The 130,283-nt window shown below is 44.2% G+C and overlaps 1 protein-coding gene across 1 annotated transcript; it reads left to right on the forward strand.

The window, feature by feature from the left end:
* Positions 1-40,480: 40,480 nt before the first annotated feature.
* LOC141100158 (uncharacterized) lies at positions 40,481-118,804 on the forward strand. Its single transcript, XM_073588436.1, has 7 exons — positions 40,481-40,552; positions 44,006-44,228; positions 44,379-44,396; positions 47,650-47,747; positions 47,844-47,946; positions 59,907-60,929; positions 116,376-118,804. Exons 1-7 carry the CDS (start codon positions 40,481-40,483, stop codon positions 116,471-116,473), a joined length of 1,635 nt encoding a protein of 544 aa, XP_073444537.1. The 3' UTR covers positions 116,474-118,804.
* The last annotated feature ends 11,479 nt before the right edge of the window (positions 118,805-130,283 follow it).

A 130,283-nucleotide genomic window follows, 5' to 3' on the forward strand; every position in this document is an offset into this window, starting at 1 on the left:
CAGGAGGAGCAGACTGTGGTGTCCTGTCTGTTATTATTAGACAGGAGGATCAGATTGTGGTGTCCTGTCTGTTATTATACAGGAGGAGCATACTGTGGTGTCCTGTCTGTTATTAGACAGGAGGAGCAGACTCTGGTGTCTTGTCTTATTATACAGGAGGAGCAGACTGTGGTGTCCTGTCTGTTATTATTAGACAGGAGGAGCAGACTGTGGTGTCCTGTCTGTTGTTATTATTAGACAGGAGGAGCAGACTGTGGTGTCCTGTCTGTTATTATTATACAGGAGGAGCAGACTGTGGTGTCTTGTCTTATTATACAGGAGGAGCAGACTGTGGTGTCCTGTCTGTTATTATTATTATACAGGAGGAGCAGACTGTGGTGTCCTGTCTGTTATTATTATTATACAGGAGGAGCAGACTGTGGTGTCCTGTCTGTTGTTATTATACAGGAGGAGCAGACTGTGGTGTCCTGTCTGTTATTATTATTATACAGGAGGAGCAGACTGTGGTGTCCTGTCTGTTGTTATTATTAGACAGGAGGAGCAGACTGTGGTGTCCTGTCTGTTGTTATTATTATACAGGAGGAGCAGACTGTGGTGTCTTGTCTTATTATACAGGAGGAGCAGACTGAGGTGTCCTGTCTGTTATTATACAGGAGGAGCAGACAGTGGTGTCCTGTCTGTTATTATTATTATTATACAGAAGGAGCAGACTGTGGTGTCCTGTCTGTTATTATTATTATACAGGAGGAGCAGACTGTGGTGTCCTGTCTGTTGTTGTTGTTGTTATTATTATTATTATTATTATTATTATTATTATTATTATTATTATTATTCAGGAGGAGCAGACTGTGGTGTCCTGTCTGTTATTATTAGACAGGAGGAGCAGACTGTGGTGTCCTGTCTGTTATTATTAGACAGGAGGAGCAGACTGTGGTGTCCTGTCTGTTATTATTAGACAGGAGGAGCAGACTGTGGTGTCCTGTCTGTTATTATTAGACAGGAGGAGCAGACTGTGGTGTCCTGTCTATTATTATTAGACAGGAGGAGCAGACTGTGGTGTCCTGTCTGTTATTATTAGACAGGAGGAGCAGACTGTGGTGTCCTGTCTGTTATTATTAGACAGGAGGAGCAGACTGTGGTGTCGTGTCTGTTATTATTATACAGGAGGAGCAGACTGTGGTGTCCTGTCTGTTATTATACAGGAGGAACAGACTGTGGTGTCCTGTCTGTTATTATTATACAGGAGGAGCAGACTGTGGTGTCTTGTCTTATTATACAGTAGGAGCAGACTGTGGTGTCCTGTCTGTTGTTGTTATTATTATTATACAGGAGGAGCAGACTGTGGTGTCCTGTCTTATTATTATTATACAGGAGGAGAAGACTGTGGTGTCTTGTCTTATTAGACAGGAGGAGCAGACAGTGTTGTCCTGTCTGTTATTATTATTAGACAGGAGGAGCAGACTGTGGTGTCCTGTCTGTTATTATTATTATACAGGAGGAGCAGACTGTGGTGTCGTGTCTGTTATTATTATACAGGAGGAGCAGATTGTGGTGTCCTGTCTGTTATTATTATTATTATACAGGAGGAGCAGACTGTGGTATCCTGTCTGTTATTATTATTAGACAGGAGGAGCAGACTGTGGTGTCCTGTCTGTTATTATTATACAGGAGGAGCAGACTGTGGTGTCCTGTCTGTGATTATTAGACAGGAGGAGCAGACTGTGGTGTCCTGTCTGTTATTATTAGACAGGAGGAGCAGACTGTGGTGTCGTGTCTGTTATTATTAGACAGGAGGAGCAGACTGTGGTGTCCTGTCTGTTATTATACAGGAGGAACAGACTGTGGTGTCCTGTCTGTTATTATTAGACAGGAGGAGCAGACTGTGGTGTCCTGTCTGTTATTATTATTAGACAGGAGGAGCAGACTGTGGTGTCCTGTCTGTTATTATTATACAGGAGGAGCAGACTGTGGTGTTGTGTCTGTTATTATTAGACAGGAGGAGCAGACTCTGGTGTCTTGTCTTATTATACAGGAGGAGCAGACTGTGGTGTCCTGTCTGTTATTATTAGACAGGAGGAGCAGACTGTGGTGTCCTGTCTGTTGTTATTATTAGACAGGAGGAGTAGACTGTGGTGTCCTGTCTGTTATTATTACGCAGGAGGAGTAGACTGTGGTGTCCTGTCTGTTATTATTATACAGGAGGAGCATACTGTGGTGTCCTGTCTGTTATTATTAGACAGGAGGAGCAGACTCTGGTGTCTTGTCTTATTATACAGGAGGAGCAGACTGTGGTGTCCTGTCTGTTATTATTAGACAGGAGGAGCAGACTGTGGTGTCCTGTCTGTTGTTATTATTAGACAGGAGGAGCAGACTGTGGTGTCCTGTCTGTTATTATTATACAGGAGGAGCAGACTGTGGTGTCTTGTCTTATTATACAGGAGGAGCAGACTGTGGTGTCCTGTCTGTTATTATTATTATACAGGAGGAGCAGACTGTGGTGTCCAGTCTGTTATTATTATTATACAGGAGGAGCAGACTGTGGTGTCCTGTCTGTTGTTATTATACAGGAGGAGCAGACTGTGGTGTCCTGTCTGTTATTATTATTATACAGGAGGAGCAGACTGTGGTGTCCTGTCTGTTGTTATTATTAGACAGGAGGAGCAGACTGTGGTGTCCTGTCTGTTGTTATTATTATACAGGAGGAGCAGACTGTGGTGTCTTGTCTTATTATACAGGAGGAGCAGACTGAGGTGTCCTGTCTGTTATTATACAGGAGGAGCAGACAGTGGTGTCCTGTCTGTTATTATTATTATTATACAGAAGGAGCAGACTGTGGTGTCGTGTCTGTTATTATACAGAAGGAGCAGACTGTGGTGTCCTGTCTGTTATTATTATTATACAGGAGGAGCAGACTGTGGTGTCCTGTCTGTTGTTGTTATTATTATTATTATTATTATTATTATTATTATTATACAGGAGGAGCAGACTGTGGTGTCCTGTCTGTTATTAAACAGGAGGAGCAGACTGTGGTGTCCTGTCTGTTATTATTATTATACAGGAGGAGCAGACTTTGGTGTCCTGTCTGTTATTATTATACACGAGGAGCAGACTGTGGTGTCCTGTCTGTTATTATTATACAGGAGTAGCAGACTGTGGTGTCTTGTCTTATTAGACAGGAGGAGCAGACTGTGGTGTCCTGTCTGTTATTATTATGCAGGAGGAGTAGACTGTGGTGTCCTGTCTGTTATTATTAGACAGGAGGAGCAGACTGTGGTGTCCTGTCTGTTATTATTAGACAGGAGTAGCAGACTGTGGTGTCCTGTCTGTTATTATTAGACAGGAGGAGCAGACTGTGGTGTCCTGTCTGTTATTATTAGACAGGAGGAGCAGACTGTGGTGTCTTGTCTTATTATACAGGAGGAGCAGACTGTGGTGTCCTGTCTGTTGTTGTTATTATTATTATACAGGAGGAGCAGACTGTGGTGTCCTGTCTTATTATTATTATTATACAGGAGGAGAAGACTGAGGAGTCCTGTCTGTTATTATACAGGAGGAACAGACTGTGGTGTCCTGTCTGTTATTATTATTATTAGACAGGAGGAGCAGACTGTGGTGTCCTGTCTGTTATTATTATACAGGAGGAGTAGACTGTGGTGTCCTGTCTGTTATTATACAGGAGGAGCAGACTGTGGTGTCCTGTCTGTTATTATTATACAGGAGGAGCAGACTGTGGTGTCCTGTCTGTTATAATTATACAGGAGGAGCAGACTGTGGTTTCCTGTCTGTTATTATTATTATACTGGAGGAGCAGACTGTGGTGTCGTGTCTGTTATTATTATACAGGAGGAGCAGAATGTGGTGTCGTGTCTGTTATTATTATTATACAGGAGGAGCAGACTGTGGTATCCTGTCTGTTGTTATTATTAGACAGGAGGAGCAGACTGTGGTGTCCTGTCTGTTGTTATTATTATTATACGGGAGGAGCAGACTGTGGTGTCCTGTCTTATTATTATTATTATACAGGAAGAGAAGACTGAAGAGTCCTGTCTGTTATTATACAGGAGGAACAGACTGTGGTGTCCTGTCTGTTATTATTATTATTAGACAGGAGGAGCAGACTGTGGTGTCCTGTCTGTTATTATACAGGAGGAGTAGACTGTGGTGTCCTGTCTGTTATTAAACAGGAGGAGCAGACTATGGTGTCCTGTCTGTTATTATTATTAGACAGGAGGAGCAGACTGTGGTGTCCTGTCTGTTATTATTATACAGGAGGAGCAGACTGTGGTGTCCTGTCTGTTATTATTAGACAGGAGGAGCAGACTGTGGTGTCCTGTCTGTTATTATTAGACAGGAGGAGCAGACTGTGGTGTCCTGTCTGTTATTATTAGACAGGAGGAGCAGACTGTGGTGTCCTGTCTGTTATTATTAGACAGGAGGAGCAGACTGTGGTGTCCTGTCTATTATTATTAGACAGGAGGAGCAGACTGTGGTGTCCTGTCTGTTATTATTAGACAGGAGGAGCAGACTGTGGTGTCCTGTCTGTTATTATTAGACAGGAGGAGCAGACTGTGGTGTCGTGTCTGTTATTATTATACAGGAGGAGCAGACTGTGGTGTCCTGTCTGTTATTATACAGGAGGAACAGACTGTGGTGTCCTGTCTGTTATTATTATACAGGAGGACCAGACTGTGGTGTCTTGTCTTATTATACAGTAGGAGCAGACTGTGGTGTCCTGTCTGTTGTTGTTATTATTATTATACAGGAGGAGCAGACTGTGGTGTCCTGTCTTATTATTATTATACAGGAGGAGCAGACTGTGGTATCCTGTCTGTTGTTATTATTAGACAGGAGGAGCAGACTGTGGTGTCCTGTCTGTTGTTATTATTATTATACGGGAGGAGCAGACTGTGGTGTCCTATCTTATTATTATTATTATACAGGAAGAGAAGACTGAGGAGTCCTGTCTGTTATTATACAGGAGGAACAGACTGTGGTGTCCTGTCTGTTATTATTATTATTAGACAGGAGGAGCAGACTGTGGTGTCCTGTCTGTTATTATACAGGAGGAGTAGACTGTTGTGTCCTGTCTGTTATTAAACAGGAGGAGCAGACTATGGTGTCCTGTCTGTTATTATTATTAGACAGGAGGAGCAGACTATGGTGTCCTGTCTGTTATTATTATTAGACAGGAGGAGCAGACTGTGGTGTCCTGTCTGTTATTATTATACAGGAGGAGCAGACTGTGGTGTCCTGTCTGTTATTATTAGACAGGAGGAGCAGACTGTGGTGTCCTGTCTGTTATTATTAGACAGGAGGAGCAGACTGTGGTGTCCTGTCTGTTATTATTAGACAGGAGGAGCAGACTGTGGTGTCCTGTCTGTTATTATTAGACAGGAGGAGCAGACTGTGGTGTCCTGTCTATTATTATTAGACAGGAGGAGCAGACTGTGGTGTCCTGTCTGTTATTATTAGACAGGAGGAGCAGACTGTGGTGTCCTGTCTGTTATTATTAGACAGGAGGAGCAGACTGTGGTGTCGTGTCTGTTATTATTATACAGGAGGAGCAGACTGTGGTGTCCTGTCTGTTATTATACAGGAGGAACAGACTGTGGTGTCCTGTCTGTTATTATTATACAGGAGGAGCAGACTGTGGTGTCTTGTCTTATTATACAGTAGGAGCAGACTGTGGTGTCCTGTCTGTTGTTGTTATTATTATTATACAGGAGGAGCAGACTGTGGTGTCTTGTCTTATTAGACAGGAGGAGCAGACAGTGTTGTCCTGTCTGTTATTATTATTAGACAGGAGGAGCAGACTGTGGTGTCCTGTCTGTTATTATTATTATACAGGAGGAGCAGACTGTGGTGTCGTGTCTGTTATTATTATACAGGAGGAGCAGATTGTGGTGTCCTGTCTGTTATTATTATTATACAGGAGGAGCAGACTGTGGTATCCTGTCTGTTATTATTATTAGACAGGAGGAGTAGACTGTGGTGTCCTGTCTGTTATTATTATGCAGGAGGAGTAGACTGTGGTGTCCTGTCTGTTATTATTAGACAGGAGGATCAGACTGTGGTGTCCTGTCTGTTATTATTAGACAGGAGGATCAGACTGTGGTGTCCTGTCTGTTATTATTAGACAGGAGGAGCAGACTGTGGTGTCCTGTCTGTTATTATTAGACAGGAGGATCAGATTGTGGTGTCCTGTCTGTTATTATTATACAGGAGGAGCAGACTGTGGTGTCCTGTCTGTTATTATTAGACAGGAGGAGCAGACTGTGGTGTCCTGTCTGTTATTATTATTAGACAGGAGGAGCAGACTGTGGTGTCCTGTCTGTTATTATTATACAGGAGGAGCAGACTGTGGTGTCGTGTCTGTTATTATTATACAGGAGGAGCAGATTGTGGTGTCCTGTCTGTTATTATTATTATACAGGAGGAGCAGACTGTGGTATCCTGTCTGTTATTATTATTAGACAGGAGGAGTAGACTGTGGTGTCCTGTCTGTTATTATTATGCAGGAGGAGTAGACTGTGGTGTCCTGTCTGTTATTATTAGACAGGAGGATCAGACTGTGGTGTCCTGTCTGTTATTATTAGACAGGAGGAGCAGACTGTGGTGTCCTGTCTGTTATTATTATTATACAAAAGGAGCAGACTGTGGTGTCCTGTCTGGTATTATTATATAGGAGGAGCAGACTGTGGTGTCTTGTCTTATTATATAGGAGGAGCAGACTGTGGTGTCCTGTCTGTTATTATTAGACAGGAGGAGCAGACTGTGGTGTCCTGTCTGTTATTATTATTATACAGGAGGAGCAGACTGTGGTGTCCTGTCTGTTGTTATTATTATACGGGAGGAGCAGACTGTTGTGTCCTGTCTGTTATTATTATTATTATACAGGAGGAGCAGACTGTGGTGTCCTGTCTGTTGTTATTATTATACAGGAGGAGCAGACTGTGGTGTCCTGTCTGTTATTATTATTATTATACAGGAGGAGCAGACTGTGGTGTCCTGTCTGTTATTATTATTAGACAGGAGAAGCAGACTGTGGTGACCTGTCTGTTGTTATTATTATACAGGAGGAGCAGACTGTGGTGTCCTGTCTGTTATTATTATTATACAGGAGGAGCAGACTGTGGTTTCCTGTGTGTTATTATTATTATACAGGAGGAGCAGACTGTGGTGTCGTGTCTGTTATTATTATACAGTAGGAGCAGACTGTGGTGTCCTGTCTGTTATTATTATTATACAGGAGGAGCAGACTGTGGTGCCCTGTATGTTGTTGTTATTATTATACAGGAGGAGCAGACTGTGGTGTCCTGTCTGTTGTTATTATTTTACAGGAGGAGCAGACTGTGGTGTCCTGTCTGTTATTATTATTATACAGGAGGAGCAGACTGTGGTGTCCTGTCTGATATTATTATACAGGAGGAGCAGACTGTGGTGTCCTGTCTGTTATTGTTATACAGGGGGAGCAGACTGTGGTGTCCTGTCTGTTATTATTATACAGGAGGAGCAGACTGTGGTGTCCTGTCTGTTATTATTATACAGGAGGAGCAGACTGTGGTGTCTTGTCTTATTTTTAGACAGGAGGAGCAGACTGTGGTGTCCTGTCTTATTATTATGCAGGAGGTGTAGACTGTGGTGTCCTGTCTGTTATTAAACAGGAGGAGCAGACTGTGGTGTCCTGTCTGTTATTATTATACAGGAGGAGTAGACTGTGGTGTCCTGTCTGTTATTATTATACAGGAGGAGCAGACTGTGGTGTCCTGTCTGTTATTATTAGACAGGAGGAGCAGACTGTGGTGTCCTGTCTGTTATTATTAGACAGGAGGAGCAGACTGTGGTGTCCTGTCTGTTATTATTATACAGGAGGAGCAGACTCTGGTGTCTTGTCTTATTATTAGACAGGAGGAGCAGACTGTTGTGTCCTGTCTGTTATTATTATACAGGAGGAGTAGACTGTGGTGTCCTGTCTGTTATTATTATACAGGAGGAGCAGACTGTGGTGTCCTGTCTGTTATTATTATACAGGAGGAGCAGACTGTGGTGTCCTGTCTGTTATTATTATTATACAGGAGGAGCAGACTGTGGTTTCCTGTCTGTTATTATTATTATGCAGGAGGAGCAGACTGTGGTGTCGTGTCTGTTATTATTAGGAGGAGCAGACTGTGGTGTCCTGTCTGTTATTATTAGACAGGAGGAGCAGACTGTGGTGTCCTGTCTGTTATTATTAGACAGGAGGAGTAGACTGTGGTGTCCTGTCTGTTATTATTAGACAGGAGGAGCAGACTGTGGTGTCCTGTCTGTTATTATTATTAGACAGGAGGAGCAGACTGTGGTGTCCTGTCTGTTATTATTATTATACAGGAGGAGCAGACTGTGGTGTCCTGTCTGTTATTATTATTATTATACAGGAGGAGCAGACTGTGGTGTCCTGTCTGTTATTATTATACAGGAGGAGCAGACTGTGGTGTCCTGTCTGTTATTATTAGACAGGAGGAGCAGACTGTGGTGTCCTGTCTGTTATTATTAGACAGGAGGAACAGATTGTGGTGTCCTGTCTGTTATTATTAGACAGGAGGAGCAGACTGTGGTGTCCTGTCTGTTGTTGTTATTAGACAGGAGGATCAGACTGTGGTGTCCTGTCTGTTATTATTAGACAGGAGGAGCAGACTGTGGTGTCTTGTCTTATTATACAGGAGGAGCAGACTGTGGTGTCCTGTCTGTTATTATTATTATACAGGAGGAGCAGACTGTGGTGTCCTGTCTTATTATTATTATACAGGAGGAGCAGACTGAGGTGTCCTGTCTGTTATTATACAGGAGGAGCAGACAGTGGTGTCCTGTCTGTTATTATTATACAGGAGGAGCAGACTGTGGTGTCCTGTCTGTTATTATTATTATTATACAGGAGGAGCAGACTGTGGTGTCCTGTCTGTTATTATTATTATTATTATTATTCAGGAGGAGCAGACTGTGGTGTCGTGTCTGTTATTATACAGGAGGAGCAGACTGCGGTGTCCTGTCTGTTATTATTATTATTATTATTATTATTATTATACAGGAGGAGCAGACTGTGGTGTCCTGTCTTATTATACAGGAGGAGCAGACAGTGGTGTCCTGTCTGTTGTTGTTATTAATATTATTATACAGGAGGAGAAGACTGTGGTGTCCTGTCTGTTATTATTATTATACAGGAGGAGCAGACTTTGGTGTCCTGTCAGTTATTGTTATACAGGAGGGGCAGACTGTGGTGTCCTGTCTGTTATTGTTATACAGGGGGAGCACACTGTGGTGTCCTGTCTGTTGTTATTATTATACAGGAGGAGCAGACTGTGGTGTCCCTTCTGTTATTATTATACAGGAGGAGCAGACTGTGGTGTCTTGTCTTATTAGACAGGAGGAGCAGACTGTGGTGTCCTGTCTGTTATTATTATACAGGAGGAGTAGACTGTGGTGTCCTGTCTGTTATTAAACAGGAGGAGCAGACTGTGGTGTCCTGTCTGTTATTATTAGACAGGAGGAGCATACTGTGGTGTCCTGTCTGTTATTATTAGACAGGAGGAGCAGACTGTGGTGTCGTGTCTGTTATTATTATACAGGAGGAGCAGACTGTGGTGTCCTGTCTGTTATTATACAGGAGGAGCAGACTGTGGTGTCCTGTCTGTTATTATTATACAGGAGGATCAGACGGTGGTGTCGTGTCTGTTATTATTATTATACAGGAGGAGCAGACTGTTGTATCCTGTCTGTTATTATTATTAGACAGGAGGAGCAGACTGTGGTGTCGTGTCTGTTATTATTATACAGGAGGATCAGACTGTGGTGTCGTGTCTGTTATTATTATTATACAGTAGGAGCAGACTGTGGTATCCTGTCTGTTATTATTATTAGACAGGAGGAGCAGACTGTGGTGTCCTGACTGTTGTTGTTATTATTATACAGGAGGAGCAGACTGTGGTGTCCTGTCTGTTATTATTATACAGGAGGAGCAGACACTGGTGTCCTATCTGTTATTAGTATACAGGAGGAGCAGACTGTGGTGTCCTGTCTGTTATTATTATTATACAAAAGGAGCAGACTGTGGTGTCCTGTCTGATATTATTATACAGGAGGAGCAGACTGCGGTGTCCTGTCTGTTATTGTTATACAGGGGAGCAGACTGTGGTGTCCTGTCTGTTGTTATTATACAGGAGGAGCAGACTGTGGTGTCCTGTCTGTTATTATTATACAGGAGGAGCAGACTGTGGTGTCTTGTCTTATTATGAGACAGGAGGAGCAGACTGTGGTGTCCTGTCTGTTATTATTATGCAGGAGGAGTAGACTGTGGTGTCCTGTCTGTTATTAAACAGGAGGAGCAGACTGTGGTGTCCTGTCTGTTGTTATTATTAGACAGGAGGAGCAGACTGTGGTGTCCTGTCTGTTATTATTAGACAGGAGGAGCAGACTGTGGTGTCCTGTCTGTTATTATTAGACAGGAGGAGCAGACTGTGGTGTCCTGTCTGTTATTATTAGACAGGAGGAGCAGACTGTGGTGTCCTGTCTGTTATTGTTATACAGGGGGAGCACACTGTGGTGTCCTGTCTGTTGTTATTATTATACAGGAGGAGCAGACTGTGGTGTCTTGTCTTATTATACAGGAGGAGCAGACTGTGGTGTCCTGTCTGTTGTTATTATTAGACAGGAGGAGCAGACTGTGGTGTCCTGTCTGTTATTATTATACAGGAGGAGCAGACTGTGGTGTCTTGTCTTATTATTAGACAGGAGGAGCAGACTGTGGTGTCCTGTCTTATTGTTATTATACAGGAGGAGCAGACTGAGGTGTCCTGTTTGTTATTATACAGGAGGAGCAGACTGTGGTGTCTTGTCTTATTATACAGGAGGAGCAGACTGTGGTGTCCTGTCTGTTATTATTATTATTATACAGGAGGAGCAGACTGTGGTGTCCTGTCTTATTATTATTATTATTATTATTATTATTATTATTATTATTATTATACAGGAGGAGCAGACTGAGGTGTCCTGTTTGTTATTATACTGGAGGAGCAGACAGTGGTGTCCTGTCTGTTATTATTATTATACAGGAGGAGCAGACTGTGGTGTCCTGTCTGTTATTATTATTATTATTATTATTATTGTTATTCAGGAGGAGCAGACTGTGGTGTCCTGTCTGTTATTATTATACAGGAGGAGCAGACTGTGGTGTCTTGTCTTATTATTAGACAGGAGGAGCAGACTGTGGTGTCCTGTCTATTATTAGACAGGAGGAGCAGACTGTGGTGTCCTGTCTGTTATTATTAGACAGGAGGAACAGATTGTGGTGTCCTGTCTGTTATTATTAGACAGGAGGAGCAGACTGTGGTGTCCTTTCTGTTGTTATTATTAGACAGGAGGAGCAGACTGTGGTGTCCTGTCTGTTGTTATTATTAGACAGGAGGAGCAGACTGTGGTGTCCTGTCTGTTGTTATTATTAGACAGGAGGAGCAGACTGTGGTGTCCTGTCTGTTGTTATTATTAGACAGGAGGAGCAGACTGTGGTGTCTTGTCTTATTAGACAGGAGGAGCAGACTGTGGTGTCCTGTCTGTTGTTATTATTATACAGGAGGAGCAGACTGTGGTGTCCTGTCTTATTATTATTATACAGGAGGAGCAGACTGAGGTGTCCTGTCTGTTATTATACAGGAGGAGCAGACAGTGGTGTCCTGTCTGTTATTATTATACAGGAGGAGCAGCCTGTGGTGTCCTGTCTGTTATTATTATTATACAGGAGGAGCAGACTGTGGTGTCCTGTCTGTTGTTGTTGTTATTATTATTATTATTATTATTATTATTATTCAGGAGGAGCAGACTGTGGTGTCGTGTCTGTTATTATACAGGAGGAGCAGACTGTGGTGTCCTGTCTGTTATTATTATTATTATTATTATACAGGAGGAGCAGACTGTGGTGTCCTGTCTTATTATTATACAGGAGGAGCAGACTGTGGTGTCCTGTCTGTTGTTGTTATTAATATTATTATACAGGAGGAGCAGACTGTGGTGTCCTGTCTGTTATTATTATTATACAGGAGGAGCAGACTTTGGTGTCCTGTCTGTTATTGTTATACAGGAGGAGCAGACTGTGGTGTCCTGTCTGTTATTGTTATACAGGGGGAGCACACTGTGGTGTCCTGTCTGTTGTTATTATTATACATGAGGAGCAGACTGTGGTGTCCTGTCTGTTATTATTATACAGGAGGAGCAGACTGTGGTGTCTTGTCTTATTATTAGACAGGAGGAGCAGACTGTGGTGTCCTGTCTGTTATTATTATACAGGAGGAGTAGACTGTGGTGTCCTGTCTGTTATTAAACAGGAGGAGCAGACTGTGGTGTCCTGTCTGTTATTATTAGACAGGAGGAGCATACTGTGGTGTCCTGTCTGTTATTATTAGACAGGAGGAGCAGACTGTGGTGTCGTGTCTGTTATTATTATACAGGAGGAGCAGACTGTGGTGTCCTGTCTGTTATTATTATACAGGAGGAGCAGACTCTGGTGTCCTGTCTGTTATTATTATACAGGAGGATCAGACTGTGGTGTCGTGTCTGTTATTATTATTATTATAAAGGAGGAGCAGACTGTGGTATCCTGTCAGTTATTATTATTAGACAGGAGGAGCAGACTGTTGTGTCCTGTCTGTTATTATTATACAGGAGGATCAGACTGTGGTGTCGTGTCTGTTATTATTATTATTATACAGGAGGAGCAGACTGTGGTATCCTGTCAGTTATTATTATTAGACAGGAGGAGCAGACTGTGGTGTCCTGACTTTTGTTGTTATTATACAGGAGGAGCAGACTGTGGTGTCCTGTCTGTTATTATTATACAGGAGGAGCAGACTGTGGTGTCCTATCTGTTATTAGTATACAGGAGGAGCAGACTGTGGTGTCCTGTCTGTTGTTATTATTATTATACAAAAGGAGCAGACTGTGGTGTCCTGTCTGATATTATTATACAGGAGGAGCAGACTGTGCTGTCCTGTCTGTTATTGTTATACAGGGGAGCAGACTGTGGTGTCCTGTCTGTTGTTATTATACAGGAGGAGCAGACTGTGGTGTCCTGTCTGTTATTATTATACAGGAGGAGCAGACGGTGGTGTCTTGTCTTATTATAAGACAGGAGGAGCAGACTGTGGTGTCCTGTCTGTTATTATTATGCAGGAGGAGTAGACTGTGGTGTCCTGTCTGTTATTAAACAGGAGGATCAGACTGTGGTGTCCTGTCTGTTGTTATTATTAGACAGGAGGAGCAGACTGTAGTGTCCTGTCTGTTATTATTAGACAGGAGGAGCAGACTGTGGTGTCCTGTCTGTTATTATTAGACAGGAGGAGCAGACTGTGGTGTCCTGTCTGTTATTATTATACAGGAGGAACAGACTGTGGTGTCTTGTCTTATTATACAGGAGGAGCAGACTGTGGTGTCCTGTCTGTTATTATTAGACAGGAGGAAAAGACTGTGGTGTCCTGTCTGTTGTTATTATTAGACAGGAGGAGCAGACTGTGGTGTCCTGTCTTATTATTATTATACAGGAGGAGCAGACTGAGGTGTCCTGTTTGTTATTATACAGGAGGAGCAGACTGTGGTGTCTTGTCTTATTATACAGGAGGAGCAGACTGTGGTGTCCTGTCTGTTGTTATTATTATACAGGAGGAGCAGACTGTGGTGTCCTGTCTTATTATTATTATACAGGAGGAGCAGACTGAGGTGTCCTGTTTGTTATTATACTGGAGGAGCAGACAGTGGTGTCCTGTCTGTTGTTATTATTATACAGGAGGAGCAGACTGTGGTGTCCTGTCTGTTATTATTATTCAGGAGGAGCAGACTGTGGTGTCGTGTCTGTTATTATTATACAGGAGGAGCAGACTGTGGTGTCGTGTCTGTTATTATACAGGAGGAGCAGACTGTGGTGTCCTGTCTGTTATTATTATACAGGAGGAGCAGACTGTGGTGTCCTGTCTGTTATTATACAGGGGTAGCACACTGTGGTTTCCTGTCTGTTATTATTATACAGGAGGAGCAGACTGTGGTGTCCTGTCTGTTATTATTATTATACAGGAGGAGCAGACTTTGGTGTCCTGTCTGTTATTGTTATACAGGAGGAGCAGACTGTGGTGTCCTGTCTGTTATTGTTATACAGGGGGAGCACACTGTGGTGTCCTGTCTGTTGTTATTATTATAAATGAGGAGCAGACTGTGGTGTCCTGTCTGTTATTATTATACAGGAGGAGCAGACTGTGGTGTCTTGTCTTATTATTAGACAGGAGGAGCAGACTGTGGTGTCCTGTTTGTTATTATTATACAGGAGGAGCAGACTGTGGTGTCCTGTCTGTTATTAAACAGGAGGAGCAGACTGTGGTGTCCTGTCTGTTATTATTAGACAGGAGGAGCATACTGTGGTGTCCTGTCTGTTATTATTAGACAGGAGGATCAGACTGTGGTGTCGTGTCTGTTATTATTAGACAGGAGGAGCAGACTGTGGTGTCCTGTCTGTTATTATTATACAGGAGGAGCAGACTCTGGTGTCCTGTCTGTTATTATTATACAGGAGGAGCAGACTGTGGTGTCGTGTCTGTTATTATTATTATTATACAGGAGGAGCAGACTGTGGTATCCTGTCTGTTATTATTATTAGACAGGAGGAGCAGACTGTGGTGTCGTGTCTGTTATTATTATTATACAGGAGGAGCAGACTGTGGTATCCTGTCTGTTATTATTATTAGACAGGAGGAGCAGACTGTGGTGTCCTGACTGTTGTTGTTATTATTATACAGGAGGAGCAGACTGTGGTGTCCTTTCTGTTATTATTATACAGGAGGAGCAGACTGTGGTGTCCTATCTGTTATTAGTATACAGGAGGAGCAGACTGTGGTGTCCTGTCTGTTATTATTATTATTATACAAAAGGAGCAGACTGTGGTGTCCTGTCTGTTATTATACAGGGGTAGCACACTGTGGTTTCCTGTCTGTTATTATTATACAGGAGGAGCAGACTGTGGTGTCCTGTCTGTTATTATTATTATACAGGAGGAGCAGACTTTGGTGTCCTGTCTGTTATTGTTATACAGGAGGAGCAGACTGTGGTGTCCTGTCTGTTATTGTTATACAGGGGGAGCACACTGTGGTGTCCTGTCTGTTGTTATTATTATACATGAGGAGCAGACTGTGGTGTCCTGTCTGTTATTATTATACAGGAGGAGCAGACTGTGGTGTCTTGTCTTATTATTAGACAGGAGGAGCAGACTGTGGTGTCCTGTCTGTTATTATTATACAGGAGGAGTAGACTGTGGTGTCCTGTCTGTTATTAAACAGGAGGAGCAGACTGTGGTGTCCTGTCTGTTATTATTAGACAGGAGGAGCATACTGTGGTGTCCTGTCTGTTATTATTAGACAGGAGGATCAGACTGTGGTGTCGTGTCTGTTATTATTATACAGGAGGAGCAGACTGTGGTGTCCTGTCTGTTATTATTATACAGGAGGATCAGACTGTGGTGTCGTGTCTGTTATTATTATTATTATACAGGAGGAGCAGACTGTGGTATCCTGTCTGTTATTATTATTAGACAGGAGGAGCAGACTGTGGTGTCGTGTCTGTTATTATTATACAGGAGGATCAGACTGTGGTGTCGTGTCTGTTATTATTATTATACAGGAGGAGCAGACTGTGGTATCCTGTCTGTTATTATTATTAGACAGGAGGAGCAGACTGTGGTGTCCTGACTGTTGTTGTTATTATTATACAGGAGGAGCAGACTGTGGTGTCCTGTCTGTTATTATTATACAGGAGGAGCAGACTGTGGTGTCCTATCTGTTATTAGTATACAGGAGGAGCAGACTGTGCTGTCCTGTCTGTTATTGTTATACAGTGGAGCAGACTGTGGTGTCCTGTCTGTTGTTATTATACAGGAGGAGCAGACTGTGGTGTCCTGTCTGTTATTATTATACAGGAGGAGCAGACTGTGGTGTCTTGTCTTATTATAAGACAGGAGGAGCAGACTGTGGTGTCCTGTCTGTTGTTATTATGCAGGAGGAGTAGACTGTGGTGTCCTGTCTGTTATTAAACAGGTGGATCAGACTGTGGTGTCCTGTCTGTTGTTATTATTAGACAGGAGGAGCAGACTGTGGTGTCCTGTCTGTTATTATTAGACAGGAGGAGCAGACTGTGGTGTCCTGTCTGTTATTATTAGACAGGAGGAGCAGACTGTGGTGTCCTGCCTGTTATTATTAGACAGGAGGAGCAGACTGTGGTGTCCTGTCTGTTGTTATTATTATACAGGAGGAGCAGACTGTGGTGTCTTGTCTTATTATACAGGAGGAGCAGACTGTGGTGTCCTGTCTGTTATTATTAGACAGGAGGAAAAGACTGTGGTGTCCTGTCTGTTGTTGTTATTAGACAGGAGGAGCAGACTGTGGTGTCCTGTCTGTTGTTATTATTATACAGGAGGAGCAGACTGAGGTGTCCTGTTTGTTATTATACAGGAGGAGCAGACTGTGGTGTCTTGTCTTATTATACAGGAGGAGCAGACTGTGGTGTCCTGTCTGTTATTATTATTATACAGGAGGAGCAGACTGTGGTGTCCTGTCTTATTATTATTATACAGGAGGAGCAGACTGAGGTGTCCTGTTTGTTATTATACTGGAGGAGCAGACTGTGGTGTCCTGTCTGTTGTTGTTATTATTATTATTATTATTATTCAGGAGGAGCAGACTGTGGTGTCGTGTCTGTTATTATTATACAGGAGGAGCAGACTGTGGTGTCGTGTCTGTTATTATTATACAGGAGGAGCAGACTGTGGTGTCCTGTCTGTTATTATTATACAGGAGGAGCAGACTGTGGTGTCCTGTCTGTTATTATACAGGGGTAGCACACTGTGGTTTCCTGTCTGTTATTATACAGGGGTAGCACACTGTGGTTTCCTGTCTGTTATTATTATACAGGAGGAGCAGACTGTGGTGTCCTGTCTGTTATTATTATACAGGAGGAGCAGACTGTGGTGTCCTGTCTGTTATTGTTATACAGGAGGAGCAGACTTTGGTGTCCTGTCTGTTATTGTTATACAGGGGGAGCACACTGTGGTGTCCTGTCTGTTATTATTATACAGGAGGAGCAGACTGTGGTGTCCTGTCTGTTATTATTATATAGGAGGAGCAGACTGTGGTGTCTTGTCTTATTATTAGACAGGAGGAGCAGACTGTGGTGTCCTGTCTGTTATTATTAGACAGGAGGATCAGACTGAGGTGTCGTGTCTGTTATTATTATTATAAAGGAGGAGCAGACTGTGGTATCCTGTCTGTTATTATTATTAGACAGGAGGAGCAGACTGTGGTGTCCTGTCTGTTGTTGTTATTATTAAACAGGAGGAGCAGACTGTGGTGTCCTGTCTGTTATTATTATTTTACAGGAGGAGCAGACTGTGGTGTCCTATCTGTTATTATTATTATACAGGAGGAGCAGACTGTGGTGTCCTGTCTGTTATTATTATTTTACAGGAGGAGCAGACTGTGGTGTCCTGTCTGTTATTATTATTATACAGGAGGAGCAGCCTGTGGTGTCCTGTCTGTTGTTATTATTATACAGGAGGAGCAGACTGTGGTGTCCTGTCTGATATTATTATACAGGAGGAGCAGACTGTGGTGTCCTGTCTGCTATTATTATACAGGAGGAGCAGACTGTGGTGTCTTGTCTAATTATTAGACAGGAGGAGCAGACTGTGGTGTCCTGTATGTTATTATTATGCAGGAGGAGTAGACTGTGGTGTCCTGTCTGTTATTAAACAGGAGGAGCAGACTGTGGTGTCCTGTCTGTTATTATTAGACAGGAGGAGCAGACTGTGGTGTCCTGTCTGTTATTATTAGACAGGAGGAGCAGACTGTGGTGTCCTGTCTGTTATTATTAGACAGGAGGAGCAGACTGTGGTGTCCTGTCTGTTGTTATTATTAGACAGGAGGAGCAGACTGTGGTGTCCTGTCTGTTGTTATTATTAGACAGGAGGATCAGACTGTGGTGTCCTGTCTGTTGTTATTATTAGACAGGAGGAGCAGACTGTGGTGTCCTATCTGTTATTATTTGACAGGAGGAGCAGACTGTGGTGTCTTGTCTTATTATACAGGAGGAGCAGACTGTGGTGTCTTGTCTTATTATACAGGAGGAGCAGACTGTGGTGTCCTGTCTTATTATTATACAGGAGGAGCAGACTGAGGTGTCTTGTCTGTTATTATACAGGAGGAGCAGACAGTGGTGTCCTGTCTGTTATTATTATTATACAGGAGGAGCAGACTGTGGTGTCCTGTCTGTTATTATTATTATACAGGAGGAGCAGACTGTGGTGTCCTGTCTTATTATTATACAGGAGGAGCAGACTGAGGTGTCTTGTCTGTTATTATACAGGAGGAGCAGACTGTGGTGTCCTGTCTGTTATTATTATTATACAGGAGGAGCAGACTGTGGTGTCCTGTCTGTTATTATTATTATACAGGAGGAGCAGACTGTGGTGTCCTGTCTGTTATTATTATTATACAGGAGGAGCAGACTGTGGTGTCCTGTCTGTTATTAGTATACAGGAGGAGCAGACTTTGGTGTCCTGTCTGTTATTGTTATACAGGAGGAACATACTGTTGTGTCCTGTCTGTTATTGTTATACAGGGGGATCACACTGTGGTGTCCTGTCTGTTATTATTATGCAGGAGGAGCAGACTGTGGTGTCCTGTCTGTTATTATTATACAGGAGGAGTAGACTGTGGTGTCCTGTCTGTTATTATTATACAGGAGGAGTAGACTGTGGTGTCCTGTCTGTTATTATTAGACAGGAGGAAAAGACTGTGGTGTCCTGTCTGTTGTTGTTATTAGACAGGAGGAGCAGACTGTGGTGTCCTGTCTGTTATTATTAGACAGGAGGAGCAGACTGTGGTGTCCTGTCTGTTATTATTAGACAGGAGGAGCAGACTGTGGTGTCCTGTCTGTTATTATTAGACAGGAGGAGCAGACTGTGGTGTCGTGTCTGTTATTATACAGGAGGAGCAGACTGTGGTGTCCTGTCTGTTATTATTTTACAGGAGGATCAGACTGTGGTGTCGTGTCTGTTATTATTAGATAGGAGGAGCAGACACTGGTGTCCTGTCTGTTATTATTATTAGACAGGAGGAGCAGACTGTGGTGTCGTGTCTGTTGTTGTTATACAGGAGGAGCAGAATGTGCTGTCCTGTCTGTTATTATTATTAGACAGGAGTAGCAGACTGTGGTGTCCTGTCTCTTATTATTATTAGACAGGAGGAGCAGACTGTGGTGTCCTTTCCGTTGTTATTATTATACAGGAGGAGCAGACTGTGGTGTCCTGTCATTGTTATACAGGAGAAGCAGTCTGTGGTGTCCTGTCTGTTATTATTAGATAGGAGGAGCAGACTGTGGTGTCCTGTCTGTTATTGTTATACAGGAGGAGCAGACCGTAGTGTCCTGTCTGTTACTATTATACAGGAGGAGCAGACTGTGGTGTCCTATCTGTTATTAGACAGGAGGAGCAGACTGTGGTGTCCTGTCTGTTATTATTAGACAGAGGGAGCAGACTGTGGTGTCCTGTCTGTTATTACTAGACAGGAGGAGTAGACTGTGGTGTCCTGTCTGTTGTTATTATACAGGAGGAGTAGACTGTGGTGTCCTGTCTGTTATTATACAGGAGGAGCAGAATGTGCTGTCCTGTCTGTTATTATTATACAGGAGGAGCAGACTATGGTGTCCTGTCTGTTATTATTATTAGACAGGAGGAGCAGATTGTGGTGTCCTGTCTGTTGTTGTTGTTATTATTATTATTATTATTATTATTATACAGGAGGAGCAGACTGTGGTGTCCTGTCTGTTGTTATTATTATTATTAGACAGGAGGAGCAGACTGTGGTGTCCTGTCTGTTATTATTATTATACAGGAGGAGCAGACTGTGGTATCCTGTCTGTTATTGTTGTTATTATACAGGAGGAGCAGACTGTGGTGTCCTGTCTGTTATTATTATTATACAGGAGGAGCAGACTGTGGTGTCTTGTCTGTTATTATTAGACAGGAGGAGCAGACTGTGGTGTCCTGTCTGTTATTGTTGTTATTATACAGGAGGAGCAGACTGTGGTGTCCTGTCTGTTGTTATTATTAGACAGGAGGAGCAGACTGTGGTGTCCTGTCTGTTATTATTAGACAGGAGGATCAGACTGTGTTGTCGTGTCTGTTATTATTATACAGGAGGAGCAGACTGTGGTGTCCTGTCTGTTATTATACAGGAGGAACAGACTGTGGTGTCTTGTCTTATTATACAGGAGGATCAGACTGTGGTGTCCTGTCTGTTATTATTATTATGCAGGAGGAGCAGACTGTGGTGTCCTGTCTTATTATTATTATACAGGAGGAGCAGACTGAGGTGTCCTGTTTGTTATTATACTGGAGGAGCAGACAGTGGTGTCCTGTCTGTTATTATTATTATACAGGAGGAGCAGACTGTGGTGTCCTGTCTGTTATTATTATACAGGAGGAGCAGACTGTGGTGTCCTGTCTGTTGTTGTTGTTATTATTATTATTATTATTATTATTATTATTATTATTCAGGAGGAGCAGACTGTGGTGTCGTGTCTGTTATTATTATACAGGAGGAGCAGACTGTGGTGTCCTGTCTGTTATTATTATACAGGAGGAGCAGACTGTGGTGTCCTGTCTGTTATTATTATACAGGAGGAGCAGACTGGTGTCCTGTCTGTTATTATTATTATTATTATTATTATTATTATTATTATTATTATACAGGGGGAGCACACTGTGGTGTCCTGTCTGTTATTATTATACAGGAGGAGCAGACTGTGGTGTCCTGTCTGTTATTATTATACAGGAGGAGCAGACTGTGGTGTCCTGTCTGTTATTTTTATACAGGAGGAGCAGACTTTGGTGTCCTGTCTGTTATTGTTATACAGGGGGAGCACACTGTGGTGTCCTGTCTGTTATTATACAGGAGGAGTAGACTGTGGTGTCCTGTCTGTTATTAAACAGGAGGAGCAGACTGTGGTGTCCTGTCTGTTGTTATTAGACAGGAGGAGCAGACTGTGGTGTCCTGTCTGCTATTATTAGACAGGAGGAGCAGACTGTGGTGTCCTGTCTGTTATTATTAGACAGGAGGATCAGACTGTGGTGTCCTGTCTGTTATTATTATTTTACAGGAGGAGCAGCCTGTGGTGTCCTGTCTGTTGTTGTTATTATACAGGAGGAGCAGACTGTGGTGTCCTGTCTGATATTATTATACAGGGGGAGCAGACTGTGGTGTCCTGTCTGTTATTGTTATACAGGGGGAGCAGACTGTGGTGTCTTGTCTGTTATTATTGTACAGGAGGAGCAGACTGTGGTGTCCTGTCTGCTATTATTATACAGGAGAAGCAGACTGTGGTGTCTTGTCTTATTATTAGACAGGAGGAGCAGACTGTGGTGTCCTGTCTGTTATTATTATGCAGGAGGAGTAGACTGTGGTGTCCTGTCTGTTATTAAATAGGAGGAGCAGACTGTGGTGTCCTGTCTGTTATTATTAGACAGGAGGTGCAGACTGTGGTGTCCTGTCTGTTATTATTAGACAGGAGGAGCAGACTGTGGTGTCCTGTCTGTTATTATTAGACAGGAGGAGCAGACTGTGGTGTCCTGTCTGTTGTTGTTATTATTATTATTATTATTATTCAGGAGGAGCAGACTGTGGTGTCCTGTCTGTTATTATTATTATACAGGAGGATCAGACTGTGGTGTCCTGTCTGTTATTATTATACAGGAGGAGCAGACTGTGGTGTCCTGTCTGTTATTATTATTATATAGGAGGAGCAGACTGTGGTGTTCTCTCTGTTGTTATTATTATTATTATTATACAGGAGGAGCAGACTGTGGTGTCCTGTCTGTTATTATTATTATTATATAGGAGGAGCAGACTGTGGTGTCCTGTCTGTTGTTGTTATTATTATTATTATTATTATTATTATTATTATTATTATTATTATTATTATACAGGAGGAGCAGACTGTGGTGTCCTGTCTGTTATTGTTATACAGGGGGAACACACTGTGGTGTCCTGTCTGTCATTATTATGCAGGAGGAGCAGACTGTGGTGTCCTGTCTGTTATTATACAGATGGAGCAGACTGTGGTGTCTTGTCTTATTATACAGGAGGAGTAGACTGTGGTGTCCTGTCTGTTATTAAACAGGAGGAGCAGACTGTGGTGTCCTGTCTGTTGTTATTAGACAGGAGGAGCAGACTGTGGTGTCCTGTCTGTTATTATTAGACAGGAGGAGCAGACTGTGGTGTCCTGTCTGTTATTATTAGACATGAGGAGCAGACTGTGGTGTCGTGTCTGTTATTATTATACAGGAGGAGCAGACTGTGGTGTCCTGTCTGTTATTATTATACAGGAGGATCAGACTGTGGTGTCGTGTCTGTTATTATTAGATAGGAGGAGCAGACTGTGGTGTCCTGTCTGTTATTATTATTAGACAGGAGGAGCAGACTGTGGTGTCGTGTCTGTTGTTGTTATACAGGAGGAGCAGAATGTGCTGTCCTGTCTGTTGTTATTTTAAAGGAGGAGCAGACTGTGGTGTCCTGTCTGTTATTATTATTAGACAGGAGTAGCAGACTGTGGTGTCCTGTCTGTTATTATTATTATACAGGAGGAGCAGACTGTGGTATCCTGTCTGTTGTTATTATTAGACAGGAGGAGCAGACTGTGGTATCCTGTCTGTTGTTATTATTAGACAGGAGGAGCAGACTTTGGTATCCTGTCTGTTGTTATTATTATACAGGAGGAGCAGGCTGTGGTGTCCTGTCATTGTTATATAGGAGAAGCAATCTGTGGTGTCCTGTCTGTTGTTATTATACAGGAGGAGCAGACTGTGGTATCCTGTCTGTTATTATTAGACAGGAGGAGCAGACTGTGGTGTCCTGTCTGTTATTATTAGACAGGAGGAGCAGACTGTGGTGTCCTGTCTGTTATTATTAGACAGGAGGAGCAGACTGTGGTGTCCTGTCTGTTATTATTATACAGGAGGAGCAGACTGTGGTGTCCTGTCTGTTATTATACAGGAGGAGTAGACTGTGGTGTCCTGTCTGTTATTAAACAGGAAGAGCAGACTGTGGTGTCCTATCTGTTATTATTAGACAGGAGGAACAGACTGTGGTGTCCTGTCTGTTATTATTAGACAGGGGGAGCAGACTGTGGTGTCCTGTCTGTTATTATTATTATTATACAGGAGGTGCAGACTGTGGTGTCCTGTCTGTTATTATTATACAGGAGGAGCAGACTGTGGTGTCCTGTCTGTTATTATTATACAGGAGGAGCAGACTGTGGTGTCCTGTCTGTTATTATTATACAGGAGGAGCAGACTGTGGTGTCTTGTCTTATTATACAGGAGGAGCAGACTGTGGTGTCCTGTCTGTTGTTATTATTAGACAGGAGGAGCAGACTGTGGTGTCCTGTCTGTTGTTATTATTAGACAGGAGGAGCAGACTGTGGTGTCCTGTCTGTTGTTATTATTAGACAGGAGGAGCAGACTGTGGTGTCCTGTCTGTTATTATTAGAAAGGAGGAGCAGACTGTGGTGTCCTGTCTGTTATTATTAGAAAGGAGGAGCAGACTGTGGTGTCCTGTCTGTTATTATTAGACAGGAGGAGCAGACTGTGGTGTCCTGTCTGTTATTATTAGACAGGAGGAGCAGACTGTGGTGTCCTGTCTGTTATTATTAGAAAGGAGGAGCAGACTGTGGTGTCCTGTCTGTTATTATTAGAAAGGAGGAGCAGACACTGGTGTCTTGTCTTAAACAGGAGGAGCAGACTGTGGTGTCCTGTCTGTTATTATTAGACAGGAGGAGCAGACTGTGGTGTCCTGTCTGTTATTATTAGACAGGAGGAGCAGACTGTGGTGTCCTGTCTGTTATTATTAGAAAGGAGGAGCAGACTGTGGTGTCCTGTCTGTTATTATTAGAAAGGAGGAGCAGACTGTGGTGTCTTGTCTGTTATTATTATACAGGAGGAGCAGACTGTGGTGTCTTGTCTGTTATTATTATACAGGAGGAACAGACTGTGTTGTCGTGTCTGTTATTATTAGACAGAAGGAGCAGACTGTGGTGTCCTGTCTGTTATTACTAGACAGGAGGAGCAGACTGTGGTGTCCTGTCTTTTATTATTATACAGGAGGAGTCGACTGTGCTGTCCTGTCTTGTTATTATACAGGAGGAGTAGACTGTGGTGTACTGTCTATTATTATTATACAGTAGGAGCAGACTGTGGTGTCCTGTCTGTGATTAGACAGGAGGAGCAGACTGCGGTGTCCTGTCTGTTATTATACAGGAGGAGCAGACTGTGGTGTCCTGTCTGTTATTGTACAGGAGGAGCAGACTGTGGTGTCCTGTCTGTTATTATTAGACAGGAGGAGCAGACTGTGCTGTCCTGTCTGTTATTATTATACAGGAGGAGCAGACTGTGGTATCCTGTCTGTTGTTGTTGTTGTTATTATTATTAGACAGGAGGAGCAGACTGTGGTATCCTGTCTGTTGTTATTATTATTAGACAGGAGGAGCAGACTGTGGTGTCCTGTCTGTTGTTATTATTATACAGGAGGAGCAGACTGTGGTGTCCTGTCTGTTGTTATTAGACAGGAGGAGCAGACTGTGGTGTCCTGTCTGTTGTTATTAGACAGGAGGAGCAGACTGTGGTGTCCTGTCTGTTATTAGACAGGAGGAGCAGACTGTGGTGTACTGTCTGTTATTATTAGACAGGAGGAGCAGACTGTGGTGTCCTGTCTGTTATTACTAGACAGGAGGCGCAGACTGTGGTGTCCTGTCTGTTGTTGTTATTATTAGACAGGAGGAGCAGACTGTGGTGTCCTGTCTGTTATTATTATACAGGAGGAGCAGACTGTGGTGTCCTGTCTGTTATTATACAGGAGGATCACACTGTGGTGTCCTGTCTGTTATTGTTATACAGGGGGAGCAGACTGTGGTGTCCTGTCTGTTATTATTATACAGGAGGAGCAGAATGTGGTGTCCTGTCTGTTATTATTATACAGGAGGATCAGACTGTGGTGTCCTGTCTGTTATTACTAGACAGGAGCATCATACTGTGGTGTCCTGTCTGTTATTATTATACAGGAGGAGTATACTGTGGTGTCCTGTCTGTTATTATACAGGAGGAGCAGACTGTGGTGTCCTGTCTGTTATTATTATACAGGAGGAGCAGACTGTGGTGTCCTGTCTGTTATTATTATACAGGAGGAGCAGACTGTGGTGTCCTGTCTGTTATTATTATTTTACAGGAGGAGCAGACTGTGGTGTCCTGTCTGTTATTGTTATACAGGAGGAGCAGACTGTGGTATCCTGTCTATTATTATTATTAGACAGGAGGAGCAGACTGTGGTGTCCTGTCTGTTATTATACAGGAGGAGCAGACTGTGGTGTACTGTCTGTTATTATTATACAGGAGGAGCAGACTGTGGTGTCCTGTCTGTTATTATACAGGAGGAGCAGACTGTGGTGTCTGTTGTTATTATACAGGAGGAGCAGACTGTTGTGTCCTGTCTGTTATTATTATTATACAGGAGGAGCAGACTGTGGTGTCCTGTCTGTTGTTATACAGGAGGGTAGACAGGTGTTCTGTCTGTTATTATACAGGAGTAGCAGACTGTAGTGTCCTGTCTGTTATTAAACAGGAGTAGTAGACTGTGGTGTCCTGTCTGTTGTTATACAGGAGGAGCAGACTGTAGTGTCCTGTCTGTTGTTATACAGGAGGAGCAGACTGTGGTGTCCTGTCTGTTATACAGGAGGAGCAGACTGTGGTGTCCTGTCTGTTGTTATACAGGAGGAGCAGACTGTGGTGTCCTGTCTGTTGTTATACAGGAGGAGCAGACTGTGGTGTCCTGTCTGTTGTTATACAGGAGGGTAGACTGTGGTGTCCTGTCTGTTGTGATAATACAGGAGGAGCAGACTGTGGTGTCCTGTCTGTTATTATACAGGATGAGCAGACTGTGCTGTCCTGTCTGTTATTATTATACAGGAGGAGCAGACTGTGGTGTCCTGTCTGTTATTATTATTCAGGAGGAGCAGACTGTGGTGTCCTGTCTGTTATTATTATACAGGAGGAGCAGACTGGTGTCCTGTCTGTTATTATTATTATTATTATTATTATTATTATTATTATTATTATACAGGGGGAGCACACTGTGGTGTCCTGTCTGTTATTATTATACAGGAGGAGCAGACTGTGGTGTCCTGTCTGTTATTATTATACAGGAGGAGCAGACTGTGGTGTCCTGTCTGTTATTTTTATACAGGAGGAGCAGACTTTGGTGTCCTGTCTGTTATTGTTATACAGGGGGAGCACACTGTGGTGTCCTGTCTGTTATTATTATACAGGAGGAGCAGACTGTGGTGTCCTGTCTGTTGTTGTTATTATACAGGAGGAGCAGACTGTGGTGTCCTGTCTGTTATTATACAGGAGGAGTAGACTGTGGTGTCCTGTCTGTTATTAAACAGGAGGAGCAGACTGTGGTGTCCTGTCTGTTGTTATTAGACAGGAGGAGCAGACTGTGGTGTCCTGTCTGTTATTATTAGACAGGAGGAGCAGACTGTGGTGTCCTGTCTGTTATTATTAGACAGGAGGATCAGACTGTGGTGTCCTGTCTGTTATTATTATTTTACAGGAGGAGCAGCCTGTGGTGTCCTGTCTGTTATTATTATACAGGAGGAGCAGACTGTGGTGTCCTGTCTGATATTATTATACAGGGGGAGCAGACTGTGGTGTCCTGTCTGTTATTGTTATACAGGGGGAGCAGACTGTGGTGTCTTGTCTGTTATTATTGTACAGGAGGAGCAGACTGTGGTGTCCTGTCTGCTATTATTATACAGGAGAAGCAGACTGTGGTGTCTTGTCTTATTATTAGACAGGAGGAGCAGACTGTGGTGTCCTGTCTGTTATTATTATGCAGGAGGAGTAGACTGTGGTGTCCTGTCTGTTATTAAATAGGAGGAGCAGACTGTGGTGTCCTGTCTGTTATTATTAGACAGGAGGTGCAGACTGTGGTGTCCTGTCTGTTATGATTAGACAGGAGGAGCAGACTGTGGTGTCCTGTCTGTTATTATTATTATTATACAGGAGGAGCAGACTGTGGTGTCCTGTCTGTTGTTATTATTATTATTATTATTATTCAGGAGGAGCAGACTGTGGTGTCCTGTCTGTTATTATTATTATTATACAGGAGGATCAGACTGTGGTGTCCTGTCTGTTATTATTATACAGGAGGAGCAGACTGTGGTGTCCTGTCTGTTATTATTATTATATAGGAGGAGCAGACTGTGGTGTTCTGTCTGTTGTTGTTATTATTATTATTATTATTATACAGGAGGAGCAGACTGTGGTGTCCTGTCTGTTATTATTATTATTATATAGGAGGAGCAGACTGTGGTGTCCTGTCTGTTGTTGTTATTATTATTATTATTATTATTATACAGGAGGAGCAGACTGTGGTGTCCTGTCTGTTATTGTTATACAGGGGGAACACACTGTGGTGTCCTGTCTGTCATTATTATGCAGGAGGAGCAGACTGTGGTGTCCTGTCTGTTATTATACAGATGGAGCAGACTGTGGTGTCTTGTCTTATTATACAGGAGGAGTAGACTGTGGTGTCCTGTCTGTTATTAAACAGGAGGAGCAGACTGTGGTGTCCTGTCTGTTGTTATTAGACAGGAGGAGCAGACTGTGGTGTCCTGTCTGTTATTATTAGACAGGAGGAGCAGACTGTGGTGTCCTCTCTGTTATTATTATACAGGAGGAGCAGACTGTGGTGTCCTGTCTGTTATTATTATACAGGAGGAGCAGACTGTGGTGTCCTGTCTGTTATTATTATACAGGAGGATCAGACTGTGGTGTCGTGTCTGTTATTAGATAGGAGGAGCAGACTGTGGTGTCCTGTCTGTTATTATTATTAGACAGGAGGAGCAGACTGTGGTGTCGTGTCTGTTGTTGTTATACAGGAGGAGCAGACTGTGGTGTCGTGTCTGTTGTTATTGTTATACAGGAGGAGCAGACTGTGGTATCCTGTCTGTTGTTATTATTAGACAGGAGTAGCAGACTGTGGTGTCCTGTCTGTTGTTATTATTAGACAGGAGGAGCAGACTGTGGTATCCTGTCTGTTGTTATTATTAGACAGGAGGAGCAGACTGTGGTATCCTGTCTGTTGTTATTATTATACAGGAGGAGCAGACTGTGGTGTCCTGTCATTGTTATATAGGAGAAGCAATCTGTGGTGTCCTGTCTGTTGTTATTATACAGGAGGAGCAGACTGTGGTATCCTGTCTGTTATTATTAGACAGGAGGAGCAGACTGTGGTGTCCTGTCTGTTATTATTAGACAGGAGGAGCAGACTGTGGTGTCCTGTCTGTTATTATTAGACAGGAGGAGCAGACTGTGGTGTCCTGTCTGTTATTATTAGACAGGAGGAGCAGACTGTGGTGTCCTGTCTGTTATTATACAGGAGGAGTAGACTGTGGTGTCCTGTCTGTTATTAAACAGGAAGAGCAGACTGTGGTGTCCTATCTGTTATTATTAGACAGGAGGAACAGACTGTGGTGTCCTGTCTGTTATTATTAGACAGGGGGAGCAGACTGTGGTGTCCTGTCTGTTATTATTATTATTATACAGGAGGTGCAGACTGTGGTGTCCTGTCTGTTATTATTATACAGGAGGAGCAGACTGTGGTGTCCTGTCTGTTATTATTATACAGGAGGAGCAGACTGTGGTGTCCTGTCTGTTATTATTATACAGGAGGAGCAGACTGTGGTGTCTTGTCTTATTATACAGGAGGAGCAGACTGTGGTGTCCTGTCTGTTGTTATTATTAGACAGGAGGAGCAGACTGTGGTGTCCTGTCTGTTGTTATTATTAGACAGGAGGAGCAGACTGTGGTGTCCTGTCTGTTGTTATTATTAGACAGGAGGAGCAGACTGTGGTGTCCTGTCTGTTGTTATTATTAGACAGGAGGAGCAGACTGTGGTGTCCTGTCTGTTGTTATTATTAGACAGGAGGAGCAGACTGTGGTGTCCTGTCTGTTATTATTAGAAAGGAGGAGCAGACTGTGGTGTCCTGTCTGTTATTATTAGACAGGAGGAGCAGACTGTGGTGTCCTGTCTGTTTTTTTTATTAGAAAGGAGGAGCAGACTGTGGTGTCCTGTCTGTTATTATTAGAAAGGAGGAGCAGACACTGGTGTCTTGTCTTAAACAGGAGGAGCAGACTGTGGTGTCCTGTCTGTTATTATTAGACAGGAGGAGCAGACTGTGGTGTCCTGTCTGTTATTATTAGACAGGAGGAGCAGACTGTGGTGTCCTGTCTGTTATTATTAGACAGGAGGAGCAGACTGTGGTGTCCTGTCTGTTATTATTAGAAAGGAGGAGCAGACTGTGGTGTCTTGTCTGTTATTATTATACAGGAGGAGCAGACTGTGGTGTCTTGTCTGTTATTATTATACAGGAGGAACAGACTGTGTTGTCGTGTCTTTTATTATTATACAGGAGGAGTCGACTGTGCTGTCCTGTCTTGTTATTATACAGGAGGAGTAGACTGTGGTGTACTGTCTATTATTATTATACAGTAGGAGCAGACTGTGGTGTCCTGTCTGTGATTAGACAGGAGGAGCAGACTGCGGGGTCCTGTCTGTTATTATACAGGAGGAGCAGACTGTGGTGTCCTGTCTGTTATTGTACAGGAGGAGCAGACTGTGGTGTCCTGTCTGTTATTATTAGACAGGAGGAGCAGACTGTGCTGTCCTGTCTGTTATTATTATACAGGAGGAGCAGACTGTGGTATCCTGTCTGTTGTTGTTGTTGTTATTATTATTAGACAGGAGGAGCAGACTGTGGTATCCTGTCTGTTGTTATTATTATTAGACAGGAGGAGCAGACTGGTGTCCTGTCTGTTGTTGTTATTATTAGACAGGAGGAGCAGACTGTGGTGTCCTGTCTGTTATTATTATACAGGAGGAGCAGACTGTGGTGTCCTGTCTGTTGTTATTAGACAGGAGGAGCAGACTGTGGTGTCCTGTCTGTTGTTATTAGACAGGAGGAGCAGACTGTGGTGTCCTGTCTGTTATTAGACAGGAGGAGCAGACTGTGGTGTACTGTCTGTTATTATTAGACAGGAGGAGCAGACTGTGGTGTCCTGTCTGTTATTACTAGACAGGAGGCGCAGACTGTGGTGTCCTGTCTGTTGTTGTTATTATTAGACAGGAGGAGCAGACTGTGGTGTCCTGTCTGTTATTATTATACAGGAGGAGCAGACTGTGGTGTCCTGTCTGTTATTATACAGGAGGATCACACTGTGGTGTCCTGTCTGTTATTGTTATACAGGGGGAGCAGACTGTGGTGTCCTGTCTGTTATTATTATACAGGAGGAGCAGAATGTGGTGTCCTGTCTGTTATTATTATACAGGAGGATCAGACTGTGGTGTCCTGTCTGTTATTACTAGACAGGAGCATCATACTGTGGTGTCCTGTCTGTTATTATTATACAGGAGGAGTATACTGTGGTGTCCTGTCTGTTATTATACAGGAGGAGCAGACTGTGGTGTCCTGTCTGTTATTATTATACAGGAGGAGCAGACTGTGGTGTCCTGTCTGTTATTATTATACAGGAGGAGCAGACTGTGGTGTCCTGTCTGTTATTGTTATACAGGAGGAGCAGACTGTGGTATCCTGTCTATTATTATTATTAGACAGGAGGAGCAGACTGTGGTGTCCTGTCTGTTGTTATTATACAGGAGGAGCAGACTGTGGTGTACTGTCTGTTATTATTATACAGGAGGAGCAGACTGTGGTGTCCTGTCTGTTATTATACAGGAGGAGCAGACTGTGGTGTCTGTTGTTATTATACAGGAGGAGCAGACTGTTGTGTCCTGTCTGTTATTATTATTATACAGGAGGAGCAGACTGTGGTGTCCTGTCTGTTGTTATACAGGAGGGTAGACAGGTGTTCTGTCTGTTATTATACAGGAGTAGCAGACTGTAGTGTCCTGTCTGTTATTAAACAGGAGGAGTAGACTGTGGTGTCCTGTCTGTTGTTATACAGGAGGAGCAGACTGTGGTGTCCTGTCTGTTATACAGGAGGAGCAGACTGTGGTGTCCTGTCTGTTATACAGGAGGAGCAGACTGTGGTGTCCTGTCTGTTGTTATACAGGAGGAGCAGACTGTGGTGTCCTGTCTGTTGTTATACAGGAGGGTAGACTGTGGTGTCCTGTCTGTTGTGATAATACAGGAGGAGCAGACTGTGGTGTCCTGTCTGTTATTATACAGGATGAGCAGACTGTGCTGTTCTGTCTGTTATTATTATACAGGAAGAGCAGACTGTGGTGTCCTGTCTGTTATTATACAGGAGGAGCAGACTGTGCTGTCCTGTCTGTTATTATTATACAGGAGGAGTAGACTGTGGTGTCCTGTCTGTTATTATTATACAGGAGGAGCAGACTGTAGTGTCCTGTCTGTTATTATACAGGAGGAGCAGACTGTGGTGTCCTGTCTGTTGTTGTACAGGAGGAGCAGACTGTGGTGTCCTGTCTGTTGTTATTATTATACAGGAGGAGCAGACTGTGGTGTCCTGTCTGTTATACAGGAGGAGCAGACTGTGGTGTCCTGTCTGTTGTTATACAGGAGGAGCAGACTGTGGTGTCCTGTCTGTTGTTATACAGGAGGAGCAGACTGTGGTGTCCTGTCTGTTGTTATACAGGAGGGTAGACTGTGGTGTCCTGTCTGTTGTGATAATACAGGAGGAGCAGACTGTGGTGTCCTGTCTGTTATTAAACAGGAGGAGCAGACTGTGGTGTCCTGTCTGTTATTAGACAGGAGGAGCAGACTGTGGTGTCCTGTCTGTTATTATTAGACAGGAGGAGCAGACTGTGGTGTCCTGTCTGTTATTACTAGACAGGAGGCGCAGACTGTGGTGTCCTGTCTGTTGTTGTTATTATTAGACAGGAGGAGCAGACTGTGGTGTACTGTCTGTTATTGTTATACAGGAGGAGCAGACTGTGGTGTCCTGTCTGTTATTATTATACAGGAGGATCAGACTGTGGTGTCCTGTCTGTTATTACTAGACAGGAGCATCATACTGTGGTGTCCTGTCTGTTATTATACAGGAGGAGCAGACTGTGGTGTCCTGTCTGTTATTATACAGGAGGAGCAGACTGTGGTGTCCTGTCTGTTATTATTATACAGGAGGAGCAGACTGTGGTGTCCTGTCTGTTGTTATTATTATACAGGAGGAGCAGACTGTGGTGTCCTGTCTGTTATTGTTATACAGGAGGAGCAGACTGTGGTATCCTATTATTATTACTAGACAGGAGGAGCAGACTGTGGTGTCCTGTCTGTTGTTATTATACAGGAGGAGCAGACTGTGGTGTACTGTCTGTTATTATACAGGAGGAGCAGACTGTGGTGTCCTGTCTGTTATTATACAGGAGGAGCAGACTGTGGTGTCCTGTCTGTTATTATACAGGAGGAGCAGACTGTGGTGTCCTGTCTGTTGTTATTATTATACAGGAGGAGCAGACTGTTGTGTCCTGTCTGTTATTATTATTATACAGGAGGAGCAGACTGTGGTGTCCTGTCTGTTGTTATACAGGAGGGTAGACTGGTGTCCTGTCTGTTATTATACAGGAGTAGCAAACTGTAGTGTCCTGTCTGTTATTAAACAGGAGGAGTAGACTGTGGTATCCTGTCTGTTATTGTTATACAGGAGGAGCAGACTGTGGTGTCCTGTCTGTTGTTATTATACAGGAGGTGCAGACTGTTGTGTACTGTCTGTTATTATTATACAGTTGGAGCAGACTGTGGTGTCCTGTCTGTTATTATACAGGAGGAGCAGACTGTGGTGTCTGTTGTTATTATTATACAGGAGGAGCAGACTGTGGTGTCCTGTCTGTTGTTATTATTATACAGGAGGAGTAGACTGTGGTGTCCTGTCTGTTATTATACAGGAGGAGCAGACTGTGGTGTCCTGTCTGTTGTTATACAGGAGGAGCAGACTGTGGTGTCCTGTATGTTGTTATACAGGAGGAGCAGACTGTGGTGTCCTGTCTGTTGTTATACAGGAGGAGCAGACTGTGGTGTCCTGTCTGTTGTTATACAGGAGGAGCAGACTGTGGTGTCCTATCTGTTGTTATGCAGGAGGAGCAGACTGTGGTGTCCTGTCTGTTGTTATACAGGAGGGTAGACTGTGGTGTCCTGTCTGTTGTGATAATACAGTAGGAACAGACTGTGGTGTCCTGTCTGTTATTATACAGGAGGAGCAGACTGTGCTGTCCTGTCTGTTATTATTATACAGGAAGAGCAGACTGTGGTGTCCTGTCTGTTATTATACAGGAGGAGCAGACTGTGCTGTCCTGTCTGTTATTATTATACAGGAGGAGCAGACTGTGGTGTCCTGTCTGTTATTATTATACAGGAGGAGCAGACTGTAGTGTCCTGTCTGTTATTATACAGGAGGAGCAGACTGTGGTGTCCTGTCTGTTATACAAGAGGAGCAGACTGTGGTGTCCTGTCTGTTATTATTATACAGGAGGAGCAGACTGTGGTGTCCTGTCTGTTGTTATACAGGAGGAGCAGACTGTGGTGTCCTGTCTGTTGTTATACAGGAGGAGCAGACTGTGGTGTCCTGTCTGTTGTTATACAGGAGGGTAGACTGTGGTGTCCTGTCTGTTGTGATAATACAGGAGGAGCAGACTGTGGTGTCCTGTCTGTTATTATACAGGAGGAGCAGACTGTGGTGTCCTGTCTGTTATTAGACAGGAGGAGCAGACTGTGGTGTCCTGTCTGTTATTATTAGACAGGAGGAGCAGACTGTGGTGTCCTGTCTGTTATTACTAGACAGGAGGCGCAGACTGTGGTGTCCTGTCTGTTGTTGTTATTATTAGACAGGAGGAGCAGACTGTGGTGTACTGTCTGTTATTGTTATACAGGAGGAGCAGACTGTGGTGTCCTGTCTGTTATTATTATACAGGAGGATCAGACTGTGGTGTCCTGTCTGTTATTACTAGACAGGAGCATCATACTGTGGTGTCCTGTCTGTTATTATACAGGAGGAGCAGACTGTGGTGTCCTGTCTGTTATTATACAGGAGGAGCAGACTGTGGTGTCCTGTCTGTTATTATTATACAGGAGGAGCAGACTGTGGTGTCCTGTCTGTTGTTATTATTATACAGGAGGAGCAGACTGTGGTGTCCTGTCTGTTATTGTTATACAGGAGGAGCAGACTGTGGTATCCTATTATTATTACTAGACAGGAGGAGCAGACTGTGGTGTCCTGTCTGTTGTTATTATACAGGAGGAGCAGACTGTGGTGTACTGTCTGTTATTATACAGGAGGAGCAGACTGTGGTGTCCTGTCTGTTATTATACAGGAGGAGCAGACTGTGGTGTCCTGTCTGTTATTATACAGGAGGAGCAGACTGTGGTGTCCTGTCTGTTGTTATTATTATACAGGAGGAGCAGACTGTTGTGTCCTGTCTGTTATTATTATTATACAGGAGGAGCAGACTGTGGTGTCCTGTCTGTTGTTATACAGGAGGGTAGACTGGTGTCCTGTCTGTTATTATACAGGAGTAGCAAACTGTAGTGTCCTGTCTGTTATTAAACAGGAGGAGTAGACTGTGGTATCCTGTCTGTTATTGTTATACAGGAGGAGCAGACTGTGGTGTCCTGTCTGTTGTTATTATACAGGAGGTGCAGACTGTTGTGTACTGTCTGTTATTATTATACAGTTGGAGCAGACTGTGGTGTCCTGTCTGTTATTATACAGGAGGAGCAGACTGTGGTGTCTGTTGTTATTATTATACAGGAGGAGCAGACTGTGGTGTCCTGTCTGTTGTTATTATTATACAGGAGGAGTAGACTGTGGTGTCCTGTCTGTTATTATACAGGAGGAGCAGACTGTGGTGTCCTGTCTGTTGTTATACAGGAGGAGCAGACTGTGGTGTCCTGTATGTTGTTATACAGGAGGAGCAGACTGTGTTGTCCTGTCTGTTGTTATACAGGAGGAGCAGACTGTGGTGTCCTGTCTGTTGTTATACAGGAGGAGCAGACTGTGGTGTCCTGTCTGTTGTTATACAGGAGGGTAGACTGTGGTGTCCTGTCTGTTGTGATAATACAGTAGGAACAGACTGTGGTGTCCTGTCTGTTATTATACAGGAGGAGCAGACTGTGCTGTCCTGTCTGTTATTATTATACAGGAAGAGCAGACTGTGGTGTCCTGTCTGTTATTATACAGGAGGAGCAGACTGTGCTGTCCTGTCTGTTATTATTATACAGGAGGAGCAGACTGTGGTGTCCTGTCTGTTATTATTATACAGGAGGAGCAGACTGTAGTGTCCTGTCTGTTATTATACAGGAGGAGCAGACTGTGGTGTCCTGTCTGTTATACAAGAGGAGCAGACTGTGGTGTCCTGTCTGTTATTATTATACAGGAGGAGCAGACTGTGGTGTCCTGTCTGTTGTTATACAGGAGGAGCAGACTGTGGTGTCCTGTCTGTTGTTATACAGGAGGAGCAGACTGTGGTGTCCTGTCTGTTGTTATACAGGAGGGTAGACTGTGGTGTCCTGTCTGTTGTGATAATACAGGAGGAGCAGACTGTGGTGTCCTGTCTGTTATTATACAGGAGGAGCAGACTGTGCTGTCCTGTCTGTTATTATTATACAGGAAGAGCAGACTTTGGTGTCCTGTCTGGTATTATACAGGAGGAGCAGACTGTGCTGTCCTGTCTGTTATTATTAGACAGGAGGAGCAGACTGTGCTGTCCTGTCTGTTATTATTATACAGGAGGAGCAGACTGTGGTATCCTGTCTGTTGTTGTTATTATTATTAGACAGGAGGAGCAGACTGTGGTATCCTGTCTGTTGTTGTTATTATTAGACAGGAGGAGCAGACTGGTGTCCTGTCTGTTGTTGTTATTATTAGACAGGAGGAGCAGACTGTGGTGTCCTGTCTGTTGTTATTATACAGGAGGAGCAGACTGTGGTGTCCTGTCTGTTGTTATTAGACAGGAGGAGCAGACTGTGGTGTCCTGTCTGTTGTTATTAGACAGGAGGAGCAGACTGTGGTGTCCTGTCTGTTATTAGACAGGAGGAGCAGACTGTGGTGTCCTGTCTGTTATTAGACAGGAGGAGCAGACTGTGGTGTCCTGTCTGTTATTATTAGACAGGAGGAGCAGACTGTGGTGTACTGTCTGTTATTATTAGACAGGAGGAGCAGACTGTGGTGTCCTGTCTGTTATTACTAGACAGGAGGCGCAGACTGTGGTGTCCTGTCTGTTGTTGTTATTATTAGACAGGAGGAGCAGACTGTGGTGTCCTGTCTGTTGTTATTATTAGACAGGAGGAGCAGACTGTGGTGTCCTGTCTGTTATTATACAGGAGGATCACACTGTGGTGTCCTGTCTGTTATTGTTATACAGGGGGAGCAGACTGTGGTGTCCTGTCTGTTATTATTATACAGGAGGAGCAGAATGTGGTGTCCTGTCTGTTATTATTATACAGGAGGATCAGACTGTGGTGTCCTGTCTGTTATTACTAGACAGGAGCATCATACTGTGGTGTCCTGTCTGTTATTATTATACAGGAGGAGTATACTGTGGTGTCCTGTCTGTTATTATACAGGAGGAGCAGACTGTGGTGTACTGTCTGTTATTATTATACAGGAGGAGCAGACTGTGGTGTCCTGTCTGTTATTATTATACAGGAGGAGCAGACTGTGGTGTCCTGTCTGTTATTATTATACAGGAGGAGCAGACTGTGGTGTCCTGTCTGTTATTATTATTATACAGGAGGAGCAGACTGTGGTGTCCTGTCTGTTATTATTATTATACAGGAGGAGCAGACTGTGGTATCCTGTCTATTATTATTATTAGACAGGAGGAGCAGACTGTGGTGTCCTGTCTGTTATTATTATACAGGAGGAGCAGACTGTTGTGTCCTGTCTGTTATTATTATACAGGAGTAGCAGACTGTAGTGTCCTGTCTGTTATTAAACAGGAGGAGTAGACGGTGGTGTCCTGTCTGTTGTTATACAGGAGGAGCAGACTGTAGTGTCCTGTCTGTTGTTATACAGGAGGAGCAGACTGTGGTGTCCTGTCTGTTGTTGTTATTATTAGACAGGAGGAGCAGACTGTGGTGTCCTGTCTGTTGTTATTATTATACAGGAGGAGCAGACTGTGGTGTCCTGTCTGTTGTTATACAGGAGGAGCAGACTGTGATGTCCTGTCTGTTGTTATACAGGAGGAGCAGACTGTGGTGTCCTGTCTGTTGTTATACAGGAGGGTAGACTGTGGTGTCCTGTCTGTTGTGATAATACAGGAGGAGCAGACTGTGGTGTCCTGTCTGTTATTATACAGGATGAGCAGACTGTGCTGTCCTGTCTGTTATTATTATACAGGAAGAGCAGACTGTGGTGTCCTGTCTGTTATTATACAGGAGGAGCAGACTGTGCTGTCCTGTCTGTTATTATTATACAGGAGGAGCAGACTGTGGTGTCCTGTCTGTTATTATTATACAGGAGGAGCAGACTGTAGTGTCCTGTCTGTTATTATACAGGAGGAGCAGACTGTGGTGTCCTGTCTGTTGTTATACAGGAGGAGCAGACTGTGGTGTCCTGTCTGTTGTTATTATTATACAGGAGGAGCAGACTGTGGTGTCCTGTCTGTTGTTATACAGGAGGAGCAGACTGTGGTGTCCTGTCTGTTGTTATACAGGAGGGTAGACTGTGGTGTCCTGTCTGTTGTGATAATACAGGAGGAGCAGACTGTGGTGTCCTGTCTGTTATTAAACAGGAGGAGCAGACTGTGGTGTCCTGTCTGTTATTATTAGACAGGAGGAGCAGACTGTGGTGTACTGTCTGTTATTATTAGACAGGAGGAGCAGACTGTGGTGTCCTGTCTGTTATTACTAGACAGGAGGCGCAGACTGTGGTGTCCTGTCTGTTGTTGTTATTATTAGACAGGAGGAGCAGACTGTGGTGTACTGTCTGTTATTATTAGACAGAAGGAGCAGACTGTGGTGTACTGTCTGTTATTATTAGACAGGAGGAGCAGACTGTGGTGTCCTGTCTGTTATTACTAGACAGGAGGCGCAGACTGTGGTGTCCTGTCTGTTGTTGTTGTTATTATTAGACAGGAGGAGCAGACTGTGGTGTTCTGTCTGTTATTATTATACAGGAGGAGCAGACTGTGGTGTCCTGTCTGTTATTATTATACAGGAGGAGCAGACTGTGGTGTCCTGTCTGTTATTGTTATACAGGAGGAGCAGACTGTGGTGTCCTGTCTGTTATTATTATACAGGAGGATCAGACTGTGGTGTCCTGTCTGTTATTACTAGACAGGAGCATCATACTGTGGTGTCCTGTCTGTTATTATTATACAGGAGGAGTATACTGTGGTGTCCTGTCTGTTATTATACAGGAGGAGCAGACTGTGGTGTACTGTCTGTTATTATTATACAGGAGGAGCAGACTGTGGTGTCCTGTCTGTTATTATTATACAGGAGGAGCAGACTGTGGTGTCCTGTCTGTTATTATTATACAGGAGGAGCAGACTGTGGTGTCCTGTCTGTTGTTATTATTATACAGGAGGAGCAGACTGTGGTGTCCTGTCTGTTATTGTTATACAGGAGGAGCAGACTGTGGTATCCTATTATTATTACTAGACAGGAGGAGCAGACTGTGGTCTCCTGTCTGTTGTTATTATACAGGAGGAGCAGACTGTGGTGTCCTGTCTGTTGTTATTATACAGGAGGAGCAGACTGTGGTGTCCTGTCTGTTATTATACAGGAGGAGCAGACTGTGGTGTCCTGTCTGTTATTATACAGGAGGAGCAGACTGTGGTGTCCTGTCTGTTGTTATTATTATACAGGAGGAGCAGACTGTTGTGTCCTGTCTGTTATTATTATTATACAGGAGGAGCAGACTGTGGTGTCCTGTCTGTTGTTATACAGGAGGGTAGACTGGTGTCCTGTCTGTTATTATACAGGAGTAGCAGACTGTAGTGTCCTGTCTGTTATTAAACAGGAGGAGTAGACTGTGGTGTCCTGTCTGTTATTGTTATACAGGAGGAGCAGACCTTGGTATCCTGTCTATTATTATTATTAGACAGGAGGAGCAGACTGTGGTGTCCTGTCTGTTGTTATTATACAGGAGGTGCAGACTGTTGTGTACTGTCTGTTATTATTATACAGTTGGAGCAGACTGTGGTGTCCTGTCTGTTATTATACAGGAGGAGCAGACTGTGGTGTCTGTTGTTATTATTATACAGGAGGAGCAGACTGTGGTGTCCTGTCTGTTTTTATACAGGAGGGTAGACTGGTGTCCTGTCTGTTATTATACAGGAGTAGCAGACTGTAGTGTCCTGTCTGTTATTAAACAGGAGGAGTAGACTGTGGTGTCCTGTCTGTTATACAGGAGGAGCAGACTGTGGTGTCCTGTCTGTTGTTATACAGGAGGAGCAGACTGTGGTGTCCTGTATGTTGTTATACAGGAGGAGCAGACTGTGGTGTCCTGTCTGTTGTTATACAGGAGGAGCAGACTGTGGTGTCCTGTCTGTTGTTATACAGGAGGAGCAGACTGTGGTGTCCTGTCTGTTGTTATGCAGGAGTAGCAGACTGTGGTGTCCTGTCTGTTGTTATACAGGAGGGTAGACTGTGGTGTCCTGTCTGTTGTGATAATACAGTAGGAGCAGACTGTGGTGTCCTGTCTGTTATTATACAGGAGGAGCAGACTGTGCTGTCCTGTCTGTTATTATTATACAGGAAGAGCAGACTGTGGTGTCCTGTCTGTTATTATACAGGAGGAGCAGACTGTGCTGTCCTGTCTGTTATTATTATACAGGAGGAGCAGACTGTGGTGTCCTGTCTGTTATTATTATACAGGAGGAGCAGACTGTAGTGTCCTGTCTGTTATTATACAGGAGGAGCAGACTGTGGTGTCCTGTCTGTTATACAAGAGGAGCAGACTGTGGTGTCCTGTCTGTTATTATTATACAGGAGGAGCAGACTGTGGTGTCCTGTCTGTTGTTATACAGGAGGAGCAGACTGTGGTGTCCTGTCTGTTGTTATACAGGAGGGTAGACTGTGGTGTCCTGTCTGTTGTGATAATACAGGAGGAGTGGAGTTCAGTTCCATACCATGTAAAGTTATCATTAATCAGAAGGATCAGAGATTGGTGTCTCTTCTGACATTACAGTCCGGGGATGATGTCTAGGAGTATAACACAGGGGAAGCAGACTTTAGTTTGCTGTGTATTTCTGGCGCCTATATTCCAGGCTGTTGTCCTGTTAGTCATTTACCTTCAAATACTGTTTTACTCGTATAATCTTTATCATTCTTCTTACTTTCTCCCCTTTCATTAGGTCATATGGTGTACATTTCTTTATAACCATTCAGGAAAGACATGGGTGGAAGTCACTTGTCTGAGGAGATATTAACCCTCACCCTCAAGATGATCTACCTGCTAACCGGAGAGGTGAGAGGACAATGGGACATTCCCATTCCACCTGTGTTGTGGCCCCAGTATGGATTGAATGAAAGTCATTTGAATCTAACTTTGATGGGATTAGCCAGTTATCTTATGCAGACCCTGGCAAAGAGTGACGCGCAGGGCACATGTGGCTCTCTTACTATTCCAGTGCATCCCGCAGACCAATTGCTTTTTTAATACTACAGAAGAGTTTTGATTCTGCAGTTAAAAATGCAACAGCATTCATTTTTCTTTGCATTTTTTCAGGCTACACATAGACGCCTATAAAGAAAAAATATCAACAAAATCAGAGTTCAGCAGCATCTTTGGATGCACCGAGGGTGCAGATTTCAAGAAATCACATCCCCTTTTCTTGGACAAATACTGCATTTTTTCAGTTGCTTTTTTTTTTTGCACAGAAGTCTTGCTGTGTTTAACTGTTCAAGCAAATATTTCATGAAATCTGTTCCCTCTGTGTGTCTAGAGATGGTGCTGACATGTGTGGATTTGGTTCTATTTTTTCTCTGGAGGCTTCTTTGTGGAGCCTAAAAAAATGCATCTAAAAAAACAGCAGTAACTTTATTAAGTGCAGAATCAATACTTTTCTGTACTGTAAAAAATATTAAAAATGCGGCTTTGCCTCTGCACCAAAAATGCGTCAAGGCAGAAAAAAGCAGCAAAAATCAGAGAAGATTGTTATTGAGTAATTTGGTGTGGATAGCTACAGAAAATAAACAATATTTATGGTATATGTGAACACGGCTGTGGAGACATTGGGGGTCAGCGCTCATCCAGGTCTGCTAGCCGAAACCGCATTGGCCAGTGATCGTGCTGCCTAATGCCCTCTCTCCCTTTAACATGGGCATAACACTATTCAGATAACACAGAGTGAGTGTAAAACGTTGTGGCAATACTTTATTGAACCACGAAACAGGCAGATAAGGCTGGTTTCACATTAGCGCATTTTCAGCGCGCGCACGGCCGGGGGTAGCTCCGCCCCCGAGCCGGCTCTCTGCCCGGCGTGCCCGCCCCTTGCTTGTAGCGCCGCCTACTAGCGGACAGCGGCGCCTGCGATCGGCGCACCCTATCTTTAGCATAGGGTGCGCAGATCGTGCGCAGGCCGTGCGCTAGTTGCGCTTTGACCTGCGCTGCGCACTTTTGACGGTGCGCCGTGCGCGCCAAAATCCGAAAAGTTTGATTTTGGCGCGCACGGCGCACCGTCAAAAGTGCGCAGCACAGGTCAAAGCGCAACTAGCGCACGGCCTGCGCACGATCTGCGCACCCTATGCTAAAGATAGGGTGCGCCGATCGCAGGCGCCGCTGTCCGCTAGTAGGCGGCGCTACAAGCAAGGGGCGGGCACGCCGGGCAGAGAGCCGGCTCGGGGGCGGAGCTACCCCCGGCCGTGCGCGCGCTGAAAATGCGCTAATGTGAAACCAGCCTAACACGTAGAACGGTCCCAGCAAAATAACCCAAGATGCTGCACATTACAAAATATCACCCTTCCGCTGACTTGCCGGGATAATGGTAGCTGTTACTTCAGAGCTCCCTGGGTCGACTATCCCACCTGTGGCACGCACACATAGAGGAGGTAACAACAAGCTTTGGAAGACGACAATCCGTTGAGGTACAAAGCCAGTTGACCCGAGGGTCTCAACCTGGCTTCTCCGAACATCTCCATAGTTCAGCGACGGTCAGTGGAGCAAATCTGTTTTATTCCAACCCGGACCAAGGTCCCCTAGGTTGTTTCCTGTAGAATGATAGATCTGTGCCCTTTGTGATGGAGCCATGATGTATTTGCAGCAGTCCTGTAGGGTCCCCTGGATGTTTCGATGTCTTGGAGTAATTTCTGGCTATTTTTCTCTATAGAGGCATGTAACCTTTTTTTATAATACTTAACAAGTGTTGTTCATTCAGTATTGACATAAAGGGTAAGAATGGAGATGAGTAGGTTTGAATATCTTCGGATAAGTGGGTATCCGAATGTCTATAGTGCTTACTGAATAGCTGCATCGGATACCTGGAGCACTCCCTATAATCAGCTGTTCGGCGCCACAGCTGCATGTGTCGCGGCTATGTGACATTCACAGCAAATGCATGGAGAGCCTGCAGCGGACCACTGCCTTGCACTAGCAATAAACCTATTGGTCAGTAACCCCGCCCCCACGATGGTCCTAGTTTCCCCCTCTTTGGGTCTGATAGCTTTAACTCCAAAACCTACGATGGATCCTAACTTCTCAACAGAAAGTCATAGGGAGGCGGTTTTGGTGCCATCTGATTTGTCCGGTCCACCGTTGGATTTCGAGACCAAACAGTTCTTTGCTTCCTTGCTTCTACTAGCCATTTTACATATTTCCCCACCCGTGGGTGCTAAAACTGGCTGAGGCCCCAGCAGGTGTTCTTGCCATTCCCTAGATCTAGAAAATGTAACCGGTATATGACTAGGACAAATGATAACTCCTTATGAAATTATGGCTCCCATATGTTTGGGAGGGGGGGTTTGAATCAGTTAAGCAGCTTGGGCTCCCATCAGGGATTCATCCTGCCAGAAAGGCCTTGGTCCTAGCTAAGCTGCTAGGGGTGTGGGTTTTTCCACTTGGAGCTTTTGAAACTGGACCACTTGTTTAGCCAGGTGTACTGTCTCAGCCTCATATTTTGAAGGAGGTCTATATTCTTGGACCGGATATGATGCAGTCGATGGACATGAAATTATATCGCCCATATTCGTCACATTGTGTAATGGGCCAATCTTTTTTTTTTTGAGGGGATGAGGGGCCATAGTACTGTGTGTGGGGCTTTGTGGGGACATCGTGTGTTGGAGTAGAGTGGATTGGTTGTGTGAACATCATACTGAGTGTGGATGGAGCTGTGTGATGATCATGCTGTGTGGAAACCCCAAGCTGTTGATCAAGGTACATCTATACTTATTAAATGGGCTAAGTAATGGAACGGTATGATTTATAAACTTTATAAAAAGCAGTAGATTAGATTTTGGTGGTTAGATGCTACAGGTAAGAGACCCTGTTAAAAGAAGCCCTACTATATAACATGTATTAATAGTAGCTGCTGCTCAGCACACTTAATTCTGCTCAATATTGAATGATAAACGTATAAATAATAATAATGTGCAGAATTAACTTCTGCCTTCCTCTACAGTCAGGATTTCATGTGGCTCCTTCAGAAAATGAATTTGAGATAAATGGATAAGTTATTTGAAGTGTATGGGCACCTTTTAGTATCTCTAGGCTTAATTTATGAAGAAAATTAGTTATTTGGATGCATTATATTATTATTTATTACTAGCTTGTATGCTTATATAGCCCTATCATATTCTGCAACACTTGCGTATTATCTTTTGTCCATTTTTGTCTTTACTAAATAAAGATATTCAAGGCCGACCATAGTCTAGATCCGTTGCACATTGTGTTTAGTGGTGATTATTCTTGTTTTCATACTTGCAGGAATGTGTGGTAATTAAAAAGATTACCGGTGACGTTGTGACAGCCTGCAGTATTCCTAAGTCCGAAGGATGGAGCAGGAGCCACAGCCCCATCATCGAGCCTCCACCTCACCCCATTTTACCTGAGAGATACAATGATCAGAAGATCCTGGACCTCACCAACAAGATGATTGAGCTGCTGACTGGAGAGCTGAGCGCTGCTGGAAATACTGGGGCATTATACAGTAACACAAGGGATGATGTGTCTGGGTCATGACTATATCATTGTGTGTCAGGTTCCTATAAGGAGTCAGGATGTCACTGTCCATTTCTCCATGGAGTAGTGGGATTATATAGAAGGACATACAGACCTGTATAAAAACATCATGATGGAGGACCCCCAAAATCACCAGGTAAGAAGAGCTTTGGGGACATATTTTTCTTTCTCCTTCGCCTCATTGGAGGACACAGGACCATAGGTGTTATGCTGCTGCCACTAGGACGACACTAAGCAAATACACAAAGAAATTTACTCCTCCGCAGTATACACCCTCTGCTGGCTCTATCCTGAACCAATTCTTGCTTAGTGTCTGTAGGAGGCACTAGGGTCTGGCTTCAGACCCCGACTTCATTATATTATGACTGTTGGTAATTCACCCTCCAGAAAAGATCTCGGTGCTTATCCGGGGGGGGCCCGGAAGCTTTCTCTTGCCCGCCCCCACTCCCTGCGGTTCGGCATGCAGGTCCTGGGGAAAATGGTAGCGACGATCGAGGCAGTACGGTTTGCCCAATTACATCTCCGTTCTCTGCAGCAGGCATTGCTGTCAGCTTGGGACAGAAATCCAGCCTCCCTGGACCGCCGGTTTTGCCTGTCACCCCAGATCAGGCGGTCTCTCAGGTGGTGGACGTCGACATCCTCATTGGATCAGGGAAGGTCCTTTTTTCCAGTCCACTGGCTGGTGGTGACCACCGACGCCAGTCTTCTCGGTTGGGGAGCGATCTTCTGTCACTACACGGCTCAGGGACTCTGGTCCATCCAGGAATCGCGTCTCCCCATCAATGTTCTTGAGATTCGGGCAATCAGGCTAGCCCTTCAGCGATTCCATTAACTTCTGGCCGGTCATCCCATTCGGATGCAGTCGGACAACGCCACGGAGGTGGTGTACATCAATTGTCAGGGGGGCACTCGAAGCAGGGTGATGCTTGAGGTAGCACACATTCTGTAATGGGCCGAGACAAACCACTCAGTCATCTCTGCAGTTCATATCCCCGGGGTAAAGATCTAGGCGGCAGATTTTCTCAACCGTCAGGGCCTGGCCTCGGGAGAGTGGACCCTTCATCTGGAAGTTTTTCAGCAGATTTGTTAGCGCTGGGGAACTCCGGATTTGGACCTCATGGCCTCCAGGCTAAACGCCAAAGTTCCGGCATTCGTAGCTCGGTCCCGCGACCCATTAGCCATCGGGTCGGATCCCCTGGTGCTTCCGTGGCATCAGTTTCGCCTCCCTTACATTTTTCCGCCGCTTCCACTAATTCCAAGGGTCTTCCGGAAGATCAAGGCGGAAGGAATCCCAGTGATTCTCGTTGCACCAGGCTGGCCACGCCGAGCGTGGTACGCGGAACTATTGCAACTAGTCGCCGACGCCCCCTGGCGGTTACCAAGACCGCCCAGACCTTCTCTGTCAGGGGCTGATTTACCTCCAAAACTCGAGAGTTCTGAGTTTAACGGCATGGCCATTGAATCATGGATCCTAGACCAGGCCGGTTTCTCGCAGCAAGTAGCTTCCACTATGATTAACGCTCGGAAGCCTACATCCATGCGCATTTACCATCGCGTCTGGAAAGCCTTTTTCTCTTGGTGCAAAACCGGCGGATGTTCCCTCTTGGGTTTTCTATCCCTTCCATTTTGGAGTTTCGTCAAGCAGGATTAGATTCAGGCCTGGCTCTGGCTTCTCTCAAATGTCAAATTTCATCCCTATCCGTCCTGTTCCAGCGAAGGATAGCTGCCAAATCGCAGGTTAAGACCTTCATACAGGGAGTGTCGCATCTTGTCCCGAACTACAAGATGCCATTGGAGCCTTGGGAAAGGCCCCCTTTGAACCCCTGCAGGACGCATCACTTAATCTTCTTTCTTGGAAAGTTGCTTTTCTTGTGGCAGTAACATCCATCAGGCGGGTTTCGGAATTGGCGGCTTTGTCTTGCAAACCTCCATTTCTAGTTTTCCACCAGGACAAGGCGGTCTTGAGGACGTCTCCGTCTTTCTTGCCCAAAGTCATTTCTTCTTTCCATCTGAATGAGGACATTGTTTTGCCTTCGTTCTGCCCAGCTCTGGCCCATAGTACTGAGAAAGCTCTCCATACTTTGGATTTGGTGAGGGCACTCAGGAAATACATTTCCAGAACAGCGTCTTTCCGCAAATTGGCTTCCCTCTTCGTGCTTCCGGAGGGACACAGAAAGGGCCTACCTACTTCTAAAGCTACACTAGCCAGATCCAAGAGGCTTACCGTGTCAGAGGTCAGCCTATCCCGGCGAGGATTAAGGCACACTCCACTTGGTCAGTGGGGGCTTCCTGGGCCATTCGGCATCAGGCGTCAGCAGAGCAAGTTTTGCAAGGCTGCGCCTTGGTCCAGCCTTCACACGTTTGTTAAGCATTACAACATTAATTCTCAAGCTTCTTCAGATGCGGCCCTTGGCAGACGAATTCTGCAATCGGCAATATCACATCTGTAGACCAGATTTAATTGTTTGATACACAAGGTTTCAGCTGTCGTGCTTTTTCCCACCCAGGGACTGCTTTAGGATGTCCCATGGTCCTGTTTCCCGCAATGAGGCGAAGGAGAAACAGGGATTTTTGTGTGTACTCACCATAAAATCATTTTCTCCGAGCCAATCATTGGGGGACACAGCACCCACCCTGTTAGCCTGTTGGCTTGTGGTTGTTCCTTGTTTTTGACATGTTGCATCTTTGTTTGCCATTTATGAGCTCCTACTGCTTTGGCACCGAACTGGTTCAGGGTAGAACCAGCAGAGGGTGTATACTGCGGAGGAGGAGTTAATTTCTTAGTATTTACTTAGTGTCCTCCTAGTAGCAACAGCATAACACCCATGGTCCTGTGTCCCCCAATGATTGGCTTGGAGAAAAGGATTTTACGGCGAGTACACACAAAGATCCCTGTTTTTTACGTAACTGCATGTATTTTTGGCTAAAAATAATTTTTCCAACTGGGTTTCATTAAAAATTTTACACCGTTTTGCTTCAGTATTCTTAGTGTTGCATTGTATTTTGCTGTTTGCAGATTGAGTAAACTGAGAACCTGTCAGTGAGCTCACTATGACTGGAGTGTTTGTAACTTTTTTACCTGTATTATTCTGAGCTCATTTCTAGCTATTTTATGACCACAGACCACTTTGACGTTGAATGTGTAGCAAATCAAAGAGCCTATAAAGTGTAATCTTTGCTCCTTTTTCATTAAACCCAAATGCAAAAATTAATTCCAACCCAAAATACATCGATTTCAATATAAAAACAATGTACCCAAATGTGGACAATCCCTTTTAATAGATTATAAAAGAGAGAATAGCTTTGTTGGTGTCCTCCTAACTTTAACTCCCCCATATTGTATTCTGTCACTGTGTTTTGATTTTTTCTTTGTTTTTGTTTTTTTTCAGATCAATCAAATAAAAGAAATTCTCCAGAGAGATGTCTAAGTCCATTGTATTTGCAGGGTTGTGTGCAAGAAAATCCCACTATCACTGTGGATCAGCAGGTACATAGCGTTGTCACATAGGTATGACAAGGCTATTCTTGCTACACAACGTGGTCTGTAAGGATGTTCTTCACCATTATTCATTTTTGCTGTTAGGGTGAACTTCTTGGTGATGTTAAAGCTACAGCAGAAGAAAATGAGACAAAACTGACTGATAATCAGTATTGTGCAGAGGACATTTCTACAAATGGCAGTGCAGGTATGTAATCGCTTGTAAACGTTGTGTGCACTGTACCATGGCGCTCATTGTTGACATTCTCTGTCCTACCGCAAACGAAAAATGAAAACTATAAATTTGACCTCAAATTTTTGCCATACTGAAAAGGTCACAACGGACTTTGCTAGTGACAATTTAAGGTACAGTGGTCTCCATATTAACCCAGGCGGGAGGGGGGCTAACATTGGCCCTCCTCGAAGCCATTTTAGTCCTGCTATTAGACCAACAGTTGGGTCTAATAACAGGACTGTTAGCGTTATGGACAGTCTGTGGTGCAACGTGACGTCTGTGGATGGAGCGAGACATGATGTCCCAGATGTGCTCAATCGGATTCAAGTCTGGGGAACGGGCGGGCCAGTCCATAGCTTCAATGCCTTTATCTTGCAGGAACTGCTGACACACTCCAGCCACATGAGGTCTAGCATTGTCCTGCATTAGAAGGAACCCAGGGCCAACCGCACCAGCATATGGTCTCACAAGGGGTCTGAGGATCTCATCTCGGTACCTAATGGCAGTCAGGCTACCTCTGGCGAGCACATGGAGGGCTGTGCGGCCCACCAAAGAAATGCCACCCCACACAATTACTGACCCACTGCCAAACCGGTCATGCTGAGGATGTTGCAGGCAGCAGATTGCTCTCTACGGCGTCTCCAGACTCTTTCACGTCTGTCACATGTGCTCAGTGTGAACCTGCTTTCATCTTTGAAGAGCACAGGGCGCCAGTGGTGAATTTGCCAATCCTGGTGTTCTGTGGCAAATGCCAAGCGTCCTGCACGGTGTTGGGCTGTGAGCACAACCCCCATCTGTGGACGTCGGGCCCTCAGACCATCCTTATGGAGTCAATTTCTAACAGTTTGTGCAGACACATGCACATTTGTAGTCTGCTGGAGGTCATTTTGCAGGGCTCTGGCAGTGCTCCTTCCTCCTTGCACAAAGGTGGAGGTAGCAGTCCTGCTGCTGGATTGTTGCCCTCCTACGGCCCCCTCCACGTCTCCTGGTGTACTGGCCTGTCTCCTGGTAGCGCCTCCAGCCTCTGGACACTACGCTGACAGACGCAGCAAACCTTCTTGCCACGGGTCGCATTGATGTGCCATCCTGGATGAGCTGCACTACCTGAGCCACTTGTGTTGTTTGTAGAGTCCATCTCATGTTACCATGAGTGTGAAAGCACAACCAACATTCAAAAGTGACCAAAACATCAGCCAGAAAGCATTGGTACTGAGTTGTGGTCTGTGGGCCCCACCTGCAGAACCCATCCTTTATTGAGGGTGTCTTGATAATTGCCCATAATTTCCATCTGTTGTCTATTCCATTTGCACAACAGCATGTGAAATTGTCAATAAGTGTTGCTTCCTAAGTGGACAGTTTGATTTACTTGGAGTTATATTCTGTTGTTTAAGTGTTCCCTTTATTTTTTTTGAGCAGTGTATATATATTTCTTTCCATTAAGATAATAAAGTTTATTCTGTTCACAAATTCTTGTTTAACTGGCGTTTTTTCATCCAACCAATGCACCACGATAAGTTTTCTAGCAGCATACAAAAACCTGGCTATAGCCAATCTCCCCCATTCATCAGTAGCAATATCTTCCACACATCCCAGTATGCAGGCCAACAGAGTACGCGGAATATTCACCCCTTCACCTCCTGGATCAAATTAAGGACTTTCACTCAGAAAGGCTGAAGGCGAGGACATGATCACATCATATGTAAGAGATCAGCCCCCTCATCAGAGCATCTTGGGCATTTTGAGTCCCCTCTCAGTCCTGCCGTCATCATCCACACTGGAGTCCTGTACATTCTATAGACTAAGTACAGCTGCGACACCCTTCTGGCCTCACTCATAGACACCTTGGAAATATACTGCAATATGGACTCCCACTGAGACTCTGAAATCGAACCCAGGACTGCCACCCATTTATCTCTCATTGTTAACGGGTGCCGTACTAGGAATGTTTCCAGCAGACCCCTGTAGATTTATGTAATGAATCCCCTCGTGGTGTTCTGAGGTCCTATGAGATTCAGTAAACTGTCTGGTTGCAGAACCACATGCGACACCCCAAACTGGTTGTTGAGAGTGTGTCTCAGCTGCAGATACTGGAAAAATAAATTCGGGCTCAAAGGAAACTCCTTCCTGAGCATTTCAAACGTCTTGAGTACACCACCATCAAGCAGCTGCTATACGAACCAAATGCCTATACGCCTCCACTGACCAAACCCTCTCAATCGCATCAGCTTTACCATTTTAGGGTCGAACCAGATTGGCGCGTAACATGTAAACTCTGTTATAACTCTCTACTGCTTGATTTTCTGCCAGATTTTCCCCATCATAGCTATAGTTGGAAATTTTTTAGGGTTCAGTCTAAACCTACCTGCCTCTAAGCTGGCTAACAATCGACCCTTCCCAGCTGATGTACTTTGTCTAGATTCTCCCCAACCCACCACATGCTGGCATTGGGACGCTACATAATAGATCCATGGGTTAGGGACCGCTAAGCCTCCCTTGTTTTTCGATCTTTGCAGATGTTCCAGTTTAATGCGTGTCCTTCCACCCTTCCAGATCAGATCCCTAAAAAGAGAGTTGATCCTATAAAATTTATTTTGTTCCAACCACACCAGAGCATTTTGAAGCATGTAGAGGAATTGAGGCATGAATATCATTTTAATCAAATTAGCTCTACCCGCAATCGACAGGAACAGTCTCTTCCAGGCCCCAGTCTTCTGCTGTAATCTCACAAGCAAAGGAGTCAAATTGAGCCGCTCATATAGTCCTCTATCTTTGCCAAAATCACAATGCCCAAATATGTAAGTTCAGTAACCATCCTGTTTGTGATTGATGCAGTAACAACGTATGAAAATATTCAATGGGTCTATGGAGGAAAGATAATATTGTATTAGGCCAGCCAATCAATTTCACGATTGAGTCCCTTTGGGCTAAATGTATCTAAGGTATAAATCCAGCATGTTTCACACTGTCTGAGTAGCTGGATACGGTTTCCACCCCTCCTCGGTCTATGGACTTTGTCTATGACCTGGAATCTTATTTGAGTCACATTATGCTTTACTTCTTTGGCTTGGGTGGTCTCCCCCTCGTACAGTAATCCACATGGACATTTGATAATGTAAATAACAAAGTTTGATTCACAGGTATAGAAATCCTTGTTGCAACTCATGCAGTTTAAACATGGAAAAGTGCTGGTCCTCCTTTGTCCTGTCAGTGTACGAGTTAATGTTTGTTTCTGTCTTTGTGACCCCAAGTCTGCCCTTACTAATTTGTCCTTAATGTTCTGTGGTCTACACATCAATGGTAAATGCTTGAAAGTGTTGATGTTTCGGTAAGCCTTGGTCAAGAGGGACCAATGTTTGTGAACTCTTTGCATTGAGGGATGATGACTGTGAAAAAACCGAAGTCTGTGTGTTTTATATGGGGTAATAGTAGCATGATCTAAGTCAGATAATGCTCTGGTCAGTTCGTTGTTCGTGATTTCGGCCAACTCCTCTATCTTGGCCGAAATCACAATGCACAAAAATTTACACTCAGTAACCACCCGTAAAGGAATCGCTGGGTCAACTGCCACATCCAAGCCCAAGACTTGTCCCAGTTAATGGATAGTCCTGAAATAGTCCCAAATTTAGTAATGCTGTGCATAGCAATCCTCAGACTCCTGTGCATTTCCTAGGAACAGTAACACATCATCCGCATAAAGGATCTTTATGATATTGAAACGGGTGACATGTTGTTTCTCAGTTAGTGGACATGCAGGTCTTATATCCATCCAGAGTTTCCTCATACGATTCATGTATCCTCTCTCATTTGGTCTGCTATTGCAGTCGCATTTCATTAGATCGAGGGTTTTCTTGTCTTGCCCCTGAACGGTTTGTTCCATTTATCATCAGACTGTCCACTGTTTGGGCGCATGGCAGAGCTTGGAAGGGAAGGAGCACCGTTTGACCTTTTCAACGCAGAATTGGATGGAATTGAGATCAGATGCCATGTCGCATCTCAACTCCAACCCTAACCCCAACACACCCCTAACCCTAATCTCAACCCTAACCCTAGCCCTAACTCTAATGGGAAAATGGAAATAAATACCGTATTGTTCGCTTTATAAGACGCTCCGGATTTTAAGACGCACCACAAATTTTGAGGAGAAAAATAAGAAATTATTTTTTAATAAAATGGTGGTGCTTCTTATCCTTGCATTTTATTGCTTACCGGGGTTGGTGACTGCGGTGTAGCGGGGTCCCAGGCTCACTCCTGGAAGAGGCAGGAGTGGAGTGATGCTGCAGGCCGCATTCAGGGATGAGGGGGGGCTCCGATGTGTGCCACTGCTGCCGGGTCTCTCCAGGTGTCCGGAGGTTGCTGGACTGTGTTGCGGGTGTGTCCAGTGCCCAGCGGTGCTGCGTGTGTGCCCGGCGCTGCCCGGGGCTCTGCCGGCATTGTGCGACAGGCCAGAGCCCCGGCATTTTCACGGTTCCCCTGTGTGCCATGGTTCAGGTAAAAAAATGGCCGCCATCGCTTGCGCAGATGGGATCTCGGGACCCAGCTCTCGAGAGATGAGGTTTCAGATCTCCTCTTTTGAGAGCTGGGTCCCGAGATCCCATCTGCGCAAGCGCCAGTGGCCATTTTCTTTATCGGAGCCAACGCACACACAGGGGAACCGTGGAAATGCTGGGGCTCTGGCCTGTCCCACAACGTGGGCAGAGCCCCGGGCACACACGCAGCATCGCTGGGCACCGGAGACACCCGCAGCATCGGCCAGCAACCGCCGGACACCCCCTGATCATGGCCTATGGTAAGGCATGTCCGCTTTGTAAGACGCACCCGCTTTTCCCCCAAATTTGGGGGAAAAAAGTATGTCTTGCAAAGTGAAAAATACGGTACTTTTTAAAAAATTTTTATTATTTTTCCCTAACTAAGGGGGGTGATCTAATCCTTATAAACAGGGAGGAAATGGTTGAGGAGGTAAAAGTGGCTGGGACCCTAGGAGGTAGCGACCATGCTATTTTAGAATTTTGGATAACTAGAGGCGGAAGACCTGTGAAGACTCAGACGTCAAGGTTAGATTTCAGAAAGGCAGATTTTAAGGGATTCAGAAAGAGAATTGGAGGGATCCAATGGCTGGATATCCTTAAAGACAAAAATGTCCAGGAAGGATGGGAAATCTTGAAAAATGAAATTCTCAAAGCACAGTTGTTAACAATTCCGAAAAGAGGGAAGAATAGGAAGCATTTAAGGAAACCAGGATGGATGAACACAAAACTTAAGCACATGCTAAAAAGGAAGAAAAAAATGTTTATAAAATGGAAAGAGGGAGGCATATCTAAAGAAGAATATAATGCTGTCTGCAGAACCTGCAGGGCACAAATCAGATTATCTAAAGCTGAAAATGAATTGAGGCTTGCAAGAGATGTCAAAAGCAATAATAAAGGATTTTGGGGATATGTCAAAAGTAAAAGAAAAGTCAAAGATGCTATAGGATTTTTACAGGATGAAAATGATGAAATGGTAAGACAGGATGTTGAGAAGGCTGAACTTTTAAATTCCTATTTTGCATCTGTTTTCTCTCAGAAAGGAAATGTAACATCAACTGTTCCTCACTGTCCTATTAAGGGAATAGAAGAATCCAGGATATCTATAAACAGAAAGATAGTGAGGAAACACTTAGCTAACCTAAATGAATTCAAGTCTCCAGGTCCAGATGAATTACACCCCAGAGTACTGAAGGAGATAGCAGAAGAAATTTTTGAACCCCTCTCCATAATCTTTGAAAATTCTTGGAGAACAGGAGAAGTGCCAGAAGACTGGAGAAGAGCAAATGTTGTTCCTATCTTCAAAAAGGGGAAGAAGGTGGACCCAGGCAACTATAGGCCGGTGAGTCTGACTTCTATACCAGGAAAGATCTTTGAACAAATTATTAAACAACATGTATGTCATTACCTGGATAAGAATGAAGTGATTAAACAGAGTCAGCATGGGTTTGTAACTAATAAGTCATGTCAGACTAACTTAATTTCCTTCTATGACGGAATCACTGATTGGGTGGATCAAGGAAATGCTGTAGATATAGTATATCTTGACTTCAGCAAAGCATTTGACAAAGTATCTCATACAATCCTTATTGAAAAAATGACTAAGTATGGAATGGACAAGGCAACTGTTAGGTGGATTCATAACTGGCTTAGTGATCGGACCCAAAGAGTGGTCGTAAATGGCTGCACATCCAGTTGGAAGAATGTCTCAAGTGGGGTACCACAGGGCTCTGTCCTGGGCCCTGTATTGTTCAACATCTTTATCAACGATTTAGATGAAGGAATTGAGGGTAAACTGATTAAATTTGCTGATGACACAAAGCTAGGAGCGATAGCTAATACTAGAGAAGAGAGAGAGAGGATTCAAAAAGATATAAATAAACTGGAGAAGTGGGCAGCAACTAACAAAATGGTTTTTAACAGGGAGAAATGCAAAGTACTACATCTGGGCAATAAAAATGAAAAAAGCATATACAGAATGGGAAGAATAGGGCTAAGTGACAGCACATGTGAAAAAGACTTGGGTAAACTAGTAGATCACAAACGGAATATGAGTCAACAGTGTGATGCAGCAGCAAAAAAGGCAAATGCAATTCTAGGATGTATTAACAGAAGCATACAGTCTAGATCACGTGAAGTCATTATTTCCCTCTACTCCTCTTTGGTCAGACCTCATCTGGAATATTGTGTCCAGTTTTGGGCACCACATTTTAAAAAAGACATCAACAAACTGGAGCAAGTTCAGAAAAGAGCGACCAGAATGGTGACTGGTCTGCTAACCCTGTCTTATGAGGAAAGGTTGCAGGATTTGGGAATGTTTAGTTTGCAAAAGAGAAGACTGAGAGGAGACTTAATAGCTGTCTACAAATATCTAAAGGGCTGTCACATTGCAGAAGGATCAACTTTATTCTCATTTGCACAAGGAAAGACTAGAAGCAATGGGATGAAACTGAATGGGAGGAGACACAGATTAGATATTAGAAAAAACTTTTTGCCAGTTAGAGTGATCAATGAGTGGAACAGGCTGCCACGAGAAGTGGTGAGTTCTCCTTCAATGGAAGTCTTCAAACAGAGGCTGGACAGACATCTGACTGGGATGATTTAGCGAATCCTGCTTTGAGCAGGGGGTTGGACCAGATGGCCCAGGAGGTCCCTTCCAACTCTACGATTCTATGATTCTATGATAAAGGGGGGATTTGGTTTACTATTTATAGCAGCAGGTACTGGGAAAGCCGCCTCCCTTCAGGACCCGGAAGGCCCCCGCGGCCATCTTGGATCCAGGAGCCTGCAGGAAGGAGGCCCTCGGAACAACGCAAGCACATCGCGTTGTTCCAAGGGGCTCAGGGAAGCACGCACGGAGCCCCCTCCCTGAGTGATTATTCCCTATGCCCCCAGGACACTGCGATCATGTTTGATCGCTGTGTGCCGGGGGTTAATGTGCCGAGTGCGGTCCGTGACCGCTCCTGGCACATAGTGCCGGGTGTCAGCTGTGATAATCAGCTGACACCCGGCCACGATCAGCTGCGCTCCCCCCAGGGCCCATGGACGGGATAGTACGTCAAATGTCAGAAAGGGATTAAAGACAAAATTGGCTCTGTCACTAAGGGGATAAAGAGAAGTCAGCAGGTTTTGCTATGTAATCGGAGAGCAGCATGATATCTGGGCAAATACCCCCAATTCCAGTGAGGAGTCACTTACAGAGCTGTGTGTTACTGTTTCAATACAATTAACCCCTTAATGACCGGAGCTTTTTTCGATTTTCCGTTTTTCGCTCCCCTTCTTTCCAGAGCCATAACTTTTTTATTTTTCCATCAATATGGCCATGTGAGGGCTTATTTTTTTGTGGGACGAGTTGAACTTTTGAACGACACCATTGTTTCTACCATGCCGTGTACTCTAAAACGGGTACAAAATTCCAAGTGCGGTGAAATTGCAAAAAAAAAAAGTGCAATCCCAAACTTGTTTTTTGCTTGGGTTTTTGCTAGGTCAGTTTTAGGTTCACTAAAATGCTATCATTATGATTCTCCAGGTCATTACGAGTTCATAGACACCAATCATGTCTAGGTTCTCTTTTATCTGAGTGGTGAAAAAAAAATTCCAATGTTGGCTTAAAAAAAAGCACAATTTTCCGAGACCCGTAGCGTCTCCATTTTTCATCCTCTGGGGTCGGGTGAGGGCTTATTTTTTGCGTGCCAGGCTGACGTTTTTAATGATACCACTTTTGTGCAAATACGTTCTTTTGATTGCCTGTTATTGCATTTTAATTCTGGCGTTTTGAATTTTTTCCTCGCTACGCCGTTTAGCGATTGGGTTAATCCTTTTTTTTTATTGATCGGGTGATTCTGAACGCGGTGATGCCAAATTTATGTATGTGTGATTTGTGTTTTTGTTTTTATTTTATTTTGATTGGGGCAAAAAGGGGGTGATTTGAACTTTTAGTTGTTTTTTGTTTTTACTATTGGCATGCTTCAATAGCCTCCATGGGAGGCTAGAAGCATGCCATACTTGTACTTGATCGGCTCTGCTACATATGGGGTGGCACTTATAGCATTGTACCGGCAACAACCATAGAGATCTCTGAGACCTCTGGTTGTCAAGGTAACGCGTTGCTGACCCCCGCTCACGTGACGGGGGTCGGCGATGCGCTCATTTCCGGCCCAGCGGCCGGAAGCGGTAGTTAAATGCCCGTTGTCAGTGTTTGACAGCGGGATTTAACTAGTTAATATAATAGGTGCGGGCGGATCGCGATTCCGCTCGTGCCTATTGGGGGCACATGTCAGCTGTTTATAACAGCTGACATGTCACAGCTTTGAGGTAGACTCGCCACCGGAGCCCACCTCAAAGCAGGGGACACTGACCGCTGATGTATCCCGTCAGCAGTCGGAAAGGGGTTAATATTTGAGTAGTAGATTAGGTGTAGGACTAGGTGTTTCGTGCATCCTAGTCAATTGCTCTGTGTAATTCCCCCACACACACACCACTCGTTGGCTGCTTTCTATCAATGTACAGTATATACAGAATGCTTCCACAGTGATGTGAGTGGGGTTATACAGAGTTCAGCATCGTGAGCAATGCTAAATTTGCATTATTGTATCAAAATATTGATATTAACCCCTTCACCCCCAAGGGTGGTTTGCACATTCATGACCGGGCCAATTTTTTACAATTCTGACCACTGTCCCTTTATGAGGTAATAACTCTGGAACGCTTCCATGGATCCCGGTGATTCTGACATTGTTTTCTCGTGACATATTGTACTTCATGTCAGTGGTAACATTTTATTGATATAACATGCGTTTTTTTAAAAAAATTGAATGTTTAAAAAAATGAACATTTTAACTTTTTTTCACAAAAAAAATTTATTTCAGGCCCAATTTTTTTTATTTTACCAAGGGTAACAGGAGAAATTGGACTGCAAAAGTTATTGTGCAATTTGTCCTGAGTAGGCTGACACCTGATATGTGGGGGGGAACCACTGTTTCGGCGCATGGCAGAGCTCAGAAGGGAAGGAGCGCCTTTTGACTTTTTCAACGCAAAATTGGCTGGAATTGAGATCGGGCGCCATGTCACGTTTGGAGAGCACCTGATGTACCTAAACAGTGGAAACCCCCCAATTCTAACTCCAACCCTAACCCCAACACACCCCTAACCCTAATCTCAGCCCTAGCCCTAACCCTAATGGGAAAATGGAAATAAATACTTTTTTTTAAATTTTATTATTTTTCCCTAACTAAGGGGGTGATAACGGGGGGTTTGATTTACTATTTATGGTGGTTTTTATGTTTGGCTGCTTTCACACGCTAAAAGACGCTTTTTATTGTAAAAAGTTTTTGCATCACCACATTTTGAGAGCTATAATTTTTCCGTATCTTGAACCACAGAGTCATGTGAGGTTTTATTTTTTGCGGGACGAGTTGACGTTTTTATTGGTACCATTTTCGGGCACGTGACATTTTTTGATCGCTTTTTATTCCGATTTTTGGGACGCAGAATGAACAAAAACCAGCATTTCAAGAATTTCTTTTGGGGGGTGCGTTTACACCATTCCGCGTGTGGTAAAATTGATAAAGGGGTTTTATTCTTCAGGTCAGTACGATTACAGCGATACCTCATTTATGTCGTTTTTTTACGTTTTGTCGCTGTTATGCAATAAAAACTATTTTATATGAAAAATAAATATTTTTGCATCGCTTTATTCTGCGAGCTATAAGGCTGGTTTCACATTAGCGCTTTTTAAGCGCACGCACGGCCGGGGGTAGCTCCGCCCCCGAGCCGGCTCTCTGCCCGGCGTGCCCGCCCCTTGCTTGTAGCGCCGCCTCCTAGCGGACAGCGGCGCCTGCGATCGGCGCACCCTATCTTTAGCATAGGGTGCGCAGATCGTGCGCAGGCCGTGCGCTAGTTGCGCTTTGACCTGCGCAGCGCACTTTTGACGGTGCGCCGTGCGCGCCAAAATCCGAAAAGTTTGATTTTGGCACGCACGGCGCACCGTCAAAAGTGCGCAGCGCAGGTCAAAGTGCAACTAGCGCACGGCCTGCGCATGATCTGCGCACCCTATGCTAAAGATAGGGTGCGCCGATCGCAGGCGCCGCTGTCCGCTAGGAGGCGGCGCTACAAGCAAGGGGCGGGCACGCCGGGCAGAGAGCCGGCTCGGGGGCGGAGCTACCCCCGGCCGTGCGTGCGCTTAAAAAGCGCTAATGTGAAACCAGCCTAACTTTTATTTTTTCGCTGATGATGCTGTATGGCAGCTTTTTTTTTGTGGGACAAGATGCCGTTTTCAGCAGTACCATGGTTATTCATATCCGTCTTTTTGTTCGGCGGTATGATAATAAAGCATTGTTTGTTTTTCTTTTTTTTTTTTAGGGGTTCACTAAATGGGTTAACTAGTGGGATAGTTTTATAGGGCAGGTCGTTATGGACGCGGCGGTACTAAATATGTGTACTTTTAGTGTTTTGGGTTTTTCTATTTAGAAAAAAAAGAGTTTATTAGGGAATATTTTTTTTTTTTTTTTTTAATGTATTTTTACACGTGTTTTTTTGTTTTGTTTTTTTTTTTTTACTTTATTATATTGTCCCGGGGGGGGGGGGGACATCACTGTCTTTTGTCAGATCGCCGATCTGACACTTAGAACAGCGCTGTGTCAGATCGGCGATCTGACAGGCGCTGCTGCAGGCTTCTGCCTGCGTGCTCTCAGCAGGCAGTGAGGAAGACGCCTCCCTGCAAGACCCCAAAGACCCCTGCGGCCATATTGGATCTGGGGGTCTGCAGGGAGGAGGACACTCGGAGCGACGCAGCACATCGCGTCGCTCCGGGGGTTGCAGGGAAGCACGAATGGAGCCCCCTCCCTGCGCGCTTCTCTCCTATGCCCCCGGTACACTGCGTTCATGTTTGATTGCAGTGTGCCAGGGGTTAATGTTCCGGGGGCGGTCCGTGACCGCCCCTGACACACAGTGCTGGGTGTCAGCTGTGATAATCAGCTGACACCCACCCGGATCAGCTGTGCTCCCCCCGTGAGCGCCGCTGATCGCGTGTGACGTAATATTCTGTCCTTGGGACTTAGGTCCCAGGTCACATGGACGGAATATTACGTCCAATGTAGGAAAGGGGTTAACAAAATTTCTACCAGAGAATGTCCTTAGAATACTTTCTCTACTTTAAATGGGGTGAATTGTTAGATCTCGGCCTCCTTCCACCTACTAAGACATTTTCTGACTTGTGTAACATATAATTCATAATGTGACTTTGATACTTGTTACATTTATTTCTTCTACAGTACTATAATATAACCACCTACCATGGAGCTAAACATTGAAAACTTTTATTTTTGGAGGTTCTCTTTAAAATGAATGCTGTTGAACTCTGGTATTGATTACGTCCTATAGACATTAATGTTTTTATTGTTCTCCCAGCAGATGGAACCATAATAAGGACTAGTTCAGAGGAACATCTCCTTTTTTCTCCAAGCTTTGAAACACAAGATTGCACACTTAAAAAAACGTGTAGCTCCGATTGCTCCCTGGTATGTCACAGGGAAGAAAAATCCTCTGATCCTCACGTACACACACAATCTTTTCATAACCCACATTCAGTTGATAAAAGCGTTAATATTTTTACTTGTGATAAATGTGGGAATTCTTTTTCTACCATTGATCAATTTCATGACCATCAGCAAATCCACTTGGAAGAGAAGCCATACACGTGTTCTTCATGTAAAAAATGTTTTTCAACTCAAGCAACCTTTCTAAACCACCAACAAATCCACACAAGTGTAGATCCTTTTGAATGTTCGGAATGTGGAAGATGTTTTAGCCAGAAGTCCCACCTTAATAAACATTACAGAAGTCACAAAGGGGTAAAATCATTTCCTTGTTTGGAATGTGGAAAATGTTTTACCCAGAAAGGCCATCTAAGCAATCACCAGAGACTTCATACGGGAAAGAACATTTTTACTTGTCCAGAGTGCAAAAAACCCTTTACATTGAGATCACAGCTTGAGAAACACCTGCGAATCCACACAGGAGAGAAGCCATTTTTGTGCAAAGAATGTGGGAGAGGTTTTAGTCAGAAGTCTGTACTCACTAACCATCAAAGACGCCACACAGGAGAGAGGCCATTCTCTTGTCCAGAATGTGGAAAGTGTTTTTCTAGGAAATCAAGTCTTTTTGAACATCAAGTTATTCATAAAGCGGAGAGGCCTTTCCCATGTTCTGTTTGTGGGAAAAGCTTTAAACATAAATCTACTCTCATTAATCACCAAAGGAGTCACACGGGAAAGAAGCCATTTGTGTGTTCTGAATGTGGGAAGGGTTTTACACGAAAATCAAGTCTTTCAGAACATTGCACAATTCACACTGGGGAGCAATTCTCATGTCCACTGTGTGGTAAACTGTTTGCAAAGAGATTGACATTCCTCAAACATCAGGAAAGTCATTTAGGTGAGCACCCGCTATCATGTTCTGACTGTGGCAAATGTTATACACAACTGTCAGAACTTATTCTACATCAAGAAAATCACAGATGACAAGTAGATAACGTGAGATGGGATCATAGCGTTACTTGAAAATTAATCATATTATATACATATAATAATAATAATTGTATATGGGTAGCACGGTGGCTCAGTGGTTAGTACTGCAGCCTTGCAGCGCTGGAGTTCTGGGTTCGAATCCCACCAAGGACAACATCTGCAAGGAGTTTGTGTGTTCTCCCCGTGTTTGCGTGGGTTTCTTCCGGGTTCTCCAGTTTCCTCCCACACTCCAAAGACATACTGATAGGGAATTTAGATGATAATGTGTGCAAACTGTAAAGCGCTGCGGAATATGCTAGCGCTATATAAAAATAAAAATTATTATAATCATATGGATTCCCTGAAATGCAAATTATGATATACTTTCTTAACAGCAAGAAACAATGTGCAATTTCAAGCAGGTGCATACCTCCGATAGTGGTCTACAGTCAATGGATGGAGATGATTGCTCTTCTATAAAAACTGGCACAGTATGGATATCATCCTTCCATCCTTTCTAATCCTAGAAGTTTTTAAGATCTTGAACTTTATACTGCAATATTTGGCAGAAGATCTTTGTTTCAGGTAATAAAACCGTCTGCTTGCTTTCCCGCAACAGTGGCTCTCATGTCCATGGACAGATATTGCAGCTCTGTTTAAATATGTTTGAGCTTGTTTGTAACCGCTCATAGACAAGGGAAATGCTTTTTACAAACAGAATATCTTTATTAGTTGTCTAAGATAGCCCTTTTAATGTTTAAAGTGTTTTAAAGAGAGAGTTGTTCTAAATGGAAAACAGCTCTTTAGAAGGCTAATAGACATTGAATGTAACAGTGGTATGCATGTGCAGATACCTGTCCATTCTAACAGGCCTTTTACAGCTCCTGATATAGCCAGTGGATTGGTTATAAAGGGATTGTCCTATATTGGCAAGTTACGTCCTATGATAACATGGTACTCTAGTAGTTGGTTACCTGGTGGAGTGCAGCGTCCAATACTTATATAACTAATTAGACACATTCCCGATGCAGGACATGTTTAAGTACATTTCAATATACTATATATCAAGCAACGAGAGTACAAATAAAACTTACCCTTTTAATAAATGTTACTAAAAAAAGCCATGCTCATGAACACGCACATAACGTGTAGAAGTAGAATGTTAAAATAAAAGGTGCTAATATATATACAACATTTCTGTGCAATGAGTATTAAAGTGCCCATGGCGACAACAGTGCAAGTAAAAAATCGGAAAGGTCTCATCAGTATCCTTTGTAGCGGATGTAGACCATAAAAGAAAGCGCTGGAGGAAGGGGAGAAGGTAATCAGATGACCTTAATATCCCCTGTCGTGCCCCATTCATAGACTCCTGCCCTGACAAGGGCAGTACCCAAGAGTGGTGCTACTATTAAATGACCCCCAAGTCACCTCTATGCCTGCTGCATTGAGACACCACTCACTAGTGAAGTGGTTGCAATGAACATGGAAGTAAATCCATTCCTAGCTATGTTAGATCACATGTTAAACCTCACAGTTGGGATGTGATATGAAAAAACCTCAAATGGAGAGATACATTGTCAAGTAACATTGTTCATACCGGGTAAAACAACCTGACTATAAAACCTAATTGACGGCCTGAAAAAAAAAATGGTAAAAAGGCACGAAATAGGAAAAAATAGGGACAAAGGGGAATCGGGGAGGGGAGGGAAACAGGAAGGAAATTACACAAAACAGCTGATGTTCAGCTGTTCATTGAGCCCCTAGGGGCTGCAGGTTTGTAGTCCATAGATCTATTTACTCTTCCTTTTGGGAAGGAGTCTGTCATATTTGCACCCTCTTTTAGGAGATCTGCACAAATTGATCCCAGTAAACATCAAGAGTGAAGTGTCGCCACCATACATACCGTTGATGTGTTTTGCAGTGGATGTATCATGACCGTTATTGCTGTCCCCAATGTGTTGCGCCACCATTTTTCTGTAAAGTTTTTCCTACATGTGCCTTGCCACATGCACACCTAGCTTTATAGATAATCCTCTTGGTTCTACAATTACTAAGATTATTTTTAGTGTAGCATTTCTGGATAACATGACTTAAGAATGCCTTGCCAGTGTATGGATTGTTGCAAAATAATTTTTTGTTTTTTATTATACAAGTATTTACACCACAGTGAATAGTTGATGGTGATGGGCATTACAGTAGCTTAGGTATAGGTAATGTGTCGACCCGGACTGGGTCTTTTTCGAACCTTGCTGGAAAAAAACATATAAAGTATTACTGTGCAGTACAAATATACAAGTGATCACATACAAAAATAGACAGAACCAAGAAAATAATCCTGTAAAATCAGACAAAATTATATGCACAGTTCATAGTGAAGTAAACAAACATATAAAAATAATAAAATAGTAACATAGTTATTAAGGTTGAAGGGAGACTTTAAGTCCATCTAGTTCAACCCATATCCTATCCTAACCTGCCCTAACATGTTGATCCAGAGGAAGGCAAAAAAAACCCATGCGGCAAACAGTAAGCTTCACTTTGGGGAAAAAAAATTCCTTCCCGACTCCACATACGGCAATCAGACTAGCTCCCTGGATCAATAGGAGCATTAGTTTAGACTTAATGTATGCATGATCTACTATCTGGAAAGCAAATTACTATATACGGTATACTCTTGTATAAACCGATCCGAGTATAAGCCGAGGCACCTAATTTTGCCACAAAAACTGGAAAAGCGTATTGACTCTAGTATAAGCCGGGTATGCATTGTCCCATAATCCCCATCCTGGTATGCATGCTTGGTTCCTCATCCCCATCCTTGCATGCATTGCTCCTTATTCCCATCCTTGCATTCATGGCTCCTTATTCCAATCCTTATAATGATGCCAACTACCAGGAGGATCACAAAAAGGCCCCTAAAAGGGATTTTTCTTCAATGTCTCCTCTTACGAAGAGATGTTGGGGGCTGGTGGTCCTCCATCATGACGTCCTTGTACAGATCCATGTGTCCTTCTATGTACTCCCACTCCTCCATGGAGAAATGGACAGTGACATCCTGACACCTTATAGGAACCTGACACACAATGATACAGTCATCACCCAGACACATCATCCCTTGTGTTACTGTATAATGCCCCAGTATTCCCAGCAGCGCTCACCTCTCCAGTCAGCAGCTCAATCATCTTGTTGGTGAGTTCCAGGATCTTCTGATCATTGTTTTGCACTTGCCTCAGTAAGTGGTGTAGGCAAAGTGATGGGGATTCTGCTCCATTGTTCTGACACGCAAAGACAGCTGGTACAGTCTTCAGAGGTCTGCCTTGCTACCGTGTATTCCTGTGAATGTAGGGGAACTCTAAAAAGTATCACTATGCACATTCCCAGTATCGCTTACCTCTCCAATCCTATATCTATGCAAGAAACAGAGAGAAAATATGAAAGCTGCTTGATGTGAGTGCCCTATATTGCTCACCTCTCCAGTCAACAGATAGATGATCTCCAGGGTGAAGCTTAATAAGCTGCTGACAGTCTTATTCTTGACCTGGTCCATCCTCAGCAGTTCAGTCACAACAATTAGGATTTACGATGGGAATGTGAGACATCAGCTTGAGGATTCTTATGCTGTACACATTTTCAGGAAAAAAAACAGCTTGTAAATTTATATATAAGCTTAAACGGTTGTTGTCATTTCAATAAATGTATCTCCATTTGATAGCCAGTGTACTAAATAGCCAAGTTGTAAGTCACTTTATTTACAGAGTTTTTTTACACCTGTAAAACGTGAGCCACTAAGGGTGACTTCCTCCTCTGTAACGTGCTGCTTGTTGTGAGCGTTTCAATGCAATCCTATGGCGGCGGAATCGCCGCGATTCCGCAGAAAGAATGGACATGCTGCGGATTTTACCACTATGCGATTTTGCAGCAGAAAAATTTGCAGCATGGGCACAGCAATTGCGGAATCCCAAAGGATTGCATGGGAATGCGATTTTATGTGTTTTTAAGCATTTCCGCTGCGGGAAACACTTACAAAACGCAACATTGGCACACAGCCTAAAATCCACAGCATGTCCATTCTTTCTGCTGAATTGCGGCGATTCCGCCGCCATAGGATTGCATTGATACACTCAACGCATGTGGGTATGCCCACCATGCGTGAAGTGAGTGCTTAATGTGCAGATGGTACCCAGGGTCTGGAGGAGAGGAGACTCTCCTCCATGCCCTGGGTACCATATTCCTGTAAAAAATAGAATTAAAATAAAAAATAGTGATATACAGTCATATGTTAAAGTTTGGGCACCCCTATTAATGTTAACCTTTTTTCTTTATAACAATTTTGTTTTTTGCAACAGCTATTTCAGTTTCATATATCTAATAACTGATGGACTCAGTTATATTTCTGGATTCAAATGAAGTTTATTGTACTAACAGAAAATGTGCAATCTGCATTTTAACAAAATTTGACCGGTGCAAAAGTATGGGCACCGCAACATAAAAGTGACATTAATATTTCGTAGATCCTCCTTTTGCAAAAATAACAGCCTCTAGTCGCTTCCTGTAGCTATTAATGAGTTCCTGGATCCTGGATGAAGGTATTTGTGACCATTCCTGTTTACAAAACAATTCCAGTTCAGTTAAGTTTGATGGTCGCCGAGCATGGACAGCCCGCTTCAAATCATCGCACAGATGTTCAATGATATTCAGGTCTGGGGACTGGGATGGCCATTCCAGAACATTGTAACTGTTCCGCTGCATGAATGCCTGAGTAGATTTGGAGTGGTGTTTTGGATCATTGTCTTGCTGAAATATCCATCCCCTGCATAACTTCAACTTCGTCACTGATTCTTGCACATTATTGTCAAGAATCTGCTGATACTCAGTTGAATCCATACGACCCTCAACTTTAACTAGATTCCTGGTGCTGGCATTGGCCACACAGCCCCAAAGCATGATGGAACCTCCACCAAATTTTACTGTGGGTAGCAAGTGTTTTTCTTGGAATGCTGTGTTTTTTAGCCTCCATGCATAACGCCTTTTTGTATGACCAAACAACTCAATCTTTGTTTCATCAGTCCACAGGACCTTCTTCCAAAATGTAACTGGCTTGTCCAAATGTGCTTTTGCATACCTCAGGCGACTCTGTTTGTGGTGTGCTTGCAGAAAAGGCTTCTTTCGCATCACTCTCCCATACAGCTTCTCCTTGTGCAAAGTGCGCTGTATTGTTGACCGATGCACAGTGACACCATCTGCAGCAAGATGATGCTGCAGGTCTTTGGAGGTGGTCTGTGGATTGTCCTTGACTGTTCTCACCATTCTTCTTCTCTGCCTTTCTGATATTTTTCTTGGCCTGCCACTTCTGGGCTTAACAAGAACTGTACCTGTTCTCTTCCGTTTCCTTACTATGTTCCTCACAGTGGAAACGGACAGGTTAAATCTCTGAGACAACTTTTTGTATCCTTCCCCTGAAAAGCTATGTTGAATTATCTTTGTTTTCAGATCATTTGAGAGTTGTTTTGAGGAGCCCATGATGCCACTCTTCATAGGAGAATCAAATAGGAGAACTACTTGCAAGTGGCCACCTTAAATACCTTTTCTCATGATTTGATACACCTGGCTATGAAGTTCAAAGCTCAATGAGGTTACAAAACCAATTTAGTGCTTCAGGGAGTCAGTAAAAAGTAGGAGTGTTCAAATCAAGAAAATGATAAGGGTACCCATACTTTTGCACCGGTCAAATTTTGTTAAAATGCAGATTGCACATTTTCTGTTAGTACAATAAACCACATTTGAATCCAGAAATATAACTTAGTCCATCAGTTATTAGATATATGAAACTGAAATAGCTGTTGCAAAAACCAAAATTGTTATAAAGAAAAAAGGTTAACATTAATAGGGGTGCCCAAACTTTTACATATGACTGTACTTACCCTCTGATGGCCCCCGGAGTCCTCCCGGCTCTCAGCGGTGCTGGCGGCATCTTTCGTTCCCTGGGATGCATTGCGTGAATCACCTGAGATGATGTAGTGGTCTCGCGAGTGTGACGTTACAAAGGTCCTTCGTTCAAAGCATCCCTTGGAACATACCAGGAGCGCAGCTATGGACATCGGGTGCCGTCAGAAGGTGAGATTAACCATATTTTTTATTTTTAACATTCTATCTTTTACTATTGATGCTGCATAGCAGGATCAATAGTAAAACATTGGTCACATTTGTCAAGCATTATGCTTGACAAGTGTGACCAACCTGTCAATCACTTTTCCAAGCAATGCTTCAAATCGCTTAGGAAAGCGCTAGCATTCTGCAAGCTAAAAACCCATGCGAATTTCGAATGTGTTTTACCCGTGGCAGGGAGTTGTGGAAATGCTATGGACAACGTGGGCACTTAGCAGATGGTCATGCATGGTCATAGTCACTGCCAGTTGCATTCCACAGTGGAAAGCATGGCAAATTCAGGCTTCCGATGCAGGAATCGGGAAAGCTCACCACAAGTAGCTGCTGGACCTCGGCGCAATCCTGGCACCTTCAAGACTTATGGGAGGAGTCACATCCCATGGATGTCCTCACATAGTGTCACAGCACTTATATAAGTGACCCTGCATCTCTTCCTCTCCTTCAAAAAGCAACAGTATTCCCAGCAGATGCCTAGGTGTATTGCCAAGTTTTTAGCACTAAGGTTCGGCTATGACTTTAAAGAAGGCTACTACTTGCGATATAACGCAATTTTATTTCAAAGTACAAAATTAAAGGAATAGTATGATTGCATACACTTTTGTATATTTTAAGATGCAAAGGTTAAATAAATATATATATATATATATATATATATATATATATATATATATATATATAAAGATTGCATGCATATAATGATTAATAATAATAAATTTTATTTTTATAGCGCCGACATATTCCGCAGCACTTTACATTTCAGAGGGGATTTGTACAGACAATAGACATTACAGCATAGCAATAATCACATACAGTAGATTATAACAAATACCAAGAGGAATGAGGGCCCTGCTCGCAAGCTTACAGTCTATGAGGAAAGAGGTAGACACGAAAGGTGGGTGGTAACAGTTGCCCTGATTGTATGGACCAGCCATAATGTTAAGTGTGTGACAGTACAGACACAGAGGGCTAATGGATGCATACAGCATGTGGGAACATGATGCGGGAAATCTGGTTATGGTAAGACTTTTGGCTGTGCCACACAGGGATAGATTAGGTTAATGTGTTGAGGAGATAGGCCAGTCTGAATAAATGTGTTTTCAGGGCACGCTTAAAATTGTGGGGATTGGGGACTAATCGTATTGACCTGGGAAGTGCATTCCAAAGAATTGGCGCGGCACGTGTAAAGTCTTGGAGACGGGAGTGGGAGGTTCTGACTATTGAGGATACTAACCTCAGGTCATCAGCAGAATGGAGGGCGCGGGTAGGGTGGTATACTGAAACAAGGGAGAAGATGTAGGGTGGTGCTGAGCCATGGAGGGCTTTGTGGGTGAGGGTAATAAGTTTATACTGAATTCTGGAGTGAATGGGTAGCCAGTGTAATGACTGGCACAAGGTAGAGGCATCGGTGTAACGATTGGTGAGGAATATGATCCTGGCTGCAGCATGCAAGACAGATTGGAGAGGGGAGAGTTTGGTAAGAGGGAGACCGATTAGAAGAGAGTTACAATAGTCGAGGCGAGAATGAATAAGAGAAACAGTAAGAGTTTTTGCAGAGTCAAAAGTAAGAAAAGGTCGAATTCTAGGAATGTTTTTGAGGTGCAGATGACAAGAGCGAGCCAGTGATCGAATGTGGGGGGCAAAGGAAAGCTCGGAATCAAGTATGACCCCAAGACAGCGGGCCTGTTGCTGGGGAGTAATAGTGGAGCCACCCACAGAAATAGCAATGTCGGGTATAGGTACATTAGTAGAGGGAGGAAACAGCAGGAGTTCAGTTTTTGACAGGTTCAGTTTCAGATATAGTGAGGACATGATATTAGACACAGCGTTTAGACAATCGCCGGTGTTTTCTAGAAAGGCTGGCGTGATGTCAGGAGAAGAAGCGTATAATTGGGTGTCATCAGCATAGAGATGGTACTGGAACCCAAATCTACTGATTGTTTGGCCAATAGGGGCAGTGTACAAGGAGAAGAGGAGGGGGCCTAGAACCGATCCTTGGGGGACCCCAACAGTAAGGGGAAGGTGAGAGGAGGAACCGGCAAAAGATACAGTAAAGGAGCGGTCAGAGATAGGAGGAGAACCAGGAGAGAACGGTGTCCTTGAGGCCAATGGAATGGAGCATAGTGAGGAGGAGCTGATGATCCACAGTGTCGAATGCTGCAGAGAGATCCAAGAGAATTAGCATGGAGTAATGACCATTTGATTTAGCTGTTAGCAGATCATTAGAGACTTTAGTGAGGGCAGTTTCAGTGGAGTGTAAAGAGCGGAAACCGGATTGGAGAGGGTCGAGAACAGAGTTTTCTGAGAGATAGCGGATAAGACGGGAGTGGACCAGGCGTTCCAGGAGTTTAGAGATGAAGGGAAGATTAGAGACAGGTCTATAGTTAGCGGCACAGTTTTGGTCGAGGGATGGTTTTTTAAGTAGTGGATGTATGATGGCATGCTTAAATGAGGAGGGAAAAATACCAGAAGAGAGAGAGAGGTTAAATATTTTAGTTAGGTGAGGGGTGACAGCAGGGGAAAGGGACTGGAGGAGATGTGACGGAAATGGGTCACTGGTGCAAGTAGTTGGGCGAGAAGATGCAAGGAGCCTGCTTACTTCTTCTTCTGTGACTGGTTCAAAATCAGAGAGTGAGCTAGATGCAGTGGGGGAGGGAGGACAGTGCATGGTATGAGGTGATTGGGAGATAATTTCCTGTCGAATCTGGTTGATTTTTTCTTTGAAGTAATTGGCCAGATCGTCAGCTCTGAGCTCTGTGGTTGGGGCCTGTACTCTTGGATTGAGTAGAGAATGAAAAGTGTCAAAGAGACGTTTCGGGTTATTGGACAGTGAGGTGATGAGGGTGTTGAAATAGGTTTGTTTGGACAGGTGAAGGGCAGTGTTGTATATTCTAAGCATAAACTTAAAATGGATGAAATCTTCGTGTAGATTGGATTTTCTCCACAGAAGTTCGGCGCACCTGGAGCACCGCTGCAGGAAACGTGTTTGCACCGTGTGCCAGGGTTGTCGCCGTCTGCGTTGTGGTGTTCTATTTATAGGGGGTGCAAATTCATCCAGGGCACTTTGAAGTGTTTCATTGTAATGCTTCAATGCAGAATCAGGACATGAGAGGGAGGAGATAGGGGCCAATGAAGACTGCAAGTTCTTCATAAGTTTCTGGGTGTTAATGGCCTGTATGTTTCTATAAGTCTGGACAGTGGGGGTGACCTGACCAGCCTGGCAGTTCTTTATAGAAAATGAAAGAAGATTGTGGTCAGAGAGCGGGAGAGGGGAGTTTGCAAAATCATCCACTGCACAAAGCCGAGAGAAAACCAAGTCGAGGGAGTTTCCGTCTTCATGCGTTGGAGAATTAGTAAGCTGCGAAAGGCCAAATGAGGAGGTTAGAGATAAAAGGTGAGTAGCAGATGGTGAGAGGGGAAGAGCAATGGGGATGTTGAAATCTCCCATGATGAGGGTAGGGATGTCACAGGAGAGAAAATGTGGAAGCCAAGTGGCAAAATGATCCAGGAACTGATGGGAGGGGCCGGGAGGACGATACACCACCGCCACTCGCATGGAGAGGGGGTGTAGAGTCTGACGGCATGGACCTCAAAAGAAGGGAAGACAAGTGAGGGTACTTGAGGGATAACCTGAAAGGTACATTTTGATGATAGGAGCAGACCAACGCCTCCACCTGCTCTATTGTCTGATCTTGGGGTATGAGAGAAGTGTAGCCCCCCGTATGAAAGAGCAGCAGCAGCGGTAGTGTCTGACTGCTGGATCCAGGTTTCAGTAAGTGCCAGGAGGTTAAGAGAATTAGGAAGAAGTCATGGATGAAGGAGAGTTTGTTACACACTGAGCGAGAATTCCAAAGTGCACAATTAAGAGAGACAGATGGCAGGCAGGGAATATTAATCAGATTAGAGGGGTTTCTAAGTGTAGCAGTTGGGGGGTTTGACTTTCTATAACATGGGGGACCAGGGGTGGGAGCAATGTCTCCTGCGACTAGGAGGAGGATAGAAAGAGTGAGCAGATGGTTAAGTGATTTGTGAGAGCGTCTCTGATGTTGAATGGTGGGACTGACTGGATCTGTGCAATTTAACAATGTGAAAAGAGCGTGAGTGCTATACATAGGAGAGGAAAGGCGTGAGGGGCCGATATGGATGGAGTGTAGAGAGTTAATGCCAGGGCAGTGGATGTGTGTGAATGCAGCGGCCAGGATTAAAATTACACAAATGCAAATGGTATATATTTGTTGTACTCCAAATGTACAGGGAGTAGATGTATATAAATGTCTTACATGTCTCCTGCCCTGTCTAACTGCCATGTTATAACTGCCAATAGTACTTTGATACATGTACTTCGATTACATGTGCATAAATGCTCCCCCTAGCTAGGTCTGAATATATAGGAGGTTAAGGCTAAGTTGTTTTTTTTTCGTTTTTTTTTGTTGGCTCTCTCTTCTCGTTAATCAATCACACTAAATTGAGACACCAGGACCCAATAAAATGTTGTGGTCAAATAAACACGTCCAGCACTACATGGATCATAAAGCACTTTGAAAAGTTTCTTGACCTCACAACATAGGGGGACAAGCAGAGTAAGTTGAAAAAACTATATACCAGATATAAGCTTGCAGAGTTGAAAACACAGCATTCAGGATTAACTGCTTGCTGACATTGAATGGAGACACAGGAGTGGATTCAGAGCAGAGATTGGAAAAGCTGGTTACCAGATATAAGCTTGCAGAGTTGAAAACACAGAGCTAGCATTCAGGATTAACTGCTTGCTGACATTGAATGGAGACACAGGAGTGGATTCAGAGCAGAGATTGGAAAAGCTGGTTACCAGATATAAGCTTGCAGAGTTGAAAACACAGAGATAGCATTCAGGATTAACTGCTTGCTGACATTGAATGGAGACACAGGAGTGGATTCAGAGCAGAGATTGGAAAAGCTGGTTACCAGATATAAGCTTGCAGAGTTGAAAACACAGAGATAGCATTCAGGATTAACTGCTTGCTGACATTGAATGGAGACACAGGAGTGGATTCAGAGCAGAGATTGGAAAAGCTGGTTACCAGATATAAGCTTGCAGAGTTGAAAACACAGAGATAGCATTCAGGATTAACTGCTTGCTGACATTGAATGGAGACACAGGAGTGGATTCAGAGCAGAGATTGGAAAAGCTGGTTACCTGTATGAAGAGAATAGAGATGCGTGTCACATTCATCCATGTTATAACTGCCAATAGTACTTTGATACATGTACTTCGATAATGATTATGTATATACTGTATAAAGATTAACTATATACAGTATATCATCACCAAGAGGCTTTTAAACATCATCCGTCTGGAATATCAGAGAAGCAACACCAAGTCAGAGAACCCCTGAGAAATTCACAATACTGCACGGGCGTCCCCAATTATGTAGGTATCACCACACTGTACACTACAGGTATCCAAGTTTTTGCTTCTGTCTTGCTTCTCTGGTCTAAGGCTGTGTGCACACGTAGACTTTGGTCCTGCGGATTTGTAAATATCCGCAGGTAAAATCTCAGGTCAAAAGACCTGCGGATTAGCCTGCGGTTTAGCCCTGCGGTTTCACACCTCTGCAATGGAGAAGGTGTGAAACCGCAGCGGAATCCACACAAAGAATTGACATGCTGCAGATTTGAACCCGCAGCATCTGCACAGCGTTTTTCAGTTTACCATTGAAAACAACGGTACTGTACAACGCACCTAAATCTGCTGCGGACCCGCAGCTCCTGAAACACTGCGGATCCGCAGCAGAATCTGCACCATGTGCACATAGCCTAATATAGTAATTTACACTTATGTGTAACTCTAGTTTCATTCTGCCCTTCAAGTGGCCAGCGTTCAAGGTGAAACATACCATGGAATCATCAGACAATGGGCCGTAAGGGTCCCGTTACACATAGCGACGCACCAACGATCCCGACAACGCTATGACCTGGCAAGGATCATTGGTGCGTCGCTACATGGTCACTAGTAAGCTACCAAACAGGCCGATCTCAACGACGCAGCAACGATCAGCGATCTGTATAACGACCTCGGTGGTCGTTGGGACCTTGTCCGCACAGCATCTATTGTGACGATTCAGACCTCGAATAGGCGTGCTTCAGCATTACCTTTTCCACGCCCCTCTGCACCGATTGGTGGCCACTGCTGCGCTCTCATTCTCTGATTGGGCGACGTATTTTACAATGCCCCTTCAGCTCCAATTGGTGGCCACTACTGCGACCTTGTCATAAAAGACAGCGTATTAGCACTCCCATCCAATTGCTCCCGAGCGCTGGGGATTGTACTATACGGTATTCCTGCAGCGTTCCCGTGCGAATCACTAGTGCGTTGTACGTGGATTTTACCTGCTTGCTTTGCCTCAGCAACCCTGTCTGAGACGCTACTGCGCTATTTCGTGGATTTTCCAACACTTTCTGGATTTTTGCTCCGTCTTGCAAGGTAGGTATTGTTTGGGGTCTCATAATAGGATCTTTGTTGCATTTCTTTTTTTAATAACTCTATTCTACATTTTTTTATGCTTTTACACTTGAAAGCAAATGGGGTGTTGCTTGGCTTCTATGTGTGTACATATGTTTTGGCATGAGCAGCCATTTTACTTTTCCAGAATATCTAATACAGTATATAAAGCTCAATGTGGGTGTGTATATATGTATGTACAGTGCCTACAAGTAGTATTCAACCCCCTGCAGATTTAGCAGGTTTGATAAGATGCAAATAAGTTAGAGCCTTCAAACTTCACACAAGAGCAGGATTTATTAACAGATGCATAAATCTTACAAACCAAAAAGTTATGTTGCTCAGTTAAATTTTAATAAATTTTAATCATACAAGTGTGGGTCAATTATTATTCAACCCCTAGGTTTAATATTTTGTGGAATAACCCTTGTTTGCAATTACAGCTAATAATCGTCTTTTATAAGACCTGATCAGGCCAGCACAGGTCTCTGGAGTTATCTTGGCCCACTCCTCCATGCAGATCTTCTCCAAGTTATCTAGGTTCTTTGGGTGTCTCATGTGGACTTTAATCTTGAGCTCCTTCCACAAGTTTTCAATTGGGTTAAGGTCAGGAGACTGACTAGGCCACTCCAACACCTTGATTTTTTGCCTCTTGAACCAGGCCTTGGTTTTCTTGGCTGTGTGCTTTGGGTTGTTGTCTTGTTGGAAGATGAAATGATTACCCATCTTAAGATCCTTGATGGAGGAGCGGAGGTTCTTGGCCAAAATCTCCAGGTAGGCCGTGCTATCCATCTTCCCATGGATGCGGACCAGATGGCCAGGCCCCTTGGCTGAGAAACAGCCCCACAGCATGATGCTGCCACCACCATGCTTGACTGTAGGGATGGTATTCTTGGGGTCGTATTCAGTGCCATCCAGTCTCCAAACGTCACGTGTGTGGTTGGCACCAAAGATCTCGATCTTGGTCTCATCAGACCAGAGAACCTTGAACCAGTCTGTCTCAGAGTCCTCCAAGTGATCATGAGCAAACTGTAGACGAGCCTTGACATGACGCTTTGAAAGTAAAGGTACCTTACGGGCTCGTCTGGAACGGAGACCATTGCGGTGGACTACGTTACTTATGGTATTGACTGAAACCAATGTCCCCACTGTCATGAGATCTTCCCGGAGCTCCTTCCTTGTTGTCCTTGGGTTAGCCTTGACTCTTCGGACAAGCCTGGCCTTGGCACGGGAGGAAACTTTCAAAGGCTGTCCAGGCCGTGGAAGGCTAACAGTAGTTCCATAAGCCTTCCACTTCCGGATGATGCTCCCAACAGTGGAGACAGGTAGGCCCAACTCCTTGGAAAGGGTTTTGTACCCCTTGCCAGCCTTGTGACCCTCCACGATCTTGTCTCTGATGGCCTTGGAATGCTCCTTTGTCTTTCCCATGTTGACCATGTATGAGTGCTGTTCACAAGTTTGGGGAGGGTCTTAAATAGAAAAGGCTGGAAAAAGAGATAATTAATCCAAACATGTGAAGCTCATTGTTCTTTGTGCCTGAAATACTTCTTAATACTTTAGGGGAACCAAACAGAATTCTGGTGGTTTGAGGGGTTGAATAATAAATGACCCTCTGAATAAACTTTTCACAATTTAAAAAAAAATTAAACAAAGAAATGACATTCTTTTTTGCTGCAGTGCATTTCACACTTCCAGGCTGATCTACAGTCCAAATGTCACAATGCCAAGTTAATTCCGAATGTGTAAACCTGCTAAATCTGCAGGGGGTTGAATACTACTTGTAGGCACTGTATGTCCGGGACTGGCATCCGCACCGACGCAGCTACGGCCACAAAATTTGGCACAGTCACATGTCTGGACCCCAAGAGCGTCATAGGCTATGTTGTGAGGCGAAATTTTAAACCCGCACGTTCCAATTCACCTAACAATTTTGCCCCTATCTACATAATGGGGAAAAAGTGAAAGGAAAAGTGTTGGAGGCAAATTGATAGCTGCCAGATGTGAACAAGGGGGACTTAAAGAATGAGAGCGATGGCGCCAAAGAGTATATACCGTACAGTTGCTAAGGTGGGGCCCTGACATGGGATACTCACCACACACGGGGATATGAACACACACACAAAATGCGCCACACACTACCACGTGCTTCAACACATATACCACCCTCAGCACACATTTCACCACACATACACCAACCTCGACACATAAAAGTCGCCACTCAAAAACTCGCCACGCTGTCCCAGAACTGTTTAAAAGATGAAAAATGAGCTGTGATTGGTTGCTATCAGCAAGTTTTCTTTGTAGACAGTTGTGGTAACTGAGCCTATTATTATCTTTTCTATGGTGTTATTGTCCTTCTGTAAAGCTGGAAATAACACAATTTATTACCGTGCCAACACAGACCACCCTCTGACACAGACTGCATGGGGAGCCCAGTATCACACAGGATAGGATTAGATACACGGCTCAGCAGTCAGTATCACACAGGATAGGATTAGATACACAGCTCAGCAGTCAGTATCACAGGATAGAAATAGATACATGGCTCAGCAGACAGTATCACACAGGATAGGATTAGATACGCAGCTCAGCACACAGAATAGTATTAGATACACGGCTCAGCAGACAGTATCACAGAATAGGATTAGATACACGGCTCAGCAGTCAGTATCACACAGGATAGGATTAGATGCATGGTTTTTATGTGCAATATAATCATTATAATTTGTTATAACTAACCACAGTTGGTTACTATGCCCAGGCAACACCGGGCTCTTCAGCTAGGTATAATATAAAAGCCACAAGGATTTAGATAAAACCACCTCAGACAGAGGTTAAGTAAACCTTAATGTTTTACAATAACAAACAACAAACATATAGAAACTCAGAACTGTTTGTGAAGTTAATAAACAAGCAGTTCTCAAGATTGTGTCAGTGTGAGCATTGTCTGTCTATCTAAATGTTTGACCAGAAATTCTGCTATGTAATGGTCTGAATGCATTATGTATATTTCAATATGGACTCAAAATAGCCATTTTTATATTTGTAGTACACTAGGTCATCAGTATTGTCAAATTCAACAAGATGGGCACTTTGATTGAAGATGTGGAATGGAGATATAATCTCCAAGTCCAAGCTTTGCTCTATTTCCTTCCAAGGAGAATGTGCTCAGTCCAGCCCTCGACGAATTACTAGAAAAGGCATCAGAAGCAAAAAAAAAAAATTGTTACCTGAACCAAACATTTTCTGGAGAAAGCCTTTTTCGTCCACCACAGAACCAACCTCCTCAATATAAAGGAAAGAGAAAAACGGGACGTTTGTGTTACCCCAAAGGAGGAAGGGGCAGAAACAGTTTTCAAAACCAGCACCAAGATAACCAATGACACCAAAAAAAGACAGAATCTCATTTTTTTTTTTTTACCCCTTGGCAGATGATTACTTCAAATCAATGGGTTCTAGATTCCTTCAGATTGGATAAAGATCGAATTCTCCTCCTACCCCTGGCAAAGCAAAAAAGTAACTTCTCTTCAATCTCAGAAGCTCCATAGAACTCTGATGTCAGGTCTCAGGGACCTGCAGGTATCAGGGTTGATTTCCCCTGTGCCAGAAATAGAATAGAGAAAACAGAATTAGACTTACCGGTAATTCGGTTACTAGAAACCTTCCACGACAGCATAGGAGGTTGTCTCCACGCCTTAATGGGGGACAGGAAGTACGAGAGGTTAAAAGGTCCCACCCACCTCCCTCTCACCAGTGACATAACTGATTACCATAGCACCGGTTACCTTAGGATTCTCAGAATTTTGTCCAAGAATGCAGGGAGGGAAATAGTGGTGTCGTGGAAGGTTTCTAGAAACCGAATTACCGGTAAGTCTAATTCTATTTTCTCTAGCAACCTTCCACGACAGCATAGGAGGCATAGCAATCTATACTGCACTAGGGGGGACAATGGCCTGAAGAACTTTTCGGCCAAAGACTAGATCCTTGTTGGACACAAGGTCCAACCTGTAGTGTTTAGTGAAAGTATGTAAGGAGGACCAGGTTGCTGCTTTACAAATCTGAAGATGCACCTGCCCTTTCAGACCATGAGGTAGAGGTAGATTGTGTTGAATGTGCTTTGATCCCCGTAGGGGGAGTGATGTTCTGCGCCAGGTATGCTTCGGAGATGGCTTTCTTAATCCAATTGGCAATGGTGTTTTTTGCTACCACCTTTCCCTTGTTTGGACCAGAAATATGGTTGTGGTCAATTCTATAGGGTTTGGTACACTCTAAGTAGTAGAGAATTATGCACCTCACGTCCAGCGTATGAAACACCTTTTCCTTAGGGTTCACTGGGTTTTGACAAAACGAGGGAAGAATTATTTCCTGCGATCTACGGAAATCAGACACAACCTTTGGTAGGAACGATGGATCAAGGGAAAGAACTATGGAATAGTCCCTAACTGTTAGGAAGGGTTCCCTGATTGAGAGCTTGGAGCTCTCCTATTCGCCTTGCCGAGGTCATAGAATCATAGAATCATAGATGAATAGAATAGATGAATCTGATGAATCTTTTGAATAGATGAATCTTTTTATCCACCTGTGGTTGGCCAAGTCACAGTCGAACATGGAACTTAATGCTGATACCTGAACTTTAAGCGTGCTGGGTTTTAGACCTAGCTCAAGCCCCCTCTGTAGGAAATCTAGGATACAGGAAATGTTAGGGTTTTCTGGGTCAGGCAAATCTGGCAGACACCATGAGGAAAACTTTTTCCATATTTTGTTATAAAATGGTGACCGGTTTCTGAGATTTCTGGAGGGTTTTTATTACTGCCTCTGATAGCCCCCTGGCCCTCAGGATCTGGGTCTCAGTAACCAGGCCACTAACTTCATTCCCCAGAGGTTTGGGTGATGTAGAGGGCCCTGCAAGAGAAGGTCGTCCTCCAGGGGTAGGTGGAATGGCCCATCTACCTGTAGCTCCATAATTAGTACCAGCTCCTCTTTGGCCATAGCAGGGCTACCAGAATGGTTTGGGTCTGATCCTCCCGGATTTTCCTCATGGTTGCGGCAAGGATTGGAAATGGTGGGAAGGCATAAGCCAGACGAAACCTCCACCTGTGTGCGAAGGCATCTACCCCCAGGGATCTGTCTCTGGGGTTCAGGGAGAAGTAGTCTCTCACTTGGGCATTTTCTCTTGAGGCCAGTAGATCCACCTCTGGAAGACACCACCTGTTGACCAGCCTCTGAAATATTAAAGATTCTTTGGTTTAGGCTCCACTCTCCAGGCTGGATGCACTTTCTGCTCAAGAAATCTGCTTGAAGATTGGAGGTACCCTTTAGGTGGACTGCCGTTAGAGAACGGAGGTGTCTTTCGGCCCAGCAAAATATTCGACCTGAAAGGCCCTCTAGGCTGCTGAATCTCGTTCCGCCCTAGTGTCTGAGATGGGCCACTGTTGCTATGTTGTCCAAATAGACTCTGATATGATGGCCCTGGACCAGGTGTCTTGCTGCCAGAAGAGCTTCCTCCACGGCTTTCAGCTCCCTGAAGTTTGACGATTTTGCACTCATTTTCTGGCTCCACAACCCCTGGAATGGTTGTCGGGACACCACAGCTCCCCAGCCTTTTTTGCTGGCATCTGATGTTACTGTGACCAGGGGAATCTGGGTCCACTTGATTCCCTTGCACAGATTCTTGTGGTCCATCCACCATACCAGTGAAGCTTTCACCTTTCCTGGGGTCTTGACTCTTCTGTTCAGGCAGGTATGATCTCCGTTCCAGCTCCCCAAGATGTGGGACTGGAGTATTCTGGAGTGGGCCTGCGCCCAAGGCACTGACTGGATGCAGGAGGTCATTGACCCTAGTATAGACATGGCTGATCTGAGGGTTGGGGACCTTTGTTCCCTGAAACTTGAGATCCTTGATATTATGGACCTTTGATGTTCCTCTGGGAGGAAGATCATTTGTTTTCTTGAATCTAGGAGGATACCTAAGAATTTTATCTCCTGGGACGGTTGGATCTGTGACTTTTTTATATTTGGGATCCACCCCAATGATTGAAGAATACTCAGGGTTTGAGTCACCTGGCTTTCCAGGATCTGGTAGGAGGCTCCTATTATCAGCAGGTCGTCCAGGTAGGGCACAATGCATATGCCCTGCCCTCTGATGTGGGACACAGCTTCTGCCATAATCTTGGAAAAATACTTGAGGGGCAGAGGATATCCCAAAGGGAAGCACGTTGTACTGATAGTGCCTGACTTCTGTACCCTAGCGGATCGCAAACCTCAGATACTTCCTGTGAGGATGTATGGGGATGTGAAAATAGGCATCCTTTAAGTCTATGGTTGCCATGAAGTGAGACGGCCCTATCAGAGGAATGGCGGTCTTCACCGACTCCATCTTGAATCTGTGATATACAATGTGCCAATTGAGGCCCTTCAGATTTATTATCCTTGCCTCTCCTGTGGGTTTTCTCACTAGGAACAGTCTGGAATAATGCCCCCCTCCCCGTTCCTCCACAGGGACCGGAGAGATGGCGTTTGATTGAAGCAGGAGCTGGATGCCGGTTTTTAGTGCTGGAGTCTCCTGAGGTGGTAGGGAGGTAACTCTTATACCCTGCGGGGGGAAGGATTTGAGTTCTAGCAGCAGGCCCTCCCTGATCATGTTGAGGACCCAGGGGCTGTTGGAAATCATCTGCCAAGAGTGAATAAACCTCGGAAGCTTTCCCCCCCACCGGGGTCGAGTCATTGTTTTTCTTGTGGCTGTTGCTGCTGCTGCTGGGGGACCAGGATGTTCCTGCCTCTCCCTTTAGCATAACTCCATCTTCCCGTCTTTCCCTTGCCTCTCGGCTGGGATGGCTGATTCTGGGGGGGGGGGCTCGAAAAAGCCGCTTTTTTGTGGTCCTCTGCTCAGGAAGCACCTTCTTCTTATCTGTGGCCTTTTCAAGAATTTAATCTAAGGCTGGGCCAAAGACCTGTTCACCCTTGAAGGGTAAAGAGCAGAGTTTAACCTTGGAAGTCACATCCCCGCTCCACGTTTTAAGCCAAAGGGCCCGTCTTGCGGAATTGGACTGGACCATGGCTCTGGCGGAAGAGCGGATCATCTCCATTGATGCATCGGCCAAGAAGCCTGTAGCTCTCTGTAGTATGGGAAGTGAGTTAAGGAGGTCACCTCTTGAGGTTCCCCGGGAAATATGACTATCTAGTTCCTCTGTCCATTGGAAGAGAGACCTAGAGATACATGTGGACGCCATTCCTGATTTTAGGGAGAAGGCAGAAGTTTCCCAGGCCTTTCTTAGGAGGCTTTCTGCCTTACAGTCCATCGGGTCTCTAAGCTGGGACACATCATCAAATGGAAGGACCGTCTTTTTCACCACTCTTGCCACCTGGACATCAACCTTCGGGATGTCACATTTAAACTCCTCTCCTTCCAAGGGGAATCTATGCCTGAGCTCCGACGGGGCTGACTAGCGCTTCTCTGGGTACTCCCATTCCTGAGAGATCATGTCTACTATGCTCTTATGAACTGGGAAACCTGTTTGTCTGGGTCCCTCAAATCCTCTGAACATGCGGTCCTGTGCTGACTGAGTAACTGGTTCGTCCTCTAGGCCCATGGTGGCCCGCACAGCACTGACCAGCTCTTCCACATATTCCGCAGAAAGGAGGTATCTTCTAGTTTCAGCTTATTTGGAAGTTCCCGGTTCCCAATTCTCGGAGCCTGAATTATATGACCTCTCTGATACGGATTCCGAGTCCTCTATTTGTATTTTTCTTTTTTTGGGGATGGGGAGCCTACAATCTGAGGAGGAGGTGGTGGTGGTGGGGGAGACAGAGCAGCCAGAGAGGTCTGGACCTGATGAGTAACCAGGCTGCAGATCTCGTCAATTAGTGACGGGTGCTCAGCCCTAACCACCCTATCCGTGCAAGCCTGACACAGTTTTTTCGCCCAATTTGAGGGAAGTTTTGCACTGCATATAGCACGTGTCCGACTTGCTGGTGGTATTGGTGCTTTTGTGGGCAGACTTTTCTCCCTATAAAAAAAGGGGGAGAAGCATTTCTGAGGACCTTTATCCTAGGACCGCACCACTAGGACCCACCCCAGGTAACACTCACTGTGGTTGGGGCAGCGCTGGGCTCTGCAGACGCAGGGCAGGAAGAACCGTCCATGCTGACAGGGGATTTCGTCTTACCTGTCGGCGTCTTCCGGCGGGTTAATAAGGGGTTAACCCCGCCCTCAGCGCAGCTTTTCATTTTTTCCCCCTCCACGAGCAGGCACAGCTGGTGCTGGCGAGCTCCACGCGCCGGCAGCTGAATGGGGGCCGCCATGATAGGAAGTCATCAGACATACCCCGGAAGTGACCGCGCGTGACGTCACTTCCGTGTCACCGCACAGCGCGCAGCAGGATGAGAAGAGACCGGAGAGCTGCGGGAGGCCTCCGGTCGGGGATCACTGGCCCACTTTACTCCCTATGGGAGAGCGCGGGTGGGCCAGTTACGGTCCCGTGTTCTAAGAAGACGGGAGCAGCACGGAGGAGGGGAGGCAGCACCACCGACCACCACTGCCCGGCTTAAGAAATTCCAGGTACGCTGCAGCAGCCGGCAACACAGCATACTGAACCTCTCGATGCCCCATGGGGGACATGAAAGACACTGGTGAGAGGGAGGTGGGTGGGACCTTTTTAACCTCTCATACTTCCTGTCCCCCATTAGGGCATGGAGACAACCTCCTATGCTGTCGTGGAAGGTTGCTAGAGAAAAGTTCATTATTCTTTTCTGTTCCTTATAACTAAACCGAATGCAACTTACAGGATAATTCTAAATCATTTCCTACACGAGATACAAGATGGAATCCATAAACTCTACAATCACCTTAATAGGGAAAAACTTTGTTATGGCAACCACTGATTTGCAAGACTCCTATTACCACAGTCTCATCCATCTAACATATCAGAAATTCCTGAGGTTTGCAGCCATGCAGAGACACCAGACCCTACACTTCCAATTTAACACACTACCATTCGGACTTTCATCAGCACCTCACACATTTATAAACATTATGGCAGAGGTAGTGGTGTTGATCAGAAAACAAAACCTGTATCATTCCTTAACACGATTTTCTAATCATGGCTCCCATTGCACCGTTCCTCAGAGAACACCTACAAATAACTCTGAAAATCCTGACCTCTCTAAGATAGCTGATAATTTTTCAGAAATCTGACATGATCCCTTCCCCCCAGGAAAATCTTTTTGGTGGTTCTTTTAGATTCTCAACCGCAAATATCTCTTTACCAGATCACGACCAAATACAGATAAGATCCAAATTCCCCCCTGATGAAGTTTTTTTTTTTTAAAACATCTTTTTTATTGGATTTTTGACAAATACAGCATATTGACCAATGTATACAGTGCCATAGGATAAAGGACACCTTATACAATCTAAGCGTATATATAAGATTAGGTCAATCAGAAACAATATTGCTCAAACAACAATAACTTAACCCCATATGTCCACAAATCTACTCGCTCAAAGTGGCTATACTCTGACCAGCCAATTTCTGTATCTATCCTTTCTGATATATTTACTAAATGACACATTTAACCCAAATTACCACTTAAATCTTCTAACATGTACCAATCTGAGTTAATAAAAGACACCATTATCTCCTGTATTTCTCCAGTAGACAGAAACGATTCCATGAATACTCTCCACTTTTTGAAAAACTTTTCCGTCATTTTATCTTTCTGTCTTTCTGCCTCTTTTTTTTCCAAATTCAAGACAGAAAGCAGCCCTGCCCCTATCTCCTTCATCCCTGGAAGTGTTTTGGCAAGACAATTTTGCAAAATTAAATGTTTTGTTACTAGTGTCACTCTGTGAAACAAATCATGCAATTTTCCACCTCTTGTTTTGCCTGTCGTATAGTGGAACAACCAGCTCAGTGGGTCGATGTCCACCCAAAGCCCACACATCTTAAAATACATGTGTTGAGTAGTGTTGAGCATTCCGATACCGCAAGTATCGGGTATCGGCCGATATTCGCTGTATCGGAATTCCGATACTTAGTTCCGATACTTTTTTCATATCTAATACCGGAATCGGAAGTTCCCATAATGCTAGGAGCCCGCTCGATTTGATTCAGCCAATGGGGATCCTCAGAAGTGTGGGCACATCCTGTTAGGCATGTAGGCATGTTAACTACTGGCATGGCTGTGATTGGCTGCTGAAATGATGTCATGATGCACTATAAAAACCGCAGCAGCCACCATTTCGGGTTCACTCTGCTGTGAATTCAGTTAGGGACAGGCTGCTGTTGAAGACTGTGAGGGACAGTTAGAAATAGCGATCATCAAACATATCTATTGCTCTACCCAGGCTACATAATCCACCACTAGCATTTTTTTAGCCCAGCAGCGCTGTTTTAATAGCTGTCTGCAAGGGCTGTGTGAGTGCAGACCCACGCTGTGTAGTGTGTCCTGCAGGCACGTCTGCTTGTAGGCCGCCCAGCGTGTGTCTCTGCCTCATACACATTTTTCTTTTATTGCTGCTTTTTTTTTCTCCTGTATAGTGTGCTTCCATATGTATCCATATACGTTGGTTGCAAACACTAAAGGAGTGGACAGCGGAGCCTTTCAGCAGCCTTTCAGTGCTATAGCCCATTTCTCTGCACTGTTTTTGGCTGTCTGATAGGTCTCTGTGTGTGAGTGCAGCTCACGTTGCAGTGTGTTCTACAGCCACCGCTGGTTGTAGTCTGCTCAGCGTGCGTCACTGCCTCATACATAGTCCTTTTTTTGCAGCTAATTTGTCCAGATTTTTGCTCCTATATTAGTGTGCTTCCATCCGCATCCATTGTCATTGGTTGGTTGAAAACACTATATAGGATTAGATAGAGGAGCCTTTTTGCTGGCTTGTGCCCTTCAGGGCCAGCCAGACTAGTATCACCCTATTTTTTGGAGCCTCATCAATTGCATTGTAGGTTAGCTTCGTGCATTGTAATCGCTCCAAAAAGTTTGTGATACTATAGCTTTCAAACTTTGGTCACATCCTTTTATTCCCCCCCCACAAAAAAAAAAGGAAATAAAGTTCACCAAACACTCCACTTTAGAGTTGTGTAGGCCATATTAGATTATATTAAAGTGTAGTACACACACTCTTAGCCAAATTAGTGTTTCTTATACTGGTTAGCAGGTGTTCAGGAATAAGAACACTAAGCCCCCCCTTTTTTACTTTTCTGCCTATCTTTATCAGTCTACCAAGATGAAGAAGGCAGGGAGTAAGGCACGTGGTCGTGGCCGTGGAGTTTCAGCAGGGAGAGGACTGGGGGATTCAGCAGGGAGAGGACGTGGGGATTCGGTGTCTGCTGCGGCCACCAGTGACCCGGCATCCCCCACTTTTACCAGGCAACAGTCCTTCATGCGCAGCTTTGTAGGACCTCGCCGTACCCCACTGCTGCGTGACGAACAAATTGAAGCCGTTGTCGGATGAATGGCAGCTAACGCATCCACTTCAATGACTTCCGCATCCTCCCAGGGCCAGAGCACTGAAGAGCAACCATCTGTCTCTTCACACCTGCCAAATTGCCCAGGCAGTCTGGGAGCCCTGGACAGGAGCCATCTCAATCTTTACTTCTGTTCTCAGAATCTGTTGGCTTGGAAAGAGGTGGCCAGCCAAGCAGCATTCTAGAGCTTGAAGAAGAGGGAGTATGTAGTGATGCGCAACTGCTCTGTCCCTCTGAATCTGAAGAGGCGGGTGGGCCAGTGCCTATTGTCAGCACACCTCAGTGCTCATCTGATGATGATGAGACTCAGTTGCCAATTTCTGGTGCGTACGGTGCTGGCGAGACAACCCAGGACCAGCCGCTGCTTGAAGAGGGGAGTGGAGATGATGAGGTCCTTGACCCATCATGGCGTCAGGAACAGGATGGTGGTGGGAGCAGCTCTGAGGAAGAGATTCCCCGAATGGCCAAAAGAGGAGGGAGAGGGCGGGGGCAGACTTGGTTGCCTGTAGCCTCCACTTTGGCACCCGTCAGGAGCAATCCTCTTCCAAAACAGAAAACGGGCGCTCCCAGGACTTGCAGTGTGTGGTCTTTTTTTGACAGTTGCAGATGACATTTGCTTTGTCAAATGCAAGCTGTGTCATCAGAAAGTTAAACGACGGAAAAATGTGAGCAACCTCAATACCACAAATATGTGCAAACATGTGCGTACCAAGCACGAGGTGGAGTTACACAGACACACTGAAGATGTAGACCAACCTTCAGCAGCACCTACCACCTCTTCAGCTCGTGTTGGGGCCTCTTCCTCCAGCTCACACACAGCTGGTTCGACTTCCTCATTGGAACGCCATTGAAGAACCTCTGCCACTGTTGTCCAGAGACCCAGTGAAATTCCACCCACTGAACCACGTTCTCAGTCATCAGCACACTCCCAGGCCACTCACCAGCAATCGGTAGCACAGGCATGGGATAAAAAGCGGCCATACTCGGCAAACCATCCCCGAGCACTGGCTCTGAATGCCGGCATTGCCAAACTACTGGCCCTTGAGATGCTGTCATTCAGGCTGGTGGAGACTGACACCTTCCGGAACTTGATGTCATTGGCAGTTCCACAATACAATGTGCCCAGCCGCTTTTATTTCAGCAGGCAAGCCGTCCCTGCCCTGCAAAAGCATGTAGAGGGAAAAATTAAAAATGCGCTAGTAAATGCCGTCAGTAGCAAGGTCCACCTGACCACCGATGCGTGGACCAGTAGCCATGGACAGGGACGATACCTTTCCCTCACTGCCCATTGGGTCAATGTTGTGGAGTCGGGTACAGATCTGGAGAGTGGCTCTGTACGTATTCTGCCAACTCCAAGGATTGCGGGAATGCAGTCTGTACATATTGAGTCCTCCTCCTACTCTAGTTCCTTGGAATCAGCACTGCATGAGCCTGTTAGGCCAGATATGAGCACAGGTGTGGCCAAACGTCAACAGGCCGTCCTTAAATTAATTTCTTTGGGGAATCGGAGCCACACAGCACAGGAGCTCTGGAATGCCATCAAGCAGGAGAGCGATGTGTGGTTTGTGCCAGCGAATCTGCAGCCAGGTTTGGTAGTGAGTGATAATGGTCGAAATCTAGTGGCAGCTCTGGGCCTAGGCAACCTCACTCACATACCATGTCTGGCACACGTGCTCAATTTGGTCGTTCAGAGCTTTCTGAGGGACTATCCGGATCTTGATGCACTGCTGCACAAGGTTCGCCTAGAGTGTGCTCACAGGCGGCGTTCCAGCATGGCAAGATTGCGCATTGCATCTCTGCAACGCCGATTCCGCCTGCCAGAACATCGCATCATATGTGACCTCCCCACCAGGTGGAATTCAACATTACATATGTTGGAGTGGTTGTGTGAGCAGCAGGCAGCAGTAATGGAGTACCAGCTGCATCAGGCACAAACAAGTCGCACTGTGCGCCGGACACACTTCACCACCACTGAGTGGGCCACTATGAGGGACATCTGCCAAGTTTTGCGTACCTTCGATGACTCCACGCGGATGGCCAGTGCAGATGATGCACTAGTCAGCATGACTGTCCCCCTTATCTGTCTGCTTCAAAAAACCTTTGAAGCGCGGTCATGAGCCTGCAGCAGCGCACCACTCTTGCCTGATCCAGCAGCAACCCTGGGATTCCGCTTCACCGCAGCCACCACCAGGGCAGGCAGACCAGGCAGCTGCCTGGGGTCCCTGCTCCCCCTGGGGCCCCCAGCTAGCAGCACATCATGCAGCCACTATGGGGCCCCGTGAGGCGGGGGTCCCGCCTACCCCTAATGCCGACTCCCCCAGCCGCATTGAACTATACTGGCGTCTGCCGGTACAGTTCAAAGCATAGATGGAGGAGACAGTGTCAGCTGGCGCTTTTTCTCCCATCATTCCGCACTCTGCCTCTGACACGGCAGGTGCGCGATGACGTGTGCCAGGCAGCACAGCCGCTGAGACAGGAGTCGGGAGCAGCGCGGTCATGAGAGGTGAGGAGTGTGTTGTGTTTTTTTTAAATATAACAATGAGTAGTGGACTGTGGGGCCATTCTGGGGGGGGGAGCTGTGGGCTGTGCTATATACCATGTGGGCTGTGCTATATACCATGTGGGCTGTGCTATATACCATGTGGGCTGTGCTATATACTATATGTGGGCTGTGCTATATGCTATGTGGGCTGTGCTATATGCTATGTGGGCTGTGCTATATGCTATGTGGGCTGTGCTATATACTATGTGGGCTGTGCTATATACTATGTGGGCTGTGCTATATGCTATGTGGGCTGTGCTATATACTATGTGGGCTGTGGGGCTATGTTATATACTATGAGGCTGTGTTATATACTATTGGGGGGTATATTATATTCTGGGGGGAGGCTGTGTTATATACTATGGAGGGTATATTGTATTCTATGGGGGGAGGCTGTGTTATATACTATGGGGGGCTACATTATATTCTATGGGGAGGTGGGCTGTATTATATTCTATGGGCGGCTACATTATATTCTATGGGGGGCTCTATTAGATTTTATGAGGGAGGATTGCATCATACCCTTTGATGGGGCTACATTATATTCTATGGGGAGGTGAGCTGTATTTTATTCGGGGCTACATTATATTCTATGGGGGGCTGTATTATCGAATATATAAAGCTTAAGTGTGTGTGTGTGTGTGTGTGTATGTATGTATGTATGTATATGTGTGTGTGTGTATGCCTATCCCGGACATCCGCACCGTCGCAGCTACAGCCACAAAATTTGGCACAGTTACACGTCTGGACCCCAAGAGCGTCCTAAGCTATGTTGTGAGATGAAATTTTAACCCCGCGCGTTCCAATTCACCCAACAATTTTGCCCCTGTCTACATACTGGGGGAAAAGTGTGTGCGCGTCAAGCCCCGCCCCTCATTATGATGTCATAATGCCCCCATCTACATACTGGGGAAAAAGTGTGTGCGCGTCAAGCCCCGCCCCTCGTTATGATGTCATAATGGTTGCCATGGCGACGCTGATGTCATCATTGGTTGCAAGCCCCGCCGCTCATTATGATGTCATAATGGTTGACCATGGGATGGAGGATATGTGATGGGTATATGGGCACTGGACTATGGGATGGAGGATATGTATGACGGGTATATGGGCACTGGACTATGGGATGGAGGATATGTATGATGGGTATATGGGCACGGGATTATGGGATGGAGGATATATATGATGGGTATATGGGCATGGGACTATGAGATGAAGGATGTGTGATGGGTATTTGGGCACTCGACTATGGGATGGCGAATATGTATGATGGGTATATGGGCATGGGACTATGGGATCAAGAATATGTATGATGGGTATATGGGCATGGGACTATGGGATGGCGAATATGTATGATGGGTATATGGGCACGGGACTATGGGATGGAGGATATGTATGATGGGTATATGGGCAGGGGCCTAGGGGATGGTGGATATGTATGATGGGTATATGGGCACGGGACTATGGGATGGAGGATATGTATGATGGGCATATGAGCACGGGACTATGGGATGGAGGATATGTATGATGGGTATATGGGCATGGGACTATGGGATGGCGGATATGTATGATGGGTATATGGGCACGGGACTATGGGATGGCGAATATGTATGATGGGTATATGGGCACGGGACTATGGGATGGCGAATATGTATGATGGGTATATGGGCACGGGACTATGGGATGGAGGATATGTATGATGGGCATATGAGCACGGGACTATGGGATGGAGGATATGTATGATGGGTATATGGGCATGGGACTATGGGATGGCGGATATGTATGATGGGTATATGGGCACGGGACTATGGGATGAAGAATATGTATGATGGGTATATGGGCACGGGACTATGGGATGGAGGATAATTATAATTTGTTATAACTAACCACAGTAAGTTACTATGCCCGGGCAGCGCCAGGCACTTCTGCTAGTATTTATTATATTCTGTGAAGGGTGATTGCATCATACTCTATGAAGGGGCTACAGTATACTATATGAGGGGGGGCTGCATTATATTCCATGGGGACTTACATTATACTTTGTGAGGTGGCTGCATTATACTATATGTGGGCTGCATTATACTTTATCGAGGACTATGGGGAATACATTATACTATATGAAGAACTATGGGGTGCATTATACTATGGGAAGTGAATTGTACTGCATGGATGACTATGGCGGTGCATTATACTATACGGAGCACTATGAGGAGTGTATTATACTATGTGGAGGACTGAGCAGTGTATTTTAATATATGGAGGACTGAGGAGTGTATTTTAATATATGGAGGACTATAGGGAGTGTATTATACTATATGGAGGACTATGGGGCATATTATATTATATGGAGGACTATGGGGTGTGCATTTTACAATATGGAGGACTGTGGTGCACTTTATAATATATGGAGGACTATGGGGTGTATTATACTAATCAAGCAAAATGCTTACCTATTCATCGAGTGATTGGATTGTTTATGCTGGAACAAAAATCATTGTTCTCAGCAGCACATCGGCGGTGTAAACTGTAGATGTGCTGCTGATAACATGATTTTGTATGGAGACAGATTGATCTAATAGTGATTGTTCTGACCCCATCATTCTTTCTCAGACGGTGTAAAGAGGCCGGGAAACAAGCGTTGAACGATTTCAATATTGTCGATCACACTCATTTAGCGGCCTGAACTCAGCGCATGTAACTGCAACCGAAATGCTTCTGTGTGATGTGCAATATGTTAGCATTTGGGGCCCCATTTTAAACTTTGCCTAGGGTCCTACTTTGCCTAAAACCAGCGCTGGCCACCACCCCCAGTAAGCAATAAGACACATAGATTATAAGAGGTACCGCCATTTTATTAAAAAAGTTTTTTTCCTACTTTTCTCCTCAAAATTTGGGGTGTGTCTTAGAATCTGGTGCATCTTATAATCTGCAAAATATGGTATCATTCCCAGTTTGCAGTACATTATTTGGTAAAGGAAAAAAAATGGAAATGAAAATTTCAAGTGAGGAGAAAATGTGTTTTTTTTGTGCAGTAAATATGACTGGGCAAAAATAATTCTCCAAGTTGGTACAATTATGGCCATACTAAACTTAAGGGCTTTTTGTAAAGATATAGCTTCTTGGCTAAAAAGAAAACATAGCTTTGTAGAAACCTGATTTAAACAAGCCATTTTTTTCATAATGATTCTCTTTAAAGAGAACCTATCATTTACCATAAACTATTTTAATTTCTTACCTGGTGTATACATCACTGTTCTCCAGCATCTGGCGTTTTTCATTTGTTAATGCATCTCTCCACTCCTGAGCCTCCTCTGCTCCCTAAAATCGGACTTGTAAGTGCAACCTGGGACGATCCTCGTGAGAGGAGATTTGAACCACACCCACTTGCATAATATGACTATTTAGTTATAGACACAGAAGACAGGACCACATCTCATGGATGGAGAACATGAACAAAAGAAAAAATTCTGCATTTGCACTAGAAAAGCTATTTTCGGGAGTCTTTAACTAGTCCTTCTCACCTTCTATTTCAGAATGCTCCTTGCTGCCCTCCAATACAACATGGTCTGGGGGGCAACTGCTGGATGTTGCGATGACATCTTGTCAGTCCTACACACTGACGTGACCTAATGTAATAGGAAGCTACGTCATTGCTTCAAATAGAAATGCGTGAAAGACCCTAGAAACATTGTCCAGGCCTAAGATTTCAGCCAGTAATATATATACACACATATACACTCCTATACACACCTATACACTCCTATACACACCTATACACTCCTATACACACCTATACATATCTATAAACACACATACACTCATATACACTCATCTACACACCTATACACTCATACAGCTTTTTCCGGCTCCTGATTGTCCATGTAATTGCATTTGCTTTCTGTGGTATGTTCTGCTTACCCATCATTTGGTATCCATAATGTATTCCATTCCTCTTGTCTTTTCCATGCATATCTCCGAGTGGTCAGTGAAACCCCTCTCCCCCTTTTTATGACCTTGCTTAACGATGAACATGTGGTCTGACCAAACACGCCCATATCCCCTCACAGCTGTGAGCCCTTAGGTGCACATATATTCAAAGGCATGAGTCTGACCAGACGTGGTCTGCCATCTTTCAAATTCCATCTTTCAAACTACAGATTTCTAATTACACTACTCTAAAAAGATTACAATTGGCTGGAATTGAGATCGGATGCCATATCTTGTTTGGAAAGCCCCTGATGTACCTAAACAGTGGAAACCCCCAATTATAACTCCAACCCTAACCCTAATCCCAGCCCTAACCGTAACCCTAACCACAAACCTAACCCTAACACACCCCTAATCCTAATCCCTAACCCTAATTTCAACCCTAATCACAACCCTAATCCAAACCCTAATCCAAACCCTAACCCCAACTCTAGCTCCAACCCTAACCCTAACTTTAGCCCCAAACCTAACCCAAATGGGAAAATGGAAATAAATATTTTTTTTTATTTTATTATTTTTCCGTGATAAAAGGGGGTTTGATTTGCTATTTATAGCGGGTTTTTATGTTTGGCATCTGTCACATGCTAAAAGATGCTTTTTATTGGAAAAAATAGTTTTCGCATTACCATATTTTGAGAGCTATAATTTTTCCTTATTTTGGCCCACAGAGTCATGTGAGGTCTTGTTTTTTGCAGGGCAAGTTGACGTTTTAATTGGTACAATTTTCGGGCACGTGACTTTTTTGATCACTTTTTATTCCAATTTTAGGGAGACAGAATGAACCTAAACGAGCAACTCATGAATTTCTTGTTGGGGGGGCATTTATACCGTTCTGCGTGTGGTAAAATTGATAAAGCGTTTTTATTCTTCAGGTCAGTGCGATTACAGCTATACCTCATTTATATTTTTTTTATGTTTTGGCGTTTATATACAATAAAAACTATTTTAGATAAAAAAAATAATTATTTTTCCATCGCTTTATTCTGAGAGCTATAACTTTTTTATTTTTCCAGTGATGGAACTGTGTGGTGGCTTGTTTTTTGCGGGACAAGATGACGTTTTTAGTGGTACCATGATTATTTATAGCCGTCTTTTTGATCACGTGTTATTCCACTTTTTGTTTGGCGGTATGATGAAAAAGCATTGTTTTTTGTCTTTTTTTTATGGGGTTCACTAAAGGGGTTAATTAGTGGGACAGTTTTGTAGGGCGGATCATTATGGATGCGGGGATACCAAATATGTGTACTTTTATTGTTCAGATTTTTTTTATTCAAATATTTATAGAATAAATATTGATTTTTTTTTTTTAATTATTAATTTTAATTATTTTTTTAAATATTTTTACAATTATTTAAAAAAATCTTTTATATTTAATTCTTACTTTTACACCAGCTGCTCGCTTCTATAGCATGCAGATCTGCATGCTATAGAAGCTGTAATCGCTGCAGGGATTTTACACTAACCTGAGAGACTTCACTGCGTATGTCAGGAAGTCTCTCAGGTCTGGAGACCCAGATGTCATCATGACGACATCGGGTCTCCATGACAGCGATTGGGACCCTGTGTCATGCTGCAGGATCTCTGGTCCAAAGGCAGAGGGGTTGTCAGAGCTGAAAGCCCATCTGCCTGTTTCCGGAATGCTGCGATCATGTTTGATCGCAGTGTTACGGGGTTAAAGAGCCGGGAGTGGTCCGTGACCGCTCCTGGCGCTTAGTGCTGGGTGTCAGCTTTGATAATCAGCTGACACCCGGCCGCGTTGACCTGCGACTGATAGGTATGACGTACTATCCTGTCCATGGTCATACGTGCCCGGGTCACCTGGACAGGATAGTAAGTCAAATCTCAGAAAGGGGTTAAAAGTGAAAGCTGAGCTGTGATTGGTTGCTATGAGCAACAGTTTTCCCACTCCACAACACTTCAGCACACACTGACCGGGTGGGAGAAATCTAGCATCCCCGGGAACATAAGCTCCCAGCCATTCTCTGCCCCCCCAGAAAGGAGCAAAGAGCACATGACAGAAATGAATCACCCCTCCTCTATTACTGCCGTGCTCTATTGGTACGAGCGTAGAAAATCGCATCTTCAGCGGCCACACATAGAGCCGCACTGCCAGGTTACATAACGGCACATCTCCAGGAACTCCCTACTCAGTGCCAGTAGTCTATACATTATACAGGTGATACTGCAAATACTGTATACATGATAAATAGGTGTTACTGCTGTGTATATATGTAAGAAGATGAGCCACAATAGAGTCGGCGATTCTATATGCTTTTTAGGGCCGGAACTAATGGAACTGTCACCACTGTTGCCGGGGGGGGCGATTGGTCTGGGTGGAACGGACCTGAGCACCTGACCGAAGGGGGCGTGGGGGAGATAAAAGGACTGAGCATGGGAAAACAAGAGATTTGGCAGGAAGGTGACAATGGAGAAGGGTGAAGGTTAACTCCCTCCCCACTACTCCGATGACGAACCCCACATACGCCAATACCTTGCAGAAAGACTCAGTCTCTCAGGACGTACTTACTTCACTGACCCCAGGTGTTCCCGCATCGGTCCGATATACATCATGCATTGGAAAAGACAATCTTAATCCTTCCGATCTTAGCTGGCCCATGAGAGGTTTGTACATCCCGCGGCCTGTCAACCTGTGTGCTCCCCGTGTACTGCGACACTCCAGAGGAACCAACAAAAGGGACTGTTTCCAAGGCAAGCAAGCTCGGATACCTCGGCACGGTCAGGAGACAGTGCATTTCGTTCCTGCGCAGCAGAGCCAGAGACTTTGTCCATGGATTGCGACGCCTGCGGGAGCTATTCCAACCTCTCCCCAACAAGAACTTCAACCGATAAGTTGCCTCTCTCATACACCCCTTTTTCCTCCGAATATTGCGTTTTTGTGCAAATTCTGTTGTGCTTCGTGTTCCTGTGCATTACGTTGTTGTTTTCATCTCCCTGCGCAGAGTATTCCTTGTACGCAATTAACCTGTTTAAAGTAAACACTGTTAACCCCTTCTCTGCCTCCTGCTCTTCACTGCATTCAACAAACCTCAATTCCAGTTCCATTACATATATACATACATATATACACAGCAGTATCACCTATATATAATGAGTATACATCTGTAGCAATACATAGATATATACACAGCAGTATCGCCTATATATAATGAGTATACATCTGTAGCAGTATTGTCTATATAATGTACTGTATATAGACTGCTGGCTGCTACTGCTGTATATAATCACAGTATCACCTATATAATGTACTAGCTGAAGAGCCCAGCGTTGCCTGGGCATAGTAAACAACTGTGGTTAGTTATAACAAATAATAATGATTATATTGCTCATAAAAACCGTGCATCTAATCCTATCCTGTGTGATACTGACTGCTGAGCCATGTATCTAATGCCATTCTGTGTGATACTGTCTGCTGAGCTGCGTATCTAATCCTATCCTATATGATACTGTCTGCTGAGCCGTGTATCTATTCCTGTCCTGTGTGATACTGACTGATGAGCTGTGTATCTAATCCTATCCTGTGTGATACTGACTGCTGAGCTGTGTATCTAATCCTATCCTGTGATACAGTCTGCTCAGCTGTGTATCTAACCCTATCCTGTGTGATACTGACTGCTGAGCCGTGTCTACTCCTCTCCTGTGTGATACTGTCTGCTGAGCTATGTATCTAATCCTATCCTGTGTGATACTGCCTGCTGAGCTGTGTATCTAATCCTATCCTGTGTGATACTGACTGCTGAGCTGTGTATCTAATCCTGTCCTGTGTGATACTGACTGCTGAGCTGTGTATCTAATCCTATCCTGTGTGATACTGTCTGCTGAGCTATGTATCTAATCCTATCCTGTGTGATACTGAATGCTGAGCTGTGTATCTAATCTTATCCTGTGTGATACAGTCTGCTTAGCTGTGTATCTAACCCTATCCTGTGTGATACTGACTGCTGAGCCGTGTGTCTTATCCTCTCCTGTATGATACTGTCTGCTGAACCATGTATCTAATCCTATCTTGTGTGATACTGGGCTCCCCCTGCAGTCTGTGTCAGAGGATGGTCTGTGTTGGCACGGTAATAAATTGTGTTATTTCCAGCTTTACAGAAGGACGATAACACCATAGAAATGATAAGAATAATAGGCCTCAGTTACCACAACTGTCTACAAAGAAAACTTGCTGATGGCAACCAATCACAGCTCATTTTTCATCTTTTAAACAGCTCTGGGACAGCGTGGCGAGTTTTGAGTGGCGACATTTGTTTTTTGACTTTTATGTGGCGAGGTTGGTGGTATGTGTGGTGAAATGTGTGCTGAGGGTGGTATATGTGTTGAAGCACGTGGTAGTGTGTGGCGCATTTTGTGTGTGTTCATATCCCCGTGTGTGGTGAGTATCCCATGTCAGGGCCCCACCTTAGCAACTGTACGGTATGTTCTCTTTGGCGCCATCGCTCTCATCCTTTAAGTCCCCCTTTTTCACATCTGGCAGTCAATTTGCCTCCAACACTTTTCCTTTCACTTTTTCCCCATTATGTAGATAGGGGCAAAATTGTTTGGTGAATTGGAACGCACGTGGTTAAGATTTCACCTCACAACATAGCCTATGACGCTCTCGGGGTCCAGACGTGTGACTGTGCCAAATTTTGCGGCTGCAGCTGTGACGGTGCGGATGCCAATCCCAGACATACATACACATATATATACACACACATTAAGCTTAATATATTAGATATTCAGCAGTCTATATACTGTACATTATACAGGCGATACTGCTACTGATGTGTATATACGTTATATCTAGGTGACACTGCAGGATGTGTATATATATATATATATATACTGTGTGTATATATATATATATATATATATATATATTATACACATATATATATAGCCCTTGTTGGCGCGTGCAACTAAACAGCGGGCGTACATAGGTCCTTCACACAGAAGATTTAAAGGGCCGGAGGGCCACTTTGTGGTGGGGACCTGCCGGACCATCGGGCATCTGGCCGCCTCGGCAGATGCTCAATCCGGGCCTGATCAAATTTGACCGCTATTATTTTGAAAAATAAAGTAACTAATATCAGTCTAAATCAGGGGTGCACAACCTGCAGCCCAAATAAGTTTACTAAAGTCGGAACGAAAAGGAGCTATTTTAAAAAATTAAGTTCAAACTTTGAAAGTTTGGAAACTATTTATTCTATAACTGGTACACATAACTGTGTTTAGAGTGGTGAACATACAGCTTGCGTAGATCTTGTGCTCAGGCTTTATAGCTGCTTTTTGATGGGCCTGTGAGCAGTCCTCCACAATATCCAGGAAGTTCAGTCTCTTAGCTTAGCTGGTCAGGTAATGGAGGGGCAGCAGGTGAATCATCTGGGTGCATTGGAGCAGTGTGGTAGTGTGCTCTCCAAGCAGGACAAACAAATGAGATGTTCTGAAAGAACTGCTGGTGTTCCAAAAGGAATGGATCCTCCTTCTCCTTACTGTGTGGTACAGGTGTCTCACTTGTCACATGCTCATCAGTAGCATCTTGAGTACTGATCTTTAGTGGTGATGTCATTTTCCCAGATTCTACTTCTTCCCAATTAATTGAAGTGAAAAAGTCATGCTCACGTATGTTTCCTTCTATTCCTAACCTCGGAGACTTGTCGTTACAAAACAGACCCAGTACCAAGTCTACAATTGTAGGGTTAAAGTATTCAAATGTTTCTCGGTCATCGATCATGTCAATGATTGTTGTGAACATCCCTAGAGGTCCTGGGATGGCGACCAAACCATTGATAATTATGCCTAAACTAGACCAGTCTTCTTCAGCAAGATATGGTTCGCCAATTATTTTTTCCAGTGCAGTGGTCCCATCAAAGTCTCCTTCTTTTGTCATTATGGATGACAATCCAAAATCTGTAATTTTAATGTGGCCTTGGCTGGTTAACAGGATGTTTTCGTATTTCAGATCTCCGTGAATGATGCCGTTGGAGTGGAGGAATTGTATTCCACACACTATCTCCGCCACTAGAAATTGTACGATGCAGAGGCTTAGCGGTGCTCTCTCTTCAACCACGTCAAGGAGGGTCCCGCCAGTGACTAGCTCCATGACATAGTAGAGGTAGGTATTAGTATGAAAAGCTCCATAGCCGTGAACTAAAAAGATGCTCTTGTGAGTCATCTGCAGGATTTTGCTTTCTGCTATTACTTCTTCTTTCCATTGCATAGCTTCTTTTTTAACAATTGCTTTTACGGCAACACGCTCTTTTTGAATGGACTCTGTTGCCAGCATCACCACCCCACTGCAACCTGATCCAAGAACATGATGAAAAGTGAATTTGTCCACTGTTAATGGCACCGTGGCTATTTCTCCTTCTTCTGAGGTCTTTGTATGAGAATGTTCAGTGTCTAGTTTTGCTTTTTTCATTGACACTAGATATTGTTCATCAGATGTAATGCTGGATCTGCTCTCTGTGTAGGGTCTTTTTATGCCACCTTGGTGCGTCACTGTTGCTTTTTCTTCATTACACACAACAGGTTTTTCAATTGATTTTTCCTCTGTTGCATTTTTTATTGTTGGGTTTTCAACAGGTGCACTATGGTCTTCTACTTCCCATTCGCAAGATCCACTCTGATTTTCGGGGGTGTCTCTTAAATTCTGGTTTCCCAACAGTTGCCTTCCTCTTTTTATTGTGGAGGCTTCCATCTTCCTTATGGATCCTACTAACCTTCTCCACTGGATCTGCAGTCCTTGAAGAAGGGAGTGTCTTTTCGGTAGATGAATAGTAGTTTCAGGTTTGCTCACCTGATGGCTACATCCTTCCTCTGGATCCTCTATGTCAGGACCTGTTGGTGTTTCCTTCTCTCCACTATTACTCTCTCCTTTTGAAGATGTTGTTTGTTTTTTTCTTCTTCTACAACACCACATGTTGAGTCATAGACATCAACAAGGCGCTAGTAGAAAAGAGACAAAAAAAAAATCGCAAGTAGCAAGCACTAGTAGCAAGCTAGCCGCAGCGCGATCTTTCCTCACAAAGCTGCTGAGGAAAAACACTAATGGTTCTAATGGTCACTGTGCTGCTACTGGAATCATCATCATCATTGTGATGTCATCATCATTGTCATGTCATCCGTGCAGCCACAGGCAGGTCACATTTCTCATTCGCCAAGTTTCAACCCGTTTGATCCGGTTTAATCTGGCATTTTGTATGCTGAAAAGAGCAAAAAAGAAACAACAAAGATATATAATATAGATAATTATACAGCCAAATAAAAATTAATAAATTAATAATTGACCAATGTGTTTCTTCCAAAGAATGGATGGCAGACCATCCGGTATGTATGAAAAAACCAACTACTGGTGTAACAAAGAGAACCAGAATAATGGGAATGTGTATATAAGCACTAAAATAGAGGCAAAATATATATAAAATAAGCCTTTATTAAAATTATGGCCAGACAACAACAACGGCAATATATGAAACAACGTATAAAAAATGGCAAAAAACCGCATAATACATAAATGGTTAAGTGTCTGTACTTGTAATAATATCACCACTATAGAATAGAAAGTGTTAAATGAGTCATATATAATGATCCCTATATATAGCAACCAAAAAGCATTGTAGGCACAATAAAACCAAAAATATAAAGGTCAATAGTGAAAAATAATATATACGCAGGATTAGTGAAAAACTAATATATATACGTGTTACATATATAAAAGTGATTAGTGTGCACCAAAAGAAAAAAAAAATATATAAAAATTTTTTATATGTGTATAAACAAATCATGGTAAAAAGAAAAAGGAAAAAAAAAAAAATATATATATATAATGTGTGCCAAAAGGTAGCTATATAAAAGCTTATCATGAAAAGCGCTATATGGCAGAAATAAATCAGGGACAGAAGCCAGACAGCACATGCGCTGAACAATGGTAAAAAGGCCACAAAAAACACCATGAAAAGCGCAATATGGCAGAAATGGGCCAAAACCATAAGCAAGACAGCACATGCGCTAAACAATGCCGCATAAGTAAAATGGGCCACATTAAGTTATGCCTAATGTACCTGGCAATGGCTAATGAAGCGCTTGCACAGAAAATGTGTGCCCAAACTATGCAGCCCTATACAGCACAATGCACTGCTTGGAGGACAAATGCTGAGGTAATAATCAGAATAATGAGCTACAAGGGCACACCGCAGTGGGACGCCCATGCAGCAAAAACTGTCCTGAAAATATAATGCAATATAGCACGATTGGTTACCTAGAGAGTGAATGACCAGAGAGTGGTGAAGGCGGAGTGCCAAAAAGAACGCGCCCCGACGCACGTTTCGGAAAAACTCCTTCGTCAGGGGGATGGTAATGCCTCAGTTAGAGGATCTATTTATAGTCCATATAGTCAGGTGTATAAGGCAAAATGGCGCGTGCGCAGTCAGCGTCACCAGAGACATAGAAGGCAGAAGGCGTCATGCAATTAATCACCGCACAGTAGTGCATATAGACAGATGCATAAAGACGCCAATGCCTTAAATTTCTACCAGGACGTCAGACAGCGACGCGCACAGCTATACACACAGCCTGAATATATGATTAAACGTTTATATCACATATATAACATATGTATATTTACTACAGAGACAATGATACTAGCCAATTGCTAATGCAACATACGGACATAACTCTATATACATGGCATAATAATATAAAGAAGACATATAATCAACACATGAAAACCACATGCAAAAAAGTGATAATAAACTATGTGCAATCAATAAAAATATTAATCAAATACAAAATGAAAAAGGAATAGGCCATGTGTATATATATATATATATATATATATATACAATTATATACAATCAAGATATCTCATTATAGAAAATAAATGCATAATGTGAAAACCAGTACATGCAATTAAGATATAGAAAAATCATTCCATATGAATTTGTGATACATAATTAAGATACATATATATATAGAAAAATTATTTTGTATAAATTAGTAATACATATTATCAAAAAAATACGCCATTTAATTACATATACTATATATTTATTAACCGATGTAAAGAAAAAATATCTTCTCTTGTAGTTGTCAAGGTGTCCATGTGTATACACAAGAAATTCCCTTGTAGTTTCAATATATACATATATAATTATTTTCATAAATGGTCCATAAAATTCATTCAGCAGACAAATAGCTGGAAAGATAAAAAACATTTAATTATAAAAAAGGTATAAAAGACAAACTTTCATTAAGACCCAGTGGGGACACAGTACGAAGTGTCCAAATCCACTGGGTCTCAAGTTGAGCAAGCTTTTTACTGATGTTCCCACCTCTAATCCCACCAACAATCATGTCTATCCCAGCAACCCTAAGTAAGGAAGAATCACTGTTATGATAGATTAGTAATTCTGATAATTCTCGTACCTTTTCCATCACCAAAAACATTACATGTTCTTCCACAGCGGTAGTATACTATGCCACGTGCCCATGTTCGCTCATCTGTGTTGGGCTAACCACCCGACAACTCAAGGTGAGGGTCCGTGAGCACGTTTTAGGCATAAAAGCAGCCAAGGATATCGAGGATATTTCATCATTGAAAACACTGCCGAAACACTTTAAAATCTATCATAACAGTGATTCTTCCTTACTTAGGGTTGCTGGGATAGACATGATTGTTGGTGGGATTAGAGGTGGGAACATCAGTAAAAAGCTTGCTCAACTTGAGACCCAGTGGATTTGGACACTTCGTACTGTGTCCCCACTGGGTCTCAATGAAAGTTTGTCTTTTATACCTTTTTTATAATTAAATGTTTTTTTATCTTTCCAGCTATTTGTCTGCTGAATGAATTTTATGGACCATTTATGAAAATAATTATATATGTATATATTGAAACTACAAGGGAATTTCTTGTGTATACACATGGACACCTTGACAACTACAAGAGAAGATATTTTTTCTTTACATCGGTTAATAAATATATAGTATATGTAATTATATGGCGTATTTTTTTGATAATATGTATTACTAATTTATATAAAATAATTTTTCTATATATATATATATATATATGTATCTTAATTATGTATCACAAATTCATATGGAATGATTTTTCTATATCTTAATTGCATGTACTGGTTTTCACATTATGCATTTATTTTCTATAATGAGATATCTTGATTGTATATAATTGTATATATATACATGGCCTATTCATTTTTCATTTTGTATTTGATTAATATTTTTATTGATTGCACATAGTTTATTATCACTTTTTTGTATGTGGTTTTCATGTGTTGATTATATGTCTTCTTTATATTATTATGCCATGTATATAGAGTTATGTCCGTATGTTGCATTAGCAATTGGCTAGTATCATTGTCTCTGTAGTAAATATACATATGTTATATATGTGATATAAACGTTTAATCATATATTCAGGTTGTGTGTATGGCTGTGCGCGTCGCTGTCTGACGTCCTGGTAGAAATGTAAGGCATTGGCGTCTTTATGCATCTGTCTATATGCACTACTGTGCGGTGATTAATTGCATGAAGCCTTCTGCCTTCTATGTCTCTGGTGACGCTGACTGCGCACGCGCCATTTTGCCTTATACACCTGACTATATGGACTATAAATAGATCCTCTAACTGAGGCATTACCATCCCCCTGACGAAGGAGTTTTTCCGAAACGCGCGTCGGGGCGCGTTCTTTTTGGCACACCGCCTTCACCACTCTCTGGTCATTCACTCTCTAGGTAACCAATCGTGCTATATTGCGTTATATTTTCAGGACAGTTTTTGCTGCATGGGCGTCCCACTGCGGTGTGCCCTTGTAGCTCATTATTCTGATTATTACCTCAGCATTTGTCCTCCAAGCAGTGCATTGTGCTGTATAGGGCTGCATAGTTTGGGCACACATTTTCTGTGCAAGCGCTTCATTAGCCATTGCCAGGTACATTAGGCATAACTTAATGTGGCCCATTTTACTTATGCGGCATTGTTTAGCGCATGTGCTGTCTTGCTTATGGTTTTGGCCCATTTCTGCCATATTGCGCTTTTCATGGTGTTTTTTGTGGCCTTTTTACCATTGTTCAGCGCATGTGCTGTCTGGCTTCTGTCCCTGATTTATTTCTGCCATATAGCGCTTTTCATGATAAGCTTTTATATAGCTACCTTTTGGCACACATTATATTTTTTTTTTTTTTCCTTTTTACCATCATTTGTTTATACACATATAAAAATTTTTTATATATATATTTTTTTTTTGGTGCACACTAATCACTTTTATATATGTAACACGTATATATATTAGTTTTTCACTAATCCTGCGTATATATTATTTTTCACTATTGACCTTTATATTTTTGGTTTTATTGTGCCTACAATGCTTTTTGGTTGCTATATATAGGGATCATTATATATGACTCATTTAACACTTTCTATTCTATAGTGGTGATATTATTACAAGTACAGACACTTAACCATTTATGTATTATGCGGTTTTTTGTCATTTTTATACGTTGTTTCATATATTGCCGTTGTTGTTGTCTGGCCATAATTTTAATAAAGGCTTATTTTATATATATTTTGCGTCTATTTTAGTGCTTATATACACATTCCCATTATTCTGGTTCTCTTTGTTACACCAGTAGTTGGTTTTTTCATTTTGTATGCTGACAAACACAAATTATTAACCCTAAAATAAAATGGCCACAATCTGTTATGTGATATTAATGTAAGGGTGAAACGTATCGGACTTGCTGCCAATACAATATGAAGAGTGATTTCTTGAAGCATTGCATCTCCTCATCTTTTATTGAGAATATTTTAAATGGTGCTCATACACAAAGCAGTTTTTGTCTCCTCACCAAATTCTTCATCATTTGCCTAAAGATATTAACTCCCTTAACCCCCAAGGGTGGTTTGCACGTTCATGACCGGGCCAATTTTTACAATTCTGACCACTGTCCGTTTATGAGGTAATAACTCTGGAACGCTTCCATGGATCCTGGTTATTCTGACATTGTTTTCTCGTGACATATTGTACTTCATGCTCGTGGTAAAATTTAATTCATATGACTTGCGTTCATTTGTGAAAAAAAACGGAAATTTGGCGAAAATTTTGAAAATTTCGCAATTTTCCAACTTTGAATTTTTATGCCTTTAAATCACAGAGATACGGCACACAAAAAACTTAATAAGTAACATTTCCCACATGTTTACTTTACATCAGCACAATTTTGGAACCCAAATTTATTTTCTTTGGAAGTTATAAGGGTTAAAAGTTGACCAGCGATTTCTCATTTTTGCAACACCATTTTATTTTTACGGACCACATCACATTTGAAGCCACTTTGAGGGGTCTATATGATAGAAAATACCCAAAAGTGACACCATTCTAAAAACTGCACCCCTTAAGGTGCTCAAAACCACATTCAAGAAGTTTATTAACCCTTCAAGTGCTTCACAGGAATTTTTTGAATATTTAAAAAAAAAATGAACATTTAACTTTTTTTCACAAAAAAAATACTTCAGGTTCAATTTTTTTTCTTTTACCAAGGGTAACAGGAGAAGTTGGACTGCAAAAGTTATTGTGCAGTTTGTCCTGAGTACGCTGATACCTGATATGTGGGGGGGGAACCACTGTTTCGGCGCATGGCAGAGCTCAGAAGGGAAGGAGCGCCGTGAGAACTTTGAACCAACAAGGGCTTCACAGAAGTTTATAACGTACAGCGGTACAATTAAAAAATCATATTTTTCCACAAAAATGATCTTTTCACCCCAATTTTTATTTTCCCAAGGGTAACAGGACCCTAAAAGGTATTGTTCATTTTGTCCTGAGTACGCTGATACCCCATATGTGGGTGTAAACGACTATTTGGGCGCATGGCAGAGCTCAGAAGGGAAGTAGCGCCATTTGACGTTTTTGGCTGGAATTGAGATCGGACACCATGTCGCGTTTGGAAAGCCCCTGATGTACCAAAACAGTGGAAACCCCCCACAAATTAGACCATTTTGGAAACTAGACCCCCCAAGGAACTTATCTAGATGTGTGGTGCGCACTTTGAACCCCCCAGTGCTTCACAGAAGTTTATATCGCCCGGGCGTGAAAATAAAAAAATCGTATTTTTTCCACAAACATGATCTTTTAGTCACCAATTTTTTTATTTTCCCAAGGGTACCAGTAGAAATTGGACCCCAAAAGTTCTTGTCCAATTTGTCCTGAGTATGCTGATACCCCATATGTGGGAGAAAACTACTGTATGGGCACACGTCGGGGCTCGGAAGGGAAGTAGTGACGTTTTGGAATGCAGACTTTGATGGAATGGTCTGCGGGTGTCATGTTGCTTTTGGCGAGCCCCTGATGTACCTAAACAGTGGAAACCCCCCACGAGTGACCCCATTTTGGAAACTAGACCCCCTAAGGAACTTATCTAGGTGGGTGGAGAGCACTTTGAACCCCTCAGTGCTTCACAGAAGTTTATATCGACCGGGCGTGAAAATAAAAAAATCGTATTTTTTCAACAAACATGATCTTTTAGTCCCCTTTTTTTATTTTCCCAAGGGTACCAGGAGAAATTGGACCTCAAAAGTTGTTGTCCAATTTGTCCTGAGTACGCTGATACCCCAAATGTGGGAGAAAACTACTGTATGGGCACATGTCAGGGCTCGGAATGGAAGTAGTGACGTTTTGGAATGTAGACTTTGATGGAATGCTCTGCGGGTGTCATGTTGCCTTTGGAGAGCCCCGAACAGGGGTGAACCTAGCCTCTCTGCTGCCTGAGGCGAACAGCAAAATGACGCCCCCCCCTTGCACACAAAGTAAATTTTCATATCTATCCTGTAAAACTGAGTATAGTAGTGGACATTTTGATTTAGATAAATAGAAAAAAAAGGTGTCCAAACACAAGGATGTCAGCGGCATCACACACACATACAAGAACAACACAGAAGTATCCAGAACAAGGGTCAATAATGGCAATGGTAGGCCTGGCACAGGGCCAGACTGGGACAAAAATGCAGCCCTGCCACACAAATCCCATCAGCCCACAAACTATAGCACTCCTCACCCCGATCAGTGAATTTTTGCTATACTTTGTCGTCCCCATATCACTCTCTTTAAGAAGTTATTTGAAGAGCCACATGTGAATGGCACCACAGTGCGTATGATTGACCACAGCTCCATTTACATGGTGCTCTTCAAAGCTACGTTTCCTAGGATCATGGGGGTCCCAGCGGTCAGATCCACAACAAACTGAAAGTCATCCCTTATCCCCACATAATGCTCCATATAGTATTATGGGCCCCATATATTACTGCATACAGTATAATGGGAACCATATACTACTTCATACAACAAAATGGGCACGTTATATTACTTCATACAGTGTAATGGGCCCCATATAATACTTCTCCCCAAACCCTGCGGCTCTGGTCTCCTCAGTGTATTCTGATCCTCCTCACTGCTTGGCACAGGGACATCATTACCTTTACGTATATAATTGTCCACTTGGACTGATGGTAATAGTGATTTGTTTGTACCCTGTTGTCTGGGGCTGGCCCTCTGTAAGGGGTGCTCAGGGCATATGATTATACACCAATAAAAAGTATGAGAGGCTCAAAGTGACCAGTGCCACCAAGTTTCCTACCCCCCTTATTCTACTGGTACTGTGGGCACGCTGACTGGTACTGAGGAAAAGAAAGAACAGAGAGATAAAAGAAAACAGAGAGAGAAAGAAAGAACAGAGAAAGAAAGAGGGGAAAGAAAGAAGAGAGAGAAAGAAAGAGGGGAAAGAAAGAAAGAAAAAAGAAGAAAGAAAAGAAAGAAGAAATAACAGAGAGAGAGAGAGAGAAAAAAAGAAAGATTAGAGAGATAAAGAAACAGAGAAAGAAAGATTCTATAAAGATACTATAGCAGCACTGTAGTGCCCACCTGAGCCTCCCGATGCAGGACATATCATGATCCGCTCACATGGCCGGCATCCCCGAGTTCAAGGCGATCCTGCTCTCCATGCTGTTGGAGGAAGACACGGTGATGGATCTGAAGCATTCCCTGAAGTGCCTCCATGGTTCTGTCACAATCTCCTCCCGAAATTCCCTAATTTCCGGTCAGCTTCTAGCACGTCACTTCCGGTGAAACGTCACGTGCGAATTTTAAAGTGCTCCTTGGGGCTCTGCTGTTTACTCCTGTGTCCGCGGGAAAAGTAAGCTCCCAGCCGGCGCAGTATCTCTCTCAAAATCGGGACTGTCCCGCTGGGAAATATGAATGCTCCCCACCATACACCTTGTACACGTATGGCTCCGCATACATCATGCACACACGGTTCTGCTTTTTATGCCTCGTACACACGGCTCAGTTCTGTACACCTCGCACACACACGGCTCCACTCAGTACACACATGGCTCCACTCCGTAAACCTCGTACACATGCGTCTCTGCTCCGTACACCTTATAGGCACGTGGCCACGCTCTGTAAACTTTGTACACAAATGGCTCCAGTCCATAAACCTTGTACACATGCAATTCCGCTCCATACACCTCACACACGCGGCGCCGCTTCATACACACATGTGCGACTCTGCTCCGTACACCTCGTACACGTGCGGCTCCGCACAATTCACACACTCATAGCTCTGCTCCGTACACCTCGTACACACATGGCTCTGCTCCGTACACCTCGCTCACACGGCTCTGCTACATCCACACTGTAAACCCTCCCTGACCCCACACATAAACTTCACCTCATCCAGGACGATGAGAACCAGCTCAGAAAGCAGAGTCCTGCATAAACCAAGGGCTGATACTGGGTACTGGGGGGAACATTATACTGTGTATAGGGGGGATGGCGGTACATTATACTGTGTGGGGGGGTGACGGTAGTGGGGAACATTATACTGCGTGTGGGGGATGGTGCTACTGGGGGAACATTATACTGTATGTGGGGGGATGGCGGTACTGGGGGATCATTATACTGTGTATGGGGGGATGGCGGTACTAGGGGAACATTATACTGTGTGGGGGATGGCAGTACTGTGGGAATATTATACTGTGTGCGGGGGTGACGGTAGTGAGGAACATTTTACTGCGTGTGGGGGATGGTGATACTGTGGGAACATTATACTGTGTGTGGGGACAGGAAAGGGACATTGCAATATGTGTTTCGTTACTGCCTGTTTTCAAAACTTGGGTCATATGCATCTATCAGAGGAAAAGGAACAAAATGCTATTCTTAGAAAGTGACAACTAAAAAGCTCCAAGATAGTCTCAGCTCTGAAAAGGTTACTGCCACCTGTGCCCAGTAATGGGTAATCTCCAGCACCTACCTCTACCCGCAGAGCCACACTCCACATAGAGAATAATGGGGCCTCCAGCACCGACCTCCACCCGCACTCCACATAGAGAATAATGGGGTCTCCAGCACCGACCTTCACCCGCACTCCACATAGAGAATAATGGAGCCTCCAGCACCGACCTCCACCCGCATAGCCACACTCCACACAGAGATTAATGGGGCCTCCAGCACCGACCTCCACCCGCACTCCACATAGAGAATAATGGAGCCTCCAGCACCGACCTCCACCCGCATAGCCCACTCCACATAGAGAATAATGGAGCCTCCAGCACCTACCTCCACCCGCAGAGCCACACTCCACATAGAGAATAATGGGGCTTCCAGCCCCTACCTCCACCCGCATTCCACATAGAGAATAATGGGGCCTCCAGCACCGACCTCCACCCTCACTCCACACAGAGAATAATGGGGCCTCCAGCACCGACCTCCACCTGCACTCCACATAGAGAATAATGGAGCCTCCAGCACCAACCTCCACCTGCACTCCACATAGAGAATAATGGGGCCTCTGGCACCTACCTCCACCTGCAGAGCCACACTCCTTATATATGGCTGCTCTGTGCGCACAGGACCTGTGGTGAGGTCACAGGAGGGGAGGAGTCAGGGGTCACATGATCAGGGGCCCTGACTTACTACTTCCTTCCTGTTATCATCAATTACTTCAACTTCGACTTCAACTCAAAAATATTTCACGCATCCGTTCATTCCTCACCCAAGAATCTGCAAAAACCCTAGTCCATGCCCTCATCATCTCTCGCCTTGACTACTGCAACCTCATGCTCTGCGGCCTCCCCTCAAACAGTCTCGCACCCCTCCAATCTATTCTAAACTCTGCTGCCCGACTAATCCACCTGTCCCCCCGCTATTCCCCAGCTTCTCCCCTCTGTCAATCCCTTCACTGGCTCCCAATTGCCCAGAGACTCCATTACAAAACCCTAACCATGACATACAAAGCCATCCACAACTTGTCTCCTCCATACATCTGTGACCTCGTCTCCCGGTACTTTCCTGCACGCAACCTCCGATCCTCACAAGATCTCCTTCTCTACTCCCCTCTTATCTCCTCTTCCCACAATCGCATACAAGATTTCTCTCGCGCATCACCCCTACTCTGGAACTCTCTACCACAACATATCAGACTCTCACCTACCATCGAAACCTTCAAAAAGAGCCTGAAGACCCACCTCTTCCGACAAGCCTATAACCTGCAGTAACCACCGATCGACCAAACCGCTGCACGACCAGCTCTACCCTCGCCTACTGTATTATCACCCATCCCTTGAAGATTGTGAGCCCTCGCGGGCAGGGTCCTCTCTCCTCCTGTACCAGTTATGACTTGTATTGTTTAAGATTATTGTACTTGTTTTTATGTATACCCCCCTCACATGTAAAGCGCCATGGAATAAATGGCGCTATAACAATAAATAATAATAATAATAATAATAATAATTACAGCCTCTTGCAGGACCGCACAGTGTGCTGTTGTGAGTTCATTCTCTGGTCCACCAGTGGTGAGTTCGCCTTCCAGACTCACTCTGGTGGTGACAGGAGGTGGTGAGGCTGATTTGGTCAGTGGAGATCTACCACCTGATGGTGATGATGACGATTGGACCTCAGGAATCTTAGATTGGATTTAAGGCTGCCGACGCCCTTAGTCAGTGCTGGTGATTGCTTCAGGCTGCTCAGGTCTTGGTTTTCAGCTCTGTTCCAGCCTTCTCAAAGTTAAGTGTTTTTGCTAATGTTCACACTTGATTTTGTTGGTCTATTCAGTTTTTTGTGTGTTCAGCCTGCCCCGGCTGGGCTGTGCTGAATTTCCACTCTTATTTATCTGTGTTTGCAAATTTGCTTTTTAGTCCCTTTTTAGATTGGCCTGTTTTTGCTCTGTCTCAGAATATTTCAGAGTGCTGATATAGTGGGAGAAGTCTAGTGACTTCAGCGTTAATTTTGTTATCAGAAGTGTAGGACATTATTTTGTAGGTTTTTTTGGCAGATTGCAGACAGTGTCTTTCCTTTCCTGTTCTTTATAGTTAGTTGGGCCCCATCGTTTGCTCAGCCTATTTTCCTGCCTGTGTTTGTTTTCATCTTGCTTCACCGTCAATACATGTGTGGGGGCTGTCTATTGCTTTGGGGTCTGCTCTGGGGAAGTTAGTTCTCCCTTTTCTTGCTTTAGGTTTATGTAGCCCTACGGCGGTCACGAGGAGTCTAGGAACATCGTAGGAACGCTCCACTGCTACTGTTAGTTGTGTGGTTAAAATCAGGGATCTGCAATCTGCAGAGTTACCAACCTCTCTGGTTTTCTGGGACTTAGCTTTTTGTTGTTCCTCCTCGGTGACCCATTCATAACAGCGTGCAGACTCAGAGGCTAAATGGTAGGTGCTGCAGGTAGAGGAGCATATAATGCCGCCCCCTGCTGCCTGCCGCTTCAGCAGGTGTCTCAACATGACTCATTATAGGTGCGGCCCTGGCCCCGAATATACCTAAACAGTGGAAACCCCCCATAAGTGACACCATTTTGGAAACTAGACCCTCTAACGAACTTATCTAGATGTGTGTTGAGCACTTTGAACCCCCAAGGGCTTCACAGAAGTTTATAATGCCCGGGCATGAAAATAAAAAAATCATATTTTTTCCACAAACATGATCATTTTGTCCCCAATTTTTTTATTTTCCCAAGGGTAACAGGAGAAATTGGACCCCAAAAGTTGTTGTCCAATTTGTCCTGAGTACGCTGATACCTCTTATGTGGGAGAAAACTACTGTATGGGCACACGTCGGGGCTCGGAAGGGAAGTAGTGACGTTTTGGAATGCAGACTTTGATAGAATGATCTGCGGGTGTCATGAGCGTTTGGAGAGCCTCTAATGTACCTAAACTATTGAAACTCCCCACAAGTGACCTCATTTTGGAAACTAGACCCCCCACGGAACTTATCTAGATGTGTGGTGAGCACTTTGAACCCCCAAGTGCTTCACAGAAGTTTATAACGCGCGGGCGTGAAAATAAAAAAATCATTTTTTTCCACAAAAATGATATTTTTGCCCCCAATTTTTTATTTTACTAAGGGTAACAGGAGAAATTGGACCCCAAAAGTTGTTTTGCAATATGTCCTGAGTACGCTGATACCCTATATGTGGGGGTAAAACACTGTTTGGGCGCATGGCAGAGCTTGGAAGGGAAGGAGCACCATTTGACTTTTTCAATGCAGAATTGGCTGGAATTCAGATCAGACGCCATGTTGCATTTGGAGAGCACCTGATGTGCCCAAACAGTGGAAACCCCCCAATTCCAACTCCAACCCTATCCCCAAAACACCCCTAACCCTAATCTCAGCCCTAACCCTAGCCCTAATGGAAAATGGAAATAAATACATTTTTTTTATTTTATTATTTTTCCCTAACTAAGGGGGTGATAACGGGGGGTTTGATTTACTATTTATGGCAGTTTTTATTTTTGGCAGCTGTCACACGCTAAAAGACGCTTTTTAATAGTTTTTGCATCACCACATATTGAGAGCTATAATTTTTCCATATTTTGACCCACTGAGTCATGTGAGGTCTTATTTTTTGCGGGACGAGTTGACACTTTTATTGGTATCATGTTCGGGCACGTGACATCTTTTGATCGCTTTTTATTCCGATTTTTGGGACGCAGGATGAACAAAAACCAGCGTTTCATGAATTTCTTTTGGGGGGTGCGTTTACACCGTTCCACCTGCGGTAAAATTGATAAAGCCATTTTATTCTTCGGGTCAGTATGGTTACAGCGATACCTCATTTATGTCTTTTTATGTTTTGGCGCTTTTATGCAATGAAAACAATTTTATATAAAAAATTATTTTTGCATCGCTTTATTCTGCGAGCTATAACTTTTTTTATTTTTTCACTGATGATGCTGTATGGTGGCTCGTTTTTTGCGGGACAAGATGACGTTTTCAGCGGTACCATGCATATTTATATCCGTCTTTTTGATCGTGTGTTATTGCACTTTTTGTTCGGCAGTATGACAGTAAATCATTATTTTTTGCTTCGTTTTTTATTTTTAATTTTTAAGGGGTTCACTAAAGGGATTAACTAATGGGACAGTTTTATAGGGCGGGTCGTTACGGACGCGGCGATACCAAATATGTGTATTTTTATTGGTTTTTTTTATTTCCAAAAAAATGAATTTATTAGGGAATATTTTTTTTTTTTTTTAATTTATTTAGCGATTTTTTTTTTTTTTTTAATCATTTTTACACTTTTTTTTTTTTTAACTTTATTACATTGTCCCAGGTGGGACATCACTGTCCTGGGACAGATCGCTGATATGTCACATCACAGATCACTGTGACAGATCAGCGATCTGTCACAGGCACTGCACAAGGCTTCCTCCTTGCCTGCGCTTTGCAGGCATGAGGAAGCCAGCTCCCTGCAGGGCCCCGAAGGTCCCCGTCGCCATCTTGGATTCGGGGACCTGCAGGGATGGAGCCCCCCGCAGCAGTGCTGCACATTGTGCTGCTGTGGGGGGCTCAGGGAAGCACGGAGGGAGCCCCCTCCCTGACGATGCTTCCCTTTAACCCCCGGTACACCACGATCGTGTTTGATCGCGGTGTGCAAGGGGTTAACGTGTCGGGGGCGGTCCGTGACCGCCCCTGACACATTGTGCCAGATGTCAGCTGTGATAATCAGCTGACACCCGGCCGCGATGAGCGGCGCTCACCACGTGGGCGCCGCTGATCGCTGTGACGTACTATTCCGTCCCTGGGGATTAAGTCCCAGGGCACATGGACGGCATAGTATGTCTGATGGCAGAAAGGGGTTAATGGAACACTTCGGTCAAAACCAATATTACGCGTGGCATGGTGGTGGTATTTGTCCCCTAGTTTTTGCATCCTGATATTTCCTCTTGCTACATATTTATCACGTTAACATCTTGTGGCTGCTGTCTCTATGTCTCCATTTCTTTCAGGCTAGTGTTTTAGTCTACATTATATTTAATGTGTCTCTTTAAAAGAGAACCTTTTAATATTTGCAGGGACCTTTCCAGCCAACATGTGCTCAGATCTACCAGGAGAATAACATAGAGCAGTCAGAGGCGTAGCTCTTGTTTTGGTTTGGGGTGGGGGGCGAAACTTCTGAGTGGGTCTCCAAATGTCACCATGTCACCAAACAGCACAGTGAGTGTCTGCAGACCTCTATACAGGCCCTCTCACTGATTCCAAGATTGTAGACACCTGTGATGCTAATAAGTGGACACACCTTGATTTAGCATGTCCCTTTTGTCACATTATTTTCAGGGGTACCATCATTTCTGTCCAGGCCTATTTCATTAGTTTAATTTTTTTTTAAATTCTGTGGAAGCATGATTGAAAAGCATTGTCTGACATTGCATTTGTTCCTTTTTGTAGATTTTTTTTTAATTTATTCTTTTGTCAGATTCAAGTTATTTCTGTGACCATTGTGGGTATGTCTGTCATTAAACGAGGGGTACCAACAATTTTGACCACGTGTGTGAGAGATAACAGTACAGTTATAGATGGTGACTTACAGAGGACATTCTTTCTGATGGAATCATTTACTTTTTACACTTTTCCATCTGGCCCAGACCGACATGACAACTTCTCCAGCCAGGACTCAACTGCAGAGATTCCAACAAAGACATTTCACGTCTCATATTTTCAGCATCGTCACCATCTATTCGTAACCTGCACAAACCCCTCATCCTACTGATACCCCAATACTGAGCCGCTGCTGCCGTGTGTGACCCTATTACTGCACCTTCTGTGTGGTTATGTGTAACCTCTGAATTCTAAAGCATCCCTCTAGAATATAGTAATGCCGGATGCAAGTGCCTTGGAAAACAGTGCCCATATTTTGTCCCCTAGAAAGTAATAATGCTCTCTGTGTGCCCCTGACAGTCACAGTTACCTGAGTTACCATATAAAGATAAGTGCCCAATTTACATTTAATAATGTCCCGAGTCTCCTCCTGCACACAGTATGATGCTCTCTTATACACCGTCTAATACCCCCTCACTGTATGTATACTGACCCCTTAGTATGCCCAAACTGTTTGATGGCTCCAACACTGTATGATGGCCCCTTCACTGTAATCCCCACACTGTATGATGGCCCCCAAGATAGCCTCCATATAGTATAATGCACCCCACATAGGACTCCATATAGTATAATATACTGCCTCCATATATTATAATGCAGCCCCCCATAGGCAAACTCTATATAGTATAATGCACTCCCAAAGGACAGACTCTACATTGTATAATGCAGCCCCCAATAGGCAGACTCTATATTGTGTAATGCATTCCCTATAGACAGACTCTATATTGTATAATTCAGCCCCCCATAGAGGAGACTAATATGGTAGTAGTGACATCATCATGACCCCTGTCAGTGTCTGCGTCAGGGACGTCAGAAGCCGTGAGGGGTATGACGGGAGAGGAAGTGTAACGCTCCCAGTCTCATCAGTGCGGTCAGCTGTATCGGCATCCAGCCAATACAATTGAACTTGTGATGACTGTTCAATCAATCAATCAATCAAATTTATTATCGCCAAGTACATATTACATATATACAAGGAATTCTTTGTGGCAAAGAGGCAACATAATATATAACAACAGATACAACAAGTAACATCCAACAAGACAGATACAGTATATAGTCTACACATGACGATTTAATTGTTGAATAGAGAGTGGATAGAAGCTGTTCATATGGCGGTTGGTGCTGCATTTGGGGACTCTGAAGCGACGTCCTGAAGGGAGTAGTTGGAATGAGGAGTGTCCCGGGTGAGAGGGATCGGATGAAATTTTCAATGCGCGGGATCGAATACTCTTATCATAAAGATCCTGGATTTTAGGCAGGGGGGAACCTATAATTCTCTCTGCTGTTCTGAAAGTCCTTTGTAAGCGGAGTTTGTCATGCGCAGTGGCTCCCCCATACCAGACTATCAGAGAGGAACAAATCACAGATCTGATGACAGCATTAAAGAATAAGATCAGCAGATTCTTAGACAAACCATATCTTTTCAGCTGACGCAGGAAGAACATCCTCTGTTGTGCTTTTCTTATAACAGCATCCACGTTTTTCCCCCATTTAAGATCATGAGAGATGATAACACCAAGGAATTTGGTCTCTGTGACCCTAAGAACCACTTCGTCATGGATGTAGATTGGAAGTATCTCATGTTGATCTTTCCTAAAATCCACAACCATCTCAGCAGTTTTTTTTAGTGTTGAGTACAAGATTATTGGCTTTACACCAGTCACATATTCTTTTCACCTCACTCCGATACAAGTCTTCAGCATTTCCCCTGATGAGACCAATCAGTGTCATGTCATCATCGGCAAATTTCAAGATTTTTACTGAGTCTGCTGAAGAGATGCAATCATTCGTATAGAGGGAAAACAGTAACGGGGACAAAACACACCCCTGAGGTGCCCCGATGTTTGTGACCAAGGTGTCCGAAGTGAATAGTCCAACTTTTACACTCTGTATCCTGGCTGTCAGGAAGTTATAAATCCACAAGCATAAGTTGAGAGGGACTCCAAGAGCTACCATTTTCTTATGAAGTAAATTCGGATCAATGGTATTGAACGCTGAGCTAAAGTCCATGAAAAGAATCCGGACATATGAGTGCAGTTCATCTGTATGATCCAAAATGTACTTCAGTGCCAGATTGACAGTGTCGTTTGCCGAACGATTCTCCTTATAGGCAAACTGAAGCGGGTCCCATAGCTTCTGCGTGAATTTTATCAGATGGGACATCATAATTCTTTCGAAGACTTTCATAGCTACAGATGTGAGTGCTACTGGTCTATAGTCGTTCAACTCGGAGGATCCCACTTTCTTGGGGACAGGGATAATTGTGGAACTTTTCCAACACTGAGGTACAACGCACTCTTTCAGTGACACATTGTATATATTTGTCAGAATAGGGGCAAGCTGGGTAGCACATACTTTCAGACACATTGGAGATACACCATCAGGGCCAGGTGCCTTTTTGACCTTAAGTCCCTTCAGGATGCGTATCACCTCTGCCTCGGAGATCACTACTTGGGTGTTGCACAATGGATGATCTTTATATGAACAGACTGAGGAGCTTAGAGATGAATAGCCACTGTGTGTAGAGCTTGCCTCAACTCTGCAGTAGAATTAATTTAACTCTGCTGCCAGACTTCTGCTGGGGTTCACTATTGTGGGGTGGCTTTTATAATTGGTGACCTCTCTTAATTCTCTCCATGCAGATCTAGTATCTTTTGATGAGAACCTTTCCTCCAGAATCTTTTTATACTCGTGTTTGGCTAACTTGATCTCTTTAGATAGCGAGTTCCTAAGTTTCTTGAATTCAGTAATATCGCCTGCTTTATAAGCCTCCTCTTTTCTCTTACAGATCAACCTGACTTTATTTGTAAACCACGGCTTGTTGTTTCCCCGAAAGTGGACAGATTTGGATGGAATAAACGTGTCTTCACAAAAACGGATATATGAGGACACTGCATCAACCCATTCATCCAGACCCAAGCATGTTTCCTGGAATACCTCCCAGTCCGTGCATTCAAAGCATGCTTGTAGTTGCAATTTTGCCTCCTCAGACCATATCTTCTTTGTATAAACTGTAGGTTTGGATGTTTTCAACCTTTGCCTGTAGGCTGGAATGAAATGAATTAGACAATGATCTGAAAAACCCACTGCTGCTCTCCTCACTGCCCTGTAGGCCCCTTTTATGACTGTATAGCAGTGATCAAGCGTATTGTTCTCTCTCGTGAAGCAGTTTATATGTTGAGTAAATTTGGGGAGATCCAGGTTGAGTTTTCCTTTGTTAAAGTCCCCCATTACGATCACAAATGCTTCTGGAGATCCTTTCTCCCATTCTGATATTTTGCAAGCTAATTCACCAATAGCAGCTTTAACAGATGCTTGAGGGGGAATATATACTGCAACCAGAACCATAGATGAAAACTCTCTTGGAGGGTAAAATGGTCTACAATTGAGTGCAAGGTACTCTAGATCTTGAGAGCCACCTTTTCCCAGTATGTTAACATCACAGCACCAGATAGTGTTGATGTAGAGACATACCCCTCCCCCCCTTTGTTTACCTGAAGCTACACAATCACGGTCAGCTCTGTAGATAACAAAACCAGGTAGATCCAGACTACAATCAGGGATGGTGTCATTCAACCAGGTCTCAGTAAAACAAAGAGCAGCTGAATTGGCCATATCAGATCTCATGTTACAAAGTAAGCTCAGATCCTCCATTTTGTTGGATAAGGAACGGACATTAGCCAAGTGGAGTGAAGGAAGAGCTGTTCTGAACCCTCTCCTCCGAAGGCGTGCCAGGACTCCTCCTCTCCTACCTCTCTTGCAGTACACCTCCACAGGTTTCACAGAAGTAATGGATTTTATGTACTCAATTGTTGAATTAGCAATCATGCTCCAAGAAGGGGAGTCCATGAGAAATTGCGGATGATTCCAGAATAATAAGTCGTCCTTTGAAATCACAAGAATAGGCTTACAGAGTGCAGTGGCCATGACTACACTCAGCTTGCAGCTATAAAGACTTAACAGTCACAGCTCAGCAGAGTTAAATGTACAACTTTCCATAAAGGGTGCTCCCAGCACTGCTGGGGGGGAGGGCATGGGTGCAACAAGACAGGGACATCAGGGGACACGCCAACAGTCAGTCCAAACCTGCCCAGCTCACCCCTTCAGCTCCACCTGGACCACAAGATCTCCAGAACATCTCCAGCACCGCACACTCCACCAGTTTTCCTATCCCGGGATCATCTGCTTGCTGGAAATGGGTACAAGTTGTAGGAAAGTTGGCAGGCAGCCAGCAGCTTCACTCTCTCCCAGCTGAAACCAGGCACGGAGCTCCACGAGGACAGAAAGACACCGGTCCCAGCTGGTCGCAGTCTCCACACTACTCCCAGCTCTGCCAAATCCTGTAGCCCTACAGCTCCACATGGACCACAAGATCTCCAGAACAACTCCAGCACCGCACACTCCACCAGGTTTCCTATCCTGGGATCATCTGCTTGCTGGAAATGGGTACAAGTTGTAGGAAAGTTGGCAGGCAGCCAGCAGCTTCACTCTCTCCCAGCTGGATCCAGGCACGGAGCTCCACGAGGACAGAAAGACACCGGTCCTAGCTGATCGCAGTCTCCACACTACTCCCAGCTCTGCCGAATTCTGTAGCTACGCAATGGTGAGTGAACCAAAGGGAGAATTAACAATTAAAAGGGGAAAAAACTCAGGAGCCTCATGCCAGAGCAGCCATCTCTCGGCGCTCCTCCTCCTCCACAGTGTAGGGGCCCACTGCTGGCACCGTCTAACCCTTCCTGCCCAAGGGTTCCATAGCGGCCAAGTGGCAAAACAGGGAGATCGTGTCGCCCTGCCGCAGAATGTAACTGTGTAGCTCCAGGTGGGCCCCCTCAGAGCGAAGAGCCTGACGTGACCACCCCCTCTACCTATCCCAGTAGCTATGCTACTGAGAGCAGTGAAAGATGAGGAGACTATTATATTGTGAAAATATAATATTGTCCTGCAGGCTCTGTGTTATTTATCTCTGCAAGTTTGAAAAAGCTGGTCTGGTTTATCAAAAATCTGTATTAAAAAAATATATAATTATTAACAATTGTTGCTATTTTATATGAACCCCTTCATGACTCCCAATTTAGCGTTTTTTTCTCCCCTCCTTCCCAGAGCCATAACTTGTTTATTTTTCTGCCCACCTAACCGTATGAGGGCTTGTTTTCTATGGGACGAGTTGTACTTTTGAATGACACCATTCATTCTAGCACATAATGTACTTTCAAGAAAAGAAATTCCACGTGCCTTGAAATTGCAAAAAATGTCCAATTGCACAAATTTGGTTTTATTTTCCATGTTTAGTATATGGTAAAATTGACCTCTTGATATGAATACATACATTTAAAAAAAAATCTATACATTGTTGGTAATTGGTTCAAAAACAAATTTAGCATGTTGTTTAAAAAAATTCTATTGATATATTTTGCCGCCATTTTCCGACACCCATAACATTTTCATTTGTTGGGATCTGGGGCTGTGTAAGGGATTTTTTTTTTTTTTTACTCCCTGAACTGACGGCGCATGTGAAATGCCGACGTCACAGATTGACAACGGCCTGGACATTATAACAGCGTGACCGTTAGAGGTAGATGATCATAAGCCAGGAAAGATGAGGGCTCAGTTTACCAGCATGCATCAAAATCAAGGATACAACATATGACATAAATGTACATCATGTGTTGTGAAGGGTTTAAAAGAGTTGTATGCTTTCAGACTTCTCTGCATTATTCCCCTTCCAATCCCTTGTTCAGCTATGGGATGTGTCCTTCTTGGTCTTCTGGTGAGCTATGAAGTGACCCAACTCCTCCCGTGGTGATCTATGATTACGTCAGCCAGCAATGTGGGTCTCTGTCTCTCTCAAGTGTACAATGTACAGTCCTTCTGTTGACAGGACATAATCAGATTTAGGCACTAAAAGAGGCATTCAGCCCTATGTCTACATCACATGCATAGACCAACAACAGCTGCTTCTTTTGTGCATATAGTGTGATGGACAAGAAAGGAGACAAAAGGATGTCTTCAATCAGTCCCTCTCCATCTCCACCTTTTATCTAATAGGATATCTTTAGTACCTCTCACTCAAACACTGAAAAATTCAATAATGCCCTGTACTACCTATAGTTAGTACAGTGCATTATTGACCCTTCCATGTCGCCATGAAATGGACAAAAAAATACATGTTTTTCTAATTGTTCCAAAAATGTAAAACTAAAAAAGCCCAAATCTCATCTTTTAACAATAAATAATGATTTACTTGAGAACCCTGCTAACAAAAATATTAAAATCAATGTCATAATTGCTGTTTTTGTTAACCCCTTTACTTTCCAAGCCCGTTTTCACCCTCAAGACCAGGCCAAATTTACAATTCTGACCAGTGCCACTTCATGAGGTAATAAATCTGGAACGCTTCAACGTATCCCACTGATTCTGAGAATGTTTTTTGTGACATATTGTACTTCATAATAGTGGTAAAAGTTATTCGATATGACTGGTGTTTATTTGTGTCAAAAAATGGGAAATTTTGCGAAAATTTGGAAACCTTCACAATTTTTAATAATAATAATAATAATAATAATAATTATTATTATTATTTTATTTATATAGCGCCAACATATTCCGCGGCGCTATATAAATAAATTGGCGCTGCGCGGGATAAGTCTTGGAGTCTGGAGTGGGAGGTACGGATTAGTGCAGAGGTTAGTCGAAAGTCGTTTGCAGAGCGCAGCGGTCGTGTCATGATCCAGGACGGGGTTTCGCTTTGGCCCATCCTGGTTTGATTGGGGGTTAATTATTCCGCCTCTCCCTGGCAGAGGGCAGCTATTTAATGCTCACTGGACCTAGCTCCGGTGTCAGTTATACTCCTGCCCTCGGCTGAGTTAGTTGACCTTGTGCGTACGTGTGCCTTGTGCCTGATATCTTGCGTGCTTGCTTGGTTTTGATTCGGCTCTGTCCCTGTTACGAGTTCTGCCTGTCCCTCTTTTACTGCGCTACCTCTCGTGTATGACTCTCTGCTTGTGACCCGACTTCTCTCTGCTCGTCCCCTTGGTACCGCGTCGCCCTCTTGTGTATAACCTTTGGCTTTGTCTGACCTCCCGTCTGTTTACCCCTTCTGTACCTCGCTGTCCGTACTGTGAACGACCTCCGTTTTGCCTGACTGTGTTTGCTGTCTTCTGTGAAAGCAGGACGCTAAGCCCCGCCCCCTTGCAGTCACATGACCGTAGGTCCCGTGCCGGCTTAGTAAACTTCATCCCTAAGGTCCTGTTCACCTATACTTTCTGGCTATTCTGGTCCCCAGGGGTCCCTACAGTGCGGGTGAGTCCCTGCTCAGCGGAGGCTGTACGCCGGCGCTGTCAGGATCCTGATAGGTCGGTTAGGCCGATAGACAGAAATGAGGGAGGAGATGTAAGGGGGCTGCACTATTGAGAGCTTTGTGGGTGAGAACAAGTACTTTGAATTGGATCCTATAATAAATGGGCTGCCAGTGTAACGACTGGCGAAGAGCGGATGCGTCTGAATACCGAATAGGTAGATGGACGAGCCTGGCTGCTGCATTAAGAATAGACTGGAGAGGGGAAAGTCAAGTGAGGGGGAGGCCAATTAATAGAGCGTTGCAGTAGTCCAGACGGGATTGGATCAAGGCGACAGTGAGGATTTTTGCTGTTTCCATGGTGAGAAAAGGGCAGATTCTAGAGATGTTCTTTAGGTGTAAGCGGCAAGAGATTTTACATGGGATGTGAAGGAGAGATTGATGTCAAACGTAACACCCAGACATTGCGCCTGCTTCCGGGGTGTTATTCTGGTGCCACCCACGGAGAGGGAAATGTCAGATTTAGGGAGGTTAGTAGACAGCGGGAGCAGAAGTTCAGTTTTGGAGAGGTTGGAATTTTAAATCAGCACTATTTGTGAAACTTTTTTTGGTGCAATTTTTCCAACAAAATTTGCAAAACCATTTTTTTAAGGGAACACATCCCATGTAAAGTGACTTTGAGGGCTACATATGACAGAAAATACCCCAAAGATTTTACTTTAGACCCAATTTGTAATTTTCGGAAGGGTAACAGGTAAATTAACCCCAAAATTTGCTGTGCAATTTCTCCTGAGCATGCCAATACCCCATATGTGGGGGAAAACTACTGTTTGGGCGCACAGTAGGGCTCGGAAGGGAAGTAGCACAGTTTTTCTTTTTGAACTCCAAATTGGCTGGAATCGAGAGTGGATGCCATGTCGTATTTAGAGAGCCCCTGATGTGCCTGAATAGTGGAAACACCCCCCAAGTGACCCCACTTTTTTAAACTAGAGCCCTTTAAGGAACTTATCGGGATGTGTACCTAGCACCTTGAACTCCCAGGTGCTTCCCAGAAGTTTATAATTTAGTCATGAAAATAAAAAAAAAATCAAAATTTTTTTTCATTTAGCCTTAATATTTTTGCAAGGGTAACCAGAAAAAATGGACCGCAAAATGTTATGCATTTTCTCCTGAGTATGCCGATACCCCTTATTTGGGGGAAAACTACCGTTTGGGCTCACGGCAGGGCTTAGAAGGGAAAGAGTGACTTTTAGGAATGCAGACTTTAATGGAATGGTCTGCGGATGTCATGTTGCGATTGGAGAGCCACTGATGTGCCTAAACAGTGGAAAACAAACAAGTGACCCCCTTGTGGAACTGATCTAGTGATTCCTGGTATGTAAATTTTATAATGCCGTGTCATATGTAAGTGACATAAAGTGCATTAGGTTGTCATACGTGAGTAGAGTACAATGCATCAGGTTGGTATACGCAAGTTGTGTAGTGAACATCAGGTTGACATGCATGAGTGCATGTGTGGTACAATTTGAAGCATTCTTTTACACACAGGCCAGGTTTGTCAGAACATCAGGTTGACATGCATGAGTGCATGTGTGGTACAATTTGAAGCATTCTTTTACACACAGGCCAGGTTTGTCAGAATTGTCAGGAGTCGCATTGATAAGTGGTGTCCTTGCGTATCTGCCCTTCTGTAACACACACGGCACCAGTTTTGCGACCTTCATTTCTTTGTGGTTTGAAGGATTTCTCTGGGGGAAATGTTGGCCTGGTATGATAAGATCACCTTAAGTTCTGGAAGAACTGGAGCCCTCTCCTTCCTGACTTCCAAACATTAGGGCCTCAAAATTATTATTTCCATATTAGTTCAGTAACGGTGGACGCTGGTTAATTTTTTGTCCTGGGGTGTGTGCGTGGCAGTTCAGTATAACTTGAGGAAAATAAATAAAGGAAGGTGGGATCCTCTACCTCACTATCAGTGTCGGATCTACTGATTGTCACACTCATAGATTATCCAAAAGTGGATACATTTTAATTGTTTTTATGGTCTGTTCTTGCTGCTAATAAAACTCTGTTATTTCTTAACATACCACATATATTGGTCAGGGCTCTTTTATCCCTATACATGCCATATTTTCCTTCTTCAGAATGTCATTCGGTTTGATTCCCTGTATGTTTGGAGTATTGCCCATCTCATCACTGTAGTGCCTGCCTTCCAGTTTTTAGTTGTAGCATTGCCATGCACTGTGCCCTTTATATATATTATAGTGATAAACACAATACATCCCTCAGAATAGAATACCAAATAATATTCTCAATTAATAGAATAGCGCTGCTCACTGTGCTCCACTGGCATACAGGCAACGATGGCAGACCATGCAGCTGCTGAGGCCTGGTGCCAGTGCAGGAGCCGCATCCCCCCCAACGCTGTATCAGCATCCTGGATGCCGATAAAATTGAAAGTAATAATGAAATAGAGAGCGCCACCTTACTCATCTTCCTTCTTCATTGTCCTTTGACGTCTGACGTCTCAACATTGAGGGTGCAATAATGTCACTAGATGCTAGGTGCTGTAATAATGTGCAGGTGCTGATGATGTCACCACGGATCAGAAACAGACCAAAAGTTAAAGGGTTTATTTACAAGGGACAGTATCTCCTCGCAGGGAGAAGCAGTGGGGGTTAAACTGAAAGCGTGAAGGTGATTTAACGATATACTAAAGCTAAGCAGAGTTATCAAACAGTCAAGCAGAACAAAAATGGTTAAACGGGTATTCTTGCAACTTATCAGTCCGATGAAGCCTTGATTGAAGGGTCGTCTTCTCCAACGTAGGCACCATCAACAGCGGCACTTGTAGTCTCTCCTCTCCTGGAAACTGGGAACTCCGGGGTTAAGTCTTTGCAGTCCCCTCTCAGGGTGATGCTGAAAGGAGGACTCACAGGCAACGCTATCTATATCACGTCATTCGGTCTCAGTACTCTGACCGGGAATCCTCTCTCTTCTGGTATGCGGTGCTGCAGCCTGCTCACGCTGTGGCGCGTGCTGCTCTGGCGCACTCTGCTTTCGAGCCCTCATCCTGCTCTGCTTCCGGTCCACCGCCTCTTCTCTTCCCCCACTTCTTCTGACAGTCACATGGTGCAGTGGGTCCAAGTCAGTAAGTCTTCCCCCTGGCAACCCTGCTGCCCCGCTATGTGGTTCCAGACAGGGAGCAGGAGGTAACCCCCTTATGTCTCTTCTTGCTCTTCACCCCCTTGCAGTGCAGCACTTCAAAATGCTCACTGCGGGAGAGGTAGAGTGGAGTATTGTATTTTTTTTACATTGTGGTGACTATTCATTTTTACAGGAAAGATGTATATCTTTGTACCGTGTTAGCCAGTGGATAGAAAAATATTCAGGATTGAGAGTCCTCAGTAGTTGATACCTTTTAATGGCTAACTGAAAAGATGGTAATACATTGCAAGCTTTCGAGACTACTCAGGTCTCTTCATCAGGCTAGACTAATACAAAATCTGAAGTCACATATTTATGCACAATACAGCCTAGAAAAAATGCAATAGATAAGACAAGTGACGTGAAGCAGAACTATCTGCTTATATTGTTGTAATAATATTAATTGTTGTAATAATAATTAATTAATTGTTGTAATAATATTACAACCTTTACTACAAAAAGATGCCCGATTAAAATCCATTGTTCCAGACCCCCCACTTCTGTGTTTTAGGCAGCCCCCAAATTTAAGAAGCATCATTGTCAGAAGCTCCCTGTCCTCTCCAACAGCTGGAGGAACCTTTCCTTGCAACCAGAAAAAATGTAAAACCTGTCCATTTATAATGACCACGGACAAGATAAAGATCCCCAATTCACATCAGGACTACAAGATCCCAGGTACTTTCACCTGCATTACATCTAATGTGGTGTACTTAATTATTTGTACTAAATGTCCAACTGGGGGTCTGTATGTGGGGGAGACAGGGCAAAAGCTTAGAACAAGGATGAATGCTCATCGTCACACAATAAGAGAAAAAAGAATGGATCTACCTGTGGCAAAACATTTCTGTATCCCTGATCACAGCAGCATGGATATGAAATTACTGGTATTGAAAGGTAACTTCACATCTCAGAGAGAGAGACGAGTTTGGGAGTACAAATTTATGACGAACTTTGACACTCTCAGTGCTGGAATGAATGTGTCGCATGGATTTATGTCTTTTTACATCAATTAAGGAATTTCCTTTTAAAACCTTGCGGGGCAACACAGAACTAGACCCCAATCAGAGGACCATAAAACATCCAGACTCCTTATCTATGAACTGGTCCAATGTTTATATTTATGTTTCTCCCTCTCCCATATTGATAGTTCTGCTTCACGTCACTTGTCTTATCTATTGCATTTTTTCTAGGCTGTATTGTGCATAAATATGTGACTTCAGATTTTGTATTAGTCTAGCCTGATGAAGAGACCTGAGTAGTCTCGAAAGCTTGCAATGTATTACCATCTTTTCAGTTAGCCATTAAAAGGTATCAACTACTGAGGACTCTCAATCCTGAATATTTTTCTATTCATTTTTACGCAACTTTTAAAGCCCAAAGTATAAATGCATTACCAATATATAATTGGTTTGGCTTGCATCCTAAGTCTTACGGCAAGGCTCGTTAAAGGGTCAATAATGACTTTTAGGATTGCTACTTCCAATAGGTGACAGTAGAGTTCTAGTTTTCTTCCTCTCTTTAGAGGTAATATGCATTACCAGAGGAGCATTGCATGGTCTCCTCACACTAGTATGCCAGACATGTCAGTTTCCATAAGGAGAAACGATACTCCTTGGATCCATCATCGGATTTGAAGCAACGGTCTTCTGTGGTGCAGCTCAAATTGTTTTCTTTAGGTAAGCATAGAATCAATGAGTCTAAAACTGTATGTTGTCACAAAGTAGTAGACTTGTGAGAACTCTATCAATGTGACAGATTATTTTACTCCATCAAGACCTAGCGATTTTTATATATATATATTTTTCATTACACAGCCATATGAGGGCTTGTTTTATATATGAAGAGTTGTAATTTTGAAACATACCGTATTTTCCGAATTATAAGACCCACTTTTTTCTCCCCAAATTTGGAGGGGAAAATGGTGGTGCGTCTTATAATGCAGATATACCTTACCAGCCACGGTGGAGCAGGGTCCCAGGGTTGCTGCTGGAGGAGGCAAGAGTGGTACGTTGCTGCAGGCTGGAATGAGGGGATGTTCCAATGTGCGTAGCTGCGGGTGAAAATGGCTGCGGTGCTCTGTGGTGCGGGGGGCTCTGCCGGAATTTTGTGAAAGCCTTGAGCTCCCCGCACATCCATTACTGCGATGCAGTGGCCTCGGAGAAAATGGTAGCTCGGGGCGACGCATGCTCAGATTGAGATCTCGACACCCGAGATCTCATTGCCGAGATCTCAATATGTGCATGCGCTGCCCCTGGCGGCCATTTTCCCGGGGGCTACCGCATCACCGTAATGGATGTGCAGGCGGCTCCGGGCTTTCACAAAATGCCGTCAAAGCCCCCCGCACCACAGCCATTTTTACCCCCAGCATCGGATATCGCAACACCCCCTCATCCCAGCCAGCAGCAGCGCACCACTCTTGCCTCATCCAGCAGCAACCCTGGGATTCCGCTTCACCGCAGCCACCACCAGGGTCGGCGTTAGGGGCAGGCAGACCTGGCAGCTGCCTGGGGCCCCCGCTCCCCCTGGGTTCACCAGCTAGCAGCACATCATGCAGCCACTATGGGGCCCCTGTGAGGCGGGGGGCCCGCCTACCCCTAACGCCGTCTCCCCCAGCCGCATTGAACTATACTGGCGTCTGCCGGTACAGTTCAAAGCATAGATGGAGGAGAGGGTGTCAGCTGGCGCTTCCTCTCCCATCATTCCCCGCTCTGCCTCTGACACGGCGGGTGCGCGATGACGTGTGCCAGGCAGCGCAGCCGCTGAGACAGGAGTCGGGAGCAGCGCGGGCATGAAGAGAGGTGAGGAGTGTGTTGTTGTTTTTTTAAAATATAACAATGAGTAGTGGACTGTGGGGCCATTCTGGGGGGGGGAGATGTGGGCTGTGCTATATACCATGTGGGCTGTGCTATATACCATGTGGGCTGTGCTATATACCATGTGGGCTGTGCTATATACCATGTGAGCTGTGCTATATACTATATGTGGGCTGTGCTATATACCATGTGGGCTGTGCTATATACCATGTGGGCTGTGCTATATACCATGTGGGCTGTGCTATATACCATGTGGTCTGTTCTATATACTATGTGGCTGTGGTATATACTATGTGGGCTATGTTATATACTATGAGGCTGTGTTATATACTATGTGGGCAGTGTTATATACTATTGGGGGTATATTATATTCTATGGGGGAGGCTGTGTTATATACTATGTGGGGGGCTACATTATATTCTATGAGGGGCTACATTATATTCTATGGGGTGGTGGGCTGTATTATATTCTATGGGGGGCTCTATTAGATTTTATGAGGGAGGATTGCATCATACTCTTGGATGGGGCTACATTATATTCTATGGGGCGGTGAGCTGTATTTTATTCGGGGCTGCATTATATTCTATGGGGGGCTGTATTATATTTATTATATTCTATGAAGGGTGATTGCATCATACTCTATGAAGGGGGCTACATTATACTATATGAGGGGGGCTGCATTATATTTCATGGGGAGTTACATTATACTCTGTGGGGTGGTTGCATTATACTCTGCGGGATGGTTGCATTATACTTCGTGATGTGGCTGCATTATACTATATGTGGGCTGCATTATACTGTATCGAGGACTATGGGGAATACATTATCCTATATGAAGAACTATGCGGTGCATTATACTATGGGAAGTGAATTGTACTGCATGGATGACTATGGCGGTGCATTATACTATACGGAGCACTATGAGGAGTGTATTATACTATGTGGAGGACTGAGCAGTGTATTTTAATATATGGAGGACTATAGGGAGTGTATTATACTATATGGAGGACTATGGGGCATATTATATTACGGTATATGGAGGACTATGGGGTGTGCATTTTACAATATGGAGCACTGTCGTGCACTTTATAATATATGGAGGACTATGGGTGTATTATACTAAACATGCAAAATGCTTGCCTATTCATCGAGTGATTGGATTGTTTATGCTGGAACAAAAATCATTGTTCTCAGCAGCACATCGGCGGTGTAAACTGTAGATGTGCTGCTGATAACAACATGATTTTGTATGGAGACAGATTGATCTAATAGTGTCCCCATCATTCTTTCTCAGACGGTGTAAAGAGGCCGGGAAACAAGCGTTGGACGATTTCAATATTGTCGATCACACTCATTTAGCGGCCTGAACTCAGCGCATGTAACTGCAACCAAAATGCTTCTGTGTGATGTGCAATATGTTAGCATTTGGGGCCCCATTTTAAACTTTGCCTAGGGTCCTACTTTGCCTAAAACCAGCGCTGGCCACCACCCCCAGTAAGCAATAAGACGGATAGATTATAAGAGGTACCACCATTTTATTAAAAAAGTTTTTTTCCTACTTTTCTCCTCAAAATTTGGGGTGTGTCTTAGAATCTGGTGCATCTTATAATCTGCAAACTATGGTATCATGCCCAGTTTGCAGTTCATTATTTGGTAAAGGAAAAAAAATGGAAAATAAAATTTCAAGTGAGGAGAAAATGTGTTTTTTTTTTTTGTGCAGTAAATCTGACTGGGCAAAAATAGTTCTCCAAGTTGGTACAATTATGGCCATACTAAACTTAAGGGCTTTTTGTAAAGATATAGCTTCTTGGCTAAAAAGGAAACATAGCTTTGTAGAAACCTGATTTAAATAAGCCATTTTTTCTTCGGTCGTCCATGACAGCACCACCTGAGAGAGGGGATCCGCCCTTTAGGAACAGGAAACCTACAGATACAAAAAGGCGGCACCTCTCCCACGCATCAGTTGGTTTCCTGTTCCTAGAGGACGGGACTCCCTTCAGATCGTCCATCATGGAGTCGTCGAGGGATTCCCAGGCCGGCTGACCGACCCAGGTAGCGGGGGGTTCTCCTACGCTCGGGTCCCTGGAAGCGCCATGGTGGGGCCGGGTAGGTCGCCACGGCAGTGGTCGGAGTAGGTGGAGCACAGAGTCCGGTGGACAGCCGCCTCCATGTTGCGGGCACCAGGTATGTATGCCCTGGGCCCGTCCTGGTGCGTTCTCCCCCGGGGGTCCGGTCCCCCTCTCCTATTCGGGCGGCGGTGGCAGGTCGGCGCGCGTGGGGCGGCGGGTATACCGGAGCCGGGGGCGCCGTGCCGGCTCCTTCCGCGCGCTCCCACGGGCTCTGATGAGTGGCGGAAGTGACGCGGCGGAAGGGGCGGGGCCGGGAACGCCGAAACCGGAAGTCGGGTGCCGGCCGGCTTTCCAGTGCGCGCCGTGGGTGCACGGTGGCGCGTGGTGCCCGGGGTGGGGAGGGGGTGGCCGGTACAGGTGGGGGGGAGGTCGCGGGGGGTCCCAGGGGGGGTGCCACGCCAGAACCTTGCTGACCCGGCTGGGAGGCCTTAAAAGACAGGAGGTGACGCTGCTGGGGTGCTTCTGAAGGCCCAGCAATGGAGACGACAGAAGCCCCCATAGAGCAGCAGTACGAGGTGCAGGAGCGCTCACAGAAACAGGCCACGGTGAAGCCTCATGCGAGTGGCCAGCAAAAACAGCAGAAACGTCCGAGCGAACAGAGCCACAGAAGTTCCTCCAGGATAAAGGACCCTCCTGCCTCCCTCCGTGATCCGGTACCTGCCTCATCTGCATGGGTAAGAGATCTCCGTGAATGTACCCTGATGCAGTGTTCCCTTATGTTTTTTTCGCAGGGGAGCAAAGCTACGGGAAAACAGAAGCACAGGGAATGTGCCCTCTGTAGTTGCGCCTTGCCAGACGGCCACCCTAAAAAGTTGTGTCAGCCATGTGTGCCACAAACGGTAGGGGTTGGATAGGGACGAGAGCCCAGGGGTAGATTGACAGGCCCTTACACTCTCCCCCGTCCATACAGGTAGCGGAACAAACTCCAGACTTCACCACAAGCCTGAGGGAAATTATCAGGTCGGAAATGAAGGCCCTATCTAATAGGGATTCTTCTAAAGGAAGAGAAATTAGTCTCTCAGGTACGGAGTCCTCAGCTGCCCCTAGGAACGATGACTCCTCAGATTCCCCGGCCTCCACTTCGTCTTCTTCAGAGGAAGACTCAAGCCAATTCTGCTTCCCCTTAGATCAAATGGATAGGCTGGTTAAAGCAATAAGGTCCACCATGGGGGTAGCAAACGCAAAACCAGAACTTTCCGCACAGGACGTGATGTTCGGGGTCTAGATCCCAGAAAGCGCAGGGCCTTTCCTTT

The sequence above is a fragment of the Dendrobates tinctorius genome, unplaced genomic scaffold, assembly GCF_039654945.1.
Source record: "Dendrobates tinctorius isolate UK_male_01 unplaced genomic scaffold, ASM3965494v1 ptg000103l, whole genome shotgun sequence".
Lineage (NCBI taxonomy): Eukaryota > Metazoa > Chordata > Amphibia > Anura > Dendrobatidae > Dendrobates > Dendrobates tinctorius.

What these genes read in the sequence shown, in the direction of transcription:
- LOC141100158 (XM_073588436.1), top strand. Translation starts at nt 40,481, where the DNA reads ATGGGTGGAAGTCACTTGTCTGAGGAGATATTAACCCTCACCCTCAAG. An exon ending in TTCTACAAATGGCAGTGCAG is followed by an intron (nt 47,947 to 59,906) that starts GTATGTAATCGC and finishes TTCTCCCAGCAG; the next exon opens with ATGGAACCATAATAAGGACT. An exon ending in ACATCAGGAAAGTCATTTAG is followed by an intron (nt 60,930 to 116,375) that starts GTGAGCACCCGC and finishes TTTCTCTTACAG; the next exon opens with ATCAACCTGACTTTATTTGT.